Genomic DNA, 138,230 nt, shown 5'->3' with positions numbered 1-138,230 from the left:
ATTGTGATGCCTCAATCTCTTTTAAAATATTTACTATTTCAGGAGCAAATCGAGTCGTGAATTTAATATAGAGAATATTTATGTAGCTTATCTTCAATTGTAACCATAGAAAGCCTAAATTATCACTTCTTGTGATCATAGGCATATACCACTTCTGGTGGTTAATAAAATATAATTACAATGAGACATACAAAATATAACCACTTCTGGTGGTTGTATATTTCTTGCAAACTCTGCTAGAGTTTAAGTTGATCTAATAATGTTATCCATATTCTACAAAATGACATAAATAAAATATATTATAGTAAACATCATTATCAAATCATAATTTTTCTTTATGTACAACAATTACATTATCATACTATCTATTACAAACAACAAAAATTAAAATATTTACATTTTTACATATTCACCACCGATTACATGACTTATTTCTCCTTATAGGAGTGCAAGGTAATCAACTACATCCAAATATATGAAGTCTAAATTATCTTCAGAAATAAAATTTGCTTCAGCATTTTTCTGTCTTCTTTAGGGAGGCTTGATAAAGCTCAACCATGTGTTTTGGCGTACGGCAAGTACGTGACCAATGTCATTTTCCTCCACATCTATAGCATGCATTTTCTGCATTTGGTGCTTGCACCGCTTCATGCTTTTGTTCCTTCCTTTTCCACTGCTAGTGGTGAGGAGGGTTCTTTGGTGCATTATTATTACCATGATTAAAATTTCTTCCCCGACCACGGCCATGACCACAACTGGGGCCACGACCTCTTCCACGTCTAGCTTGGTGGAAGTTCGTCTCATTCATTTTAGGGAATGGACAAGAACCAGTAGGTCAGCTTCCATGGTTTTTCATTAATAGCCCATTATGTTACTCGGCTATAAGAAGATATGAGATAAGTTCAGAATACTTTTTAAATCCCATCTCTCGATATTGCTGCTGTAAGAGCATATTCGAGGCATGAAAAGTGGTGAAAGTTTTCTCCAACATATCATGATCAATAATATTATCACCACATAATTTCAATTGGGAAATAATTCTGAACATAGCATAATTATATTCACTTCTAGATTTAAAATCTTGTAGCCTTAGATGAGTCCAATCACAACGTGCCTGTGGAAGAACGACCATATTCAGGTGGTCATATATATCTTTCAAATTATTCCATAGTATGACTAGATCTTTAATAGTGAGATATTATATTTTCAGACCCTCATCAAGGTAATGACGTAGGAATATCATTGTTTTGGCACGGTCTTGGTTTGATGCCTGATTTTTATCCTTGATGGTGTCTACCAGACCCATCACATCAAGATGAATTTCAGCATCAAACACCCAAGACATGTAGTTTTTGCCCGATATATTCAGTGCTACAAATTTAAGTTTAGAAAGATTTGACATTATATAGAAAAAGAAAGTTCGTACCTCAAATACTTTCAAAGTATTTGCTCGTGATGGCAGAGTCTCGTGCTGATAACGTGTTATAAAATAAAGACTGTAAAGTAAAGACAAGTATAGATAGAAACTGATATATTATTCGAATTCAAACTGATGTACATAATAAACTGAAATCTTTTCTATTTATAGAAGAAAGGAAGTTGTTGTGTAAGTTGCTACTGCAAGCTGCTGTGTAAGCTGCTACTATACCATATATGGATAATCTTCTACTGAGAATAATGTTTATCCATAACGGAGTACTGAAAGGATAAGCTCATTGTACCAGGTATAGATAATCTTCTACTGGGGGTAATATTTATCTGTAACGGAGTACTGAAAGAATAAGCTTATTGTACATGATATGGATAATCTTCTATCGGGGGTAATATTTATCCATAACGGCGTATTGAAAGGATAAGCTTATTATACCCGGTGTGGATAATTTTCTACCGGGAGTAATGTTTATCCATAACGGAGTATCGAAAAGATAAGCTTATTATATCCGATATGAATAATCTTCTATTGGGGATAATGTTTATCCATAATCGGGTACCGAAGTGATAAGCTTCTTCAGGAGGCTTACTTCCAATACACTACTAAATAGATAAACATATTTACAGCAGAGTCTCATATGGATAAGCTTCTTCAGGAAGCTTATTTACAACGCGGTACTAAATGAACATCCATAATATATATATATACCTTTATTCTTTTTCATTTTTGGAGAAAAAAGAAAAGAGTATAATTGAAAGTTAGACATTTAAATAAATAAAACAAATTAGTAAACGATTGATATTGAAAACAACAACAAAAAAATGTGCTTTTAACTAAACATATATATATATATATATATATATATATATATATATATATATGAATTCGATCTCGTTTTGTCCATGAAAATTTGTTTACTTGTTCGAAATTTTTTTACTTTTTTTCAAAATCAATGTTTGGCCATAAAATTTACAATTTTCACTTGAAGATGAATTTTGGAATTTTTCAAAAATTTAAAAAATTCCAAAAAATTATTTTTCAAAATTTTTACTCAAGTCACTCACAAAAATAAAAAACAATCCAAAATTATATTTATGTCAAAACACAACTCTATTTTAAAAATACCATTTTTATTAGAAAAAAAATTACTTTTTTCGTAATTTTACAATTCTTATGTCCAAACGCCCACGAAGAATGTCGTCCAATCTCTTATAGAAGGGCACAAACTTCTGATATTGTTATAAAGTTGTATTAGAATTTTCAATGAAATAGTAGCTCAAAGCTCAATTGAGCTTCGATGATGAACAGATCTGAACCTTATTTTTCAATTCACTCAAAATCAAAAGTGAGTGGAGTGTCCACTATATACAAAAGAAAATCAAAAGCAAAATGAGGAAAACGAAATTACCTAACTAACTAACTAACTTCTACAGCTGTCGCTTAGCTGTACTAATTTCTCCATTAACTAATAACTAACACTAACACTCCAATAACTAACTAAGCTGAGCTAAGATAAATAATTAATCTTAACACCATCCCCACCCCCCTCAAGTTGGATGTGTGGTGAACACAACCAACTTGCCTAATGTAGCATTGCGCTTGATCCCAGTGAGGACTTTAGTCAAAACATCCGCAAGCTGATTGTTTGTTCTAATGTGGCGGAGAGAGATTAAGCCTGCTTGTAGTTGATCACGCACAAAATGACAATCCACTTCTATATGCTTGATTCTTTTGTGAAACACTGGATTCTTTGCAATGTGCAGTGCAGACTGGCGGTAATAGAAAACTGAGATGGGCAAGGAAAAAGGGATTGTTAGTTCCTCAAGTAATCTGCTCAACCATACTAGTTCCTCCACTACTTTTCTCAAAGCTCTATATTCTGCTTCTGCAGAGGATAGAGATATGGTCTCATGCTTCTTAGATTTCCAGCTGATAGGACTATTGCCCTGCAGTACTAAATAACCTGTAATGGATCTCGTAGAATTCGGGCATGCTGCCCAATCAAAGTCACAATAAGCTTTAATTATGTGATCTTCATCCTATGACATGAAAAATCCTAAAGTAAGATCATTCCTCAAATATTTGAGTATGTGAAATGCTGCTTTCATATGGGGTTCTCTGGGCTCCTTTATAAATTGACTCAAGTGTTGAACACTATATGCAATGTCCAATCTGGTGTTAGTTAGAAAGTTCAGTTTCTCTACTAGCTTTTTGTAATAGGTAGGGTCTTGCAGAATTGTGCCCTCTCTGGCCTTCAGCTTTGTAGTGAGATTCAAAGGTGAAGAACAAGGCTTATATTCGAAACAATTGTACTCCTTTAGCAAGTCTAGTACAAACTTCCTTTGAGATATAATTACTCCATCATATTTATACATAATCTCCAAGCCCAGGAAGTAGTGTAGTTGCCTTAGGTCCTTGATCTTAAATTGTTCATGTAGGAATCCTTTGAGTTGTGCAATTTCCTATTGGTCAATTCCAGTGAGTAGTACATCATTCACATACACTACAACATATATTGAGGATTCTCCATTTATTTTGTAGAAGAAAGAGTAATCATACATGGAATGTATATAACTTTTTGAGCACAATGCTTCAGTCAATTTTGCATACCATTGTCGACTAACTTGTTTCAAGCCATAAAGAGATTTGTTCAGTTTACAAACCAGTCCTGGCTTATCTACAACTAGTCCAGGTGGTACTAGCATGTACACTTCCTTATTGAGGTCTCCCTGTAGGAAGCATTGTTCACATCCAACCGAAATATGGACCAACCTTTCTTAATTGTCGTATCTATCAAGATCCTCACTGTTGTCATCTTCACCATTGGTGAGAAAGTTTCTGTATAATCAATTCCTGCATGTTGAGTGTAACTTTTAACAATCAGTCTGGCTTTGAACATTTTAATGTTGCCATCTGCTTTGTGCTTCACTTTGTAAACCCATTTGCAACCTATTACATGTTTTCCAAGTGGCAAGATTACTAGGTCCCAAGTATGAATGGAATATATTGCTTCAAATTTCCGTGTCATTGTTGTTTGCCATGCAGGATCAATGGTTGCCTCCTTATATGATGATGGCTCCCTGTCATGACAAACATTTCTCATAGGAGTCTGACTATTGGTAGTTAGTAGATTAGAGGCAATATGATGATTCATGGATAATAAGGCATTTAGGGAGACATAATTTGTTTTGAGGTGAGGAAGGGAATGTACATAATCTTGTAGATAGGTTTGGGGTTTATGAGTCCTTTGTGATTGTCTTACTAATTGGACAGGTTCTCCATGAGTCTTTTCAGAGTAGTATTGTTGTTGTGAATCAGGTAGTGGAGAAGTGGGCACTGTAGAAGGTGACGGGGAAGCTACATGTACATGTGACATAGGATTGGATGTGTTATATGAACTCATTTGATCACTCAAGTTCTCAGACATCTGTGTGACATTTGTATCATCAAAAGGTTGCTCACAGAGGGAATCAATGGAAGGAATTGGACGGGAGACAGATGACTGAGGATATTTGTTCATATTGACTGCAAAAGGAAAGATGGACTCATTAAAGACCACATCTCTGGAGATGTGAATTTTCCTAGTGGCTAGACTCAGAACTTTGTACCCCTTGTATTGAAAGGATAACCAACAAACATTTGTGGTATTGTTCTGGGTTCAAACTTGTCCCTGTGTGGTATTGGTACAGTAGGCTAACATAAGCAATCAAAGCTCTTTAGGTGAGAATATTTTGGCTTTCTTTTGTACAGTAGTTCATATGGAGTTTGATTGTTAATAGACATAAAAACTAGTATATTTATGATGTAGGTGGCACAAAAAACACATTTACCCCAGTATCTTAAAGGTAGTTTGGATTGGAAGAGAAGTACCCTGGCTGTTTCAAGGAGATATTTGTACTTTTTTCCACCACACCATTCTGCCATGATGTGTAGGGACAGGTTGTTTGATGGATGATGCCCTTAGATTAAAACAAGATACTTGCTTCTGTGTTGGTGAACTCTAATCCATTATCTGACCAAACCGGTTTTATACTGGATTCATGAATTCTTTGAGTATTTGAAGGCCATTACTTTTGCTGTATAAAAGGTGAGTCCAAGTAGATCTACTAAAATCATTCACCATAGTTATGAAGTATTTATGTATATATGTGTAGGAACATGATATGGACCCCACAAATCAACATGTAAAAGTTCAAAAATTTTATTGGTTGTACTGGTTTTCTGAGGGAATGGTAGTCTTTCTTGTCTAGCCATTGGACAGATGGTGCCGTTGAAGGATTGTTTAGGTGAGAACTTGACAAGGATAGAAATGATATTTTTCATTTTGACAAAGGGGACATATCCAAGTATATTATGCCACAACACATCTGTATTACCTTTAACACAAAAATGAGAGAATATACTAGGAACCCTAAAATATGATCTTGTAAAGGGATGTTGTTCTTCAATATGTGCACATGGACTATTTACAACTGAACAATAAGAAACACACTTATTGAAATGTAATGGCCTATTTGTCACACCTCCTTTTTCCGCACCCGAGGGTACAAGGGAGTTTTTTCCAATTAAAGGACAATCGAAACAGGATTTGTTTATTTATTTCAGAGTCGCCACTTGGGAGATTTAGGGTGTCCCAAGTCACCAATTTTAATCCCGAATCGAGGAAAAGAATGACTCTATATTATAGTCTGCGTACCAGAAATCCGGATAAGGAATTCTGTTAACCCGGGAGAAGGTGTTAGGCATTCCCGAGTTCCGTGGTTCTAGCACGGTCGCTCAACTGTTATATTTGGCTTGATTATCTGATTTTGTACATGTTAAACCTATGTGCAAGTTTTAAACTCTTGACCGCTTTTATTATTATTTTTTACGAGAATTGCAACGTCGTGAAAATATATCTCGAACCACGTTACATCAATGCACCCGTGGTTATTGACATATCTCGACTCGGTTGAGATTTGGATTTGGGTCACATAAATGTGCACCCGAATTAAGAAAAATAAATTATTAAGACGCGCCTAAAGCAACTAACGTATTGTTATTTTGGGGAAGGCCGTAAAATTTGCTAAACGGCATGTCCCGAATTCTAAGTATTTTTAATATATATACATTTAGAGGGCCCCGCAGCTTCTACATTTTGTTTGTCGAGGCTCGTCTCATTTATTATTAAAAGGAATTTACAACGTCATGGAAATGCATCTCGGGCCACGCCATAATCAATATACCCGTGATTAGAGACACATTTCGATTCCGTTGAGATTTAGATTTGGGTCACATAAATGTGCACCCGAGTTTAGGAAAATTAAATTATTAAAGGCGCGCCTAAAGCGACTAGCGTATCATTTATTTTGGGGAAGGCCGTAAAATTCGCTAAAACGGCCCGTCCCGCAATCTAAGTATTTAACGCATATTTTTTGTGAGGGCTCCGCGATCTGTACATTTTTTATATGGCGAAGCTCGTCTCATTTTATTTTTATTTTTTATTATTATTTATTTTTATTTTTATATTTTAAAAGGGTGCCATTTTTACGCCTTTAACAATATTAAACCTTACGGCTTCTTTACAACTAAAATCTCATAACTTGTCAAGATTTAATAAAATGAGTCTAGTGAATGGGTGTTTCAGAAGTGGTAACAACAAGTACTAATGTTAATTTTGTCCGAACGAACTAAGCGAAGGACCACGAACAAATTAACGTCAAACTTGTGTCGTAGAACAACTAACCCAGCTTAATTAAATGGCATCAAATAAACAAGAATAACACAACGCAAAATGAACAAAATGCATACGGTGAAAACATAAGCAGAGAATTATCATACGATTTTCTATATTGCATCTTCGAACATTTAACGTAACATTTCCTTATCTAATACTTGAGGTTTACTAACCTTTGAAACTCGGCAAACTCAGGACGACAAATAGTGCCTCCTACGGAACTCGAACCTGACCTTGCTCGACGAGGAACAACGACGAAACCTCGGAACGAACTCGACGAACCGGACCTCGACTCAGCTTTTGGACTTTGGACTGGAACTCGACTTCAACACAAGGTCGATCAACTCACCTCCATGAACTCCGGTTCAGCTAGTGGCGCGAGGATAGGGGAAACAACCGCAGGGCTGCTTGGCGCGAAGCTGACGGACTGTTTGGTCGACGACTGTGGGGTCGATGGGCAGTGTTTAATGGCCGGAGGCGTCGCTGGACATGGGGACGACGAATAGCAGTAGTCGTAGGGGTAGTTACGCCGTGAGGGAGTAGTGGTGTGACTGGTTTTTAGGGTTACGATGGGGAGGCGACGGAAAGGTCGATCGGTGGTGTTGTTTATGGTGGTTTTGGGTGGTGGAAGGGCTGGTTGGTTTGGACGTGAGAGGGTTGGTGTCGTCTAGGCGTGGAGGAGTCCGGACTGGTCTTTGGTGGAAGAGTGGTGGTTATCGGAGTTTTTGGGCAGTGGTTAATACGGCTACTGGTTCTGGCAACAATGGTGGTTCACGGTGGGAAGGTGTCGACGCAGGTTGCTGGTGCTTCAGGCGTTGGAGGGGGTGCGACTGGTTATGGCTGGAGGTGGAGAGGTCTGTTTGGTGGTGGTGTTTGGGTGGTGTTTGGGGCAGTGGTCGACGGGCTTCGGTTGTAGGGTTCTAGGGTTTTGCTTCTTCCTCTTTAGGAAGAAGAAAGTCTACAGTACATGTTTTCCAAAAAATTTCAGAAGTCCCCCCCTTTCAAAATGTTTTGCCCGTGCATTTGTAATGGTTTTGCCCAGAAAAATGAGCCCCACGCATGGTGGGGTTCGAGGCTTGTGTCCCCCACGCGTGGTGGGGTTCCCCATGTGTCGTGGACTCGGTTTATTATGGGCTAGGTCCGAAAATTAGGCCTAAAAGCGGGTAGTTTAAACCCGAATATTATTCTTTTGCTCGGACCCGATTAAGAACACGACGTTGCTTAACTAGTTCTATGCAAGCAAAATAACTACCAAAAATAAGACTAATATTTAAACAAAACTATATCTTTTTTTTTTAATATTTTTCAAGATTTAAAATAGCTACAAAATATTACTATGTTTTTGTAATTTTCGTTTTTTAATAAAGACAAAATATAAAGTAATATTTTTGTATTTTTCCAAAATTAAAATGACTACAAAACATTAATAGAATTATATTTTTTTATAATTTTCGAATTTACATAAAGTACCAAAATAAAGTACAATTTTTGTATTTTTTTCAAGTTTATGAGAAATACATAAACTAAAATTTATATATGTATTTTTGTGATTTTTTCTTTTTGCCACGAAATAAAGTAAAATAGTTAAAATGACTATATTAGACCCAATTTCACATATTCACGCTAAAAATGTGAAAATTCTCGGGGAGGGTCAAAAATCCGGTGTCTACAGCTGCCCCTCTTTGACTGGAAACACGAAGAGTTTTCCGACAAAGAACGACTAGACATGTTTTTGACCCGACCATTACTTGGACGGACTACACTAAGGAAAGGGAGGGAATGTGACCGAGCCCTGGTATCTGAGCTGCCTACATATCCTTGGTTATACAGGAATCAGGCCACGTGTAGTTCGGCAATGGGAGAGATGGTAGAGTGTACCGAGGTGAAGAGCCGATCGAGGTTCCGTTCCGTCGAGATTTCGGTCCGTGGTCCTGTCATTACATCAAAAATGATAACTGAAAAAGACTAACTAAACCTATCAGCTACTAGTTACAAGGATTCCTATCTCTAAGTCTTCTGAAACTTGATCTTGAGTCTTGAATGGTGCTTCATACAGACTTTGGATTTGAACCTTGATACTTGTTAGTTGTAGGCGCTAGTTCTTGAGCAGATCACATCCGTTCTCCACTTTCGTGCTTCGGATTCATTCATTTTTTCTTTTTTTCCCTTTTTTTTTTTTTTTTTGTGACTAGCTTTTGTTGACCCTCTCAGACTGTTGACTCGCATTCTTGGGGCGAGCTTCTTGTTGCTTCTATCTTGGATTGAGTGCTGGGGACTTCTATCGTAGCCTTGTGCCTTCCAATGGGTTGCGGCTTGACTTTGAACGATGTTTCGCTGTTCTACAGGCGGACCCCTAACTTCTTCAATATTCGGCATACAACAACCTCTGCTCTACAGGCAGGCTCCTGACAACCAAAACAAACAACACAAATAAAATTTCCTAACCCAGTTTGCACTGGGAAGGTTTGTGAGTCGTTAGCAAAATCGTAGCCCACCGATACTACTGATGCAGTGCTGAGAGTGAACTAAACACTAGACTAGGATGTATTCCCTTGTTATACAGGTGAGCGCCTAACTTCAATGCTTGAAATGTAAGGACTGAAATGTATTCCTCTGTTCTATGGGCGGTCTCCCAACTTCAACACTTGTAATGAAAAAGACTGAAATGTATTCCTCTCGTTATACAGGTGGGCGCCTGGGACATGAAATGCAAATACTGAAATGTATTCCTCTCGTTATACAGGTGGGCGCCTGGGACATGAAATGCAAATACTGAAATGTATTCCTCTCGTTATACAGGTGGGCGCCTGGGACATGAAATGCAAATACTGAAATGTATTCCTCTCGTTATACAGGTGGGCGCCTGGGTTTAGGAAAATGACTCTTTTTTTTTCAAACGTTTTTCTTTTTTTTTTTTTTTTTGATCCTAGGAGAAGGTTCATCAGACTAGGTCTTGTTTTTTTTTTTGGTATCTTAGGAGAAAGATTCATCAGACTAAGATTTTGATCCTAGGAGAAGGTTCATCAGACTAGGTCTGTATCTTAGGAGAAAAATTCATCGGACTAAGATTTTGATCCTAGGAGAAGGTTCATCAGACTAGGTCTTTTCTTTTTGGTATCTTAGGAGAAAGATTCATCAGACTAAGATTTGGATCCTAGGAGAAGGTTCATCAGACTAGGTCTCTATCTTAGGAGAAAAATTCGTCAGACTAAGATTTTGATCCTAGGAGAAGGTTCATCAGACTAGGTCTTTTCTTTTTGTGGTATCTTAGGAGAAAGATTCATCAGACTAAGATTTGGATCCTAGGAGAAGGTTCGTCAGACTAGGTCTCTATCTTAGGAGAAAAAATTCGTCAGACTAAGATTTTGATCCTAGGAGAAAGTTCATCAGACTAGGTCTTGTTTTTTTGGTATCTTAGGAGAAAGATTCATCAGACTAAGATTTTGATCCTAGGAGAAGGTTCATCAGACTAGGTCTCTATCTTAGGAGAAAAATTCGTCAGACTAAGATTTTGATCCTAGGAGAAGGTTCATCAGACTAGGTCTTTTCTTTTTTGGTATCTTAGGAGAAAGATTCATCAGACTAAGATTTGGATCCTAGGAGAAGGTTCGTCAGACTAGGTCTCTATCTTAGGAGAAAAATTCGTCAGACTAAGATTTTGATCCTAGGAGAAAGTTCATCAGACTAGGTCTTGTTTTTTTGGTATCTTAGGAGAAAGATTCATCAGACTAAGATTTTGATCATAGGAGAAGGTTCGTCAGACTAGGTCTCTATCTTAGGAGAAAAATTCGTCAGACTAAGATTTTGATCCTAGGAGAAGGTTCGTCAGACTAGGTCTTTTCTTTTTGGTATCTTAGGAGAAAGATTCATCAGACTAAGATTTTGATCCTAGGAGAAGGTTCATCAGACTAGGTCTCTATCTTAGGAGAAAAATTCGTCAGACTAAGATTTTGATCCTAGGAGAAGGTTCATCAGACTAGGTCTTTTCTTTTTTGGTATCTTAGGAGAAAGATTCATCAGACTAAGATTTGGATCATAGGAGAAGGTTCGTCAGACTAGGTCTCTATCTTAGGAGAAAAAATTCGTCAGACTAAGATTTTGATCCTAGGAGAAAGTTCATTAGACTAGGTCTTGTTTTTTTGGTATCTTAGGAGAAAGATTCATCAGACTAAGATTTTGATCCTAGGAGAAGGTTCATCAGACTAGGTCTCTATCTTAGGAGAAAAATTCGTCAGACTAAGATTTTGATCCTAGGAGAAGGTTCATCAGACTAGGTCTTTTCTTTTTTGGTATCTTAGGAGAAAGATTCATCAGACTAAGATTTTGATCCTAGGAGAAGGTTCATCAGACTAGGTCTCTATCTTAGGAGAAAAATTCGTCAGACTAAGATTTTGATCCTAGGAGAAGGTTCATCGGACTAGGTCTTTTTTTTCACAACTTAGGAGGAAATGCATCTCCTATGGGTAAAACTTAAACCTAGGAGGAAATGCGTCTCCTATGGGTAAAGGTAAACTTAGGAGGAAATGTCTCTCCTATGGGTGAATCTAAAACAAACTTAGGAGGAAATGCGTCTCTTATAGGTAACACTTAGGAGGAAATGCATCTCCTATGGGTAAAACTAGACTTAGGAGGAAATTCGTCTCTTATGGGTAAAACATAAACTTAGGAGGAAATGCGTCTCCTATGGGTAAAAGTGAAACAAACTTAGGAGGAAATGCATCTCCTATAGGTAAAAACTTTAATGATTTCAAATTAGGAAGTGCGTCTCCTATTAATGACATATTCACTTAGAAAGCGCGTCTCCTATGCGTGAACCATTTCCTTCTTTTTTTTTTTTAATTATTTACTTACATGTGTTGTCTTCCCTCGAAACTTTTGGGGATTATTTTGATGGGGATGACTTTCCCCCTTTTTCTCTTTTTTTCATTATTATCTTTTTATTCTTTTTTTTTATTCTATTTTTTTTTGTTTTGTTTTTGCATAGCTTCTTCCTTCGGAGACTACCTCCCTTGAGAGTCGTTTTGCCTTTCCCCGAAAGGAACCGCTGAGGATACCGACTTTCCAACCTTGTGTTGGACTCCTCGCAACTGCTAAGGATAACACTGTTGGGGAATTATTTACTTACCTGTTGGGGGGTAAAATGTTATCAGCTGGGGGTACCTGACTTCCAGAAAATTTTCTAAATGAAAGGAAAATTTTCTGCCCCAATTTGATAATATCCCTTGTGGCATGCGTTTCTGCATCAATGCCATTTCCTTTACCTGTTTCAAATCAAATAAAATTTGTTAGTTTAAAACATGGTGGTTGGCTGTGATACTCCTATTGGGATTGCTTTCCCTTTCTCCTTCATTGCGCTGTGCTCCACGACTTGTTGGGGATGATATTATGTGCTGGGGATAATCCCTTCCTGCTGGGGATATCCCTCTTCTTTTGTGGCATAGCTTGGAAACTGGCATTTCCCCGACCTTTTAGTCTAGTATGGATTTCGCCAAATCATGCTCACTGCTCTCCTTGCTTTGTTCACGGGCCTTGTCTTTGAGGTTTATAACCTTGGTTTTGGCAAGGATATCCCTCTTGACGCTCGTCAATCCTTTTGTCAATTCCCTTTTGCTGGGGATATCTTTATTGACACTGGCCTCGCGCTTGTTCCTTGCTGACTATACCATTTGGATGTACTAGTCAGATCTCATCTTGAAAAGCTGATGGCATATTTGAAGTCATTTCATACTTGTTCTGACCAGACAGACTCTATCGGGGGTTTTTCTATGAAAGGAGAAAGATAAGAGAAACAAAATACAAGACAAAGGAAACGATGACTCTTTTACAAAAGAAACTATAAATAAAAATCTATCAAACGCAGATACCGACTCTAATGGCCATGACATGCGTATGTGGCCTATCCTCTACCGTCAATCATCTTTCAAGATCTTCAATTGGCGATTCCCCATCTGATTCTCAATCTTATTCGACTTGTAGTGCCCGAAGGGTTTTCACTATCAAGTCTCTCTCATTTTTGGGTTCTTTTCTCAGCTTTCATCGCCTTATGGTGCCTATGAAGGTTTTCACCAATAAGACTCTCTCGTTTTATATCTCTCTCCAGCTGGGGGATTTGGAGTGTCGCCGGTATGACTCTTTCTGCCGGGGATTAGAGTCCTTTCTGCTGTGGAACAGAGTGTTATGTACACCGGTAAGACTCTCATTTGTCTGACTTGACATCTTTTGAAGACTGATCAGAAGGTCTTTCTTTGGACCGTAATGTGGGTTTTGGATAGGGCTAGAAAAAAGGGTATTAAAGGCTCAAAAAATGCATTAATTTTGGGTTATTAATTACAACCTTCGGAATTATATTTATTTACAACAAACGCAACTTTTGCCCCAGTTTCTTGCTTGGGGATATTTTAATTGATTTTTTTTTCATTTTTCAAAACTATGACCGAGCCGTGAGCGCCTACGTATCCTCTTTGAGGAATCAGGTCAAACGTAGTTCCCAATTCCTCTTTTTCATTTGACTTTCTTTTTTTCTTTGTTATCATTTTCTTTTCTTTTCTTTTCTTTTTTTTCTCTTTTTTTTTCGTTTTGTTGTTTTCTTTCTTTCTCTTTCTTTTTTTTTGTTGCCACTGATTCCGAACGAGGGGTATGAAAGAAAAATAAATAAGGCTCAAAAAGGGGTAACGAAGGATAAAAGTGTTTGGGTAGCAGAACAAAATGCCTTCGTCATTCCAGTCTTCAAAATATGCCAAGTGCAAACAACACGATTTAAATTTGTAGTCTCTTCTGATGGTGCTGGACTTGACAATTATATTCAACATTTGTTTGTTCATTTGTCACTTCTAACGCACCGTTGGGCGACACTCTAACTCTCATTATCTTGAACAACCCTCATGCCAGTTTGGCGAATCTTGCTTTTAACGGTTTTCTTTGTGCTTAACTTGCCCCAGTTCCACATGACTCGAGCTCTGAATAATCTCAAACCGTCCTTATTTTCTTTAAATGGTCTGATCGCCTTTCCGGGGTTTTATGATTAACTTTTAAGATTAGGCCCAAACTGGGTGCGCATGTCATGTCACTAGAATCGGTACTGAACAAAATGACAAAAGGACTAAACAGAAGATGACAGGATATAATAGAAGACCGGATTTTGCATTAGACTACCGGTGAAATGGTTTTAATAACAAAACAAAACAAACCAGAACGAAATCCTAAACAACCCTGACAAAACTTAAACAGACCGCTATGACAAAACAGAATGATAAACGGAAAGATATTGACACAAAACAATCTGAATTACAATCCTAATGAACTGAACAAATAGAAGTGACAACGAAATAAGCCACCACAAGCTTCTCTCTTGTTAACCAAGGAATGGAGCGGCCTTCCACTTTATCAAGACTGACATCTTAGCCACTGAGCTCCGTATCGATACTGCCAAGACCATTACCAGTTTCAATATCAACATCGGTCAACAAGTTCTCAAGAGGATTCGCGTGCTCCCTGTCACTGTTATTGATCACAATCCGCCCTTCTTGGATCATTCTTTCTATTTCTCTTTTCAAATCCCGACAGATTTCAACATTGTGCCCCTGGGTATTGGAATGGTATTCACACCTTTTAGAAGGGTCAAAGCTTCTTGCACGTGGGTCCACACGATTTGGAGGAATAGGTGCAATCATGTCATGATTCTTTAACTTCTTAAATAAGCTTCGTAGGACTCTCCTATTGGTGTAAAATTATCTTTCAACCTTTGCTCCCCTTTATACCACTGGCTTGGATGTGGGTTATAGGGCACCTGAAAATTTTGTGGAGACTTCTGGAGATTTTGTGATGCTCGTGCTCACCTCCTGGGGTGTTTTGGTGGCTGGACAACATACTGAGGTGGAGAGACAGAGTATTGAGCGTCCTGAGGTGGATAATATTGCTCAGGGGAGCCATAGAAAACCTGAGGAGGCTGCTCATACCTTCGAGATGTTCTCCTGGGACCTCTTCTAGACCCTGATGTCATCATGATTTCTTCAATCTCCTCATTTGTGTCGCTAAGATTATCTGACTCAACCCGGACAGCCTGAGTTGCGGCTTTAAGAACAGCTTGACTTATAATTTTGCCTGTCTTAAGACCATTCTCTACCATTTCTCCAATTTTGATTGCTTCCGAGAAGGTTTTGCCAACTGCGGACACCATGTTTTGAAAGTAATCTGGCTCTTGCGCTTGAAGGAAGACAGTAATTAGCTCGTGGTCATCCATGGGTGGCTTAACTCGAGCTGCTTGCTCTCTCCATTTTATGGCATATTCCCTGAAACTTTCACTTGGTTTCTTCTTCAGGTTTGAAAGGGAAATGCGGTCTGGGGGAATGTCGATGTTGTATTGGAACTGTCTGACAAAGGCCTGTGCCATGTCATCCCAGACATACCAGCGAGACGTGTCTTGATCCATAAACCATTCGGAGGCTACTCCCGTAAGGCTTTCCACAAAATAAGCCATCAACAATTTTTCATTTCTTCCTGCCCCTCTCAGTTGATTGCAATACCTTTTCAGGTGGGCTATGGGATCTCCATGTCCATCGTACTTTTCAAATTTGGGGGTCTTGAAACCAGGAGGCAAGTGGACATCGGGGAACATACATAGATCTTTGAAGGCAACACTCTTTTGACCTGCCAACCCTTGCATGTTTTTCAACCATTGTTCTAAGCTTTTCACTCTTTGGGTCATTTCTTCCTGTACCATCTTTCGGGCTGGTTTCTCAATCTTTGCAGGAAGATCAAACGAGTACGAGTGGTACTCAAGAGAGTGGTACTGCTCTTGTTGTGTCGCGAATTGTGACTCATGACGAGGTTGTCCTTGACCACTGGCCCATGCTTGGCACATTTCGGTCATTTGCTGTTTCAATATTCTATTTTCCTCAACCATAGTAGACTCTTGTTGAACCCTCCGACCCTGAGTCTCTGGAGCGCTTGTAACAGCTTCGACGTCAGTTGTCATTTTCTTTGAACATTGTGTTGGCCGCTTACCACAAACCGATCACCTCAACTTTGTTTAACAATTCAAAACAGAACATGTTAGAATGGACTCAGTCGGTCCTTATTATTGTCAATATATCTTTTTCATCATTTTTTCGATTTTTCATTTTCTTTTTGTTGTGGTCGAATCTTATGGAGATTGCCTACGTATCATGACCCCGCATAAATCAAACCTTGCGTAGTTCGGACCACTAAAAGATAAACAATACTAAACATTTTTCATATTAGAACAAACTGGGTTTCAAAGGTTTGAAGATGACCTACAAACTCGAAAATCAAACAACCCACATATTCTAATCAAAAGCTTTACAAACTCAAAAACAAAAAGGCCAGCTTCCTTTCCCCGTTTGACAAATGCAACCAAACGGCTATTTTTGAAAATGTGGCCCCTTCCAAATTTCACATGAATTTTGAGGCCGGGGATGATTATTTTATGACACTTTACAAACTTGTCCGTTCTTTTACGAAAATAACTTTTCGACAACTGAAAGATACTCTAAGGCTATTTTAGCAAGAACGGTTTAAGACACTGTCGAAGCTGGCTTGGCTTAAAAATCCAAACAGTATTCACTTGAACGTTGACTCTTTTTTTTCTTTCAAATTACAATAAAAACTTGGTGTTGCAAACACGACCCTTCAGCGCCTCGGGGACGAAGATTTTTAAGGCTGTGTGGGTCAATTGGATTAAATCTTAAAAAATGACCCAAAATGTGGTTGTTTATGCAAAGTCAGCCTTTCGACGTCCCTTTCGGGAACATTCGGCTATGTCTTGATAAAACAGCGTCACCCGACTTCTTTATGACAAAATTGAAATTTTGACATGTTTTTTTTATTATTACTATTTTTTTTTGGCTTTTAGCAAAAGGTGGGGTTGGACCCGATGAGGGTTGCCTACGTATCTCACATCCGGTGAGAATCAAACCCGCGTAGTTCGGGCAAATAAACTATTTTTGAGAAGACCATTTTCCATTTTCTATTCTTTTTTTTATATATATATAGCAAACAAACAAACTATTATTTTTCATTCATAACAAACAAACTAACTAACGTAAAACATAAAACATTCCTTCTTTTTCATTTGTTTTTCTTATTCTAAAGAAAAGAAAAATGTTTTTTTTTGGGATTTTTACCTTGCTTAAAAAAATATTTTTTGAATTTTGAATTTTAAAGAAGAATCAAAATATTTTCGGATTTTTTTAATTTTGAATTTTCTTTTGAATTTTTTTTTTGGATTATATATATATTTATTTTGGAACAGATAATAAAATCACGTTCAACGTCCGACTCTTTTTATTTTTATTTGGCATTTTCATAGACAACCATAATAAGATAAAAAACATTTTAAACAACCAGACTCTTTTTGATTTTCATTTAATGGCACAACAAACCATTTTGCTTTTTTGGAAGAAAAAAAAAACAAGACAGAACAATGATGATTTTTTTTCTTCTATTTTTCTTTGCTTTTAATATAACAAACTAATAAGACATTTTTTTCATTTTCTCAAAATTTCGGCAGAGTTTCGGTACTACCCGGACATTGATTTTTTCTAAAAATAAGTAGTTATATCTCTACACTGTTATTTTTTCTCCTCTTTTTCACGAATTTTTTTTAATCTGTGGATGATGATGAAAACATACACCATCTTTTTTTGAATTTTCAATGTTTTTTTTTATATATATACATATATATTTTATTTTTTATATTTATTATATTTTCAAAAATGTGGCATGGGGGACATAGGGAATTTCAAGACTTCTTGGATTCCACAAATGTTCCCCATGTGCTTTTCCCAAAAATGCAGCGTGGGGGACATAGGGAATTCCAAGAATTCTTGGATTCCACAAATGTTCCCTAGGTGCTTTTCCCAAAAATGAAGCGTGAGGGACATAGGGAATTCCAAGGCTTCTTGGATTCCACAAATGTTCCCCATGCTTTGATTAAAATAACACCATGCTGGAAATGACCAAATGACATATTCGCCCTTGACTAAATACAACATGTAGCACATAAGATGTCGAAAGATGGTCTATTATTTTTAGGTTGCTTGTCCTAGACGGACCCAACCCCTGTGTTGAGTCCCCTAAGTCAAATGCACATGATGCAAATAAACGTTCATACTAGGGATCCGGCATGAAGTCACGTTATTCTATGTTCAAAATCTGGGTCGGTGTTCTAGACAGTGTACCCGAGCGGACAACTCGAGCTGAGGAAGGAGCTCCTTTCCGGGAACCAAAAGGCCAGCCGGCTTAGAAATTTTCCGAGCCTCTTTTATTTAGGGTATAACACTAACAGAATAGGGAGTCTCAACCAGTAAGCACATCCCCCGAGGTAAGAAGAGAAGGGTTTCGGCACAGTTTATATACAGTTCAGATAATATCAAAGCGGTAAAAGACAACATTTAGTATGTTATGTCAAAACATGTAATATATATCAGATAATAAAGCCAAATATAACAATTATTCTAAGCTCGAATCCTTGAGCCCTGAACCAGCGGTTCTGGGTTTAATTTCCAGCAGCGGTTTTGTCATACTGGGTTTATAACCTGGGTATACGTTCTAGACTGTGTACCCGAGCGGACAACTCGAGCCGAGGAGGGGGCAACGTACCGGGGACCCGCGAGATCGTCCGGCTTTGTAACTTGTCCGACCTCTTTCTTATTTCAGGTATTGACACTAACAGAATAGGGAGTCTCGTCCAGCGAGCTTCTCCCCGGAGGTAAGGAGAGAAAGGTTTCAGCACAGTTTATATGTACAGTTCAAGTAATATCAAAGCGGTAAAAACAGTATTTAGCACATTAGGCTCAACATGTAAAAATCAGATAAAACCGAATATAAAAATTTGTCTAAGCTCGAATTCTAACCCTGAACCAGTGGTTCTGGGTCTATAATCCCCAGCAGAGTCGCCAGAGCTGTCACACCTCCTTTTTCCGCACCCGATGGGGTGCAAGGGAGTTTTTTCCAATTAAAGGACAATCGAAACGGGATTGGTTTAATTATTTCAGAGTCGCCACTTGGGAGATTTAGGGTGTCCCAAGTCACCAATTTTAATCCCGAATCGAGGAAAAGAATGACTCTATATTATGGTCTGCGTACCAAAAATCCGGATAAGGAATTCTGTTAACCCGGGAGAAGGTGTTAGGCATTCCCGAGTTCCGTGGTTCTAGCACGGTCGCTCAACTGTTATATTTGGCTTGATTATCTGATTTTGTACATGTTAAACCTATGTGCAAGTTTTAAACTCTTGACCGCTTTTATTATTATTTTTTACGAGAATTGCAACGTCGTGAAAATATATCTCGAACCACGTTACATCAATGCACCCGTGGTTATTGACATATCTCGACTCGGTTGAGATTTGGATTTGGGTCACATAAATGTGCACCCGAATTAAGAAAAATAAATTATTAAGACGCGCCTAAAGCAACTAACGTATTGTTATTTTGGGGAAGGCCGTAAAATTTGCTAAACGGCATGTCCCGAATTCTAAGTATTTTTAATATATATACATTTAGAGGGCCCCGCAGCTTCTACATTTTGTTTGTCGAGGCTCGTCTCATTTATTATTAAAAGGAATTTACAACGTCATGAGAATGCATCTCGGGCCACGCCATAATCAATATACCCGTGATTAGAGACACATTTCGATTCCGTTGAGATATAGATTTGGGTCACATAAATGTGCACCCGAGTTTAGGAAAATTAAATTATTAAAGGCGCGCCTAAAGCGACTAGCGTATCATTTATTTTGGGGAAGGCCGTAAATTCGCTAAAACAGCCCGTCCCGCAATCTAAGTATTTAACGCATATTTTTTGTGAGGGCTCCGCGATCTGTACATTTTTTATATGGCGAAGCTCGTCTCATTTTATTTTTATTTTTTATTATTATTTATTTTTATTTTTATATTTTAAAAGGGTGCCATTTTTACGCCTTTAACAATATTAAACCTTACGGCTTCTTTACAACTAAAATCTCATAACTTGTCAAGATTTAATAAAACGAGTCTAGTGAATGGGTGTTTCGGAAGTGGTAACAACAAGTACTAATGCTAATTTTGTCCGAACGAACTAAGCGAAGGACCACGAACAAATTAACGTCAAACTTGTGTCGTAGAACAACTAACCCAGCTTAATTAAATGGCATCAAATAAACAAGAATAACACAACGCAAAATGAACAAAATGCATACGGTGAAAACATAAGCAGAGAATTATCATACGATTTTCTATATTGCATCTTCGAGCATTTAACGTAACATTTCCTTATCTAATACTTGAGGTTTACTAACCTTTGAAACTCGGCAAACTCAGGACGACAAACAGTGCCTCCTACGGAACTCGAACCTGACCTCGCTCGACGAGGAACAACGACGAAACCTCGGAACAAACTTGACGAACCGGACCTCGACTCAGCTTTTGGACTTTGGACTGGAACTCGACTTCAACACAAGGTCGAGCAACTCACCTCCATGAACTCCGGTTCAGCTAGTGGCGCGAGGATAGGGGAAACAGCCGCAGGGCTGCTTGGCGCGAAGCTGACGGACTGTTTGGTCGACGACTGTGGGGTCGATGGGCAGTGTTTAATGGCCGGAGGCGTCGCTGGACATGGGGACGACGAACAACAGTGGTCATCGGGGTAGTGACGCCGTGAGGGAGTAGTGGTGCGACTGGTTTTTGGGGTTACGATGGGGAGGCGACGGAAAGGTCGTTCGGTGGTGTTGTTTATGGTGGTTTTGGGTGGTGGAAGGGCTGGTTGGTTTGGACGTGAGAGGGTTGGTGTCGTCTGGGCGTAGAGGAGTCCGTACTAGTCTTTAGTGGAAGAGTGGTGGTTATCGGAGTTTTTGGGCAGTGGTTAATATGGCTACTGGTTCGGGCAACAATGGTGGTTCACGGTGGGAAGGTGTTGACGCAGGTTGCTGGTGCTTCAGGCGTTGGGGGGGGTGCGACTGGTTATGGCTGGAGGTGGAGAGGTCTGTTTGGTGGTGGTGTTTGGGTGGTGTTTGGGGCAGTGGTCGACGGGCTTCGGTTATAGGGTTCTAGGGTTTTGCTTCTTCCTCTTTAGGAAGAAGAAAGTCTACAGTACATGTTTTCCAAAAAAATTCAGAAGTCCCCCCCTTTCAAAATGTTTTGCTCGTGCATTTGTAATGGTTTTGCCCAGAAAAATGAGCCCCACGCGTGGTGGGGTTCGAGGCTTGTGTCCCCCACGCGTGGTGGGGTTCCCCATGTGTCGTGGACTCAGTTTATTATGGGCTAGGTCCGAAAATTAGGCCTAAAAGCGGGTAGTTTAAACCCGAATATTATTCTTTTGCTCGGACCCGATTAAGGACACGACGTTGCTTAACTAGTCCTATGCAAGCAAAATAACTACCAAAAATAAGACTAATATTTAAACAAAACTATATCTTTTTTTTAAATATTTTTCAAGATTTAAAATAGCTACAAAATATTAATAAAACTATTTTTTGTAATTTTCGTTTTTTAATAAAGACAAAATATAAAGTAATATTTTTTGTATTTTTCCAAAATTAAAATGACTACAAAACATTAATAGAATTATATTTTTTTGTAATTTTCGAATTTACATAAAGTACCAAAATAAAGTACAATTTTTGTATTTTTTCAAGTTTATGAGAAATACATAAACTAAAATTTATATATGTATTTTTGTGATTTTTTCTTTTTGCCACGAAATAAAGTAAAATAGTTAAAATGACTATATTAGACCCAATTTCACATATTCACGCTAAAAATATGAAAATTCTCGGGGAGGGTCAAAAATCAGGTGTCTACACTATTTACAATAAAATGTGAGGGACAATGTGTGTTACAAGTGCAACAAGTAGAACTAGTGGGCAGGGCATGAGTAGTCTTTACTGCAGGACTTGTAGTGTTCCTCTTCAAACAACTTGGGCACAGGATGTACAACCCATCTCTCACTCTACCAATCACCAGAAGCCTCTTCATTAAAGGGGAATGCAGTATACCATAGTGTTTAACAAAAGCAACAAGACAATTGAGATGAGAGGCCAATGAATGAATAGAGATTAGATTGTATCTAAAGGAGGGAGCAAACATCACTTTGTATAGAGTGATCTTTGGAGTGAGCATCACACTACCAATTTATGTCACCTTTACCTTGTAACCATTTGGAAGTACAACTAACAAATGATAGGGTAAAGCTATTATGTTGGTTAATAAGGATTTGTTAAAGGTCAATTTGTTTGATGCCCCTCAATCCATAATCCATGAGTCAACTTTGTTTTTGAAACATTCACATGACGGTTTACCCAAATCAATTGAGGAAGTACAAGCTATAACACCTGCAAAGTTTGTTGTTCGTGGTGCAATATTGGCACTAGTTGTGCAGTCTCTTTCTTCTCCTGATTGAAATTATTGCAGTAGATTCACCAATTGGATGTATTCCTCTTGGGTGAGACTCACACTTTGAGCATTATCACGAGTAACATATTTTTCAGTCTCAGCAGGTTGTGTGTCAGTAGTTGCTACATGTGCATTAGCCACTGCTCTATTTCCTATATTGAACCTATTATTCTGATTGTAGTTGGAATTTTGCCTAGGATTTTGATTGAAATTGGAGGTCTGGTTTTGATTTACATTTGGAATCTGATTCTTACTGAAACTTTGAGGGTATCCATAAAGCTTATAGCATTTCTCTTTGGTGTGCCCCGGTCTCTTACAATAATCACAAAAAGGTATGTTCATGTTGTTGTGATTGTTACTAGGAGAATAGTTTGTCTTGAACGATCTAGGTCTTCTGTTTGTGCCAACACTCAAGGCTGATGATTCTAGAGCCAAATGACCACTTGGCTTGATTTCTCTCTGCCTTTCCTATTGAATTAGTAAAGAAAAGTCTTGGGCAATTGTAGGAAGAGGAATCATCATCAATATACTGCCTCGAACCACAGTGTATGTCTCATTCAATCCCATGAGAAATTGTATCAACCTCCTATCCTGCTCAGCTTTGTGCATGCTTTCCTTAGCTTCACATATGCAATTACAAGTGCAATGAAATTTGGCAATCAAATTTTGAGTTCCTCCCATAGTTTTTTTTATCTTTGTGTAATAACCAGCGATATCAAGGGCTCATTGGGATATATAATTGATTTCCTTTTGGACCTGATACATCTTTGTTCCATTTGTTTGATCATATCGATCTTCAAATTCTTTCCACAATTTGGCTGCATCTACTACATACTCAACACTATCTACAATTTCCTTGGCTAAGGAATTCAGAATCCATAAAGTGACCATGTCATCGCATCTCTCCCATAATCGAAATTTTGATGAATCAAGATCTGGCCTTTTGCATTCCCCGTTGATAAATCCTAGCTTATTATTCACTAACAGGGATTATGGGATGGATGCATGTACAAAGGACTACTGATATTAACACTTGACTGATTAGGAGACTCGGCTATAGACGATGTTGATTGATCATCGTCTTCGACAATAGTCATCTCGTTCAATACGAAATTTCTAAACAATTAAGGATTGAAATCTAGCGATTACAAATCTAACAACAATTTTCAAGTGATTACAGATTCAAAAACATAATATAACCTCTTCACAATTATATCTTGAAATTGATGAAAAATGAACTTGCATGTATGCGATCTAGTTGAAATCGAGACTGATGAAATTAGAACTAACAGATTCAGAGAGGCGAGTCCAGATTCATACTTCTCGTTCTGATACCATATTAGAATTCTCAATGAAACAGTAGCTCAAAGCTCAATTGAGCTTCGATGATGAACAAATCTGAATCTCTATGCCATAGGAGGTCAGAGCGAAGAAAGAGATGAAGAGAGAGACAGACGAAGAATTTGGAGATTTTTCAATTCACTCAAAATCAAAAGTGAGTGGAGTGTCCACTATATACAAACGAGAATCAAAAGCAAAATGAGGAAAATAAAATCAGCTAACGAACTAACTTCTACAGCTGTTGCTTAGCTGTACTAATTGCTCCACTAACTAATAACTAATACTAACACACCACAACATATAAGACCTTTAGCGGCAATACAAATTGGCTTTAGCGGTAATAATAATAGCCGTTATATCTTTTACCGGCCATTGGTGTTTAATCGTTGATATTGGGGTCGCTAAAGCCTTTAGCGGTTATTGTCACAAAAGTTGGTAAAAGGTATTTTTTATTACCGCTAAATATTATTATCTAAAAAATAGTCCACCCTCACCAACCCAACCCACCCCCTCTCTAAAAAAAGGTTTGTTTTTTTTTCTTCAAATTTCAGTTTTTCCGTTACCACCCACCCTACTACCTCTCCACCCTACCCCCTCCCGCAAATTTTTTTTTTGCAATTTCAAATTTCTGTTTTTCATTTTTCTGCACCACCCACTACCCACCCCAATCCCCCCCACCTGCCCCCCCCCCCCCCCTACCCCCGCACAATTTTTTTTTTTTTACTTTTTTTTTGTAATTTAAATTTCTATTTTTTTTTCGTTTTGCTGTCCCCCCCCCCCCCCCCCTCGCCCCTCTCCCGAAAAAAAAAATTTAAAATATATTTTTCAGTTTTAATTTTATTATTTATCAGTTTAAAGGCTCAAAATTTTACAAGTTCCAAAATTATGAGTTCGGAGTTTTATGTGTTTAGAAGTTTACGGGTTCGAAATTCCACGGTTTTAAAAGTTTATGAAATTTGTGGGTCCGGAATGTTGTTAGTTTGAAAGTTTATGGATTCATGTTTATTATATCTAAATTATTTATGAATACTCTTGAGAAGTCATTTTCCTTAATTTGCGTATCAAACACTAGAAAATGAATAAGATTACTACTTGTTTTTCAAGAAAATATTTTTTTGAAAAATATTTTCCGTGGAAAACATTTTTCGTTATACCAAACACATCCAAAGAGTTCACTTTTCTTGTCAAGATAGATAAGAAAAATAAAAATTGCTCATGAAAGACATGAACTTGAAAATATTGATGCAATTGCAGTTGAGAGAAGATAAATCAGCAAAGATATGTAGGAAGAGGACCAAAAAGAGACAATGAAAATTAACGTCCAGTCACTAATAAAATATTAAAGTAAAAAATATTAGTTGTCTTTCTTTATACATGGTGAGACAAACTATGAACTAATTTGATTTTTACAATTGTATTTGTCGAAAAATTATTATCACTGTTGTGTCAATCAACTTGGGTTGGCATAACATTTTAATTTTAATTTATATTCTCGCATATATCATTTTGATCAATAATTCTTCTAATACTTTTAATCATATTGATTTTCACCACCAATATTGATTATTTAATAAAACTTTATATTTTATTATTCATGCATAACTATTTACTTAAAATTTTATTTAAATAATATTGATATTCTTTTACGAAAACGTATAGTACCTCACTCGATATACATGTGCAACACACGTGTCGAAAAACTAGTTTAATTAAATATACTTAATCTTTAATTAATTAGCATACACGCTTCTTATCTCTTAGGGGGACATTTCATAAACTGATCTATGCAACTTTAATTATTTGCTTATGAATCTTCATAATTTTAACGAATGAATAAGCACTAAATTTTTAATTGCTAATATTTAATGTTAAATTCTTACTTTTTGCTCCATATCAGTCCAACTATCACATTTCTCATTCAAAATATATGTTTTAATTAATTGAATGTTTGATGTTGGGCATATTTCTATATGTTTTAATATTACTTTACTCATGTTTTAACTACTCTTTGATGCTATTTGATCTTTAAAATGCCCAACATGGTTTAATTATCGATTTTATGACTAATTGAGTTATATGTGATAATTTAGGGTGTTTGAGGTGCAAAATATGAAGAAAAGGTGTTCTAGCTAGAGGAGGAGATGTTGGATGTGTCGCATTGACACATCCAACCTAGAAAAAAAATCATATTTCGTGTAAACTTGGCAGTGAAGTCGGACCATAGCATCTGCCTTAGCATACGCACCCGGGCACATCAGAGATGGAGGAACAAAGGGTGGACGCTAGCATGCGGAGCTGAAGAAGTGGAGAACGAGGTGGATGCGAAGCATATACCCAGCATCAATCCCTGAAGCTGAGTCAGATTAGAAAAAGGAAAACTTTGGCCCACGACTTTTGTAAAAGTACGCAATATGTAGGACAAAAACACCCCTTTTATTAGGTCATCTAACATACTTTTGAAGGGAATTCTACCAAGGGAGAGCGAGGAGCTGCCGTGGAGGCCGAGTTTCATCTTTTTCCACCAAACTTAATAATTTTTATGTTTCTTTGTATGATTTGTTATTTGGCTACCATGTCTATGCAAAGTTAAACTTCACGTTCTAGGGTTGTGGTTCTTTCAAGACTATTGTTATTCGAATATTGATTTTGGTTTCTTGATTTATCATATTAGTTTATTTATTTAATCCTGCGCTTAATTATTTAATTGCTTGATTACCAATTGAATACTATCTACGAATCTACAATTGAACTTGAAAGTGGGAATTCAAAATTGCTTATAGGATTGAGTAGAGCAAGTTCTTGAACATGGACATCGGGGAACGAATTTTCGGTTAGAATAGACATATACCTAATTGCTTTCCTTGGTTCATTTACATGAATTATAAATTTGTTCCAGTTAGTTCTAATTCCATAGACATATAAGCATTAAGTTAGCTTGAATAGACGAGTAAGAACTTGACATATTCTTATGAGCAATATTAACCCCGTCAATCAATAAACTAGATAAATTAATTAGTCAATTCAATCGAAGAATACAATAGGACCATAATCATAGATCGTTTTCATCACATTGATAACATAAAAATTTACTCTTCTTTTGTTCAACGTTCACTATTTATTTTTTCTTTATTTTAATCAGTTTAGAGTCAAATACTTCTAAATTTAATCATTGTTTAGATAATTAGGATAATCTAATTTAGTTAATAGTTAATCACAAGTGTTTGTGGGTTTGACATCCTACTTCTAATTACTTTATTATTTAATGATCGCGTATACTTGCGTGTGCGTTTGGCCGCAACAATATTAAATATGACTAACTATTATAAGGAACAAGACCAGATTTATTAATAACTGAGAGCAAAAGTTTAATTATTTTCAATTAACCGCGCTATTCTCCTTTTTCACCCGTGGTTCAGTATTTAGGAAATTTCCCAAAACTAAAAGAAACAGAAAGGCATAAAACCGAAATAAAGGAAGCAAGAAAGGTTTGTCCAGGGATTACAGCAAAATCACACCTCTCGAACACTGTATTTTTCTGATTCTTGTTCTTGGCCGGAGTTGACAGCAGTAAGCTTACGATTCGAAATTCTTTATACTCCGCTCACCATCTGACGCCCTTGTTTTACTAAAGGTCTGAACCCAAACCATTGTTGATTTCCCTCTTCAAATTTAGTAATTTTGTGCTGTCAATAGTGTGTGTTTCTTCCTAATTACTTGTTACGCGGTTCTGCTTCTTGTCGTTTAATTTGAATTTTACTTACTATACCTTTTTACCCTCCGAGCATTAAACTGAATCACAACATATCTGGCCTATAGTACCCCTGCATTGTGTTTTCTTGCTATTCAGTATATTACTATTTTCATTACTGGAAAATAAATACATTGAGCTAATTATGTCTTTTAGGGACTATCTTAGATCTTGCATTGGCTAGACAAATTTTTACGTCGGACACTACGGTTTATCAACCCCTTAATACTAAAAAATTTCATCAAAGCACTATCAAATTTTTTAACACTGAAATATTTTCTGTTCACTAACCAAACACGTGTGGGACTATATTGAGTTTGTTGTTGTTGAAACCAAACACTGGAATATTTTTCAGAAAGTGACTTACTTATTTTCCTGAAGATATTTTCTGACATATTAAACAGTAGTTTGGTTATCGGGATTAGGATTATAATCCTGTGATAGAATTTGGTATTTTATTTATCCCATGTTTGTTTTTATGGGTATAAGCTAAGACAATGGGGTATTAACGATGTGGGATAACAATCCTTTGGATATCCCGCTTTGCAACCAAACAACTCCTTAAGGGTTTCATGTGTCTACTGTGCTAGTGGTCATTGGGTCTTAATACTTTTGTAACTACTAAGGTGGCGAGCTAGCTGGATTCTACTCCATTGGGGCTCTTAGTTAACTCTTAAACTTTGCGGCTCTTCCAAGGAATTGAAACAAACAGTAGAAGGAAACATGTCGTGTAGTCATCCATACATACACTAGGATAAACACAGAAACGGGCAGATATACCTTGTATATGACATTGCTCATCCATTGAAAATCATACTCGTAAAGCAAATTTATTGGAATTCATAATTCTTCTATCTTACTTCCGAGAGCTTGTTTCAATGGATTGAAAAGCTGAGTCACTTGTTGAGCAGAGAAAGGATGAACTTTATGAATAAACTTAATTTGTTTTTTTCTCCAATGTAGTCACTTCTTTGATTGGACAGGAAACGTTAATATTCTTCTCCCACACTCAGCACAATCAGAGAAGGTCTTCCTGGCTTCTGCATGGACTTCATGGATTTTTCTGCACGGACCGGATAGGATTTCCTGGTCCTTAAATCAGTTGGGAGATGTTTTCCAAATGAAGTCATCACCTTCAAGGTAAATTACATTCTTATTCAACTTTATTTCAGCGTGATAAAGGAAAATTTTGTTCTGTTTTACTGTTGGAATTGCTGGGATTACACATTTATGTCACAGCTTTGATATTCTGGTTTTTGATTTATTAAGACAATGACCATTCAAGTACATGATTTTTAGGCATAGCTGAAAGATCACCATGCCTCGTAAGGTAAATTATGGAGTTAATTACGAGGAAGATTTTGATGACTATGAAGATTACGGTTATGACTATGATGATGGGTATGGTTATGCAGAGGAAGATGGTGAGTACCTCAGTCTTTCTAGGGAGCTTGAGAGATTCCCAATGCTTAAGACCTCGGGGCTGCATAATTCCGTTCCATCTCCCCTTAAACCCTTAACTAACAAGAATAGCAGAAGGCATTAATCATACTGAGATTACTTTTTGTAATGCTGACTTACCCTTGTCGATGTCATATTTGAATAGAAGTATTTTATTTACTTCCAAACTCATTTCTGCAAGGTAGAAATTCATAGTATTGTCCATTAAACTGCAATGGCTTGCTGTATAGTGTTATTTTTCTCTGAACTGTTACAGCCACCATTAATGGGTTATCATTCCGTTGTTGACTATGTTTCTTGAAGTAGGTTGGTGGAGAACATGTAGTTGTTCTGTGGGGCTGCTCTGTACTACTCACTGGGATTCGTAGAAGGATAAAAATACTTAAAAAACTACTCTAAACTATTTCCAGGCTTTAGATATGATTGTTTAACTTCTTGGAGGACTCTCAAAAAGTTACATCCCCTGCGTCTCAATTTTTACCTTCCATGCTAGAATATCCCAAAATTTTTGGTACTCTTCTACAGATAATGATATCCTATGCAACTTCCTGACCATTTATATTGAGGTCCTTAATGCGATGTTTTCCTCACAACACTAAGCTTGCAAGTAGTACTATTATTTCTACTATGCTTATCGGTATAACAAATAAATCAGTTGAACCATTAAGTTCTCAGCCAGTTAGACTGTTACATGAGAGAACACAGGAAATATCAATGAGATTTCTTCTTTGCATAGTTAAACGTTTATGGTTGAATACCATGATCTTGGGTCCTGGAAATAGTGACACCCTTAAATGCTAGAGAACTTTGAAGAACTCAATATGTGTTTTATTAATTTTCTACAGGTACGCCACCAGAAACAAGGTCAAAACAGGAGTTGGTTAATGCTGGGGTTTGGCGTTGTCCCATTTGCACATTTGATAATGAAGATACTATGAATGCATGTGATATATGTGGAGTCCTTCGTCATCCATTGGTCGAAAAATGCAGGTTAGCAACTCATGAACCTGTCCTCAGTCTCTATATATGTGTGTCTCTGTGAAATTTGTTACTATGCTTAGCACACTTATATACAGCTTTGCTAAGTGTATTTTCCATCTTCATTGCAAAATATTTTCTTTTGGGGGCGCCAGTGAGAGGGGAACTGTCTTTTTCCATTTGATTGGTTACAATTCTCCTTGATGTTATTTCATGCTTTCCTTATAGCTAACTTGTCTGCTGGTCTATATATGTTCTCTATGAAATTTGGTACTACCCTATAGTACACTTGTGAATACTAGCAGTATGGGCCAGGGCATGAGAAAGCATTTTCTTTTTTGGGGCTGGGAAGAGGAACTGTTCCTGTGGGTAGTCCTTTGGTCGCATTCTGCTTGATGTTGTTTCATGGTTTATTTATAGCTACTGCTGCACTTGTATGCTGTCTCTGAAATTTGTCGTTGCCATTTAGTAAACATGTGAACTGCTTTGCTTACTTGCTCTATGCACCAAAGCATATTACAGAACATGAGAAACCATTCTCTTTGGAGGCTAGGGAAATAGAAGCATTACATGGGTAGTCCATCTCTTAATGTTATTTCATGCTTTATTTATCTACCTTTTACAGAGCAATTCTTATTTGAAGGTTTTGGGCATTTTCCCACTCTGTTCTTAGTCTGCCTATTTTAAAAGTTATCAAGGGTCCCTATCTTATATGGACAACATACCTATTTTTACATCATTATATATAGGTTTTATCTGTTTTGTTTGTTGTTTCATGTGTGGTCTGCTTGCTGCTTCATAGAGTAGATGGTTCCCATGCAGTTGGTGGCATATGTAAAGATTCTGGAGCATCTGTAATGGCCAAGTCTCTGTTTGCTTCACTGCTGCTTCAGAAACCAAAAAAGGCTGTAAATTTTGAAGCACAGAATTACTCTTTTAAGACCGAAGACTGCTTTAACCTCTACAAGCCTGGAAATATGTGTGGACAGTTTCATGATTTACACAGAGCTTTTTGTTCTCAAAGCCATTGCAAGATTGATATAGGTCTGCACATGCTCCAGCCCAGGATGCCAGTCTATAGACATAAATTGTGCACTTCCTTTTTTTCCCTCCCCTTTGCTTGAAAAATTGTGTTTGCTACATTATCATACTTCTATCTCTGTTCAGTATTTGGCCATCTTTGCTTTTAATTCATTTTCTCACATATGCTAATGATGGTGCAGTACCTTTCAAGTTTGACTCCCAGTCTCCAGATGATTCAGTACTGAGTGGAATAATACCATCCAGATTACGTCCCAAAGGTACTCTATTCATGCTTCTGATTCAATTATTTTGTGTCCTATTTCCTTAAGATGTTCTCTTGTTAGGGAAAGAGTGCTTCTAGAATTGAAGTCCGTGGAGTCAATGGTGGAGGTTGCACTCGCTTTAGTTAACTGCAAATATAAATTAGAAATTGAATAGAAAGTACCTACAATCAGTAAATGTTAGTTTGTATGAGTCCACCAAACAGTAGAGTACCTGGTCCTCTATGAGGTTGTACTGAGAATGCTAATAAAACAGTAAGTAAATAAGACACGGGATTTTTACGTGGAAAAATCCCAACTCAAGGGGACAAAAACCACGACCTACACCTGTAGGCTTTCAACTTCACTAACTTGTAAACACCTATTACAAGCCACTTTGTAACGACTCCATTACAAAGAATTCAACTCAACTAACTTGTGATACTCTTACCACAAGCCACTTTGTCACTCTCTAGTTACAAAGACTTTAACTTATGACTAAACTTAGTCACAACAAAAACTCAAAGAGTTTACGGATTTTACAAGAGGGTTCCTAATCAACGCTTCTTGCTAAGCAACTTAGGAGATACAATAAGAACAATCACAAAGTTACAACACAACTAAGGACAACAAAATACTAACTTTAGGAACTGGTCCGTAGTAGCGTTTAACTTTGTTCTTCAAGCTCGTGAGAATTAATTTCTCTGTTTTTCAAAAGGCTTGAATGAGAAACTGAAGTGTTCAAGTGATGTTTTGATATAACTCATTGTTGATACACCTTGATGACATCACTTGAAATGATGTAAGCACTTTAGTTGGTCAAGGAATAAGTGGCCACTGGAAACAGTGCAGTGCAGGCAGAAACAGTGCAGTCAGTCATGTCGCTTCCAGCCGTGTCCCATTGACTTCGTACTGCTATGAGGAAACCACAAGAGTATCAGGTCCTTGTTTGATTCTCTATCCCCTGAAGCTATAACAGTTCACATTTAGCTGGAATCCATTAACTTGCAGTGTAGCCCAAGTGTGTCAGGTTCCCTATCCGGTCCTTGACAAAGTTTGTTAGATCATCAAAACATAAGTCAAAGACATTGAAAACCTATCAATTTCCCCCTTTTTGATGATGACAAACTTAAACATTGATAACGTGTATTTAGAGCAAGAAGAACCAGATAAAGTAACAGGAACTCATAAGTTCCCTCTGACTTTATGCCTTCCTTTTGGAATCATGTTTCCCCTGACTTTTATTTTTATCTCGATACTTTATTTATTCCCCCTTTTGGCATCATTAAAAAGACACAAACAGTCAAACAACATAAAGAAGTCCAACCTAGCTAACTCATGCCACATATGTGCACACAACATGATAGAGAAGATAATTTAAAATTCAAGCAATGAGACAATAAAAGAGGATAAATTTTATATAGACAAAGATTTTATATGCCTTTGCTTTTTAAGCAAAGGCAACATTGGACTGTTAAGACGGGAGCATTACTGTTTCATCCCAACCACATCAAAAAAAAAGAAAACAAAACATCAGCTAGAAAATTTAAAAGAAACATTCCATAAACTGGTCACTGAAGGGGTTCTTAGGGGGCGGGGAGGGCTGCAGCAAGTGTTTGGAGAACTAGGTCTATTCGGGCATTGGCCGACTTTTGCTCATTGAGCAGTTCTACTTTCAAGTTCTCTACTTGCGCCCTGAGATCAACATTCTCTTTTGTCAAACGAGCTACTTCATCATTTGACGCCGGAACCCCTTGGGCTCGCTGACCTTCCAGGATAGCATTCCTAGCCTTCAACCGGCGAATCTCCTCAGTTGCACTATTTTGAGCATTAATGAACTGTGAGACGGTTGATGTACTTCCTACCCCCTATTCTTTTCTATGCACTCGCATTCTTCCAACGTTGTCTTTGAGAAAGTCTGCTTCTTAGTCCCTACCTTGCCTTGCCCCAATGGCACCTCGAAGAACTTAAACACTCGCATAAGCAGAAACCCGCAGGGAAGGCCATGATTACCATTCTTGAAGGTTGCTACCTTTTGCATGTGTTCAATCATAATAGCAGGCAGACTTACAAGAGTAAAGATATCCAGAGTTGTTCCATCAAAAACAGGTCAGACTTAGAAGTCATGGACCTTCTTTCAGCACGAGGCAATAGAACTTTGTTTACCAATTCGAAAAGCAGTTGATAAACAGGGAGTAGTGCCTTTTTGTGGATCTGATCCCCCTTTTGGTTCGCATTGTCTTTTACCACGGTGTTTCGGAAATTATACTGACACACATCCTTCACACCGGACACACCAACTGTAGGGACTTTAAGATTTCCCCAAGTACCTTTACATCGAACACAATATCTACTCCGTTCACCAAAGCACAAATGTGGTCGGTCTCAACGGGAAAAAGGCTAGCAAAGAAACTTTGAACCTCATATACCTTAGGCGCATCTATTTGGAATAGGTGCGCCCATCGTTGAAACTCAACCATTTCAAGAACTTGTCGCATACCAGCCATCTCAGAGATTGCTGGGTCAAACGTACGACCCAACAGAACCTTTTGATGCCTTAGGCGTTCTGAAACGGAACTGCCTTCACTCCTCAGTCTCTTCACAGAACCAGGTTGATGAATAGTTTCAGACTTGCATTTGCCGGACTTCCCACCACTTGATTTCTCTTTTCCCTTAGGCTTGATTAACACATCCTCATCAGACATCGAGGACTCACTCACAACATCCTTCAACTTGGAACTGGGGGTTGAAACTCTCTCTACTGAAGCAGGCTGCTGCTTCTTCTGGGACCGTCTCACCAATGAACCAGGTTCTTCTGGTGTTTCCTCTTCCACTTCTACCACAAGGACTGCTTTAACACATATGGGCACATTATCTTTCATCAACCTCCTCCTTTGCTTCTTACTACTTTTTTGGCTCTTTTGAAGGGCAGAGTCGTAGGCCACTTTAGCTTGCAACGTGGTAGTAGGTCGCTTGGTGGAAGACTTAGGAGTGGACACCACCCTTCACTTAATTATGAACGCATCAAGAGCCGGGTTGTCTAAATCCTCCTCATCACTGGACCTCATCTTAGGAGCTTGAATGTCTAGAGGCGCAACAGCAAATGCAAGAGCAGAACTGTCCTGGGAATGAGACCCCTGACCTGGGTCCTATGGAGAGGGATCAGGTGCCTCATGTGAGGGCCTAGTAGTTTCTGCTAGTGCAGCGTCCTCAACAGTCGCTATGGCTCCTTCTTCCCCCATACCTTGTACCTCGTTTTTCTGAGAAATTATCTCATGAAGGACACCGTCAGCAGATACCACAAAGATAGTTCCAGCATTTTCTTCCTCAATCGGCACCACTGCCACTACGGAATCTGCAGCAACAATGGCGGAACCCTCTGCGACCTCATTGCTTTGACCTTGTTCTTTGATTAGTGGGAACCTCAGAAGATAGAGAGGATGGATCAACAATTTTAGGGGTTTCTGAAATGGAGAGAGACGGGGAATCTGGGTGAGGAGTGATTTCAGCGGGGAGAGTAGGAGTGGTTATAAAAGACTTAGAGGGGACGAAAGACTCCATAGGATTTTCAGTACCAGGGATGACTGAGGCAGGGATGTCGGAGTTTGTATCAGCCATTGAAAAGATGGAGTGAAGGTACTCTAGGAAGTTCTAATGGAAAACTTATGGTTTGTGGAGAAAAGAAGAGGGTTTTATTAAGGATGGATAATTATGAAGAGAGAGATAGGGACCGGTTCTGAAACGGTGGTTGTGCATGAAGAAGTGCAACGTTTCAGAGGTAGATGGAACGATTTAAAGTGAAGAGACGTGATAGCAGGATCTGAAAAGGTGGATGACATGGCAGATGTTTTTTGTACCTTTTTAAGATGTGTATTAAAGAATGCACAGAACTACTCACCTTAGGTACAAGAACCAGGTTCTTGACCTATTATTTGAAAGTATCAATCCTCTTTTATCGTCCATGCACTGTATTTACAGCTTCTATACTCATCATGCGTGTTTACCTGCAACGATATTGAAGTGAGTTAGACTTGACCAGAAAACACTTTTAGCTAGTTTTACCTGAAGGTGATTTTCATAGCCAAATGATGAGGAATCAGGTCCTCAATTGGGCTTTAGCATCCCCAGCTTCACTCTGTTTCTTTCAAAATGTTCCCTACTTAATGCTTTGGTGAAGATATCTGCAATTTGGTCTTCTGTTCTACAAAATTTCATACAGATCAACCCTTTCTCCACATTGTCCCTCAGAAAGTGATGCCTCACATCAATATGCTTGGTCCTTTTGTGTTGAACTGGATTCTTGGCCATGTTGAGTGCACTGATGTTGTCACATAGAAGGGGCACACTCTCAGTGTGTACCCCAAAATCTTCCAGTTGCTCCTTAATCCATAGGAGTTGAGCACAGCAGGATGCTGCAGCTACATATTCTGCTTCAGCTGTTGAAAGAGCTACTGAATTTTGCTTCCTAGTTCCCCAGGAGATGAGACATGATCCTAGAAAGTGAGCCATTCTAGAAGTGCTTTTCCTGTCCACAAGATAACCTACATAGTCTGCATCAACATATCCAATGAGATTAAACTTGTCGCATGAGGAATAATAAAGAACTAGGTCCTGTGTTTCTTTAAGGTATCTTAGAATTCTTTTGGCAGCTTTCAAATGAGATTCCTTGGGATTTGATTGAAACCTTGCACATAGCCCCACACTGAAGACAATATCAGGTCTGCTGGCAGTAAGATAGAGAAGAGACCCAATGATGCCTCTATACATGGTTTGATTCACAGGAGATCCAGTTTCATCCATGTCCAGTCGAGTGGCCGTCACAATGGGAGTATCTATCACCTTTGATTAGGGGTGTCAATGGATATTCGAAAACCGACTAAACCGACCAAACCGTACCGCACCGAACCGATTTTTAGGTTTCTTTTTAAGAAATCGTAGGTTTTTATATAAATCTGTAACCGCACCGATAATTAGGGTAGGTTTTTTATTTTATAAAAATAAACCGAAAAAATACCGAACCGTACCGAATAAATTTTACATGTAGAAAATATATTTATTTAGTAAGTTTAAAAGTAATAATGCATTAAATTTTCTTTGGGCCTTGGAATTATGAAAACTATTACAAGCCAACAAGTAATTAAACTCAAAATACTAATTCTTAAAACCTATTATGCTACTTCTACTTAAACTAAGTTATTTCAAGTATCTTTATTAGCAAGACACAAAATATTCTAGCGATTATGAGTAGCAAACTACAATGTATTGAATATGTTTCCTTTCATATAATTTGGATTTATCTTTTTGAATATTTAATCTTCTATATATTTTATTCTTGAGTCCCAACTTGGTATATCTTTCAACTCGTGTGATTTATATTTTCTTTGCCTTTGTTTGATTTCTTTTACGCTATTGTAGAATAGTTGATGGATCTATACTCTAGCCATCTTTTTTTTTAATTCATCACCCTTTAAACAGTAAAAATGTCTAGATAGTTTTGCTAAGTCCAATAAAATAATGTATGTTATTGCATTCTACTTCTACTGGTGAATTTTACATGATCAAAAAAAATACCGAAAATTAACCGAATCGTACCGATACCGAAGAGAAACCGACATGATTGGGACGGTTTCGAAAAGTCTAATTTTGGTTATACATAATAGAATAACCGAAAAATTGGTATGGTACAAATTTTATAAAATAACCGGCCGAACCGAACCATTGACACCCCTACCTTTGATGCCTCCATGTCAAACCTCTTCAAGAGCTCCCTGATGTATTTTTGCTGACAAATGAATGTACCCTTTGAGGACTGTTTTACTTGAAGACCCAAGAAGTTTAGTTCCCCCATCATGCTCATTTCAAACTCACTTTCCATGAGTTTTGCAAATTCTTCACACAAAGACTCAGCTGTTGCCCCAAATATGATATCATCAACATAGACCTGAGCAATGAGCAGGTTCCTTCCCCGTTTCTTTAGGAACAGGGTGTTGTCAATTTTCCCTCTTTTAAAACCATTTTCCAAGAGGAACTTTGACAGCCTTTCATACCATGCTCTAAGAGCCTGCTTCAACCCATGCAATGCTTTGTCCGGTTTAAACACATAATCAGGGTGTTCATGACATTTAAACCCCGGAGGTTGCTTCACATAGACTTCTTCCTTAAGAAGTCTATTCAGAAAAGTACTTTTGACATCCATTTGGAATAAGGTGAATTCCATGTGAGATGCGAAAGCTATTAGAATTCTAATAGCTTTCATGCGAGCGACCGGAGCAAACGTTTCAATAATCAATCCCTTCCTCCTGATTGTAGCCTTGAACCACTAGCCTGACCTTGTTCCTTGTGGTATTTCCATGTTCATCAAGCTTGTTCCTGAACACCCACCTAGTTCCTATAATGGTTCGATCATTGTTCCTTTCAAATTGATGTAACTCATCTTGCATGGCTGTAATCCAATCCGCATCTTTCAAGGCTTCCTTGATATTCGCGGGTTCTATTTGGGAGAGAAAGGCTGAGAAGGCAAGTGAATTTCTGGCATTTGACCCGGTTTGTACTCTGGAATCTAGAGGGGTGATTATGTTGTCAAGAGGATGAGAGCTTTTGTGTCTCCAGTTAGACGTCTAGGGTTCGTTTGTAGAGAATGTGGTACATTTGACTGGTTTTCCTGTGTTCTTCTCTCAGGTGCTAGTGGAGTACCCTGAACTGCGTCAACCACTCTTTCTTCAGCTTCAGTGGTTGTAATTGAAGTAGCTGGTTCCATTGAAGATGAGGCATCATTGTCTTTACTCAGCTCTTTTACTTGGCTCATCATATCTGCCTTTCCATTTGTCATGTCAATGACTTCACCAGGGACTAGTAAGGGTTCTCCATCTTAATCTTCTTCCGCACTTTTCTCACAGGATGGATAAGACTCATCAAAAATAACATGAACACTTTCCTCAACACATTGAGTCCGCTTATTGTATATCTTGTACGCTTTGCTTTGAGAAGAGTAGCCCAAAAATATTCCTTCATCGCTTTTGGCATCAAATTTACTAAGCTGTTCCTTTCCATTATTGAGAACATTGCATTTGCACCCAAATATTCTTAGGTGAGTCAGCTTGGGTTTCCTTCCATTCAACAACTCATATGGGGTTTTGTTCAGGAGTGGTCTGATCATGCACCTGTTCACCAAGTAGCAGGCAGTGTTGACCGCTTCAGCCCAGAAGTTCTTTGCAATTCCACTGTCGATTAGCATTGTTCTTGCCATCTCTTCAAGAGTTCTGTTCTTCCTTTCCATTACTCCATTTTGCTGGGGGAGTTCTGGGAGCTGAGAAGTTGTGAGTGATGCCATTTTCATTGCAGAAATAATCAAATTTGGCATTGTCAAATTCTGTTCCATGATCTAATCTAATGCATGCGACTCCAAGCTCCATCTTCACCTATATTTTCTTCACAAATGCCACAAACACCTCAAATGTTTCATCTTTAGTTCTGAGAAACAAAGTCCATGTGAATCTGGAGTAGTCATCCACTATCACGAAAATGTATCTTTTTCCTGCCCTGCTTTGCACTCTCATAGGACCACATAGGTCCATATGCAGAAGCTCGAGTGGCTTTGAGGGGCTCACATCCCTTTTAGACTTAAAAGAGGACTTCACATGTTTTCCTCTAGCACAAGCATCACAAACTTTTTGCACCTTGAACTTTGACATGGGCAGACCATGGACCAAGTCCTTCTGAATTAGTTTGTTCAGAAGAGAAAAGCTTGCGTGCCCCAATTTTCTGTGCCACAGTTCAACATCATCATCAACAACTTTTAGACAACTCAGATTACCACTTTGTAAGGATTCGAAATCAGCAACATAGATGTTCTTGTATCTCTTGGCCACAAGTACCACTTTACCGGTTACCAGATCAGTAACTGTACATATCTTGGACAAGAATTCCACCTTGTTTCCTTTATCACAGATCTGGGAGACACTCAAGAGACTGCACTTAAGGCCGTTGACATAGTACACATTTTCAATAGAATGAGTGAGTGACTTTCCGACTTTTCCAACTCCAAGAATGTACCTCTTTTTCCCATTGCCAAAGTATACACTCCCTCCTTGCAAGGATTTTAGTGAAAGAAAGTCCATGGTGTTCCCAGTCATGTGCTTTGAACACCCACTATCCATGAACCATTGTTGACCGCTTTCTTTCACTTTCCCCTGCACACGAAGATCAAGAGTTAGTTTTAGGAACCCAAGCAAGTTTGGGTCCCTTGTAGTAAGAAAGAGGATGAATAAGAGCTCTTTTAGTCCATGCGGGTAATATGCGTTTTTTGAGTGAAACCTGGTCCCTCTTTTGTAGTAACTTTTTCAGCAAACACTTTGTTTTTCTGAACAGATTGAACCCTGGCCTGACAATTTTCTTTGAAGTGCCCATTGTTCCCACAGTGGGTACAAAGCCAGTTATCAGGAACAATGACGTAATTGGTGTGAGGATTGTAAGGAGTTTTCTCCCTTTGGAACCCTATTCCCTGCCTGTTTCCACCATTATATTAGTGTACATGGCAGTTATAGCTTCTGAGGGCCAGGTCCACTTTAGGGACTTTTCAAGATCATTTTTTACTCTTTCCAGTTCAGTTTGGAGGTGCTTGTTTTTCTCAGTTTCAACATACATCCTAGTTCTCACAGCTTTCAACTCATTTTCAAGCCTAATGTGTTCCTCACTGGCTATCTCTTTTCCTTTTCCAGTATTTCCAGGTTTAGACTTAGTTCCTAGTACTTCCATTGTTTCCCTAAGGTCTGCAATTTCTACCAAGAGATCATCTCTTGTTTTATCAGCTTCCCCTAGTTCTAAGATTAGGTCATCCTTATCCTCCACAAGGTTATGATAGGCATCAATCAATACATTAGCTAAAGACATAAGTTTCTTAGGAGAGTAGGATTTCAGATTTCTCTGAACATCCCTGAAATTTACCTCTGTCGTCATCGTCTTCATCATCATCTGATTGGGCCATCAAAGCAAAAGTTGAGTCATATTCATTTTCCTCGCTTTCAACTGCCATCATGGAACTATCGCTAGCATCAGTTTCATCTTCTGACTCACTAGAGGAATCCCACCATGCTGCAAGAGCCTGTTTCATCCCATGGTCAGCAGATCTCTTTCTTTTGAAGTTCTTGAGAGGAACCGGGTTCCTCTTAGCTGCTTTCTCAGGGTTGTACTTGGAGAAATCTTGCTTCAAGAGAGGACAGTCTTTGATGAAGTGTCCAGGCTTTCCACACTTATGACAGAGATCATAGTTTTTTGGTTTGCTAGAGCTGCCCCTTTTTAGCATTTCTCCATTTCTTCTGACCATCTTCTGAAATTTTGTTAGCGGAAACGTAAAAGAAAGAACACAAGATTTAACGTGGTTCGGATCAAAATAATCCTACGTCCACCAGAGAACAATTGCCCTTTTAATATTAACAAAGGAAGGGGAGATTTCCCAATTACACTTAAGAGAATTTCTCTCTTAACTCTCTACTCACTACAATGTATTGTATTATTTTGGGATGATTTCTACAAGTGAAGGAGTGCATCTATTTATAGAGGTAAAGACCTCCTCTTGATGTCATTGGTGACATCAAACTACCTCCTCTTGATGTCATGGGTGACATCAAAGGAGGAAGCTTCCTCCTAGCATCCACACCAACTCTTTCCACCAACTCTTCCAATTGGCATGCCATTGTTGACTAAACATAAACCAACATTTTCAATCTCCACCTTGGTTTGCGTTTCGAGCGTGTGAACAACTCTGGCCAAAACTTCTAAGCTTACTGGGCAACCCCGTTGTAAGAAACAAGAAGAATCAAACCATTGTTGAACATACCACCTCCACCTAGCAACTGTTCTCTTCGGAGTTGCATCAGTTGATGCACACCCCCGCCAAGTCCTTGCAGTGTGCAAACTTAGCGAGCGGGACTATCTTGGTCAACATGTCTGCAGCATTATCGTCTGTGATAACCTTCACGACCTTGATAGTTCCCTCATCAATAACATCTCGAATAAAATGAAATCTGACATCAATGTGTTTAGTGCGCTCATGAAATCTCTGATTTTTCATTAGATGAATAGCACTCTGACTATCACATCTAAGAGTTGATTCCAGCTGAACCAAACTCAATTCCGCTACTAAACTTTTCAACCAGATAGCTTCCTTTACCGCCTCCGCTGCTGCCATGTATTCTGCTTCTGTCGTAGACAAAGCGACAATCGACTGCAAAGTCGACTTCCAACTGACGGCACTGCCAACGAGGGTAAAGATGTATCCAGTTGTGGACCTTCTTCTGTCAAGATCTCCTGCATAGTCAGAATCCACATAACCGAGAATTGAAATACCTGTACCACTTTTTCGAAAGGTAAGACCAACACCAGAAGCTCCTTTGAGATATCTCAATATCCACTTGACAGCTTCCCAATGCCTCTTTCCTGGGTTGGACATGTATCTACTTACCACACTTACAGATTGAGCAATATCTGGACGTGTGCATACCATAGCATACATAATACTACCAACTGCACTGGCATAAGGAATCTTTGACATATGCTCCACCTCATCCTCGGACTGAGGCATTTGTGACTCTGAAAGTTTAAAATGAGGAGCTAATGGTGTACTTACAGGCTTGCACGTTTGCATATTGAATCTCTCGAGAACCCTTTCAATATACCTCTTCTGAGAAAGATGTACAACATCGTCTTCTCTTGAAATCTCCATACCAAGGATTTTCTTTGCAGCTCCTAAATCCTTCATGTCAAATTCCTTACTCAATAGTTTCTTCAAAGCATTTATCTCTGTAATGTTGTTAGCAGCAATAAGCATATCATCAACATACAACAGTAAATAAATCATTGAGTTACCAGACATCTTCTTGTGATACACACAACTATCAAATGCACTCCTTGAGAATTCATGTGTAGTCATGAATGCATCAAACCTCTTGTACCACTGTCTAGGGGATTGCTTCAAACCATACAAAGACTTCTTTAGTTGGCATACGTGATCTTCTTTTCCCTCAGCTAGGAAACCTTCAGGTTGATCCATATAGATTGTCTCTTCTAGATCACCGTGTAAGAAAGCAGTTTTGACATCAAGCTGTTGAAGCTCCAAGTCAAATTGTGCAACCAATGCTAGTAGCACGCGAATTGAGCTATGCTTCACGACCGGAGAGAAAATCTCATTGTAGTCAATTCCCTCCTTTTGGCTGAAACCTTTTGCAACCAATCTCGCCTTGAACCTAGCATCTTCCACTTCAGGAATTCCCTCTTTCTTTCGGTAGACCCACTTGCATCCAACTGTCCTCTTCCCCTTTTGTCTTTTCACTAAGACCCATGTCTGATTCTTGTGAAGAGACTCCATCTCTTCAGTCATGGCTAACCGCCATTGTGCGGCATCCTTGCAAGAAGTTGCTTCAATATACGAGGAGGGCTCCAGATCTTTAATCTCTTCTTGTGCAGCTACGAACGCATATGCAATCAAGTTTGCTTGATTTATAAGGCGTTCCGGTTCTCGTGTCTGCCTCTTCTCCCTCCCCTTCGCAATTGTGTATGGTTCATTGACAGCAAGTTCTTCAACGCCTACATCTTCTGACTCATCTTTAACCTGAGTCTCTTGATCCTTTTCCTTGGCAAGCTCCACCGGAAGCTCCACCTGCTCGTTGTTCTTGTTTCCTGAAAACTCCACGGAAACTTTACGGGGATCAAGTATAGAGGATTCATCGAAGGTGACATCTCTACTAACTATAAATTTGAGTAAAGACAAACACCAAAGTTTGTACCCTTTTACTCCATCCACATACCCTACGAATATGGCCTTCTTAGCCCTTGGTTCAAGCTTTCCTTCATTAACGTGATAATAAGCTGGACACCCAAATACTCGTAAGTATGAATAGTTAGAGGGTTCACCTGACCATACCTCATTCGGAGTCTTAAAGTCAATTGCCGATGCTGGAGATCGATTGACAATATGAGCAGCAGTGTGAACTGCTTCAGCCCAAAATACTTTGGACATTTTGGCTTGTAGGAGCATACAACGAGCCTTTTCAAGAAGAGTTCTGTTCATTCTCTCGGCAACTCCATTCTGCTGTGGGGTATGCCTGACAGTCCTATGTCTTGAGATCCCATGAACCTTGCAGAATTCATTAAACTCTTCATTGCAAAACTCCAAGCCATTGTCTGTGCGAAGATACTTGATTTTCCGCTCCATTTGATTTTCAACCAAAATCTTCCACTCTTTAAATGCTTCAAAAGCATCACTTTTTGCCTTCAAAAAATACACCCAAACCTTTCGTGAGAAATCATCAATAAAAATGAGAAGATACCTCTTTCCGCCCTTCGATGGAAGTTTAGAAGGACCCCATAAATCTGAATGGATGTAGTCTAGCACTCCTCTTGTCTTGTGTTTGCCAGTGCTGAAGCTGACCTTCTTCTGCTTCCCTAGAACGCAGTGCTCACAGAAGTCAAGCGTGCTGATCTTCTCACCTTCCAAAAGTTTACGATTGCTCAACATCTCCAGTCCACGTGCGCTCATATGACCCAGTCTCATGTGCCATAGTCTTGCCTTGTCATCATTAGATAACTGCACTGTAGATGCATTTGCAGAGCCAACAATGGTGCTTCCGGCCAATGTGTAAAGGCCGTTCTCCAGCTTGCCTTTCAGCATGACTAAAGAACCTTTAGTCACCTTCATAGTTCCTGCTTCGCTCATGTACCTGTAGCCTTGTTCATCCAGAGTACCCAAGGAGATCAAATTCTTCTTCAGATCAGGAACATGACGGACTTGTGTAATAGTCCTCACGATTCCATCATGGCAGCGAACCCGAACTGAGCCAATGCCAACTATTGCACAAGTTGCATTATTGCCCATTACTACGGTTCCTCCACTTTTCTCGTAGCTGCTAAACCAGTCTTTTCGGAACGTCATATGCAGAGTACAAGCAGAGTCTAACACCCATTTGTTTTCATAACTACTATTATTATTACACGATGTTGTTAGTACATAATCATTATCAAAATTATGTACCTGTTCAACTGTAGATGCACTCGCCTTTTCCTTGGACTTTGACATTGGGCAATCTCGTTCAAAGTGCCCCTTCTTGCCACAACCCCAACACTCTGTATTCTTCTTGTTCACACGAGACTTTGATCTGTGCTTTGATTTGGTCTTTCCCTGTTGGCTAGTCCGGCCTCTTACAAAGAGGCCACTTGCCTGGTCATCTCTATCTCCTTCAATGTGCCTCCGCACATCACTAGAGTTAAGTGCCTGCCGCACTTGCTCAAGCTTGATAGGCTCCTTGCTATACATCATTGAATTCTCAATATCACGATATCCTGAAGTCAATGAAAATAGCAAAGCACATGCAAGCGTCTCCTCCTCCCTTTTAATTCCTGCAATCTGTAAGTCCATGACAAGTTTATTAAACGCATCTAAATGATCTTGTAACGAAGTACCTGACCCCATCTTAAATGTGTGAAGACGCCGTTGTAACAACATTCTTGTTGTCACTGATCGGTCTTGGTATAGCCCTTCTAGCTTTTCCCACAACTGTTTGGCCGTCTCTTCGGTACCCGTACTCACTTCACAAAGCACGTTAGGTGCAAGGGATAGTTGGATTGCACTCAATGCATCCCCTTCAATCTTCTCCTTGTCGGGAGCTGATATATCCGTAGGATACTTTCCGTCAATAGCATGGATTGAACCTTCCCTCCGCAGTAACGCCATCATCTGGATCTTCCAGATATTGAAGTTGTTGCGTCCATTGAATCTATCAATTTCAAACTTCATGGAACTCATATTTGCTTGTTCTTTCTCCTTGGATCGTTAAAGAATCCTGTCGCTCTGATACCAATTGTTAGCGGAAACGTAAAAGAAAGAACACAAGATTTAACGTGGTTCGGATCAAAATAATCCTACGTCCACCAGAGAACAATTGCCCTTTTAATATTAACAAAGGAAGGGGAGATTTCCCAATTACACTTAAGAGAATTTCTCTCTTAACTCTCTACTCACTACAATGTATTGTATTATTTTGGGATGATTTCTACAAGTGAAGGAGTGCATCTATTTATAGAGGTAAAGACCTCCTCTTGATGTCATTGGTGACATCAAACTACCTCCTCTTGATGTCATGGGTGACATCAAAGGAGGAAGCTTCCTCCTAGCATCCACACCAACTCTTTCCACCAACTCTTCCAATTGGCATGCCATTGTTGACTAAACATAAACCAACATTTTCAGCATGCCATTGTTAACTAAACATAAACCAACATTTTCAAATCTTTTGGTTAAGTAAGCCATGTCACCGTCTTCGTCACTTGAGTCATTGCTATTAGCTTTGATTACCAGGTTCTTTTCTTTCTTTGATTCTCTTCTTTCACTGTCTATCTTCCTCTTCATCTCGTAGGTCTTCAGATTTCCAACCAGCTCTTCTGTGGTCAGCTCCTGCAAGTCCTTTGACTCAGTAATAGCATTCACCTTGCTTTCCCATGGACTAGGCAGAATACTGAGGATTTTCCTCACTAGCTTGTTCCTAGGAATGGTTTCACCAAGTGAGTGTAACTCATTTATGATGGAAGTGAATCTTGTGTGCATATCTTGAATAGATTCATCGTCCTTCATCCGGAAGAGTTCATACTCGGTAGTAAGCATATCAATCTTAGATTGTTTTACTTGGGTGGTTCCCTCATGAGCTGTTTGCAAAGCTTCCCATATCTCCGTGGCAGTTGGTCACGCCCAACTATGCCTTATAAAAAGGATATGCGGACGTTGCAAATACAATCTGGGTATTTAGCCCAGAGTCGAACCCACAAGGAATTAACATATCAATTACTTTCGTTAGATGTACTAAACTCTACGGAATCAACTTCCCAAACATTGTCAATAACAATTGATGGTATCTCTACTAACTAAGAATGAATGTAATTAAACAGCTTAAAAATAACTATGATTTAGTTGTAACAATTAAGAGAAGGTTCTAAGGCTATAATTTCCCCTATTGATGGAATCCCTTCAGGTTATGCTTAATATAGAATCACCAAATCATCTCTATCAATCATGAGCACTCCTCTTACCGTAAATCTCTCCCGAGTAATCACGATAATTTACTAGACGCACTCTCCCGAGATACGCTAGCGGGCTTTGTTTATTACAACTCACTTTAGATTGCACCCAAGGCTTCGTTATTCCTAATCCCGCCTTTAAACCCACAATTATTGATCCCTCATATATTTTGAGATTGGTGTTGTTCAACAATTACCTAAATATGCACTCTCTCCCGAGTTATGCACATTAAATAGGCACAACTAATTGATGATCCTGTCAATTAACTACAACAAGCATGTAGTTGAACAAATAGAGATTAAAATGGCAAACTATATTAACACAATCAAGAACTTCATACTTCAATAGGTTCCATCAAACCTTAGAATAAATATTTAGCTACTCATACTAGTGTTTATCACTACAATAATCAAATTCATCACAAATCATAAAAACAAAAGGAAGAAATGAAGAACTTGATGTTGAATCCTCCTCCTTGCCTCTTGCCTCTCCTTTTCTTGCACTAAGCTATCAAAAGCTGCATAATACCTCATTGGGCGAGCTTGACCTTCTATAGGTTAAGTGAATTTCCCCCCAAACTTCCAAGTTTACCCCTGAAAATTAGTCTTCCGGAACTGGACTAGCGCGGCCGCGCTAGTGGACTAACATTCTGCCTCGACCATCTGGGCTAGCGCAGTCGCGCTAGTGGACGCTCTAGTCTAGGCCTGCATTTCATCTGTTCTTTTCCTCGTCTTCTCGCGTGCTCAGCTCCAAGGGGTTTTGTTCTTGCTTCAATGTAACTCCAATCACAGCTATAAAGCCTCATCCAAGCTCCTCACTCCTGAAACATGTGAAATTCACAATTATAGCCCATTTTTCATCATTTAACTATATTATAACATTGAAACATGATAAAGCTGGGGTAAAAACAATCGCCAAATTATATAAATCTTCTTGGCATTCTTCTCCACAGCTTTCCTGTTCGCGTCGGTGTATTCTTTACTGGTTTTTGGCATTGAAAATGAAGTTCTTCCAGTACCTTTGTTGGAACATAAGTACCGTCACATATGACATCCCATAACTCAGAATCCTCAGCCATGATAAAAACATGCATTCTTGTTTTCCACCACCCATAGTATTGTCCATTAAATCTGGGTGGTCGGTATGTAGATTGACCTTCTTCAAAATTTGGTGGAGCAGCCATAAGGTTCCTTCCTAAGTGTTAGCCTGATAGGAGAAACCCGCTCTGATACCAATTGTTAGTTTGTATGAGTCTACCAAACAGTAGAGTACCTGGTCCTCTATGAGGTTGTACTGAGAATGCTAATAAAACAGTAAGTAAATAAGACACGAGATTTTTACGTGGAAAAATCCCAACTCAAGGGACAAAAACCACAACCTACACCTGTAGGCTTTCAACTTCACTAACTTGTAAACACCTATTACAAGCCACTTTGTAATGACTCCATTATAAAGAATTCAACTCAACTAACTTGTGATACTCTTACGACAAGCCACTTTGTCACTCTCTAATTACAAAGAATTTAACTTATGACTAAACCTAGTCACAACAAAAACACAGAGAGTTTACGGATTTTACAATAGGGTTCCTAATCAACGCTTCTTGCTAAGCAACTTAGGAGATACAATAAGAACAATCACAAAGTTACAACACAACTAAGGACAACAAAATACTAACTTTAGGAACTGGTCCGTAGTAGCGTTTAACTTTGTTCTTCAAGCTCGTGAGAATTAATTTCTCTGTTTTCCAAAAGGCTTGAATGAGAAACTGAAGTGTTCAAGTGATGTTTTGATATAACTCATTGTTGATACAGGTTGATGACATCACTTGAAATGATGTAAGCACTTTAGTTGGTCAAAGAATAAGTGACCACTGGAAACAGTGCAGTGCAGGCAGAAATAGTGCAGGCAGTCACGTCACTTCTAGCTGTGTCCCATTGACCTCGTACTGCTATGAGGGAACCACAAGGGTATCAGGTCCTTGTTTGATTCTCTATCCCCTGAAGCTATAGCAGTTCACATTTAGCTGGAATCCATTAACTTGCAGTGTAGCCCAAGTGTGTCAGGTTCCCCATCTGGTCCTTGACAAAGTTTGTTAGATCATCAAAACATAAGTCAAAGACATTGAAAACCTATCAATAAATTAATGCAGCAACCATTATTCCATTGGCCTGATTGACGAAGATGGAGCCTTGATGGAGGGTTCCCTACAAGTGACCTCCTAGTCGAAAAGATATCTCTCTTTTTTGAGAATTTATGTGAGAGAGCAAAGGTGTCTGGTTGTTCCCTCTGAATTGCAACTGGACAGTGATGTGAATCATGTTTTTTCAATTATTTACTGCTCCTTCCCTCCAGGTTGCACAAAATGCTCCTTACTTTTTTTGTCCACCACTATCTTCTTACTCTTCTCCTTGGAAGAGTGAGTAAATACATGGCGTTTTAAGTTTTTCTTGTGGTTTGCCAAGTAAACTCAGTATGATTAGCCTAAATTTCTTGTAAACCCAATATGAGTCTTAGAATTCATTTAGGTATATCCGTGGAATTGTTAATTTAGTGCTTTTCATGAAACCTTTTTTCCCCCTTTTCTTTTCCCTGGATAACTTAGGTTGGGGTTCACAAATACCCTTTTCTAGGTTTGTATTGAATACTAAGTTGTGTAACTGTTTTCTTATGCGTTTTGTATCTTTTTTCTTTTTTTGGAGAGTTTGACATCTGTTATTTGCTTTCTTGCTCTCCTTTCAGTTGATACTGACAAGGTCTTACAGTTAAATGTCCCATCAAATAGCAAAGAACTAAGTACTGAAGTTAAAAAAGATTTGGCTGCTGAAGCGCATCCAAGCTCATACACATCATTAGCAAAAGATGATTTGAAGAATAGTGATTCTTCCTCGAAAACTAGGGGAAATGATGGTGTTACAAGCAGCTTGAACATGTCTATATCATCAAAGCCTCGCAGTGTGGATACTGGAAAGAGTGACAGTGCAACATCAAGCTCAAAGAATAAGCCTCAGAAAAGTGTACAGCCTCCTCGAATAAAAGATAACTTCAACCAGCTAAATCTTGCAATTGTAAGTCCTTCGTTTACATTTTCTTGATTTAATATATATTACACTGCTTTTTAGTTGCAAAATTTTCAATATGTAGGTTGGCCATGTGGATTCTGGGAAGTCAACGCTGTCAGGAAGGTTGCTACATCTTTTGGGGCGGATATCCCAGAAAGAAATGCACAAATATGAAAAAGAGGCCAAGCTACAAGTGAATATTCTTCATCCTTTTTGTATGATATTTCCAAATTTTTACAAGTTTATTGACAAGTCTATTGTCTATTTAATCAGGGAAAAGGGTCGTTTGCTTACGCTTGGGCATTGGATGAGAGTGCTGAAGAAAGAGAGAGGGGAATAACTATGACAGTGGGCGTTGCCTACTTCAACACAAAATGTTACCGTGTTGTTCTGCTTGATTCCCCAGGTCACAGGGACTTTGTCCCAAATATGATATCAGGGGCAACACAAGCAGATGCAGCAATTCTTGTAATTGATGCTTCAGTAGGTGCATTTGAAGCAGGTATTGATGCTACTGGAGGTCAGACGAGGGAGCATGCACAACTTATCAAAAGCTTTGGGGTGGATCAGATTATAATTGCTGTTAACAAAATGGACGCAGTGGGATACTCCAAAGAACGATTTAATGCAATTAAGAAACAATTAGGCACATTTCTCCGTGCTTGTAAGTTTAAAGATTCTTCAGTAGCATGGATTCCCGTAAGTGCCATGGAAAACCAAAATTTGGTGACAGGTCCAGCAGAAGCGCAGTTGTCATCCTGGTTAGCCTACTAGCCAACATCCTCCTTTTCCCTCTGTTTTTGTGGTACGGGTGTGTGGGTCTACGAAAGCACAACCTTACTAGTATAATTAATGTTAGTCACATCTCTCAACTTTATCACGCATAACAAAGAGTTCTTAAATAACAGGTAGCTGAAATTTAAAATAGCGAAATTCTTCTAGATATAAATAACCTAAAGGTCTAATTTACTTGTTAAGATGATGATTGTGCAATGAGTTAAATTTTGCTTAGTAATTGTAGTTCTACAATGTATATGGAAGTGAATATTGGACCAATAAAATCCAACATAATCCATAAGATGAATCTTGTTGGTATATACAGTAATACAGATTACAGATGACACATTCGACAAATAACACTAGAGAACACATAGAGAACAAAATGATAGAATATCGTGTGAGATTATTCCCCATATCCTGCATAGATCTCCATGTGCACCAGTTAGTAGGTTGCGCAAGATAATGATTGAAGATGATGAAAGGGGATGAGGCAGACATAAAATGATGAGGGATTGTCTTAAAGAACCTACAACCTCTAGAATCAGTGCCGATTTAGCTAAGAAAGGAATACATTGAAAATAATAGATCCATTTAGGCAATACCAACTAGTTGAGATTAATTTTTAGTTGTATTGTGCTTGCATTTTTTTTTTTTTGGATAATACTTGTATTATGCTTACATTAGATTAATGCGTTTCAAGAGTGTGTTATTTGGTCAGAAAACTTTATCCCTTGTATAGATAAGTTTGAGATTTAGAGAACTTTTAATTTTAAGAATCTCCAATCTGCTTCCGATATTATTTAGAATTGAAATGAAATAGACTTGAATAGAGCGGAATGGAAATGGAGGATTCAATTGTCTGAATCCAATTAATTTGGGATTGAGGTGCAGTTGACTGATATTGGCTTATCGAAAAAATTTAGTTGGCTTAACACAAATTAGTCGAGGTACCCTTGTTGTCTTGATTCTTGACAAACTCATAAAGTATGAACAAGACTTTCAAAACTTGCAGGTTCCAAGGTCCTTGCCTATTGGATGCAATAGACTCTCTCCAACTTCCTCAAAGAGATTACTCGAAGCCATTCTTATTGCCGATTTGTGATGTTGTAAGGGCACAGTCTCAGGGACAAGTGTCAATATGCGGTAAGTTGGAGAGGGGAGCTCTTCAAACTGGGAATAAGGTACTGGAGACTAGTAAAAAATTCCTTTCTTGTACCCTTTCTTCCTCTAGGTAACAGATGCTTTTGGGTGTCATTTCTTACCTAATGGTTTATGTTTGCAAATTTGTTTTGACTTACTTGACAGACTAATATCTATGTATTTAACACCGAGTTGTGAACATGTCCAGGTTTTAGTTATGCCATCGAGAGAAATGGCAACAGTGCGTTCTTTGGAATGTGATTCTCAGGTTTGTAACAGTGCAAAAGCAGGAGACAGTGTCACTATCAACCTACAAGGTATTGATGCAAATCACGTGATGGAGGGGGGTGTCTTGTGCCACCCTGAATTTCCTGTTCCAGTTGCAAATCATTTGGAACTGAAGGTTCTCATCCTGGACAATTCCATTCCAATTTTAATTGGCTCTCAGGTACTACCATCCTTTAATGGATTGCTGCAGTGAAAATTTTCAGAGATTTCTGTGCCATGTCTAATGTATAGTCAATGATTATAGAGAACTTGATATCTGGAACTGTGCAGTTGGAATTTCTTGTACACCATGCTAAGGAGGCTGCAAGAGTTGTGAGGATTTTGTCATTGCTTGATCCAAAGACCGGAAAGGAGACCAAGAAATCACCTCGATGTCTTCTGGCAAAGCAGAATGCTATCATTGAGGTTTTTGACAAAAAAACTATCATGCTTATTTTGTGTATTTCCTTTTCTTTTCTTTGGGTGGGTTGAAGCAGGTATGTACTTCTGCCTCCATGTGTAAGTTGAAAATCGGCTCATTAGTTTAACAGTAAAAAGATTACTCATCTCGATAAGCTTGTTTGTGATGATTTAGGTCGTTTTGCAAGGGATGGTTTGCATCGACGAGCATTCTAATTGTAAAGCTCTCGGAAGGGTGTCCCTCAGGTCATCTGGAAGAACCGTTGCTCTTGGTCTGGTGACTAGAATGATAGGGAAGAAGGAATAAAGAAACTTCCAATACCAGAATGAGAGCTTGTAAAGTGACGGGTACCTCCTTTTTCTCTTTGGGGCTGGTCAATCTTTACATGTACATTACAGTTATTCTGATAGGATTCCTTTTCTTGATATTTAGTTTCTTTCTTAATGTATTTATTTATGTATAATTTACTCGGAAAAGTGTAAACGCAGTGCTTGTGAAAGGGACAACTTTGATTCTTTCTTTCTAATTAGGTGCACAAGTATCGTATGCGTTTTGGACAAGTTTTAATATTTGAGAACGTGTATAACTTTGTTTAGACAGAGGCTGGTAGGTCATTCTATTCCGTTCCACACTCTCTGCACAAGCTTTTTGCGTGCCTTAAATTATAAATTAATTTTTCCAAAGAGGGAAGTGTTATTTTCAATTCAGAGTATAAAAGAGATTAAAAAAAAGGATATTGATTGTCCTTGTAGCCTCTTGAATACCATAGGAAATTGGTAATTTAAGTGGACTGCTGACTTATATCGATTCCAATGTTGACTTGGTGCGCTTTTTTTTAGTAATTTACTAGTTCCGTATTTCGCCAGATAATAACCCGTTTGTTTGGGCAGTTTTGGGACCAAGAGAGTTGAATACATTTGGTAAATGAGATGCATTCTTCAGACCAAATGGAAAGTTTTATTTGTTCGAATTTCTTTTGTTTATTTTTGTCGTTTGCTAATGACAACTTTTAAAATAAAATAAAATTAAAACCAACTAAATTAGCACAAAATAAAATGGAAACTTGAAATAATGGTAAAATTGTTTCGTGTGACTTATAGTTGTAAAAATAATCATTAATGCTTGCATTAGGATAAATTGTTTGCATCATACCTTAAAGGGTGCAATCCTTCTCCGAATCCTGTATGAATATTGGGGATGTTTTGTGCACCGGACTGTCCATTTAACTAAATTAGCACAAAAAGTTCATACCGACGAGTGCTCTCAACTCTGCAAAATTTAAGGTCAAATGGTTTAAAATGATGCAATTAACAGTAAACAAACCTCAAAAACTGCTAAAGTATATTCCCTAATTAAAATAAAAGGTAAAAATTGCACGGGGTGTCCTATTTGGTTGCTCCCATTTAATCTATACCCATTTTTTTTTAAAACTTTCAACTTGTACCCACTTTTTAAATAATTTTAGCCCCCTTTCTCCTCCTTCTAACTTTTACCTTTTATGTAATACGTATTTATTTTTGGTACTCAGCACACATTGAAACAATTTATGTTTGCTTTAAATGTACATCTGTATTCTGTAATATAATACCTTTAAAGTTGTTGTTCTACTCATAATAAGAATTTATGCTGAATACACTTATATATTGATAGTTCTTTATATTTATCAAGTAGGTTTAGAAGGGAACTTGTTTAAATAAAATTTGAATTCAAGAGTATTAATAATTCAGTAAGCAAGAAATAATTGGAGTTTAAAATTACAAAACGAAAAACAACAAAGCAGAAGCTGAAGAAGAAAGAAAAGACCTGGAACACACAAGCACTAGAAAGAAAAGAGAACTAAATAACTTCGACAGTTACAAAACAAAAACTTCAGCTCTAGAGTTGAAGTTATTTAGTTCTCTTTTCTTTCTAGTTGATCAACCGCGAAACACCAAAAATAGTAGTGATTGCCTCAGACTTCAGCTCTAGAGCTGAAGTTTCCCAGTTACAATAAAAAACTTCAGCTCTAGAACTGAAGTTTTCCAGTTACAACACAAAAACTTCAGTTCTAGAGTTGAAGTTTCCAAGTTACAACACAAAAACGTCAGCTCTAGAGCTGAAGCTTACAAACAAAAACTTCAGCTTTAGAGCTGAAGTTCGGCAGTTACAAAACAAAAACTTCAGCTCTAGAGCTAAACTTCAGGCCCGACTACTAGAATGCTGAAGTTTTGCGTGATTGCCTTTGCTACTTCAGCCCCGTATACTGAAGTTATGCGAAAAAACGGGTACGCTTGTAATTTTTTTTGCAAAATAGACACAAGTTAAAACTTAACACAAAAAACGGTTATAGATGCAAATGCCCCAAATAAAAGTAATCAGCAATAAATTCTCATCCATTAAAAAGCTTTTTTGTTCCTCGTCCACACATCTTTCTACACTCGTCTTTTTTCATGACATAATACTTTTCTAATTTTGTGGGTATTATCTGACGGCCTGCTATAAAACGACAAAATCAGCCCTCCTTTTTAACCTTTAAACGCCATTATTTCAAACAAAGTAAATCCAACGTGGCTATATCTTTCGCCACGTGGGTCCGGGTCAACTCTGCTGAAAAGTACTCCACCAGTTCTCATCCACAACTAGGAATCCTTCCTTTCACCGTCGAACCAAATCTCCATCTAATTCCATTACACCTACTATTATTTATCATAAATAATTAATGTAATTTCTCCTACTAATTCCATTCTTATTTATGTGTACAAATATTTATAGTAAGTAATTAATTACGTATATAGATAAACAAAAATTAACTACGTATATATATGCACGTATAGTCAAGCACGTAGAGATTTCTGGAAAAGGATGCAAATTTCTTCCATAGTAGAAAATAACTTGCAACAGAATCTCTGAATTCACACAGAAAGAGGAGAGAAAATTTAGTGTGTGTGTGTGTGTGTGTTTTGTTGCTTTTTTTTTTCTCCCTGCGGAGGACCATAAGGATAAAAAGAGAAAGCAGAAAGAGTCATTTTTTTTGCACATTTAGACGTAGAGAGACAGAGAATTGTTGAGAATTTTGAAGAAATTAGGGTTAGGAACTGTAGAGAATGGCGGCTCAGGGAAGGGAAGGAGGTGGAGGAGTAGCGGTTTTATGTGGTGGTGCAGTCAATGCCGTGGATTCTTCTACGTCGGCTTCCAGCGGAGTTTTGGACAAGGAGAGTACAAAGCAGGATTTTCCTATTCTGTTTTTTCTCTTCTTTCACAAGGCAATTCGGCTGGAGCTTGACGCACTTCACCGTTCGGCTTTAGCATATGCTACTGGACAATTGGCCGACATACAGCCGTTGCTCAAGCGTTACCGTTTTCTTAGATCAGTTTACAAGCACCATTCCCATGCTGAGGATGAGGTCCGACTTTAACATCTCTATTTTTTTTGTCAGTTCCACTAGCATTTAATTTTTTTCGCTGCTCAAACGTAGTTGTAGCTTGTGACATTGTCTTCTCTGTATACGGAATTGCTAATTAAGTCATTATATTAAGCTAATTGCTAGTTGTTATAATCTCTTTTCATTTTCCGGTGGTGTGCTTCTTTTTCTGTTGAATCTATAGAGAGCTTCATGTTATTTCTTGCCCTGCTCTATGCGTCTCCCTATGACTAGTCATCTGGTTACGTGTTTGTCTATTAATGTCTATTCTGTTTTCTACTTGGCAAACACTATCATCTTAATGTAATCAATACTTATCACTCCATTTCCCGAATGAACTGTTAAGATATGAGTTGATGTTAATTCTTGGCACTTCTTATGACGGTCTTAGCTGCATTTCATGAAAGTTCTTTTTTGAGCAATCTGATTATAGCTAATGCTAAGTATGTTGTACCTTGTTTCATGAGGAAAAGAATCTTCAACAAGCCCAACAGACTGTTTTTACATTAAAGCAATCCCTTTATCAGGCCAATATGGCAATTAGAATATAAATTCCATACTTCTTCTACTGAAAATTAAGGGTTGACATCTTGTTGGGATAGATTGACCTAGTTTATATGTTGTATGCCATGATTTTCTAATGGTTAAAATAGTGGATCTGGGTGCTAGTTATTGCCAATTTTGTGTACTTCCATTTGGTAGTCTGTTTGATTCTTTTTTTTTTTAAAGATTAAGCAATATTGGCTTGGTATATTGAGGTTAATGTCAAAGTCCTGTTTAGATATGTAGATTCCATCTATATGACACTCACCCCATACTGTTTAATTTCCAAAGTATTTGTCTGGTCATTTGTAGTCTTTGTTTAATATGGCTTGTACATTCTAAAAGAAGTTGGGGAAGTTATGGAAATTTGGAGGGAAGAGAGAATAGAGATTAGGAAGGACGCGATTTGGAAGACAACACTCTTTGTGCATTTTGGATCATTTGGCAAGAAAGAAAATGAAGACTTTTGAACGAGTAGGAAGACCAACATAAAAATTGAACGAGGTCTTTTGTTTCGACTTTACTTCTGGAGTAAATGTTCCATTTTCTATAGACAGTTGGGTGATTTTCTGGATACTTAATGGCATACTTCTTTGTAAAGTTGACATCATCTTGGTGTAACATGTGACGAAGTCATTGTAGATTATAAAAAAGGACTACCGTGGATGATTGAATTTCTTTTGTCATGCCTGATAAGCTGTTGAAACTTTAGTTTTCATAATATTGCAGTTGACATGTTTCTTAGTTTCATAGTTTGTTCTACTTTTATAAATGTCTCCTCGTGTGTTCCTTTGCTACAAATGATAGCATGATTATAACAATTGCAGGTGATCTTTCCAGCTCTTGATATACGTGTGAAGAATGTAGCACAAACATACTCCTTAGAGCATAAAGGTGAAAGTGATCTTTTCGACCACCTTTTTGAGCTCTTAAATTCTGAGAAGCATAACTATGAAAGTTTTCCACGAGAGCTGGCATCTTGTACTGGGGCATTGCAAACCTCTGTTTGTCAGCACATGTCGAAAGAGGAAGAACAGGTATTCTCCTAGGAAACATTGCTTAAGTTTCATGTTTAAGGATTCCACATCTTTCATGGACCATCTCAGTTGTTACGCCTGTTATTTGTTCCAAAATCAGAAACTATATTTGTTTTCCTGTGAGTGATGTTACAGTATATTTACTCTCCTAGTATGCAATTTCTTCCATGTCCTAATCTGTATTAGCCGCGAGATGACTTGAGCGGAGAAGCAATCTTAGTTATCAGAATTCTACCATAAAGAAGGCAAATCCCAACTTGTGTAGCCTTCGGAGGTGTGATGGCTTGTCTTGTGCTGGTGCTTTGGACACCTGACCGGTTTCAGCAGTAGTTTAATAGGGTTGGTCACCTAAATTTTGAATCAACTAGTGGATCATCAGCACAAGGGCACAACTCATTTTCAAAATGAGTTGGAGTTGGGGCAACCCATGCGTAACCTACACGAATTCTATACTCCTTTTATTGTTGGTTCTTCCCCTCAGTCTTAAAAGTAAGTTGAGGTGAAAAAGATCTCCTTAAATATTCCATATGGTACAAATTTGGTACTCCAAGTCTCCATTTTGACCGGTGAAGATGAAGAACGAGACAGACAAACAAAAAGGGCGGAGTACCTATTTTTTGTCATAGTTGCCTGATATTTGTTGAGGTTTCAAATAGATCTCCTGCTGTTGACTTTTCGTCATGAGCTTTTTACTTTATTTCTTTGAGTTTTTCCATCTAAAAAGAATCTAATTAAGACAAATTCCTAGAACAGTTTTATTACTATATCAAGTCTGAACTTGGATGAACATCTCTGTGTGCTTCCTTTTACACTTAGAGTTACTAAACTTCGTACGAGATCTGTATTGTTCTCCACTGATATGCCTTAAATTGCTTCGTTGCACTTAATTAAGTCAAGTTTGCAGATAGTGAGCTTTGTTGCTTCTCAGAACAGGTAGATATGTATGTTTTGTGTGGGACTGTTACTCTTTTGACATGTCACTGGCCTGAAAGGATTGATGACATTGTGGACTGGTTAGCCTAGTTTCTTCTTGTTTTTTCATTGCTTGGTTGCGTACAGAAGGGTTGGGTTTTCCCTAGAGTACACGTGTCTAGATATAGCTTGTGTAACATGACTGGTCAGTCGTTGGGTTATTAGGTTCTTTTGGGCTTCAAAGTAGCATAGTTCTTGTGTCCTGTGTGATGTCAGTTTTGATCTCATTAAATCAGAAGCAACCTTGAAAATCCATATAGTTTACATGTTTATTGACTCAAAACAAATGTTCCTGACAGGTATTTCCTTTGCTCATTGAGAAGTTCTCAAATGATGAGCAGGCATCACTTGTTTGGCAGTTCCTTTGTAGCATTCCTGTCAATATGATGAAAAAGTTCCTTCCTTGGCTTTCAGCTTCTATATCTCTTGATGAGCTCAAGAATATGCACAAGTGCTTGTCTATGATTATTCCAAAAGAGAAGCTTCTCCAGCAGGTTTTTTTTTTTTTTTTTTTTTGCGTGTGTGTTTGTGTGCGTGTTAATGTGTAGATGCTAACCACATTTTTGCTCTCTCTCTCTCTCTCTGTGGATGTGCGCGTTTGTCTTTCTCTGATTTTCCCTCTGAAAGTGTTGTTTGCTATGCTTCTTTCTTTTGAAGGTAATTTTCACCTGGATGGAAGGTGGAAAGTGTGTCACTGCAGTTAGTGGGCATGATATCGATGCTGAGCTGGAATGTTCTATGGATTTTAACTCTGTCACAGTCCCTTGTGCGTCAGGAAAGGTAAAGTGTGCATGTGAATCTTCCAGCACTGGGAAAAGGAAATTCGGGCTAAAAGGTGATACTTGTGATACTGATCGTGGAAACCCAATAGATGAAGTATTGCATTGGCATAATGCTATTAAGAGAGAGCTAGAGGAGATAGCAGCAGAGGCTAGAAGAATTGAGTTAGCTGGAGAATTTTCTAATTTGGCACCTTTCTATGTGAAACTTCAGTTTATCGCTGAAGTCTGCATATTTCACAGGTATTGGTCTATGAAAAATTTGTTTCATTAGTTAAAATATAGAAATTCGACAAAGATTATGAAATTAAAAAGGCAATTTTAAAATTTCACTGAAGATTCTATGTATTCCATGCTGTCGTTTTTATTTTAATCTCTTTTTAATGAAAAGGCATAGATATGTAATAGATGAGTCTTCTGGTCCTTTCATGATGATCTCTATTTCATCAAATCATATATGCTGCAAACTGACTTCTCTCTTTTTCTATACTTTTTGGCTTATACCAGATCACCTATTTGTTGCTTCTTGAAGCAACTATATCATTGACACTCTCCTTGAATGGATTTAGTCATAAAATTCTAATATGGTTTATTATTTTTTATGACTGCAAAGTAGAGATTTTGGGAAAAGAAAAGAAATTGTTTGTTGCCTATGAAGACATAAATTTACTTGTGTATAATGGGTCAAACTGATGGTTGATGTGTCACTGCAATAGTCTTAAAGAGTTTAGATACTGGTCACAAACTGCCCTTTGGATGTCTTCTGTATGCTATATTACTGAGGTAGTGGGACAAGAAAATTGCTGATTTCTGAAAGTTTCTTAACAGATTGTTAAATATTAGAGATCTTTAGTTATTTATCCCAAAAAAAGTGAAAGCACAATCCATTAGTTGCAAAACAAGAATTAAAAAAATAAGGTGGTTGCCAGATACTGGTAAAGTAATTCTTTTTGACCTTCTTCTTTTGAATAAGTTAATGGAGCTAATCTTGATCCTCTCTGACATTTTGGATCCTGTCCAACAGTTGCATAGCATTCTACTTGAGTTATAAATCCCGCACTATTAATCGTGCTTAATGTTAGAAACTGTAATATGGGCAATTACTGTTGCTGACATAAGAATTCACATCCACAACATCAAAAGCGGGCTTTATGTTCCTGTTTCAAACTGAAACTTTAACCTTTAGATTTACCTTATGGCAGTGTTGCCGAGGACAAGGTCATATTTCCTGCTGTAGATGGAGGACTCTCCTTTTTCCAAGAGCATGCTGAAGAAGAAAGTCAATTTAATGAGCTTCGTTGTCTGATTGAGAGCGTTCAAAGTACAGAAATCAGTTCCACTTCAGCTGCTGAGTTTTTCTCCAAATTATGTTCGCAAGCGGACTTAATTATTGAGACAATCAAATGGCACTTTTACAATGAAGAAGTTCAGGTGTGGGATTCATTATAAATTTATTGTTCTTGTTGAAATTATTAAAATTATTATGTGTCTCATTACCGATAAAAAGAGTTTTTATGTGTCTCATTGTACGTTACCATGGCCAAAGGTGAATAAAATTGCAAGGTGTAAGCCCCAAAAGTATGAACTGTCTCTGTTGGTTCAATAAGCTCCAGAATCTTGATCTGCTTACTGTTGATGGATTTCTCTTGGAGTCACGCCTACTTTCTAGTATAATTTTGTTAAGAGCTATTGCATGACTTCTACCGATGCCTGCGAAAATGTCCTTCAAAGCTAAAGCATATTTGTCTTGTCCTCCATCTCCAGGTCCTTCCGCTTGCTCGGAAGCATTTTACCCCGGACAGACAGAGGAAACTGTTGTACCAAAGCTTGTGTTTAATGCCATTGAAGTTGATAGAGCGAGTCCTACCCTGGCTAGTTGGATCACTGTCTGAAGATGAAGCCAGAAATTTCTTAAAAAATTTGCAGCTGGCAGGTATTCAGCCAAATAGTTTTGTTGCTAGAGCAGTTGATATGCCCGCACTTCTGTGTTTTTTACTGAATTATGGAATTGAATTCTGCCCTTGCAGCTTCAGCACATGATTCTGCTTTGGTAACCTTATTTGTTGGTTGGGCATGTAAAGGACGTACGGATGGTGTATGTTTGTCTTCTAGTGTCACTGGTTGCTGCCCTGTTAAAAGATTTACTGACATTGAAGAATCTTATATTCGAGCACCTTGTCTATGTTTACTCTCAGTCGATACTGATGATTCTAAGAGGCCTTCCAAAAGAAACCTTGCCGTAATTTGCACAAAAGAAAATACATCGGACTCATCTAAGGGTGTAAATGCTTGTAATATATCTTGCAATGATCAGCCATGCTGTGTTCCAGGATTGGGAGTCAGTGATAATAATCTCGGACGAACTATTATATCCACTCCAAAATCTCTTCGTTCGCTGACCTTCAGCTCTACCGCTCCTTCTCTTGATTCATGCCTCTTTATATGGGAGACAGATTGTATCTCTTCTCAACCCAACCATAAAGTGCATCCTATTGACACAATATTCAAATTTCACAAGGCGATACGAAAAGATTTGGAGTATCTTGATGTTGAATCTAGTAAGCTTAGTGACTGTGATGAAGCTTTTCTTCGGCAGTTCATTGGAAGATTCCGGTTGCTTTGGGGTTTGTACAGAGCCCACAGCAATGCTGAGGATGAAATCGTTTTCCCTGCACTTGAATCTAAAGAAGCACTCCACAATGTGTCTCACTCCTATACCTTAGACCATAAGCAGGAGGAAAAATTGTTTGAAGACATTTCATCTGCCCTCAATGATCTTTCGACTCTTCATGAAGGGCTGAAGGATGGCCCTATGGGCTTAAGTGATAGGGATCACATAAGGAAATACAATGAGCTTGCCACAAAGGTTCAAGGAATGTGTAAATCAATCAGAGTAAGCCTGGATCAACATATATTTAGAGAAGAACTTGAGTTGTGGCCACTGTTTGGCAAACATTTTTCTGTGGAGGAGCAAGACATCATTGTTGGTCGTATAATTGGAAGCACAGGAGCTGAAGTACTTCAATCAATGTTGCCCTGGGTAACTTCTGCTCTTACTCAGGATGAGCAGAATAAGATGATGGACACATTAAAGCAGGCTACTAAAAACACCATGTTCAGCGAATGGCTCAACGAGTGTTGGAGACGAACTCCTGAAATATCTGCACAGCCTGAAACCTTGCAAACTAGCAGTACAAACCGAGGTTAATGTTATGCCCTCACTTTTTCTTTGTGTATCTCGCTCTTGGAACTGCAGTTTAGAGCTTAATTTGTGCCTTGACCGTTAATGCATTCAATGGAGGTAACATTTGTTCCTTGAAAAATACTAGGTTCAGTTGTTGATTCTCATGAAGGCTTGGACCAGAGTGACCATATGTTCAAACCCGGCTGGAAAGACATTTTCCGTATGAATCAAACAGAACTTGAGTCGGAGATTAGAAAAGTTAACAGGGATTCAACTCTTGATCCAAGAAGGAAATCTTATTTAATTCAAAATCTGATGACTAGGTTTGTCTTAGTGCTTCTTTTTGCTCTTTTTATCTGTTGCAAACTCTGTAAATGAATAAACAGTAAACCGCATCTGGATGATTTTTCTATGTACTCAGCCGTTGGATAGCCTCTCAGCAGAAATCACAAGCATCAACAGAAGAAGTTTCTTGTAGTGAAGATGTTGGGTGTTCACCGTCCTTTCGAGATCCAGAGAAGCAGATTTTTGGATGTGAGCACTACAAAAGAAACTGCAAACTTCGTGCAGCTTGCTGTGGAAAATTGTTTACATGCAGATTCTGCCATGATGAAGTGAGCGACCATTCAATGGACAGGTAAACCTTAGCTAGAAATACCTAAGGTTGCAGTTGGGTTCTTTACATCTCATGTCTACCTTTTTTTCAGGAAAGCAACAGTAGAGATGATGTGCATGCGTTGTTTGAAAGTTCAAGCAATTGGACCTAGCTGCACGACACCCTCATGCAATGGATTTTCCATGTCAAAGTACTTTTGCAGTATATGCAAATTCTTTGACGATGACAGGTAGACGAGTCAACTTAGCTTCTTGTTAGAGATTGACATAAATGTGTTGTTTACATCCTATTTTGCGTGTTTATCCATTTGAGTGCATCATTTAAGTGTACTTGAATTACTGGATAAATAATGACATGGTCTTTTTATGTCGGCTAATGACCTTAGATCCATAGTAGTTTTCGACAATATCACCTGATGATACATTTTTTCTCTTACATATGTCATTAAGAAAAATATGATCCCTGCACAATTAATGCATTTTTTGGTTGGTAATACTATATAATATCTGCAGTAAGTTATGCGGGAGTTATTATTTTATGCGTGATAGAAAGAGGAATAAGGATACATGTATTAGCAATATAAATATGAGCTATTTAAAGACCCAGATGCTCTTAAAGTAAGTAATTCCATCCTAACATTCTATGTATTATTATTTACCCAATACCTACATTATTATTCACCGCATAAAAATACCTTCAATATTATTCTATGCATATACAATCATGGCCTTATAATTCCAACAATAACTAGTATGTGAACCAAACTACCTTAACAACACCTTTTCCACTCTCTCGAGCGAAAAATGAGATTGAATTTTTCATTTCTCTGTGAAACTTGTATGAGAATAGGCAGTTTTCCTCTACTGAATGCCTATTTTCTGTATCAGGCCTGTATATCACTGCCCCTCTTGCAACTTGTGTCGTGTTGGAAATGGCCTCGGAATTGATTTTTATCATTGCATGAAATGCAATTGCTGTCTGGGAATAAGTTTGAAAGAGCACAAGTGCTTGGAGAAGGCTTTAGAAATAAATTGTCCCATCTGCTGTGAGTTTTTGTTTACTTCAAGTGCTACAGTTAGACCTCTGCGTTGTGGGCATTACATGCACTCAGCTTGCTTTCAGGTGAAAAATCAATCTTGTACTTTGTGCTCTGGCGTATATATCCTTGGACTTCTAAAGAATTTTGAGGAACTGATTTATTTGATTTAAGCTCACCAAAATTTGAACCATGCTCTCTCTACCAGGCATATGCTTGCAGTAACTACGTTTGTCCGATATGCAGCAAATCTATGGGTAATATGGCGGTAAGAATTCCTAGTGATCTCCTTTTATATTAATTCTTTTAGGCTGCACTATGCACTTAAAATTTAGTCTGCTGCTGCCTTCAAGCACTTAAGATGGTGAAGCTGCTATGCCAAAAGCGAGAGAAACCCCATCACTCTCTGTACTTTTTTCGCCCCCATGTTACCCCATAAGCAATACTTTCATACAAATTTGTGACGTTTTTTGTTCTTTGTCGAGTGACATGTTGGCCATCACTTTTTGACATTTAATTACACAGCGGTTATGAAGAGTTTCCACCTTTTTAAAATTCAATTATTATTTTTTTGATTTGTGGGAGGTGTCTCTCCTCATTGTATCTATTTCTCCTTTTCCTTGTTCTTGACTTTCCTGGGAGGGTAGTTCAGGTGCCTTCTTGGGGGGTTGTGTTTTCTTTCTTTTTTTTGGGAAGGGGGGGGGGGGAGGGGTGTTCCTATTCATTTGCTGTTGCAATTCATAAAGTTGTCCTTGAGAGGGTATATGGTGCTACGGACTTCTCAGAGATTTTGATACTTTAACTGCTCATTTGAGTGTTACCCTAAAGTTTCTATAAATATTACACTCGCCAGGTTTATTTTGGAATGCTGGATGCGCTGCTGGCTAATGAGGTTCTTCCAGAGGAGTACCAGAATCGTTGGCAGGTTTTGCCTAAATTAACTTTTATGTGCATTTTACTTTCATTTCTGCACTTGCATTGGTATCTTTGGTACCACAACGATCAGAAATTGTTGGCTGTTAAAAGATTAGAAATGTTGATGGATGGAGAACACATATAGCATGATTTTTTGGCATGTTGGTGAGATGGAAAACATATATAGCATGATAATTTGGTCATCTTTTCAAGTTATTCCGTCCGTTTACTCCGTTAAGCTTAAAAAGGTTTAGGATGAACGGAAGAGACTGGCAACCAGAGGAGTGGTGTTGTTTTCTACTAGAAATGGATGCTGTTGTTGCCGCAGTTGTTATGAGTCTTCTAGCTGTTTCGATCTCGATATCAGCAATGTAGTCATTTTGGAAAAAATCATAAATTATAGTACTTGATTTTGATGATCTGCTTGGTAATTGTTCTAATTAGGACATTATATAATTTGGTACTAGGTGCTATGTTAGAATTTGTATAGCGTGATCATACATTGGGGGTGTATCTGTATTTTTCCTTAATCTTCCATCTAATATGATGATATTTCAAATTCAGGATATTCTTTGCAATGACTGTGAACAGAAAAGCAGGGCGCGCTTCCATTGGTTATATCATAAGTGTGGGTCCTGCGGATCTTACAACACCAGAGTCGTTAAAGCGCCTGCGACATATTCTGGCTGCCCTACCTCAAATGGTGGAGTGAGGAGTGAGGAATGAGCACTCTCTCAACTGTTCGATGAGCTTTTGCACCTGTAAATAATGTATAGAGAACTAAGCTTTTTCCCCTAGTGTCGATATTAGTAGGCAAAGAGGAGGCCATAGTTCTCAGGGAATGGATATTATCATGCAGCTGTTTTGCTAACAGCTATTGGATCTATTACCAGCTTAAGTTCAGCGGTGGCTAGATTTGGCAGGAAATTCATAGGTGGTCTTGAGTTTAACCCTAGAGCCTTAGATAGACTTTAATATACCTAATGTATAGTCTATAAATTTGTTTCAATAGTTATTCGTTTAAAGTTGCAATGATAATTTTTACTCCAAAAGTAATTCTCGCGTTTGTTTCAATTGCTTTAACGACCTCTAATCAATGTTATTCTTTTTACTATTTTTTCATTGTCAAACAAGTTTGCTACTTTCAGAAGATTTAAAAATGGGTTACATTGTAATAGTATTAAATCATCCGAATATAAACAAGATGCTCGATTACCAAAAACTGGAGGGTGGAAGGAAGGCGAATACCACCTAGGGCTTGTAACATCCGTAGAACTGATTCAGTATCATTCATTTACATGTTATCAATTGACCCCATGGATAAAAAAGTATACATCTGGATTTTATCTTGAGGATGGAGTTAACATCATCTTCAAAGCATCTTATCTGTCAGGGGGTCCATAAAGGTTTACTAAGAAGCAGCTTCTTCGCAAAACTAAAGGGTTGTAGACTACTTCCATGTTCACATGCATTTTAGATTGCATTTGAACTCAGAGGATAAAACATGGGAAAAGGAAACACGAGGACTATACATATTAGTGTAGCTAATGTTAGCCAAATGTTACACATTACCAACACCAAAAAAGAATGGATAGACTAAGATCTTCAGGCCTGACTGAGAAGCCATTCCAAACCTGAGAAGCACACTTCCTATGAGTTCTTCTTCATCCTTCTGACACGCTTCTTTCTATTAACAATAGATGGTTCAGCTTCAGGGTCACTAGCAGGAGCAGGGGCAGGGGCAGGAGCTTCTGGAGCAGCTTGATCAGAAAAGTTAAATGCTGTAACTGCCTTCATCCTTCTGACATGCTTCTTTCTATTAACAATAAATGGTTCAGCTGCAGGGTCAGCTACCAGAGCAGGAGCAGGAGGAGCAGAAGCAGGAGCTTCTGGAGCTGCTTGATCAGATAAGTTAAATGCTGTAACTGCATGCCGCTTCACATTTCCCATCATACACTCATACTGCAAAAGTAAGATTGTTAGTCCTCACATCTTGCAAAAGAAACATTACCTAACAATTTATGCCTTTTCTTTTCCAAGAATGCGCTGTGACAGGGAAGGGTTGAAGAACAGCGTATTACAGTTATACGCTCACATGTAACCTCGGAATAGAGCATCTCTCTCCCAAGAATTTGAAACAATAGTCCAACATATTCAACAAAATAATAAAGGTTTTAGCCTGTTGAAAATGGATGGTAGTCATTTAGATAGACGGACTAATACCACAACAGCTTGAGCTTCAGAAAGGAAAATATGAGGACTCATAGTAATACATGCCGGACATTAATCTCACACCGCTAAAACACCAAAATCCAAGAAATGCGTAAATTTACTCAGCAAAAGCCAGATATCTGAAAGGATCAGATGACAATGAAATATGACTTGTCTCCTTTCAACAAAGGGTAGAAAAACACTGCTATAAATCAGTATATCATATCCTAAAAGGAAAAGCTACAGTCATACCACATCCCATCTAGTAATGGAAATGTGCACATTACAAGCCATAACGGCTAATCTTCAGATAGTAGAACTAGCCAACTTTACTGTTTTGCAATAACAAGCTAAGAAAGGATTTGAACAATTTCCAAGTTCCAACCAGTGTTTTAAAAGGCGTGGGCGCAAGGCGAGGCATTTTACATATGACTTAGCGAGGCGTAAGCCCCATAGGTATTTAATTTTTAATATTTTATAAAATAATATAATTATAGTAAATATTTATAAACAGGTAAAATTGCATAAAAATTGAAGAAAACTATAAATATGTGATATATATATATATATATGTATGTATGTATGTATGTATGTATGTATGTATGTATGTATGTATATGTGTGTGTGTTCCATCCCCACAAAAATCTAGTCAAAACAATCTATTATACGCCACTTAGAAGCACAAGTAACTTGAGTCGAAAAGAATAAAGTTTTCTACGTGGAGGAACAAAAAGGATGACTAACCTGCAATTTGAACTTTAAACTTGCTGCTATGAAGGAGAATAGAGTTCTCTTTGTATTTGTAAAAAAAAATTGAATATTCATTGCTTTTGGGAGATATTAGTGTGAGCACGTGATTTTTGTTTTTGCGCGACAGTCGCTCCAAAAGAATAAAAATTGGTCCTGCTGTACAATTTTTGGATTTTTTGTGCGGCACTTTGTTGATTTATTTGTGACTTTGGCCCATTTTTATTTATTTACTTTATTAAAACAAAATTGAAAAAATGTGTACGTGTCATGCATAATCTGAACCGTAACATGGTTTAAATAGAAAGGCATAAACAGGCATCTTTGTCCGTGATTTTGTTTTGTTTGATTTTACTTGTTTTGAAATATTTTAGTGTGTGTGCGAATAATTGTATTGAGTGTGTATTTAATTTTTGATTTTTTGTTTAGTTTTGTTTTTAAATAAATAAGGAAAAGAAATAAAAAATAATAAAAAAAGAAAAAAAAAGAAAAGAAAAGGTCCCTTTCTTCTTCCGGACTTGGGCCAATTTTAACAAAATTGGCCCAAACAAACAGCCCAAAACCCAGGCCTGCCCGGTCCAGACCACCTGATACCCAGGACGTCCAAACGACGACGTTTTAGTCCAGTGTGATCTGGGCCGTTGATCTCAGATTGATCAACGGCCAAGATCACTTCCCCACAACCCACTGAGGAACCCGACCCGTTTACACCCGGACCGAACCCAAACCCTCAACACTTGAAACGACACCGTTCCACTTAACCACCAGATCCAGACCGTAGATCTAAATTGATCTAACGGTCGAGAGCCGTCCACCCACTAACTATATAAGTTCATAATCGTACCCTACCCCCTACCCAATACCCCAGCCTCGTCGTCTTCACCCAAACCCACAAACCCTAGAGCCGCCCCTGTACTCTTCACCATGAAAAACCGGCGGCATGAACGCCGGTGACCTCGCCCTGAACACCATAGAACCCCCTCACCACCCTGAACATAGACCTGTTAACCGTTTGGTTCGAATCACCCTCCAGGTCCTCGAATCTTCATTTGAAGATTCGAGTCAAAACTCGATCTACACCAGCCAACCCCAGCTTCACACCAGACACTCCCCAGACCCTCCTCGTGACCAAACCATACTTGGTTTGGTCCGAATCTGACCAGGGAAGCATGAATCCCGGATCTGAGTTTTGGGAAATTTTGTAGTTCTTCGTCACTGGTTCATACCGGTTCAACCGAAGAGATTAAGGTCTAATGGACTTTAATCAAAGTGTTTCTCATCTGAGAAACACTTCGACTAAAGTCCATTCAGCCTTAAGAAAGATTTGTCCAAATCCGAGTCAAGGTTTTGATTTTTCAAAGATTTGAGGTGAGTCTTGTTTTCTTTTCTTTATTTTTGTTTTAGTCCGTGTGATTTGTTTTTAAAAGTCTGTTCATATTTGTTTTAATTTTACCAACTTCTGTTTGTCCACTTTGCCTGAACTTCTGTTTGTTTGAATGAGTCTTTCCATTTGTTCTGATAATGTGTATGTAAATGTTGTGCAAGTAGCTGATTTTCAAGTTTGGACTGACTAGTTGACTCCTCGAGTGTATTTCTGCTTAGTCAGTATAATTCGAACCATGTATCGATACTGTTTAAATGTCTGATTTTTGGCTACGATTGTGTATGTTAATGCTAATATAGTCGAGTCGACATGTGTCGTCAATTAGTTTCAACTGTCTGAACAAAGTAAATCGATTTGCTTCTGATGAACATTTGCCTGGATCAATTAAGAATCAGTTTTGTTTACTTATAGTTGTTGAATTGGATCAGTAGTGCTTAAATTCTGAATCAGAGGGCATGTGCACTTGTGCACAGCATGTGCATTGGTGCACCTCATGTGTTTTGTGCACAGCCTGTTTTCCTGCATAAAAGGGTTTTTAATTTTAAAATGGTTTGACAACATATGCTGTCAGACATATCCTACTGCCCATACTTGTTTTTAGTTAATAAAATGGAAAAGTTAAATCTGCCAGGGAATGATGGGGTTTTTAATACCTAATTAGCTAAAGTGGAACTGAAAATGGAAGGCACATGGGAAGGTACTGTGACATTCTAAAACAGGCTGTTAAAAGGGGTGGTGTTGAGGCTTATAAAAGGAGAAGCACATTGAGAGATATAAGAGGATAGATATACAGAGAGGGAGGGACTGGACTGGGAGATCAAAAATACAGGGAGAAGGAAAAATACACTGTGAGGAGTTTTGAAAGAGAAAGCTTGAGATACATACATTGTGAGGATAGAAAAGAAAAAGAAAGAGTTGGCAGGAATAGAAAGAGAGCAAGAAAGAGATAAAAACAGATTAAGAAATCAGAAACTTAGTCTTGTTTGTCTGAAGTTCATCTATTGTCAATACGTTAGGCAGTGTTCCTTCTTCTAAATTTCAATCGAGATTATTGTTAGTGTTTTGTTGCATTTGGTATATTCCGGAATTGGATTGTCTGGAGTATTGTTGCTGTTTCATTTGGTTGTTTCTTCTTCAACTCTAGTTCCATCTCGCAACAGAATCCTTTCTGTTGTGCTGTTCTGATTGCTGCTGCTATCTTGCTCACTATTGCTGCTGCATTTTTGTCCTGCTGCTACTGTTAATTCTGCTTTTTGCTGCTGCTGATTCCCCATCTTCTTCTTCTTCTCCTTTGCACTTTCAGCATTTTCAGGTACACATTTCAAGTCCCATATTGATGTAATTGAAACAGTTTGAAAGCATGAAATGAAAAAGGTTGAAGAAGTTCAAGCATTTGCTGTAATATTCATAGTACATTAACAGGCCTGTGAAAATTGATTAGTTTATAATTCAACAGTTCGAAAGCATGTACTGATATTCGACTAAGTTTATCCTGTTGTGTTTTAGCTCGGTAGTTTGTTTGTTAATATGGGCATGTATATTTCGACCTTATACAATACTGTTCCTGTTTCATTTAGTTTTTTTTTTAGTCAAGATTAGTCCACATAAGTTTAGTTAAGTTCAACTCGAGAAGTGTTCGGATTAAGTGTTGTATTTCGTTAACTCGTACATGATTCTTTGTCAAATTAAAACATTTTACTTTGCCAGTTATCCTTTAATCTAGCCCAAATAAGTTCAGTTAAGTTCAACAAGAAATCTTTTCGTATGTAATGTTCGGATTAAGTATTGCATTTCATCAATCTCATATGTAATCTTTTGTTCGACCAAAGTATTTTCGTAAGGCATGGCGTTTTTTTTACTTTATAAGTAATTAATCAGAAATTGATAGGAGTCCGATTTAGGCCAAAACATATACTTCAATTAGCATATATTTTTCGTTCTTCTATCTCTGGAAACAAAATAATAGAAATGTAGTCACTGTAGGATGCCCTTCTAAAATAATGAGACGAGTCTCGCCAAATAAAAATACAAATTGCGGGGCCCTCAATAATTGACAATGATAAATATTTAGAGTTTGGGAGGGACGGTTTTAGTGAATTCCACTGCCTTCCCCAAAGATAATAACGCGTTTAGATTCTTTAAGCGCGACTTTAAGTAAATTATATTCTTAAAATCGGGTGCACATTGATGTGACCCAAATCCAAGTCTCAACGGAGTCAAAATGTGTTAACAACTACGGGTGCATTGATTGTGACGTGGTTCGAGATGCATTTTCATGACGTTGCAATTCCATAAAAATAAATGATAATAATAAAAGCGGTTTAAACTTAATAAAAGCACATAAGTCATAACATGTATTTAAATCAGATATTTAGCCATTATAACAATTTAAGCGACCGTGCTAGAACCACGGGATTCGGGGGTGCCTAACACCTTCCCTCGGGTCAACAGAATTCCTTACTTAGAATTTCTGGTTCGCAGACTTCATTTGGAAAAGTCTAAAAATTTCCTCGATTTGGGATTCAAGATAAACCGGTGACTTGGGACACCAAAAGCCAAACCTTTCCCAAGTGGCGACTCTGAATTAAATAAATAATCCCATTTCGAATATTGTCACTTAAATTGAAAAAACTCCACCCGCGCATTTAACCCTTCGGGGCGGGCGCGCAAAAAGGAGGTGTGACAATTAGCATACTAGCGGACAAGATAAAGAATTGAGAAAGACCATGAATTACGGCTTCAATCAATAAAAAAGGTCTCGACTTTTAAATTTAATACATTTCGGTTCCCTTTTAAATAATTAGTAAGCTGAATTTTGAGAATCTGGGTATTATACAAAGAACTTATTCAACAAATTTTGTTTTAATTTGAAAAAGTCTGGGGCTTGCGCCTCACTAAAAAAACGCGCCTCAAACGCCCGGGCGTACGCCCGAATTGCTGGGCATACGCCTCTTGAGACTTTCGCCCCGAACGCGCGTACGCTCCGAATTGCTGGGCATATGCCTCTTGAGACTTTTCCCCCACACCATCTTCTCAGAGCGTTTTTGGTGCACCTCGCCCCGGAAACGCCTTTTAAAACAATGGTTCCAACCACGAGGAGTTGAGACAGAAAGATCATACATATAATTGTGATGAAACCAGTAATATATTCAATAGGGAAATTGAAAATCCAAGAGCAAAGTAAGAAGGTCAGATTTGAGAAAGCATGCAACAAGCAATTATTTCAAACAACTAGGTCAATAAGATCAAGACGGAACTATGACACCCGCTATCTGTTAAATGTTATTCTAGAAGTTTCACCGAAAATCTTAGTATGCACAAGTCAGCCTTTTACTAAAACACTAATACCAGTAGTATGCCAAACCAAGAAAAGCAATGGTCATTAACAAGGTGAGAGTAATTTTAACCCTGGAAATAAACAGTGTAAGTAAGAACATCTAGGATGTGGAATATCACTTACTGCATCAAGTTTACCACGCAAGTAGCTGGACTCACTCACTAAGTCAACTTTGCCGCGCAAGTAACTCAAATCCAATGCTAATTTGAAGTTTTGCTCCCTCAAAGCCTCATTACTGTCACTAGTCAACAAGGAAATTTCTACACCATTAACCTGTGAATATGAATGAGAAAACATCAAAAGATCAAACTTTATAGCCTTTTTTTAAACAGAGTAAATATCAGCTTGAGAATATGAATAGGGCATTTCTAGTAAGTCAACTAGTCAAGTCAAGGTACAAAAAGCAGAATGTTCACAGCCTGTTCATTAAACGAAATAAACGGAATAAATAAAGAAAACTTTGCTACGGTCTAAAGAATAGTAATAACCATTTAAATAACAATATTAAAGCGCCGTGAAAGACTTACGGGTCGTTTGGTTTAAATACGGCTTATGCCGGGATAAGTTATGCTGAGATTATTTTTTATCTATTGTTTGGTATGTTGTATTAAATATGACAATTGCATAATTTGCAAGAAGAATGTATAAGTGTTAGTATTTTAGTATTTTAATATTAAAATAAAATATGTCATAACTCTCACTACTCCATAATGTAAAAAATAGCCATAACTCCCACTACTCCATGATGTAGAAAATGGCCATAACTTTTTTGTAACTCTTCTCCCCTGTTCTACCTCTAATTACACACTAATTATCTCATGTTCTCCATGATTTCATAACTTACTACCCCACTTTCTTCCAATTTAATTCAAGGAAGAATTTCTACACCTATAAATAGGAGTCTTTCTTCCATAATGTGGTATGTGAAAAATAATTGAGAGTGTTCCAATAAAGTGAGGTTAAAGTTGTGAAAAAGAAGAAGAGAGTTTTTACTATTTTGAAGGAAGGTGTTCATCTTGGTGGAGCTTTGGACTCAACAACTTGTCCAAAGTTTGTTCGAGTCATACGACGTGATCGGGCTGTTGTATCTTGGGGGAGACAAGTCAAGAGGATTACTGCTGGACAAGTGAAGACTTTGCTGCATTGGGCTTGAATCTCCTTAAAGAGAGCGAGATATCCGCGCCTCAGCCTGAAGATATTTTATTTTCTTCATTTTAGTTTTCAACTGTAATTGTATTTTTCACCAACAATTTTAAGGAGATTCAAATGGCTACAGTTGAAAAATCCGCGGATATCAAGGTGGGAGATCTCAACAAGCCATTCCGTTTCAATGGTACTCATTTCAAGAGATGGAAGGGTAAAGTATTTTTTTACTTGAGTCTTCTCAATGTTTCTTACGTTTTAACTGAGAAGAATCCAAGCAAAGTAGACAACTCCTCCATGAATGATGATGAGCTAATTGCCTTTCAAGAAAAAATTGAAAAATATAACGATGATTCATACAAGTGTCGGTATTATCTTCCTAATTGTCTATCTGATAACTTTTATAATTATTATGATAGAACTTACTCTACTGCAAAGAAAATTTGGAAAGCATTGCAGGGTAAGTATGATACCGAGGAGGCAGGCATATTTTTTCGTTTTCAAATGGTGGACAATAAATCTGTAGTAGACCAAGTTAAAGACTTCATAATGATCGCTGGAGAGCTCAGGTTCGAGGATATTAAAATTGGAGACAACCTTATTGTTTGTGACATAATAGATAAACTACCACCTTCTTGGAGGGAATTTCAAAAAACTATGCGCCACAAACAAAAGAAAACTTCACTTGAGACGTTGATAATGCGGATTCTGACGGAAGAAGAGGCAAGAGGCCAAGATGCACTTATGCAATCGGAAGAGAGCACTCTACAACCCGTCACTACAAAGGTAAATTTAATTACTTCAAATAATATTACTCCTAAAACTCACAAAAATACTTCTTTGAAGCCGAAGAAGAAGACTTTTAAGAAAAATTATGGTAGACCTCTCAAGAAGAAGAATGGTGCAAACAACCAAGCACGGAATCAATAAGTTCAAATTGCGAAACCATGCTTTATCTGTGACAAGAGTGGGCATATTGCTCGATTTTGCAAATTTCGGAAACGTGGTCCTACACCACAGGCAAACGTTACCGAAGAGCCACTTGTGGCGGTGATAACAGTCATTAACATGGTAGAAAATGGGTGATGGATGGTGGGCTGATTCTGGAGCAAACCGTCATGTTTGCTATGATAGAGATTGGTTTAAAGTGTATACTCCATTTGAGGAGCCCAAAACCATCATGCTTAGTGATTCTCACACAACCCAAGTACTTGGAAAGGGAGAGGTCGAGTTGAAGTTTACTGCAGAAAGAGTATTAACGTTGAAAGACGTACTTTATACTCCTTCAATGAAAAAAATTTGATGTCTAGTTTTCTTCTTAACAATACAGGCTTCAAACAAATTATTGAGAGTGATCAATATGTAATAGTGAAAAAGGGTATTTTTGTGGGTAAGGGGTATGCATGTAATGGGATGTTCAAGTTGGATGTTGAGATGAATAAAACTTCTTCTAGTTTTGTTTATATGCTTTCTTCTACTAATTTTTGGCATGCTCGTTTGTGTCATATTAACAATCGTTATGTGGGAATCATGAGTAGTTTAGGATTAATCCCAATGATTAAAAAGAATTTTAAAAAATGTGAGGCTTATAGTAAAGCTAAAATAACTAAAAGGCCTCATCTTCAAGTTGAAAGAAAAACTGAATTGTTAGAATTAGTTCACACTGATATTTGTGAACTTGGAGGAATTTTAACTCGTGGAGGAAATAGATAATATCACTTTTATTGATGATTTCTCTAAGTACACATATGTTTACTTGATGAAAAATAAAAATGATGCATTTGAAATGTTAAAAATTATCTCCATGAGGTTGAAAATCAATTCGGTAGAAAAATAAAAAGAATTAGAAGTGATAGAGGCCGTGAATATGAGTCTAATGAATTTAATTCTTTTGTTAGATCATTGGGAATAATTCATGAAACTACTCCACCTTATTCTCCTGCATCAAATGGTGTGGCTGAAAGAAAAAATAGAACTTTGGTAGAGTCAACTAATGTCATGCTTATTGAGTCAAATGCACCTTTAAATTTGTCGCATGAAGCTATTTTGACTACATGTTATGTGTTGAATAGGGTTCCTCATAAGAAAACAAAAATGACACCATTTGAGTTGTGGAAAAATCACAAGCCAAATTTGGGTTATTTGAGAGTTTGGGGTTGTTTATACGAGGTTAGGCTAACGGATCCTAAAATTATGAAATTGGGTAAAAAAAGTTACCACTTGTGCTTTTCTTGGTTATGCTTCTAATAGTACAGCCTATAGATTTTTAAATCTTGAAGAGAATATTATTATAGAATCAGGTGGTGCTATTTTTCATGAAAATAAATTTTCATTTGAGTCTAAAAATAGTGGGGGTCAAAAAGATAAATATATTTTTTTGTCTATGCCTAGTTCTTCTACTTCAATTTTGCAAAATGAAGAAAATAATGCTTTTGAGTTGAGAAGAAGTAAAATAGCTAGAATAGAAAAAGATTTTGGTCCTGATTTTTATGTTTTTAATATTGAAAATGACCCTCTTACTTTACAAGAAGCTTTATTGTCACCTGATGCTATTTTTTGGAAAGAGGCTGTAAATGATGAAATGGAGTCACTAATTTCTAATAAAACTTGGAAGTTGGTTCATTTACCATCACGTTGTAAAACAATTGGGTGCAAATGGGTCCTAAGAAAAAAATTAAAACCGGATGGATCTGTTAATAAGTATAAAGCTAGGTTAGTTGCTAAAGGTTTTAAGCAACTAGAAGGCCTAGAAGTTTTTGATACTTTTTCTCCGGTAACTAGAATTACATCTATTAGACTTTTAATTGCAATTTCTGCAATATTGATTTGCATATTCATCAAATGGATGTAAAAATTGCTTTTTTAAATGGGGATCTAAATGAAGAAATTTATATGGATCAACCTGAGGGTTTTATAGAAGCAGGCCAAGAAAGTAAAGTGTGTAAACTTACTAAATCCCTATATGGCTTGAAACAGGCACCTAAGCAATGGCATGAAAAGTTTGGTTGCATGATTGAAAATGGTTTTAAATCAAATAAGTGTGATAAGTGCTCCTATCATAAGTCTTGAAATAATTCACATGTAATTGTTTGCCTCTATGTCGATGATTTGTTAATATTTGGCTCTAACATGAATGTTATTGGAGAAACTAAAAGCATGCTTAGTAGCCATTTTGACATGAAAGATTTGGGTGAGGCAAATTTCATTCTTGGAATGAAAATTACTAGAACATGTGATGAAATTTTCCTTGACCAGTCACATTATGTTGAGAAAATTTTGAAAAAATATAATTTATTGATTGCAAGCATGTTGTAACCTTTTTTGATTCAAGTGTTCACTTATTTTCTGTACAAAGTGACAATGATGTGATAAATCAAAAGTAATATGCTAGCTTAATCGGAAGCTTGAGATATGTGACTGATTGTACTTGGCCTATGATATTGCATATGAAGTAGGAGTACTTAGCAGGTTTACAAGTAAGCCAAGTAGTGAACATTGGCATGTCATAACAAGAGTTATGAGGTATTTACTTGGTACAAAAACCTATTGCTTATTTTATAAAAAATATCCAGCTGTACTCGAAGGCTTTTCTAATGTAGATTGGAACAGTTTATCTGGTGATTCATGTTCTACTTCAGGTTATATTTTTACTTTGGAAGGTGGTGCTATTTGTTGGAAATCGAAAAAGCAAACAATAATTGCTAACTCTACCATGGAGGTTGAGCTAATTGCTTTAGCTTCAACTAGTGAGGAAGCGAATTGGTTAAGAGATTTATTATTTCAAATTCCTTATTTTGAAAAAACCAACTCCTCCTATTTTGATTCATTGTGATAGCACTGCATGCTATTAGTAGAGTACAAAACCGTTATTACAATGGTAAATTCAGACCTATAAGGAGAAAACATAGTACTATGAGATCATATTTGACAAGTGGTACCATTAATGTTGATTATGTTAAATCTTGTGATAATCTTGCAGATCCATTGAATAAAGCCTTAGCAAGAGAAAGGGTCTGGAGCACATTGACGGGGATGGGGTTGAAGCCCACAAGCTCATAAATCATATAAGAGGAAACCCAACCTGGGTAGAGATCCTATAACCAGGTTCAATGGGAATAACGAATCATTGATGGCTTGGTTTGAAATGCACTATTTTTTATTGTTCCATCCCTATGGTGTGAGTGCATTTATCCTGTAATGATTTGTGAGGTTGAGTTTTATCAACTCTTAAAGAAAATTTATAGCTCGTATGAGTGGGGTGTTAGAGTTACAGGAGCACCCTTGACAGATTTCACCTATGTGAGTGTGGAAGTAGGTCGCTTCTTATGAGAATTGGGCTTGTTCTCAAAAACACTCATGAAAATCGGGATAGCACAAGGCCGTAATGTGCTGGCTAATAAAGCTCATGTAAACACCTTGATTGTTATGTGGAAGCAGTGATAATTTATTTTCCTCAAGCAGTTATAGTTCAGGTCTGAGACCACTACTCACTCTGGAGTAAAGATCGTTGTTTTGCTAAGTGGAGGTTCAATGCAGAGCACACCTTCATTATGCATAATAGTCTCCTTTAACTAGTAAACTCTCTTATATATTTTAATATTAAAATGAGTGGGGAAATGTTAGTATTTTAGCATTTTAATATTAAAATAAAATATGTCATAACTCCCACTACTCCATAATGTAGAAAATAGTCATAACTTACATAACTCCCACTATCCATGATGTAGAAAATGGCCATAACTTTTTTGTAACTCTTCTCCCATGTTCTACCTCTATACACACTAATTATCCCATGTTCTCCATGATTTCATAACTTAGTACCCCACTTTCCTCCAATTTAATTCAAGGAAGAATTTCTACACCTATAAATAGGAGTCTTTCTTCCATAATGTGGTATGTGAAAAATAATTGAGAGTGTTTCAATAAAGTGAGGTTAAAGTTGTGAAAAAGAAGAAGAGAGTTTTTACTTTTTTGAAGGAAGGCGTTCATCTTGGTGGAGCTTTGGACTCAACAACTTGTCCAGAGTTTGTTCGAGTCATACGACGTGATCGGGTTGTTGTATTTTGGGGGAGACAAGTCAAGAGGATTACTGCTGGACAAGTGAAGACTTTGCTGCAGTGGGCTTGAATCTCCTTAAAGAGAGCGAGATATTCGCGCCTCAGCCTGAAGATATTTTATTTTCTTCATTTTAGTTTTCAACTGTAATTGTATTTTTCACCAACAATAGGTTATACTGGTGCTAATTACCCCAACCTCTATAAGGTATAAGTTATCCCGGTGTTAATTTTAATCCTGAGATAACTTATACCTGGTTTGCTAACCAAACAAAGTATTAAGATGGTACTCCTTCCGTTTCATATTAGATGAGGTACTTTCCTTTTTAGTCTGTTCCAAAACAAATGACACATTTCTAAATTTGGAAATAATTCAACTTTAAACTCTTTCATTTTACCCATTTACCCCTTAATGAGAAGCTTTTATAGTCACACAAATGTCATGGCCGCACAAACTTTTTACCCCTTGAGCTTTTAAAACCACAAATTTCAAAAGTCTTTTTTTGTTAAACTTCGTGTCGAGTCAAACTACCTCGTTTAATATGAAACTAATGGAGTATTAAGTTTTTATACCGGCACTCATACCAAACGACCCCTTAAACTTTATGCACAATACTTATAGCCCGTTTGGCTTAGCTGATTTAGAGTAGCTGATAAGCATTAGGTGCTGAAAAGCACTTTTTAAGTGCTAAAACCGATTTAAAAAATAAGCAGTTATGTGTTTGGATAAAAGTGCTGAAATTAATAATATGCAACTGAAGAACTGGGTATACGAAGAGTTTGTTTTAAAAAGAAGTATTTTAGGGATAAAATAATAAATATTTTGGTCAAACTTAAAGTGCTTATAAGCTGAAATTTGATAAGTTGGGGTAGACAAACTTATGGCTTTTGGCTTATTTTTGGCTTATAAGCACTTTAACTTATAAACACTTTTAATTTTACCAAATGCGTAGATAAGCCAAAAAGTGCTTATAAAGGAATTTGACGAGCTTATAAGCTTAGTCAAACACTCTCTATCTTAAAAGAATTTTACTACCAAGTCCGTCAAGCAAGTAGGAAGAAGGAAAAAACAGAGAAGCAGAACTTCGTCGGCAACTGCCAAAAAAACAAGCTAGTGCAATGTATTAACAAAAAAAAAAGCATAAAAATTAGCAAAAAGAGTATATACCTCATTATCAGTGATGGCCTTTTTCTTCGTCATCTTTCTTGGCTTCCTTTCAGTTCCTTTTTCCCCGGCGATTTTTGGGAGCTTAGTATACCTTGCTGATTTAGGCTTCCTCTTCCGACGTCTTTCTTCTATGACGGCTAACGGCTTACTCATACCTTTTTCTTCTCTTATGGCTTTTAGGCGACTACTTATACGGCTTGGTTCGACCGCAGTTTTTCGCTTTCTCTCCATTGCAATGTTACCCCTCTCTCTCTCTCTCTCTCTATACTTTTCTTCTTCACCTTGTCAAAAAAATACACTGTAACTCTCTCTCTCTTTCTTCACTGCTTCACCTTCTACTCGTCAAAGACGGTAGCTGTGACTGATAAAGCTTTTCTGCAATTGTCCTTGGGAAAGAAACCGTGCAGCGTGTCCAATCAGAAAAATTTACTGAGCTCGATGCTTTTTTTACCACTCTTTCCCAAAATTCCAGTTATCTAGAAATTAAAGTTTCCCTTTTAGCCGTCTCCGATCCTTTCCTCCATTTTCTTCTCTAAAATGGAGTAAAATTACTCTAATTATTACTCTATTTTTTTACATCAAAAAGAATATTCTATTTTATATTTTTTTTTCTCTTTAATATTATATTATTATCTTTTAATTTATTTTCTTATTTCTATTTAAAAAAATCGATCTTTTTTTCTTTTTTACATATTTATCACATATAATTTATATTCCTTTCTTATATAATCATTTACTATAAAATTACTTTATATCATAAATTTTTAGATAATATAATTTGTAAGCAAATATTATAAATTATACATATATTAACGGATAATTCAAATAAAAGCAATCATTGAGATACAAGATAATTAAATATATATTACATTATGGTAAAATTATGATTAAATACTACATAAATATTCAACTTCCACCTTTAGTATACTCCCTTAAATGTTCTATGAATTTAAATTTTAATAACATCTAATATTTTATATTTGCATCATTCATTTTTTGAGATGATTATATAATTTTTTGTACAATTATAACTTATAATAAAATTAACTTACAATTTTACATAAAAATAATAAATGCATGTAAATTAATTTATCAAAATTATACACCAAAGTTAAGATGTACAATTAGTATTATAAAGATATTACATAAATATAATTAGGTATTGCAAGAGGTGACCTATGACTGGTTCCTGCATTTTATACTACTTGTATGCAAGTGGGACATCAATGTAATGCAGGAGAGCAAAAAATCACTAAGGACAGTACAAGGAAGCAGAAGCAGAAACAAGAGTGGCAGCCCAAGGTGATTCAAAATGAAAAAGGAAATCAGCAGAAGGTAGAGGCAAACAAAGACAAGAAAATAGCTAGTTACAATGAGACACAAGGAAACAATGCAGGACCAAGCAAAGAACAGGAACAGGCATGGAAGAAAGTTACTGGGAAATCAGTAGCTAAAAGCAGGGAGAAGCCAAAGAATGAAACTATCAGCATGATAAATGGTTTCAATGTTTTGGCAGAGACTGGTTTGCAGCTAGCATACAACAGAGCAATAGATGAAGGCACAAGCAAACAGAGGAGCAATGAAGAAGTAGGAGCAGGGGATCAAAACCTATTCATCCCAGTATGATTCTTGCTACATGGAACATAATGGGATTGAACAAGGTCCCTAGACAAAAAGAGATCAAGATGTTTACTAAAAGTAATAGAATAAGTATAATTGCAATACTAGAGCACAAAATAAAGAAGCAGAATGATACAAAAGTAATAAGGAGAATCACTCCAAGCTGGAAATGGTTAGCCAACTATGAGTATAGCGATAGAGGAAGAATTTGGGTACTGTGGGATTCTAATGAAGTGGAATGTAGAGAGTTGGGGAAATCTGACCAATACATGTAAGCACGTGATTTTTGCTTTACGGACAATCGCTCCAAAAGAAAATAAAAATAGTGACAAATGGTTTCATTGTACAAATTGTTCGAGTTTTCATGTGTTGTTAGTCATTTGTGGATCTGTCCATTTTTGCATTTTATCATTAACAAACAAAATACAAAATATATGTATTAGGATGGTTAAACCATAATTCGGTCAGTAAAAGAAAATTCAAAAAATATATATGTGCACCGTTCGCCCTAGGCTTTTTAGCTAACCTACGTAAATATTTTTGTGATAATTGTGTTAAAATGTTGCATTGTTGTTTAATTCCGTTACCTTATTATTTGTTATTTTTTATTTTTTGTTTAAAAGAAAAGAAAAAAATAAGAAAGAAATGAAGCAAAAGAGTAAGGGTCTAAATCGATTTGGGCCCAGAAATTGAAACAAAAACAGGCCCAAACCAACACTGATCCAGTCCAAATCCAGCCTGCCCAAACACGGACTCAAACGACGTCGTATCGGCGTCCCCTTTTGAGGCCGTTGATCTGATTCAAAGGAACGGTCCAGATCAGGCTGTCCAACTCTCCTCAACGACGCCGTTTCAGGCAAGTTAATCTGGGCCGTTCATTCCCATTGATCCAACGGATCCAGGCCTTCCTCTAAACCCGTCAACACAACCCGATCCAATCCCCTACCCGGTCTTAACCCACTCCCGAACGACGTCGTCTCTCCTCAATGAGTAGATCCTGGCCCTTGATCTCAATTGATCCAATGGCCAGGATCTAAACCCTCAATACATATATAAACCTAACCCCTTACCCCACGCCCCAAGCCACACCCCCCCCTCGGCCACTGTTCACCATCTTCCCCAGGCTCCCTTTCCTCTCAAACCCTAGCAGCCTAGGTTTCCCACCATAAGCCTGGCAACCACAGTTCCGATGACCACCAAAATAACACCCCCGATGCACCCAACCACCCTGAACACGAAGCTGTTAACCGTTCACCTCGAATCGACCCATAGCTTCTCGAATCTTCCAACGAAGATTCGAGTAAAAAACCAGATCTACACCGATTAACCCCAAACTCGCACCAGACACTCCCCTGACCTTCCTCGTGACCAAACCAAACTTGGTTTGGTCCGAATCTACCCACAACTCCCAAAAATCCAGATCTGGAAATCCAGACTTTTGAAACACATGCACCTGTGGAACACCGGCCAGTTTGACATAGGTTTGAGGTCTAATAGACCTTAACCAAGGTGTTCTCATGCGAGAACACCCTGATTAAGGTTTGTTCGGCCTCAAAAGTTCGAAGTCGAGTTTGATTTGGGTCTGTTTGGTTTAAACGTTTTGGTAAGTTTTCCGTTCTTTTGTTTTTATTTCCAAATAAGTTGTCAGCATATCTCTTTGTGTTTGTTTGTTATTTTTGTTATTTTTCATCCAGATTTCTTTCATCTCTGTAAAGACCTTTTATTTGGTCGTTAGTCTTCTGTTTGTATTCTGAATGTGCTCTGTGATGAACCTGTTCGATTAGATTGGTCGTCAAATGAATAAACTTATATAGGTTCCCAGTTATTTAACACAGAATTGTCTGATGCCCTTTAGGTCCCTAAATGTATTGTTTATGTGAGCGATCGATTATTACCTGCTATAATTAGTATAGTCGACTCAATAAATGTCGTCGATTAGTTCTCTATAACTAATGAATCGAAGGAGCTAGTATTTTCACATAACTAATTGAACTAGGACACTGGCTGGATGACCTAGTAATGTTTGAAATAGTCTGTTGGCATTAAAAATGACTAAAAGGGTTCAGTCTAGGCAGTCCTGAGCTCGAGCTCTCATCAGTGCAAAAAATGTCCTGAGGCTGCAATAGGCAGAGGCAGTAATAATCAAGGTTAACGGGGGTAATCTGGGGTGTTTAAAAGAACAGAAATAACTAGTTTAAATGAGCTGACAAGTAGGGTACTAATTTGGGATTAAACTAATACCAATGGGGAACAAGACACAAGGGTATGGGGGCTCAAAATGAATAAACAAATGAGCCCATAATTCTGGATTAAACAAAACCAGGCGTGGGGAATAAAGGGAGCTGACACCAAGCATGCTGAGGATGGGCTTAAAGAGTATGGGCATGCTGCCAATTGGCAGGCAGGGCAGCTCAGCTGTAATTGTGCATTTGGCCTATAAATAGGCCATTAGATAACTAAAACAGGGGCTGGAAGTTTAAAGGTCGGAGGCTGGACTTTTAGCTTTGAGAGAGGAGAAAACAAAAGGCTGAAAATTTTAGTCTAAAGAGAGGTCTAGTGAGTCTAAAGAAAACTGAAAAACATAGGTTAGTTTCCAATAAACACTGCAACCAAACATTGCCTGAAAGTTGTATAAGAGTGTATATTGGTCAAGCTGTCTTGGCCAAGTTCTTGGTTTGCATTGGTTGAGCTGTTTCTGGTTATTGAATTGGTAGTGTTGCTGCATTGAATACTCTGTTTGCTGTGGTTTCATCCTGCTTTTCTGGGTTCATTGGTTTGGTACTCGACTATTTGTTGGTCCTCTTTGTTCTGGGAAATATTGTTGGTCGTCTGAGGTTTTGTGGAAAACATTCGGTTTGGTTTGTTGCTGTGCTGTTGCTGTGTATCTGCTGCTGCTGTATTTACTGCATACTGCCCAGCTGATCCTTTCCTTCTTCTTTTGTCTCTCTATACCAGGTACATGACTAATACTCTGTCAAATGTAATGGGAAAGTTGAGCATGAATACAAAAGAAAAGACCTGAAGAGTGACCTTTATACATAAATTGTTACATTAGATATCATGTACTGTATAATAATTTTCATTCCTGATTTGACAATGGAAGTAGCATGTATGCCCAGTATATATCAATGTAGATTAGCTGAATGTTAAGTTTATATATGTATGTTGTTAAGTGAAAACATTCCCAATATAATAGGTTGTATCCCAGACTTAGTTTAACTGTGTAGTATATTCTTTAATGTAGGCCAAGCATGAAAACTATCCCCTACTAGTTAATTTCTTTCCCTTTAATAGGCGATCCCTTTATACCACGCCAATAGAACCCAAAACGAGTTCACGGCCTCAACCTCACAAGGGTCGAGCCCAGGTCGAAGACAGACCAGGCAGGCCGCATCGAATGAGCAGTGGCCCAGGTCTGGCCAACCGCGCGTGGGCTGGATTTGGGCCCATGATTATTCGTTTGGCCGACTGTGCACGCAGCTTCGGTCCTGATTTTGAAGCATTTCCTAATCACATTACAAACAACTTGCAAGCATGTAATTAATTAGGACTATCTACTGTTTTCAATTGATAGAGACGAATACGACAAGAAACGTAGTTGCTATAGGATATCCTTTAAAGAATAAAAACGAGATGAGCCTCGACGAAAATAAACAAAACGCGCAGATGCGGGGCCCTTGATAAATGTATATTATTGAAGCATTTAGTTTCCGGGACGGGTTGTTTAGCAAATCTCACAACCCTCCTAAAATAACAATACGTTAGTCCCTTTAGGATGCGCTTTAATAAGCTTCACCTTCTTAAAAACTCGGGTGCACATTTATGTGACCCAAATCCAAATCTCAACGAAATCGAAATGTGTCTCTAATCACGGGTACATTGACTGTGACGTGGTATGAGATGCATTTCCATGACGTTGTAAATTCCTTTTAATAATAAATGAGACGAGCCTCGACAAACAAAAATGTAGAAGCTGCGGGGCCCTCTAAATGCATCTATATTAAAAATACTTAGAATTCGGGACATGCCGTTTAGCAAATTTTACGGCCTTCCCCAAAATAAAAATGCGTTAGTTGCCTTAGGCGCGTCTTAATAATTTATTTTTCTTAATTCGGTGCACATTTATGTGACCCAAATCCAGATCTCAACCGAGTCGAGATATGTCGATAACCACGGGTGCATTGATGTAACGTGGTTCGAGACATGTTTTCACGATGTTGCAAGTCCTATAAAATAACAGTGAATGATAAAAGCGGTTAAAAGATAAAATTTGCACATAAGTTCATATTGTATTTAAAATCAGATAAATAAGCCAAATATAACAGTTGAGCGACCGTGCTGGAACCACGGAACTCGGGAATGCCTAACACCTTCTCCCGGGTTAACAGAATTCCTTATCCGGATTTCTGGTACGCAGACTGTAATATAGAGTCATTCTCTTCCTCGATTCGGGATTAAAATTGGTGACTTGGGACACCCTAAATCTTCCAAGTGGCGACTCTGAAATAAATAAACGAATCCCGTTTCGATTGTCCTTTAATTGGAAAAACTCCCCTGCGCCCCGCGGGCGCGGAAAAAGGAGGTGTGACAGCTCTGGCGACTCTGCTGGGGATTAGTTTGACCCAGAACCGATGGTTCAGGGTTAAGAAGTCGAGCTTAGAATAATTGTTATTATTTGGCTTTATTTATTATCTGATTATTACATGTTTTGAGACTAATGTGCTAAATGCTGCTGTTACCGCTTTGATATTACTTGAACTGTACATATAAACTGTGCCGAAACCCTTCTCTTCTCTCTTGAGGAGCGCACGCTGGTCGTGGCTTCTTTCTGTTAGTGTCATATGCCAAAATAGAACGAGGATTCGGAGGAGTTGCAAAGTCGGATGGCCTTTTGGTTACCGGTACACAGCTCCCATCCTCGGCTCGAGTTGTCCGCTCGGGTAAGCCAGGTCTAGAACAAGCACCTAGGTTTTACAGCTTAGCATAACATAACTTCATGCCGGATCCCTAGTAGGAACGCTTATTTGCATCATGTGCATTTGACTTAGGGGACTCAGCACAGGGGCTGGGTCCGTCTAGGACAGGCAACCTAAGAATAAAGACCATCCTGCTACATCCTGTTTGCTTTATGCATTTACTTGTTTCAAGGCTTGCATGCTGACCGGTTTCTGAATATCGGGAATGTTTGGAAATGAAGAGGAATAACGGTTAAGGGGCTATTTATTCTTGAAAAGTCACAAAAATGGTCAAAACTCCGCCAGAATTTTGAAAAAATGTGTGTCTTATTAATCTATTTTAAAAGAAAAAGAAAAAAAAAAGAGAGTCCTTGATTCATTTTTAAGAAAAATAGGGTGTCCCCAAAATTCGATTTATGCCCGAACTACGTCAGTTTGGTTCTCGCATGGTGCGGGATACGTAGGCAACCCCCATCGGGCTCAACTTGTTTCTTTCAAAATAGAGGTATAAACCAAATAACGAAGTTTTTAGGTAACATCGTACTTTCAAAAACAACCAGGATTTCGTTTTTTCTAAAAAAAAAAAAAAAAAAAAAAAAAAGGGTGTCGATTTGTGTATTTGAGTCTAATGAGTCTGGATCTTTGCTTAATCACCCCAATAAACATGCAGAATGAGCATGAGTCCAAGTTTGCCGATGACAGTTAGAAGCAAAATTCCCCTGGAGGTGCGATTATGGTGGGAGGATTTGGAAAGGCCAGAGCAAGACAAGGTCAAACTGCATCTGGGGGTTTGGTTGATTTGTTGAAAGTTAGGCCTCGGTGCGACATCATAAAGGCTTTGGTTACATTCTGGGATCCGGCCCACAACGTGTTCCGTTTCTCAGATTTTGAACTCACCCCAACCTTAGAGGAAATGGCGGGTTACATGGACGTCACTGAAGGTTTGAGACACAAATACCTGATCGCTCCAAGGGCTGTGAATTCACACAAATTCATGGATCTGTTGAAGATAAGCAAAGGAGTCCCATACGCTGAACTGGATAAAGGTTTTTCTACCCTACAATTCATATACCAGAGGTACGGGAGCATAGGAGGATTCAATGAGCCAGAAAGTGGTGTTTGCAGCAGGGGAAATCTGGTAAAATGGAATGAGCATAGGCGGTTCGCTTTTATGGTGGCATTTTTGGGCCTTGTGGTGTTTCCCCGAAAAGATAGAAATATCGACCTAAAGGTGGCTGGAATCGTCAGAATCCTGATTACCAACGATAAAAGCATCCTTGCTCCCATGATAATGTCAGAAATATACCGAGCCCTCACGGCTTGTAAGGCTGGAGCAGACTTCTTCGAAGGGTGCAACTTGTTGTTACAGATGTGGATGATCGAACACTTGTGTCACCACCCTCAGTATATGCACTACATGTCTACAAATGTGGGCTGCATCGAGGGTTATAGCCTAAGGGTTTCAGGTTTCCGATCACCGGGAGGGCTTGAAGAATGGATATCCTATCTCCGGATCATCACCGCAGACCAAATAAACTGGACTTTGGGTTGGCTTTCCGTGGAAGAAATCATATACATGCCCGCCACTGGTCCTCACTTCCTCTTGATGGGACTCAGGGGTATTCAACCTTATGCCCCTTACAGGGTAATGAGGCAGTTGGGAAGATGTCAAGTACTACACCCGGACGAAGATCTCAGCACTTATGCAGTCGAGGTCAGCAGTGACGGCCAATTTCCTGAAAAGACAGTTCGTTGCATATGGAGTGAATGCCAGTACTTAACGGCGAATACCCGAGTAAATGATTTGTCTAGGGGTGAAGTCTCGCCGGCCTATATCACTTGGCAGAACAAGAAGAACATCGTAAAACGGCCAACCAAACGGCCTCACCTCCGAAATTTTGTTGAGTCATCGCAAGAACAATGGGACTGGCTTGCAAAAGAGGAAGGTTACCTGGTTGAAATTAGGAAGCTGAAGCGACAAATGGAAAGGATGGTATTCGAAAACAACGTACAAATCGCCCAAGAGCAGGCTGAAAAAGACAAGTTAGCCCAAGAAAACCAAACCCTGAAGGCCCGGCTTCGCCAAGCCAGTAAGAATAACATCGACCGACAGAGGCGTTGCTCCGATGAAAGATTGATAGCCAGTTTGAGAAATCAGGTCATCCAGAGCCAGGTGGAATTAGACCTATCAGAGGCCTGCATAGCAAGGATGAGAGCCAAATGGGCAGAAGGTACAATGGCCCGGAGAAAGCGCCTACAGCAAGTCATGAGGAATTGTGAACTGAGCGTCAAAGCAGCGAAGGAAACAAATTCCGCTTTGCAGGAGCGGATCTTCAAGCAAACACAAGATGCCCAGGCCGACCGGAGACGCTATTGCAATGCAATGACAAGGATGGAAAGGCAAATGGAGATATTCCAGGATCAGCTCGCCGCCAACGCACAAACGCTAATGTTGAAGAGCCGACAGATAAGGCAATTGTTCGCAGAAAGGGACAACATTCGGGCAAGAATTGACAAAGTCGGGCATTACATCTACCTAAAATGTTTGGCGTGCGAGCAGACACCTCAGGAAAACCTCATTGCTTCCATCATGGGCTGCGTCCATCGGATTATGAACGAGTTGAAGGGCTTGCAAAGAGACCTTACACCGAGGGCCGCGAAAGGGCCGAAAGATGCCTCGTGGGTCCCTAAGTTGGAAAATTAGTTGTTGATCGAGTCCTGGTTATTTTGTTTGTTGTTTTCTTTTCCTCAAACCGAGTTTAAAACCCTGGAGTCTGTACTATTGCTATTTTGTTTGAAGTAATGTGTAATAGCAAATTTTGATAATGAAATTAAGTGACTCCGGAAGAATTTCTATGTGTCTTTACTTTATGGCAGAACTACGCCGGGTCTGATTCACGCGGGGACGTGATACGTAGGCAATCCCCATAAGATTCGACCGCTTTTAATAAATAAAGAAAAGAAAATGTAAATAAAATAAAAAAAACGCGGGGTTTCGCATAATACTCTAAAAAAGAGACGAATGAACGAACCGGGATGACGCATGTGGTTTGAAGCAAAGCATGTAGAGACGGTTAACTGCCTAGGTGCATTGCATCCTCTATGTGTTATGATCAAATCTGTTGAGCTCTAACACTAACAAAGTTTGTTGTTGTCTGATACCAGACAGTTAGTTGTTAAAGAATTCTGGCAACACATTCATACCAAACCAGATCTAAAGGACCGGTAGCAACAAGCATGACCACTTCTGAGAATAGTAATGAGGAAGAAAGGCCGATGAGTCAGTTGCTAAAAGAGGCAATGGAAAAGATTGAAAGGATGGGACTAGAGATGCATGCAATGCAGCTAGCCCTGGCCAAAACGCAAAAGAGCCCTGAGACACTGGGGCAGGTGCCGGAGTACCCTCACTCTGGCCCTTCCTCAAGCCGCCCAAACCCCCTCTATCAACAAGAAAGAAGCCCTCACGATTCCCAAGCTCCACCACCCCATCAACCTCTCCCAACATCCAATATTCCCATTTTTGTGGGACCTGCATCAGCCCCTTTGCAGCGAACGACCAGTGAGCCATTGTTCCAGGCTCACGATACACAATACTATCCCCCTGAGCCTACCTTCCACGCACCGGAACCACAGGTTTACAATCCCCATTTGGAAGTACCGGCAGAGGTTGAGAAGCCGGTTAAGGCCCCTGAACAGGATGAAGTGTTAAGAAAGTTCAAAAGCCTGGAGCAATCCTTCAGAAACTTGCACGGGCTGGGCAATCAAGTCAGCGTGGCATACAAAGATCTGTGCCCTTTCCCAGATGTCCAACTCCCGGCTGGGTTCAAGATGCCCAAGTTTGATTTATATGAAGGGCACGGTGATCCCATGGCACATTTGCGGGGGTTCTGTAGCAAAATGAGAGGGGCAGGAGGCAAGGATGAGCTTTTGATAGCTTACTTCGGCCAAAGTCTGAGCGGATCTGCGCTGGAATGGTATACCAGGCAGGATTTCAGCAGGTGGTACACGTGGGATGATCTGGCACAGGCTTTTGCAGGTCATTTCCAGTACAATCTAGAGATAGTCCCCGACCGTCTCACATTATTGAGAACTGGGAAGAAACCCGGGGAAAGTTTTCGCGAGTTCGGATTCCGCTGGAGAGAACAAGCAGCTAGAGTCGATCCTCCCATGAGAGAGGGAGAAATGGTAGACTACTTTTTGCAGACATTGGATCCAACCTACTTTGGTCACTTGGTGACAACGGTTGGAAAATCTTTCAACGAGGTGGTCAAAATAGGGGTCATGATAGAAGAAGGTTTGAGGTCGGACAAGATCTTAAACTATTCGGCACTTAAGGCCACAACCCAGGCTATTCAAAGCGGCACGGGAGGTGCGCTAAGAAGAAAGAAAGAAGAGGTTGCCACGATCGAGGCAGGCAGTTGGTCCAGGGCTGGCAGGCCACACTACAACCAACCCAGGCCTCACAGGTCAAACTATCCATACAACCCACCACAAAATTTCTATCCACCTCGAGAACCACATTGTTCCGTACACCAAGCCCAGGTATACACTCAGCCTCCGGTTCGCCCACAATGGCGCGCACCGGCTCCCCAGAACATATATGCACCACCACAAAACACTTACCCTCCACCAAGGGCATATAGAAATCCTTCAGGGGCAGGTTTCCGGGGAAATCCAGATGCCAGAAATGACAGGTTGCGGAAGCAAAGAACCTTCACCGAACTGGGAGAAACCTACACCGCTGTGTTCCACAAGCTGCGGCAATTGGGTTTGGTTAGTCCCGTCCATACCCGAGAACCAAATCCCCCGCCTCAGAATTTGGACCGTTCAATCAGTTGTGAATACTGTTCAGGGATGCTCGGGCACGATACCGAGAAGTGTTGGAAGTTAAGGCATGCCATACAGGATCTTATTGACACCAATAAGATCGAGGTCCAGACACCGGAGGCTCCTAACATCAACCAAAACCCGCTGCCAGCGCACCACGAAGCTCACATGATTGAGTTGGTGTGTGAGGGAGGTGAATTAAGAAAACCCTCACAAACAGTGATGATGATCCAAGCTGCCCCAAAAGAAGTCTTAACCAGTGGAGGAACAAATGTACAGTCGCAGGGAGAAGGCGTCAAGCCGGTAGTAATATGGGGGAAGAACCCGTCCGCCATAGCAAGCAAACCCGAGCCAAGCAAGTTGGTAATACCAGGGATCCTGCCCACACCGGCAGTCATGTTGAAAGGGGTATGTAGAGAACGGGTGACCATAAAGCCGGTGGTCCAACTGCCAATGCTTGACAGCAGGGCTGTGCCCTGGAAATATGAAAAAGCAGTGGTGACATACCAAGGAAAACAGGTGGAAGAAGTCAGTTGTGAAGCGCAAGGGCTGACTCGATCAGGTCGATGCTTTGCTCCGGTGGAGTTAAGGAAAACCAACCCAGTGGCAACCAAGAAGCCAGTATCAGAAGAAGAGGTGGAAGACTTCCTGAGGAAGATGAAAGTGCAAGACTATTCTGTGGTTGAGCAGCTGAGAAAAACTCCTGCCCAGATCTCACTATTGTCATTACTCCTCCATTCCGAGGAACATCGCCGAGCCCTGTTAAAGATATTGAACGAGGCCCATGTACCCAGTGAGATTTCTGTAAACCACCTGGAAACCATTGCTAGCAAGATTTTCGAGGTGAACAGAGTGACATTCTCAGATGATGACCTGCCGGTGGAAGGTACGGAGCACAACAAAGCTCTATACCTAGCTGTCAAATGTGAAGACTCGGTGGTAACCCGAGTATTGGTGGATAACGGCTCAAGCGCCAATATTTGTCCATTATCCACCCTGGACCAGTTAAAGATTGACCGTGGAAGAATCCGGGAGAATAGCATCTGTGTCCGAGGGTTTGACGGAAACGGAACAGCCACTGTGGGGGATGTTGTACTTGAACTAACCATTGGCCCGGTCCTGTTTACCATGGAATTCCAGGTGTTGGACGCCACGGTATCTTACAACTTGCTGTTAGGACGACCTTGGATTCATGCAGCTAAAGCGGTGCCTTCCACCCTACATCAGACAGTGAAGTTCGAGTGGGAAAGACAAGAGGTCGTGTTGCACGGCGAGGATACAACATGCACCATGGGCGGAACCATTGTGCCTTTCATAGAGACCACTGATGACAAGGGTCCCTGGGTCTACCAGATTCTCGATACAGGGTCGGCCAACAAAATTTCTGAAGGAGAAATCATCCCGCACCCTAGGGTGACTGCCGCAACAGTAATGATGGTATCAGAAATGCTGGGTAATGGGTTTGTGCCGGGAAAAGGCCTGGGAGTTGAACTTCAAGGGATAGTCCAACCTGTCTCCCTTCCTAAGAATCTGGAAACTTTCGGGTTGGGGTTCAAACCAACCGCAGCAGACAGGAAGCAAGCGCGAAAAATGAAGAAGAGGGTCTGGTTTCTGCCTAAACCAGTGCCACGCCTCTCAAGGTCTTTTGTTAAAGCTAGTGCCAAGGGGTCAGCGATCCCAAAGATTCGAGGACCTTTGATCGGTATAAATGAAGACCTCAATCAGAGTTTTGAGAGGCTATTTGCGGATGTCAGTATGGTGGAAGCTGGAGAAGGTTCCAGCAGAGCAGAGATACAATTTGTGGGGCCTGAGGCCAAGATCAACAATTGGACGGTTACTCCTCTTCCTGTCCGAGGGGAGTCTTGGTAGTAGGCTTTGATTAATGTTTTGTTTGTTTGTTTGTTTGATCGGATTATTCAAGGGTGTAATCCCAACTTTACTTTCGTTTTGTAAAAGTGTGAACCCTTTTTATCCTGCAAATTTAATAAAGTTCTTTTCTTTTGTCCCATTTTAATTTCTGGTTTTGTTCTTTTTCTTTCTGAACAGTTCTCTTTTTACTGGTCCTAATGACATGGCATGCACAGCGGATCTTCGACCTAGTCTAATAAATCAATCTGAATCTGACTCAACAATGCAAGAGGTCGTTTGTGATAATGAATCCGAATGTGACGAAGGAGAAGCCTTCGAAGAAATAAATCGAGAACTGTGCCAATTTGAAGAGAAACCCAAGCCTAACCTAAATGACACTGAGGCTGTGAACCTAGGAGACGCTGATAACATCCAAGAGACCAAAATTAGCATCCACATTGAGCCAAATGTCAAAGCAGAATTGATCAAAACTCTCAGGGAATTCAAAGATGTTTTTGCATGGTCATATGATGATATGCCTGGATTGAGCACCAACTTAGTGGTTCACAAATTGCCCACTGACCCGGCATACCATCCGGTCAAGCAAAAACTAAGGAAATTTAAAACAGAAATGAGTGTAAAGATCAAAGAAGAAGTGATTAAGCAGTTGCAATCGAAGGTCATTCGGGTCACTCGGTATCCCGAGTGGCTGGCCAATGTGGTACCAGTCCCAAAGAAGGACGGAAAAATCAGGGTGTGCGTCGACTACCGCAACCTCAACAAAGCAAGTCCCAAGGACAATTTCCCGTTACCCAACATTCATATCTTGATCGATAACTGCGCTGGGCGCGAGATCGGATCCTTTGTGGATTGCTATGCGGGATATCATCAGATCCTAATGGACGAAGAGGATGCTGAGAAGACAGCGTTTATTACGCCATGGGGAACCTACTGCTATCGGGTAATGCCGTTCGGTTTAAAGAACGCTGGGGCAACGTACATGCGAGCAATGACTGCTGTGTTTCATGACATGATACACAAAGAAATAGAGGTGTACGTCGATGATGTGATCATCAAATCTTGGCGTCAGGAGGACCATGTGGCAGACCTAAGGAGATTTTTCCAAAGACTCCGGAGGTATGATATCAAGCTTAACCCGGCCAAATGCGCATTCGGGGTTCCATCAGGAAAGTTGCTAGGATTCATCGTCAGTCGACGGGGGATTGAGTTAGACCCATCCAAAATTGAATCCATCCGAGACTTGCCACCGCCAAGGAACAAAACAGAGGTAATGAGTTTGCTGGGTAGACTCAATTACATCAGCAGGTTCATCGCTCAACTCACAGCAACTTGTGAGCCCATATTTCGGCTACTGAGAAAGGATGCTGCAGAAGGTTGGACGACAGAGTGTCAAGAGGCTTTCGACCAAATCAAAGGGTATCTGTCTAATCCACCCGTGTTGGTCCCACCTAAGCCCGGGAAACCCCTAATCCTTTACCTGACAGTCTTGGAAAATTCATTTGGTTGTGTACTGGGGCAACATGATGACACAGGAAGGAAGGAGCAGGCCATCTACTATCTTAGCAAGAAATTCACAGTGCATGAGGTCAAGTACACTCAACTCGAGAAAACATGCTGCGCCCTAACTTGGGTAGCTCAGAAGTTGAAGCACTACCTGTCTTCATATACTACTTATCTCATATCCCGCTTGGACCCATTGAAGTATATCTTTCAGAAACCTATGCCCACGGGAAGGTTGGCAAAGTGGCAAATTCTGCTCACAGAGTTTGATATCATCTACGTAACGAGGACGGCCATGAAAGCCCAGGCACTGGCAGACCATTTGGCAGAGAATCCCGTTGACGAAAAATACGAGCCTTTAAGAACGTATTTTCCTGACGAAGAGGTGATGCATACAAATGAGTTGGAATTACCCGAGGAACCGGGTTGGAAGCTTTTCTTCGATGGAGCTGCAAACGCAAAAGGAGTTGGAATAGGAGCAGTACTCATTTCTGAAACAGGACGGCATTATCCTGTTACGGCTCAACTGCGCTTCTATTGCACCAACAATATGGCCGAATATGAGGCTTGCATTTTGGGTCTGCGCTTGGCTGCTGACATGGATGTCCAAGACGTCTTGGTCTTGGGAGACTCGGACCTCTTGGTACATCAAATTCAGGGTGAATGGGAAACCACGAGATCTAAAGCTCATACCATACCGACAATGCTTGCATGATCTGAGCAAGCAATTTCGATCGGTGAAGTTCAAACACATCCCGAGAGTTCACAATGAGGTTGCAGATGCCTTAGCCACCTTAGCATCAATGCTGCACCACCCTGACAAAATGTATGTTGATCCTCTGCATATCCAAGTCCGTGATCAGCACGCCTACTGCAATACCATAGAAGAAGAAGCAGATGGAGAACCCTGGTTTCATGATATCAAGGAATACCTCAGAATGGGGATATATCCAGAACATGCCTCGGGAGACCAAAAAAGAGCCCTTCGGCGTTTGTCGAATGGTTTCTTCCTCAGTGGAGGAGTATTGTACAAAAGAACCCCGGATTTGGGATTGTTGAGATGCGTAGATGCCAGTCAAGCAATGACGGTCATGGAAAGAGGTACATGCGGGAGTTTGTGGGCCACACATGAGCGGATATATATTGGCAAGAAAGATCCTTCGAACAGGGTGTTATTGGCTAACCATGGAACACGACTGTATCACTTTCGTAAGGAAATGCCATCAGTGCCAGATACATGGAGATTTGATTCATTCTCCGCCAACAGAGTTACATACGATGTCAGCACCCTGGCCGTTTGTAGCATGGGGCATGGATGTCATTGGGCCCATCGAGCCAGCAGCGTCCAACGGTCATAGGTTCATTCTAGTGACCATTGATTACTTCACCAAATGGGTTGAGGCTAAAACCTTCAAATCAGTAACTAAGAAAGCAGTGGTGGACTTTGTTCACTCCCATATCATCTGCAGATTTGGGATCCCAAAAGTGATCATCACGGATAACGGTGCGAATCTTAATAGCAGCTTGATGAGAGAGGTATGCCAACAATTCAAGATTACACACCGCAATTCCACCCCATATCGTCCTAAGGCAAATGGAGCAGTCGAAGCAGCCAATAAGAATATCAAGAAGATACTGCGAAAAATGGTGGAAGGGTCCAGACAGTGGCACGAGAAATTACCCTTTGCTTTATTGGGGTACCGCACTACCGTCCGGACCTCCATAGGCACAACTCCTTACTTGTTGGTATACGGAACTGAGGCCGTGATACCAGCGGAGGTCGAAATTCCGTCTCTCCGAATTGTCACTGAAGCCGGGATTGATGATGATGAATGGGTAAAAGCTCGATTGGAACAGTTGAGCCTGATAGATGAGAAAAGATTGGCAGCAGTGTGCCATGGTCAACTGTATCAGAAGAGAATGGCAAGAGCATATAACAAGAAGGTGCGCCCCAGGAAGTTTGAGGTAGGGCAGCAGGTGTTAAAGAAGATCCTCCCACATCAGGTCGAAGCAAAAGGCAAATTCGCCCCAAATTGGCAAGGGCCTTATATCGTGACCAGAGTATTGTCCAACGGCGCTCTGTGTTTGACAGATATCGAAGGTAGATGTGTCGACATGGCTATCAATTCAGATGCAGTCAAGAGATATTATGCGTAATTTCTTTAATTATGGCAATTTTTGGTTTATTTGTTTGTATTTGGCATTTGATGGATAATGAGATGACGGAGGCAATTCTTTCTTCTATCCAAACACTGTTTAACCCTTGCTTCCCCCTTTGAGCCTTAAGCAAATTCTTTCAATACCCCTCTTTTGGGAATCACTAATGGGAAAGATACGAAAAAAAAAAAAAAAAAAAAAGAGAGAAAAGAAAAAGAAAAGAAAAAAGAAGAAGATGAAATCATAAAGAAATACAAAACCGTGGGAACTACGTTTGACCTGATTCCTCAAAGAGGATACGTAGGCGCCTCACGGCTCGGTCATAGTATGCATCATAATAAATATAGGATGCATAATGTACATAGTGTGCGTAATAGGCACAGCGTGCGTAACGCACATAGCGCAACATAAGTATAAATAATAAATTCCCCAAGCAAGAAAACTGGGGCAGAAGTTATGTTTTAAAATTCCAACAAAGGTTCGATTCCAAAAGTTGTAGCACATCACCCATCAAATTATTTTCATTTCTTTCATAGCCTTTCTTTAACCCCACACCAAAACCAATATCAACGTCCAAAAGACCTCCCGATCAATGTTCAAGAGATGTCGAGTCAGGCGAATAAGACCGAGAATAATACACCAAGCCCCAGCAAAGAAGAGGATCGTAAGATTGGGAACGAATTGATAGTCAAAGGGATCTCCAGAAAAGAGGGTCGTATCTACAACACCCCGATTCCTCGAAAGAAATAAAATGAGAGAGTCTCATCGGTGAAAACCTTCGCAGGCACCGAGAGGCGATGTAAGATGAGGGATATGAAATGAGAGAGTCTTATTGGTGAAAACCTTCACAGGCACCATAAGGCGCCGGGAGATGAGAGAAAAGAGAGAGTCTCATTAGTGAAAACCCCTCGAAGGGCACTATGGGGCGGCAAGACAGATCAGCAAAGCTACCACATTCGCAACAAGATGAACATCCATCTATCATCCCCAGCAAGTCAGACCATCGGACAAATCGATTGATACAAATAGACTGGGTCGGGAATCTATGGTGCACGTCGTGATCACGGGGACCAGTTGTGTCCTCCAGATAAGTTCTTTGGATTGTCTCCTCCCACAAAATATTGGTTCAGAAAGTTTTTCTTTTTCCATGTCTTTATTTCTTTTCCTAAACTGTGTCTTGAAAGGATTTTTCAAAGCTTACTACCAGAAACCAAAGGAGAATTCATCCAATGCAGGATGATACAAACAGTCTTAAAGGCCGGTCCCAGGCAATGCAGGGATTGTGCCCGGAAATTTTGGAAGAAGTAAGCTCCAAAAGGGAGTGTTTTCGGGAGTTAGAAGCAGACTCCCACATCATGTGTTTAAAGAGAAAGCAGAAAAGGGGATAAATTGAAAACCAATCCCCAGCAGGCTAGAGACCCCCAACAGGCAACTTTACCTGCCAACCAATTATGGGGACAAAGAGCAAGAAAAGGGGAAGAGAGAAAAATTGCTCGCCAGAAAGGCACCCTCTACCACCACGATTAAAACTGACTAAATCCTTTTGTCTTTTGCAGGAGAGCAAAGAATTGATGACGGCAACAAGATGCAATGCCATGGAAGTTACCAAAAACCGGGGCAGAAAATTTTCTGCCGATTGTCGAAAATTTTCTCGGAAGAACGGGGAAACAATTTCAATACATTTAAGTTCTAGGTCGCCCACCAGTATAATGCGGGAATACATTTAAGTTCTAGGTCGCCCACCAGTATAATGCGGGAATACTTTTAAGTTCTAGGTCACCCACCAGTATAATGCGGGAATACATTTAAGTTCTAGGTCGCCCACCAGTATAATGCGGGAATACATTTAAGTTCTAGGTCGCCCACCAGTATAATGCGGGAATACTTTTAAGTTCTAGGTCGCCCACCAGTATAATGCGGGAATACATTTTAAGTTCTAGGTCGCCCACCAGTATAATGCGGGAATACATTTTAAGTTCTAGGTCGCCCACCAGTATAATGCGGGAATACATTTTAAGTTCTAGGTCGCCCACCAGTATAATGCGGGAATACTTTTAAGTTCTAGGTCGCCCACCAGTATAATGCGGGAATACATTTAAGTTCTAGGTCGCCCACCAGTATAATGCGGGAATACATTTAAGTTCTAGGTCGCCCACCAGTATAATGCGGGAATATTTTTAAGTTCTAGGTCGCCCACCAGTATAATGCGGGAATACATTTAAGTTCTAGGTCGCCCACCAGTATAATGCGGGAATACATTTAAGTTCTAGGTCGCCCACCAGTATAATGCGGGAATACTTTTAAGTTCTAGGTCACCCACCAGTATAATGCGGGAATACATTTTAAGTTCTAGGTCGCCCACCAGTATAATGCGGGAATACTTTTAAGTTCTAGGTCGCCCACCAGTATAATGCGGGAATACATTTAAGTTCTAGGTCGCCCACCAGTATAATGCGGGAATACATTTAAGTTCTAGGTCGCCCACCAGTATAATGCGGGAATACATTTAAGTTCTAGGTCGCCCACCAGTATAATGCGGGAATACATTTAAGTTCTAGGTCGCCCACCAGTATAATGCGGGAATACTTTTAAGTTCTAGGTCGCCCACCAGTATAATGCGGGAATACATTTAAGTTCTAGGTCGCCCACCAGTATAATGCGGGAATACATTTAAGTTCTAGGTCGCCCACCAGTATAATGCGGGAATACATTTAAGTTCTAGGTCGCCCACCAGTATAATGCGGGAATACATTTAAGTTCTAGGTCGCCCACCAGTATAATGCGGGAATACATTTAAGTTCTAGGTCGCCCACCAGTATAATGCGGGAATACATTTTAAGTTCTAGGTCGCCCACCAGTATAATGCGGGAATACATTTAAGTTCTAGGTCGCCCACCAGTATAATGCGGGAATACATTTAAGTTCTAGGTCGCCCACCAGTATAATGCGGGAATACATTTAAGTTCTAGGTCGCCCACCAGTATAATGCGGGAATACATTTAAGTTCTAGGTCGCCCACCAGTATAATGCGGGAATACATTTTAAGTTCTAGGTCGCCCACCAGTATAATGCGGGAATACATTTAAGTTCTAGGTCGCCCACCAGTATAATGCGGGAATACATTTAAGTTCTAGGTCGCCCACCAGTATAATGCGGGAATACATTCAGCTCTAGATTTTGGAATCAGTCACCCCACCTGAAGACAGAAGGTTACAACAGAGATCCCCAAACGGGAAACAATGAAATCCCCAGCATCAAGAAGCAGACAACTGCAGAGGCAAGCGCGCAATTCAAAAGGGAAAAGGAACGCGACTCAAAAGAGCAGTTTGAGAACGCTATGGCATGCCCAACATAACAATTCTGATGAAAAGCCATACCACTGAGGAAACCATCGAAAGATTTAAAGAAGAAAGTCGTATCCCCAGCGGGTCAAGCAAAGTGATGAAAACTGGCATTCAAACGTCAGCAAAGGACCAACATCATCTCCCAAAGGCACAAGATAAAGGCACCGGAGGAAAGCGATAGCCGACAAGAAAGCAAGGCAACAAGAACAAGTCGAAGATGGATGAGACTTCAGGATCCTTAGTTTAGCTTAGCTTCTTGTTTTTCCTTTTAGAGCAATGTAATAGGGAGATCGGTTGAGCAATAGCATCCTACAGCAGCGTACAACAGCGCACAACAACAGCAAGCAATACAGTCACATGGTAGTCCCAGCTACCAAAATTTCCCGAACTACATTGACCTGATTCCTGTTTCAGCCCAGGATATGTAGGAAACCTCCGAAGCAAAGGTTCGGTCAAATCTTTTTCAAAAATGCTTCACATGGAGTATTCGGACGGGCAAAAATCGCTCGCTTTATCTTTGCGCGAAAACCCTTCGTGTCTCCGTGCAAAGAGGGGCAGCTGTAAGCACGTGATTTTTGCTTTACGGACAATCGCTCCAAAAGAAAATAAAAATAGTGACAAATGGTTTCATTGTACAAATTGTTCGAGTTTTCATGTGTTGTTAGTCATTTGTGGATCTGTCCATTTTTGCATTTTATCATTAACAAACAAAATACAAAATATATGTATTAGGATGGTTAAACCATAATTCGGTCAGTAAAAGAAAATTCAAAAAATATATATGTGCACCGTTCGCCCTAGGCTTTTTAGCTAACCTACGTAAATATTTTTGTGATAATTGTGTTAAAATGTTGCATTGTTGTTTAATTCCGTTACCTTATTATTTGTTATTTTTTATTTTTTGTTTAAAAGAAAAGAAAAAAATAAGAAAGAAATGAAGCAAAAGAGTAAGGGTCTAAATCGATTTGGGCCCAGAAATTGAAACAAAAACAGGCCCAAACCAACACTGATCCAGTCCAAATCCAGCCTGCCCAAACACGGACTCAAACGACGTCGTATCGGCGTCCCCTTTTGAGGCCGTTGATCTGATTCAAAGGAACGGTCCAGATCAGGCTGTCCAACTCTCCTCAACGACGCCGTTTCAGGCAAGTTAATCTGGGCCGTTCATTCCCATTGATCCAACGGATCCAGGCCTTCCTCTAAACCCGTCAACACAACCCGATCCAATCCCCTACCCGGTCTTAACCCACTCCCGAACGACGTCGTCTCTCCTCAATGAGTAGATCCTGGCCCTTGATCTCAATTGATCCAATGGCCAGGATCTAAACCCTCAATACATATATAAACCTAACCCCTTACCCCACGCCCCAAGCCACACCCCCCTCGGCCACTGTTCACCATCTTCCCCAGGCTCCCTTTCCTCTCAAACCCTAGCAGCCTAGGTTTCCCACCATAAGCCTGGCAACCACAGTTCCGATGACCACCAAAATAACACCCCCGATGCACCCAACCACCCTGAACACGAAGCTGTTAACCGTTCACCTCGAATCGACCCATAGCTTCTCGAATCTTCCAACGAAGATTCGAGTAAAAAACCAGATCTACACCGATTAACCCCAAACTCGCACCAGACACTCCCCTGACCTTCCTCGTGACCAAACCAAACTTGGTTTGGTCCGAATCTACCCACAACTCCCAAAAATCCAGATCTGGAAATCCAGACTTTTGAAACACATGCACCTGTGGAACACCGGCCAGTTTGACATAGGTTTGAGGTCTAATAGACCTTAACCAAGGTGTTCTCATGCGAGAACACCCTGATTAAGGTTTGTTCGGCCTCAAAAGTTCGAAGTCGAGTTTGATTTGGGTCTGTTTGGTTTAAACGTTTTGGTAAGTTTTCCGTTCTTTTGTTTTTATTTCCAAATAAGTTGTCAGCATATCTCTTTGTGTTTGTTTGTTATTTTTGTTATTTTTCATCCAGATTTCTTTCATCTCTGTAAAGACCTTTTATTTGGTCGTTAGTCTTCTGTTTGTATTCTGAATGTGCTCTGTGATGAACCTGTTCGATTAGATTGGTCGTCAAATGAATAAACTTATATAGGTTCCCAGTTATTTAACACAGAATTGTCTGATGCCCTTTAGGTCCCTAAATGTATTGTTTATGTGAGCGATCGATTATTACCTGCTATAATTAGTATAGTCGACTCAATAAATGTCGTCGATTAGTTCTCTATAACTAATGAATCGAAGGAGCTAGTATTTTCACATAACTAATTGAACTAGGACACTGGCTGGATGACCTAGTAATGTTTGAAATAGTCTGTTGGCATTAAAAATGACTAAAAGGGTTCAGTCTAGGCAGTCCTGAGCTCGAGCTCTCATCAGTGCAAAAAATGTCCTGAGGCTGCAATAGGCAGAGGCAGTAATAATCAAGGTTAACGGGGGTAATCTGGGGTGTTTAAAAGAACAGAAATAACTAGTTTAAATGAGCTGACAAGTAGGGTACTAATTTGGGATTAAACTAATACCAATGGGGAACAAGACACAAGGGTATGGGGGCTCAAAATGAATAAACAAATGAGCCCATAATTCTGGATTAAACAAAACCAGGCGTGGGGAATAAAGGGAGCTGACACCAAGCATGCTGAGGATGGGCTTAAAGAGTATGGGCATGCTGCCAATTGGCAGGCAGGGCAGCTCAGCTGTAATTGTGCATTTGGCCTATAAATAGGCCATTAGATAACTAAAACAGGGGCTGGAAGTTTAAAGGTCGGAGGCTGGACTTTTAGCTTTGAGAGAGGAGAAAACAAAAGGCTGAAAATTTTAGTCTAAAGAGAGGTCTAGTGAGTCTAAAGAAAACTGAAAAACATAGGTTAGTTTCCAATAAACACTGCAACCAAACATTGCCTGAAAGTTGTATAAGAGTGTATATTGGTCAAGCTGTCTTGGCCAAGTTCTTGGTTTGCATTGGTTGAGCTGTTTCTGGTTATTGAATTGGTAGTGTTGCTGCATTGAATACTCTGTTTGCTGTGGTTTCATCCTGCTTTTCTGGGTTCATTGGTTTGGTACTCGACTATTTGTTGGTCCTCTTTGTTCTGGGAAATATTGTTGGTCGTCTGAGGTTTTGTGGAAAACATTCGGTTTGGTTTGTTGCTGTGCTGTTGCTGTGTATCTGCTGCTGCTGTATTTACTGCATACTGCCCAGCTGATCCTTTCCTTCTTCTTTTGTCTCTCTATACCAGGTACATGACTAATACTCTGTCAAATGTAATGGGAAAGTTGAGCATGAATACAAAAGAAAAGACCTGAAGAGTGACCTTTATACATAAATTGTTACATTAGATATCATGTACTGTATAATAATTTTCATTCCTGATTTGACAATGGAAGTAGCATGTATGCCCAGTATATATCAATGTAGATTAGCTGAATGTTAAGTTTATATATGTATGTTGTTAAGTGAAAACATTCCCAATATAATAGGTTGTATCCCAGACTTAGTTTAACTGTGTAGTATATTCTTTAATGTAGGCCAAGCATGAAAACTATCCCCTACTAGTTAATTTCTTTCCCTTTAATAGGCGATCCCTTTATACCACGCCAATAGAACCCAAAACGAGTTCACGGCCTCAACCTCACAAGGGTCGAGCCCAGGTCGAAGACAGACCAGGCAGGCCGCATCGAATGAGCAGTGGCCCAGGTCTGGCCAACCGCGCGTGGGCTGGATTTGGGCCCATGATTATTCGTTTGGCCGACTGTGCACGCAGCTTCGGTCCTGATTTTGAAGCATTTCCTAATCACATTACAAACAACTTGCAAGCATGTAATTAATTAGGACTATCTACTGTTTTCAATTGATAGAGACGAATACGACAAGAAACGTAGTTGCTATAGGATATCCTTTAAAGAATAAAAACGAGATGAGCCTCGACGAAAATAAACAAAACGCGCAGATGCGGGGCCCTTGATAAATGTATATTATTGAAGCATTTAGTTTCCGGGACGGGTTGTTTAGCAAATCTCACAACCCTCCTAAAATAACAATACGTTAGTCCCTTTAGGATGCGCTTTAATAAGCTTCACCTTCTTAAAAACTCGGGTGCACATTTATGTGACCCAAATCCAAATCTCAACGAAATCGAAATGTGTCTCTAATCACGGGTACATTGACTGTGACGTGGTATGAGATGCATTTCCATGACGTTGTAAATTCCTTTTAATAATAAATGAGACGAGCCTCGACAAACAAAAATGTAGAAGCTGCGGGGCCCTCTAAATGCATCTATATTAAAAATACTTAGAATTCGGGACATGCCGTTTAGCAAATTTTACGGCCTTCCCCAAAATAAAAATGCGTTAGTTGCCTTAGGCGCGTCTTAATAATTTATTTTTCTTAATTCGGTGCACATTTATGTGACCCAAATCCAGATCTCAACCGAGTCGAGATATGTCGATAACCACGGGTGCATTGATGTAACGTGGTTCGAGACATGTTTTCACGATGTTGCAAGTCCTATAAAATAACAGTGAATGATAAAAGCGGTTAAAAGATAAAATTTGCACATAAGTTCATATTGTATTTAAAATCAGATAAATAAGCCAAATATAACAGTTGAGCGACCGTGCTGGAACCACGGAACTCGGGAATGCCTAACACCTTCTCCCGGGTTAACAGAATTCCTTATCCGGATTTCTGGTACGCAGACTGTAATATAGAGTCATTCTCTTCCTCGATTCGGGATTAAAATTGGTGACTTGGGACACCCTAAATCTTCCAAGTGGCGACTCTGAAATAAATAAACGAATCCCGTTTCGATTGTCCTTTAATTGGAAAAACTCCCCTGCGCCCCGCGGGCGCGGAAAAAGGAGGTGTGACAATACATTCATACTGAAGTTTACCTAAAAGGTATGAATCTGAGATTTACTTTTACTGCAGTGTATGGATTACATACAACTGAAGATAGAAGAAGGCTTTGGAATGAATTGAATGGGTGGAGCAATATACAACAATGAGCATGGTTGATAATGGGGGACTATAATACAATTAGAGGACAAGAGGATAGACCAGTTGGCAAACCTGTACAAGAGGCTGAAGTGAGGGATCTCAATGACTTTATGAAGCAAAATGGCCTAACAGAAATGAGAACTGTTGGAAGGAGATTCACATGGACCAATGAACATACTTAGAGCAGAATGGATAGAGCTATAATAAATGATGTATGGATGCTACAAATGCCACAACTAGAAGTAAGAGTAATGGATCCAGGATGTTTAGACCACTCTCCTTTGAGTATCAAGTTTGAAGATAATGAAGAAAGGGAATCAAGGCCTTTCAAGTTTCTTAACCATTTAGTTGAACATAAGGAATTTCTTACAAGAGTAAAGGAACCATGGCAAAAGGGAAATGGGGAAAACAAAATGAAAGATGTATGGTGCAAGTTAAAGAGGGTGAAACATGCAATGAAGGAACTTAATAAAGCTGAGTATAATAAAGTAAATAAGAAGATAAACAGATGCAAACATCAACTTACAGAACTGCAAGAGCAAATGAAGGACCCTGGGCAAAAGGAAGATATGATTATGGTAGAAAAGGATATGAAGGCTCAACTAGAGAAATGGCTGGAGGTAGAAGAAAGTATTATGAAACAGAAATCCAGAGTGAATTGGCTGAAATTAGGGGATGGTAACACAACTTATTTTCATGCAAGCATGAAGAATAGATGCTGCCAGAATAAAATAAAGAGCCTAACAAAGGCTAATGGAGTTGTAGTACAATCCAAACAAGAGGCTGAAGAGGAAGTACTTGGGTTTTATAAACAACTACTGGGATCATCAGATGGAATTGTGCCAACTATAAATCCGGTAGTGATGAGAGATGGAACCCTGGTGAACAGACAACAACAACTTCAATTGATGAAAGATGTATCTAAAGAGGAAGTATATAATGCACTGCTGGGAATTGGAGACAACAAAGCCCCTGGCTATGATGAGTTCAATGCTTTATTCTATAAGAAGGCTTGGCCTATGATTGGTGAGGAAGTGACAGAGGCAGTAATGGATTTCTTCATAAACTCTGAGCTCTATCAACCTATTAATTGTACAACAGCGACTCTTGTACCAAAGGCGAATGATCCTACTAGTATTAGTGAGTACAGACCAATATCATGTTGTACTATACTATATAAAATAATCTCAAAGGTGATCACAAACAAACTGCAGGGGATAATAGATGATATAGTAGATAGAAACCTGTCTGCCTTTGTGCCAAGGAGGCGAATAAATGATAATATCATACTCAGTCATGAATTAGTCAAAGGGTATCGCAGGAAGGGTGTGTCACCAAGATGCATGATGAAGATTGATATGAAGAAGGCTTATGACTCTATTGACTGGGATTATATATGTAACGACCCGACCGGTCGTTTTGAGCTCCAGCGCGTCATTCAGCAGTTTGAGGCCATGAACGGCTTCATCTCGGGTATATTGACTTGTGTGTATGGTCAGAATTAAAATTTAGGAAGTTTGGAGTCAAATCTAAATGGAAATTCTCATTTTGAAAGCTTAAAATTGAAGAAATGAACTAGGATTGGAATTTTGAGTAAACGACCTCGGAATTGGGATCTGAAAGTTCAAGCAGGTTCGTATGATGATTTTGGACTTGGGCGTATGCCCGTATCGGGTTTTGGATAACCCGGGAGCGTTTTGGCGCCTATTGTGGAAGATAGCATTTGAAGAAATTGCATCAGTTTGGTTTAAAATGCATTTCAGTGTTATTGATGTCCGTTTGGGATTCCGAGACTGGGAGTAGCTCCGTATGGTGATTTTGGATTTGGGAGCGCAATCGGAAGTGAATTCGGAGGTCCGTAGGTCATTTTGGAGTCGTTCGGCTAAAGATGGAAAATTGAAGGTTTTTGAGAAAATTTGGCCGGAAGTGGAAATTTTGATATCGGATTCGAAATGCGAATTTTATGGTTTGGATAGCTTCGTTAGGTTATTTGGGACTTAGGAGTGTGTCCGGAATATCTTTGTGTTGAAATATATGAATTATGGGAAAAATTTGAAAAATTTTGATATTTAATATTGTTAAAGTTGACTTTGGTCAACATTTTTGGTAAACGGACCCGAACCCGTAATTTTTCGGTCTCGAAAGGTCCATAGAAAAATATGGGAGTTGAACGTGTTTCCGAAATCGAATTCCGAGGTCCCAGGCCCGAGAAATGAATTTTTTCGTGAAATTGTTTTCTGAAAATGTTTAAGGAAAATGAAAATGAAATTTGATCAGAAAGTAATGGTATCGGGCTCGTATTTTGGTTCCGACGCCCGGTACAGGTCATATATGTTGGTTAAGCGCTTCCTGTAAAGTTTGGTTACAAACGGACGTTGTTTGACGGGTTTCGGCCTTAAATTGGAAAATTTGATAGTTTATGAAATTTGAAAGAATTCTTGGATTTAAGGCTCAAATCATTGATTTTGATGTTATTTTGGCGATTTGATCGCTCGAGCAAGTTCGTGTGATGTTTTAGAGTCAGTGTTCATATTTGGTTTGGAGCCCCGAGGGCTCGGGAGTGTTTCGGAGGTGTCTCGGAGTGATTTCGGACTTAGGAAAAATTGCAGAAAATTCTGCTGTGCCCAGAAAATTTTAGGTGCGAGTAGTCCAGTTTGGAAGCTCATATCTTGTAATCTATAAGAAATCAGAAAAAGTGCAAAACACGAAAGTTGTAGCCCATACATTCTAGTTTTCGGAAAGTTAAACCATTCGCGATTTGGATATCATCTCAGAAAGTTACGATGGATCGAAAAGGGCTGCTGGAGCAATTTCGGCAGAATTTACGATGCACTTTAGAAGCTCATATCTCGGGATATATAAAGAGTTATATGGTGTACAACCTATCAAATTAAAGATCTTTGAGTCTAGTTTCTAAATCTTCAAACCGTTTGTCATTTAGATATTTATACAAGACGTTATGGGTGTTTAAACAGAAGGTGTCCGACAAGGAATAATTTTAATAGGATGTACAACTTGTATAGCACAAGTGCAAGGTACAACTCGACGAAGCACAGACAGATTCTTTTATACACGGATTTAGCTCACTTTTCTTCATATCTTCAAAGTATGGACGATTTTTGGGGAGCTTCAAGAGGGGATTTTTATCATCAATGTGAAGGTAAGTTATCCCCACCTATTTTGAGTTAAGTACATCAATTTTGTATGGATTTGAGCATGGAAATTGTAGAAAAATTGAGAATTTAGGCCTAGAGATTTGAAAATAAGATTTGGTGATTTGAGGAGTCAAATGAACTCCGATTTTGATAAATTTTATATGTACGGACTCGTGACGAGACGAGGAATCCGGTGATGTGACTTTCGTAATTTTTCGAGAAGTGGGCCCAGGGCTCGAGTTTTGCAAATTTCGTGATTTTCGATATTTTTCGAGTCTTTTCGATTGGGTTATATTCCTTTAGCCTATTGTAATATATTCCTTGTGGTTTTGGCAAGATTCGACGTGCGAGGAGGTCGATTCGAAAGGAAAGGGCATCGTAGAGTAGACTTTTGGCCATCTTAAGGTGAGTAATAGATGTAAATGCTGTTTTGAGGGTTTGAAACCCCGGATTTTCACATCGTAGCGCTATATTGAGGTGTGACACGCACTCCATGGCGAGTGCGGGGTCGGATACTATTGGGGATTGTGACTTGGTCCATCCCGTGTGATGTTTATACTATACTGGTGATTGATACACATACTTCATTGATATTACTGGGCTTGATGCCATGTTTGGGGCCTTGTGCCGATTTGTAAAATCCTTCGAGGATTGATATTACTGCTTAGCATGATTTGCATATCATTTAATTTCAGTCCAAGGTTTTAAATGTTGTTTTGCAAACTCAGCCATAATTCTAAGTGTTGAAAACTTAAATGATATTTTTAAATGTATTCCGGGTTGGGAACTTCTGTTTTGTAAATGCCCAATTGGCTTATTATATTATTTTCTGGACTGATTATAAAGTGACTTGAAACAGTGGTAACAATGACACTGTATGATACACTTGAAATAGTAGTAACAATGACACTGTGTGATATACTTGAAATAGTGGTAACAATGACACTGGATGATATACTTGAACAGTGGTAATAATGGCACTATATGATATAAATTGGTCAGGTAACAATGGTTGACCGGTCAGGTAACAATGACTGGCCAAGATATTGCGTTTGGGCTGTAGGAGCCCCTCCGGAGTCTGTACACACCCCTAGTGAGCGTCGTCGACGATAAATAAATATGGATGGCTCGGGCTGCACGCCGCAGTGGGTACTGGAATGTACCATCATATGCATTGCATTGCATTCATGTATTTGTATTTATACTGTTGTTTAGCTGCTCAGTTCCATATGTTGCTGTATATTTGGATTTTAGCTTACTTTGTGTATTTACTGGATTTTCTTATCTTCGGACTGTAGTTACTTTTATTACTCACTGGGTCGGAGTACTCACTTTACTCCCTGCACCTTGTGTGCAGATCCAGGGCAGTCTCAGGCTCAGTAGATCCAGTTGATCAGCAGATCCAGCCTCTGGGAGTATCGAGGTAGCTGCACGGCGTTCGCAGCCATTGATCTTCTCCCTCCTATCCTATCTCTTTATTTCCGCATTATCAGACTTTGGATATACCATGTATTAGGATGATATTCTGTATTCTAGAGGCTCAGATTCGTGACACCGGGTCCTAGTGAGATTATATTGTGTATTTTGTTAAATTCTTCAGTACTTTAATCTTGCTTAATTGATATTTCTTTCCGCTATTTTTGATAAATTGGGTTAAGTGTTGAATAATGGTCGGGCTTGCCTAGTAGTGTGTTGGGCGCCATCACGACTGGGATTTGGGTCGTGACAATATAGAACAAGTTCTAGAAAATTTACAAATGTCTGGGAGATTTGTCAACTGGATTATGAAGTGTGTGAGAAGTGTATCTTACTCTATCATTATCAATAAGCAGTATATACTACCATTTCATGCAAGGAAGGGACAGAGGCAGGGAGACCCATTGTCTCCATATCTATTTGTATTGGCTATGGAGTACTTGACAAGAACACTAAAGACATTGAAGATGAATCCAAGTTTCAATTACCATCCTAAGTATGCTAAGATGAACATAGTACAACTCAATTTTGCGGATGATCTGTTGCTTTTCTGCAGAGGTGGCACTATATCTGTACAACTACTCTATCAATGCTTTCAAGAATTCTCTAAAACTTCTAGCCTAGTTGCAAACACTAGCAAGAGCTCAGTCTTCTTTGGTGGAGTTAGTGAGGATAGATAACAGGAGATCTTACAAATCCTAGGCTTTTGTAAAGGATCAATACCTGTGAGGTACCTGGGGGTTCCTCTAAGTACTAAAAGATTATCAGTGGTACAGTGTCAACTATTGATAGAAAAGATATTGGGAAGAATTCAATCATGGACTGTCAGATTCTTATCTTATGCAGGCAGAATTCAACTAATCAAGAGTGTATTATTTTCTATACAAGTATTTTGGTCACAAGTATTTATGTTGCCAAAGAAATTGATCCAAGTAATAGAGAGTATATGCAGGAGATTCCTATGGACTGGAGGGGTAGAAGTCACAAAGAAAGCATTGTTGGCTTGGGACAGATTATGCTGGCCAAAAGTAGCTCGAGGTTTGAATATACTGGACATAGGAATCTGGAATAAAACATCTATATGTAAGCTACTTTGGAACCTTAGCATAAAGGAAGATAAAATATGGATACAATGGGTGCACCTCTGCTACAAAAGATACATGACTGCAGGTGGAACCCCAAAGCAAGCATCATGGGTGGTTCAAAAGATATTGAAGGCAAAGAAGAAAGTTGAGGAAGTTGGGCTGACAGAAGAAGAATTTATGCAGATGGACAAGTTTTCAACCAAGGCAACGTATTTGAAGCTTAGAGGAGAATTTACTAAAGTTTCATAGTGGAGAATTACATGCAACAATGCAGGACTGCCTAAGTGGAAGTTTACGCTACTAATGGCTGCTCACAGAAGATTGCTAACACGAGATAGACTAAACAAATGGGACTGTGTTGAGAATACAATGTGCATACTATGTAACAAAGCAAAAGAAATCATTGAGCATTTGTTTTTTAAATGTTCTTACTCAGCAAGAATATGGAGAACACTACTGCAGTGGCAAGGACTCCAGAGGTAGGTGATGGAATGAGGGCAAGAGTTAGAATGGGCTGCAAGTCATTACAAAGGAAGGAGCTCTACAACACAAGTGTACAGAATGACCCTAGCTGGTACAGTCTATTGCATATGGCAAGAGAGGAACTCAAGGATATTCCAAGAGAAACAGAGGAGCATTAAAGCAATTGTTCGACAACTAGTCCAAAAAATTCATGATCGAGGCAGCATGATGCAAAGGTTGAAGAAGAGATTATTAGTTCTTAATTACTACCCTAATGTTTGTATGGATATATAATTAGGATAGTAGTTAGAAGACATATTATTGAGAGGTACAGTTTGAACCTGGGATTTGTGTCCAAGATCAAACTAAGAATGGAAATGTTTTGTAAATATTACTTGGTAAATAAAAATGTTTAGTTACCAAAAAAAAGGTATATATAAAGAGATAAATTAAAAGAGTTAAATAATAATAATAATAATAAAGTAATATGGAGTTTTGGAGTGACACTATTCATCCCCATTTTGCAGCAAAAAATACAGCAGCATTGGAGACCAATTACTCCAAAAATCACTTGCATTATAGCAAATGTAGTTGCTATTGGAGATGCCCTTACGTATGTTGTAAAATGCACTCTTTTTTCTCAAAAAAGGTCGGTATGGTATGGTATTTAGTCATTTCGGTTCGGTATTTTCGGTATTCGATTTCTTAAAATGCTTTACCAATACCATACCTAATTACTTTCAGTACGTTTTGGTAATTGAATTTATTCGAATTGAATATTAACTAGTGTATAGAGCCATAGAGTATAATATTCTTAATTAATGTAATTAATGAAAACGTTCTAAGCTCACCTGACCTTTGACAAAATCTTTGTCCAAACATCAAGTATCAACTAAGAGAAAAAAGGTACATAAAAGAATACATTTGATCATTGAAAATATCACGTTACTTACTTAGAGTTAATTATTGAAATTAGATAATACAACAAGGACTAATCCAATATATGCAACAACAATACAAGAGTAATGGAGTAAGAAAGACCCTAAAACCGTTGAAACATTACTTTAAACAACTTGACAACCTAGAGAGTAAGAGTTAGAATCTGCATCCTACCTTGTTCCTCCATTTTCCTAAATAAGTACATGAGCTTTACTACCAACCTCAACGTGAATGCCAAAAAAAAGTATTGTGTATAGTATGTCAGTCAATAATATCTATAATGTGTAATTTAGTATATATTTCGGTACAATATCGGTGTTTCGGTATTATTTTTTTAAATATCAGATACCATACTTAATACCAAATTATTTTAAAAACTTAAATCAAATACTAAAATACCGAATACCATATATCAAAAGTTTCCGTTTCGATACGGTAATTCGGTATTTATTTACCATATTGTGCACAGCCCTAGTACGAAGAACTAAAACATCAAAACCAACCCACTGTGAACTTTGAGATAGTCTATTTCCTTTATTTAATTTTTAGTTCATCGCGTAATTCGAATCCTCTTATTGGCGCGAAGACGAACGTATTTTACTTTAACAAAAGATAGTATTTCAGAAACACTAACCTCGCTATTTGAAGAGAAAAGATTTTCGTCCGAAATGGGGTGAGTGAAATTTTTGGAAATTAGGTCATCATAAAAAGTGATAAATCTCATTATATTTTTACATAAAAATTGGTTTAAGATTTTAAGCTAACATGACAAGCATTCAGCAGTATATATGATTCCAAGTGATGATATTAGCTTGCTGAAAAAAAGGTTACAGTCATCAACTCATGATAGTCAGTAGGACTGCCTATTGCCATCTACTATTCCACCTCCCAAAGCAAAGTAAACTAGAAGCGGTTACAAACATTAAGCTTGAATTCTAGCTGGTTTAGACTAATAGCCTTTTTGGCCAAGCTTATTCAACCTTTGAAAAATGAAAAAAAAAAAAAAAATCTTTTAAGTTGAAAAGTTTGTTCAGCTTTTAGAAAGAAAAAAAAGTGTTTTTGAGGAGAAGTATAAGCATTTTGGGATAAGCAGAAAAAAGTAGTTTCTTTCCGAAAGCACTTTTTTGAGAAGTAATTTTGAAAAAAATATATTTAGAAGTACTTTTTAAAAGCTTGGTCAAACACCAATTGCTGCTTAGAAGTGATTTTCAAATTAATTAGCGAAACACAAATTGCTTCTCACCAAAAGTACTTTAATTATTTAAAAATACCTATCAAAATAAACTGATTTTTTGGCCAAACAAGCTATAAAGATCTCATTTTATGAACCACCACTAATTGTAGTAGAGATTTGAAAAAAGAGTATTAAGTATCTAGTCGTGCAGAGCATAATGATTAATGAATGATTCTTAAGTTTACTTATCTACCAATTCGGCTGGCCTAAAACAACCTGCTTTTAACTCATGATATTGGTATACTTTAATTCACTTGCTGAGTTATACTACTCTTATTTATTTGACTATCCTGCTTGCTTAATATGGCTTGCTGTCAGCCTGTCAAAGGTCTCTTTTCAACAGTAAACCACTCCTCAAAAGTTTCAACCTAATCAAAATATAACATCTTAGGAAAAAGATAAACATAAAAAAAATATTGGATAAAATATTTCGCGTTCACACAGGGTTCAAAGAAGAGTCGCATCCTATAATAATATAAATAGTTTAATTTAATGTGCATAAAACATCTCGTGTTCACACAGGGTCCAAAGAAGGACCGCACCCCAAAGGCTAATGATATAGATAGTCTAACTTAATGCAAATATCTGCAGCTGCTTTCAAAACTCGAACCCGTAACCTATAGATCACCCAGAAAAAACTTCTTTGTTGCTCAAGGCTCGCCTTCGAAAAGATAAACATAAATGACAGAAAAGTAATCTTGAGATCAATATGAAGCCCCTTTATATATCAAGACAAAATTAATTAAAGGGAAGAAACCACAGTAGACAACTATGAAATAAGGTTGCTATGTCTGTATGTTGCCTTAACCTATGACTTTCTTGGGAAAGTTAAGTAAACAATACTGAGATAACTACATTTTTAAGGGTTCGTTTGGTACGGGATAAGAGATAATTAATTTCGGAATTAAATACAAGATGAATTTATCTCACATTTGATTGCGATAAAAATGCAATATAACTAATCCCGAAATTATAGTATTATTTTTATCCCTATAGGAGGGTGCGATAATAATCCCGAAATAATTATATCGGTATAATTAATCCTGAGATAACTTATTTCTCCACTAAACGACCCCTAAATAATGTGAAAATAGCACGTGCTAGCCAGTTTTCAGACGGATAATTAAAAAATAGACAGCGTTTGCAAAATTGACTAGTATTTGAACAGTATTTTCGTTCACATTTATCTTTATATGAAAAATGACTAAATTTCGATTACTTTTGAAACTATACTATTTTTCAATTACCACTTGTAATCTGGCTATTTTTGAATTTCACCCCTAAATAGTTTGGATAAGTCACATGAGATAAAATAGTACTCCCCCTTTTCAATTTATACGACACACTTTCCTTATTATTCCGTCTAAAAAAGAATGCCAAATTTCTACGATTGAAAATAATTTAACTTTAAACTCTTCATTTTAATCCATTTTATCCTTAATAAGAAGCTTTTATAAACAAACAAATATCATAGCTCCACAAAGATTTTACCCATTAAGCTTTTAAACCATAAATTTCAAAAACTTCCTTTTCTCTCACGTGCCGAGTCAAACTAAGTTGTCTAAATTGAAACTAAGGATGTACCCAACTTCTGCAAATATCCAGAACAGAACACAGATTCTTTGCTTATGTTGAATGACTAAAAAGAATAAAAAAAATCATGAAAAAACTTGAATTAATAACAAAATGTGATGTAATTTCATTAAAGTTATGAGAATAACCGAAACACACAAAAATCATTTCTTACTCTTCTTATTATCTTTCCCATTGCAAAACAGAGACCCCAAACCAAATGGAACATTCAGAATTGGACTAATCCGAATAGCATTACCATAATTCTTTCTCAATGGTGGCTTTTGAGATGTATAAAAACTAGCTGCTGCTGCTGATGATGAATTCTTCATTTGTTTCCATTGCGCACTACTTTGTTTCTGTACTGATTGCTTTGAATTAGGAACTGAACCAGTAGAATTGCTTCGGGATAATAAAGGTAATGACCAAAATGAGCTTTTTTTATGTGTATTAACACAATGAACACTACTACTTCTCTTAATACCCCAAAAGGAAATAGAATTAGATAGATTCTTTTGTTGCTGCTCTGATTTGATTTCTTGCTTTGAAATTTCATTTTCTGATGAGGAAACTGGAAGGGGCGGAATAGAATTAAATAAAGTTTGAGTCTTTGATAAAGGAAACTGTTTTGAAGAAGTGACGAACTTTTCTTGAAGTTGAAGAGGACGAATTAAGCCATCTGAAAACAGCTCATCTGCTGAGGAAGTTTCTGTATCTGTGCTACTGCTAATACAGAAATCAAATTCAGAATTAAAATCATTACTGGCATTAGTAGTAGTAGCAATATCTTTGTGGCAAAGATTATGGGAAAAAGAGATTCTTGGACTTGTGGTTAAGCTTGGAGCTTCAGAGATCATATCAATGGCCATGGTTTTTGTTTTCTTGGTTCAATTATTGAAAGGACAGAAAGAAAAAAATCTAAGGCGGTGGGATAGTTGTGGTAAGAGGACAAGATTCAAATGTGATGTGGGAACACTGCCATATTTGAGGAAAAAGGAAAAGTTTTTGACAGAATGGTTTTCAGAAGTCAAAAGGAGAGAAGCTAATATAGGTGGTTTGAATTCTGGGGCACTTCACTTGTAGTCGACAAGGCTGGTGGCTTTTGTGTCAAAAACAAATACTACCACACTGACGAGAGGAATAATTAATCCCGAGATTAAATTTGAGATTTTATTTCATATTTGTTTGAGATAAATTGTGATATAATTAATTCCGAGATTAATTATCTCGGAATTGTAATATATATTTTTTTATCCCTATAGGAGGATGGATAACTAATTCCTAAATAATTAATCATGGGTAGCTTGTTTCCCAACCAAATGACCCCTTAAAGCTTAAAGATCAATTGCAAGTCTAAGATGAGACTTAGAGATCGTTTGGTAGAGTGCATTAAAGAAAATAATGCATGCATTAGCTTTGCGTATTAGTAATACCTTGTTTGATACACTTTTTCAACCTATGTATAGCTAATACAAGCATTAGTTATATAACCTATTTGGTATTATTTTATGTATAATTAATACATATCAAACTATGGTATTAGCAATACAAAGACTATTGATGCATGTATTAGCATGGTTAAAGACAAAATTGTGTCTCTTAAAGCTAAAGAATATGGAAGACATTTTTGTAAACAACTAATTTTCTTAAAAATTATGTAATGTACTTTAATTTTTAATACATCACACCAAACAGTGGATAAGAAATAATTTCTACATAACTAATAATTACATTATTGACCCTGTATTACTAATCCATACACTATTAATACAGCTTATTCCGCATCATTGTTAAAGATTAATGGTAAGTCTAAGATCAGACATTTTTTTGGTTTAACTAAGATCAGACTTGACAGTGTTAAAAGTGCAAAGTGTTAACTTTCCTATTACGGTAAAGAAAATCTTTTTTACCTTTTAGGAAGCAAGGAATCACTCTTATACCCATATGATATACTCTGACGTATGAAATTATTTTTTACACCATTAATTTATTTTAACATTTAATAGCAAGTTAGTTACTTAATAATTTTACCAGGTTATTAAATACTAATGTTTATTACAAAGATTTACACTTAATTGACCTTATAAGTGAATTAATGGTCTTTTTTTTTAACCCCATCAACAAATATAACTTAAATTTTTAGCAAGACTATGGATCGGAACACATGACAATGTCCAATAATATCAAATTATACTTTGAAAACTCTAGGAATGATTTTCCAACACTTTGGAGCAACATACAGACTAGATCATTTATTCTGTTCATATACTAGCATACATATTATATTATTTTCTTGCTTTTTGTCGCTACAAGTTTGAGTCATGTGCCAAAAGGACAATGAGTAATTTTCCACATTCCAAATAAAGGTTTATTACCACTCGACTACGATAGCCAAGATGTTGGCTTCTATCTTGAAGCACAAGCAATTTCTTATCCAGTCAATTTGGATGTTGTTGAATAATAATGTTGCTTTAGGGTGTGTTTGGTATAAAAAATATAAACAAGTAGTAATTTTATTCAATTTCCGGTGTTTGGTATGCAAATTAAGGAAAATAACTTCTCAAGAGTATTCATAAATAATTTAGATACAATAAACATGAAGTCATAAACTTCGAACCAACAACCTTCCGAACCCACAAATTTCATAAACTTCTGAACCGTTAAACTTTCGAAACCGCGAACTTTCGAACCCGTAAACTTTATAATTTCTAAACCCGTAAACTTTCAAACACGTAAACCTCTGAACTCATAACTTTGGAACTCGTAAAATTTCGAACCTGTAAATCGAAAGATGAAAAAACTAAAACTGAAAATATATATAAATTTCCCGGGGGGAGGGGGGACAATAAAACAAAAAAAATAGAAATTTGAAATTTAAAAAAAAAGTAAAAAAAAAACTTTTTTTGTGGGGTGTGTGTGTTGGGGGAGAGGAGGTGGGGTGGGGTGGGGTGGGGTGGGGGGAGGGGAGGGGGAGGGTGCAGAAAAACGAAAAAACAGAAATTTGAAAATCACAAAAGAAATAATTTAAAAATAACTTTTTTTTGTGTCGGGGGGTAGGTGGGGGGTGGGTGGTGCCGAAAAACGAAAAACACAGAAATTTGAAATTACAAAAAAAGTAAAAAAAGTATAATTTTGGGGGGGGGGAGGGGTAGTGGGGAAAAAAATAGGGTGGGTGGTGATGGAAAAAAAACTAAAATTTGAAAAAAAAAACCTTTTTGGAGAGAGGGGTTTGGGTGGATGGGTGTGGGAAGGGTCGGTGAGGATGGGGAATAGGGTGGGGAAGGTTGAGAAGGAGTTTTAAAAAAAAAATTCCCTTCTCTTGATAAAGAAAATATTTTCTTTCAATTGGAGTAAAATGACTATACAAGGAAAATATTTTTTAAAACATTTAAGCCAACCAAACATAAGAAATATGTAAAACATTTCCAGAAAAATATTTTCCTCCATACAAAACACACCCTTACACTTAACTAAAGTATCTTTTTAGAACTCTTGAGAAAGTAGTCCTTTTAGGTAAGAAGCTGCTAAAATCTTCCATTGTAGACTTTTACGATGAGTATATATTAGAATTAATCATATCAGTAAATTTTGGATGATTTTAATTTAGGGTCTTTTCTCTATTTCTTTCTTGTTCTTAACACCCCCCCCCCCCCTGTTTTCCTTGGTCTTGTTTTTACATTTTTTTGGGAAAGTGACTGCAAGAAAATCTTGGTAACATTTTAGTAGAAGAGGGAAGTTGTGATTAACTCCCTTCTTAATTCTCTTGACTTTTTGGTGTCTGCTAACTCAACCACCAACTTAATTATTCCTTCTTCTTCTTTTCTATTTTTTCTTTTCTTTCCTTATTTGACTGTCTCTAGACAACCAGCTCAGATTAATGAATTCTCAGTAAACTACATTTAACAAGGCAGGTCATATGTGTTTTGAACACACACCATACAAATAGATAGTACTCCATCCGTTCACTTTAGGTTATTCATTATACTAAAAATATATTTTGAATTTTACCTGTCCATTTTTAGCAAATCAAGAGAAAAATAATTTTCTTTTTTTTTTCTTCATATTTTATCTTTATCACTAACTACTAATTTCCTAAATTATTTTTCAAGACTTCTGGAAATGCTATTATTATTATGGATAATATTATAAAATACCTACTTCATTTATTTTTTCTTAAAAGGGGTGTAAAGTAAAAAATGGACAATTAAATTGAACGGAGGGAGTATAAAATAAAAAGATAAAAAATAAGAAATGAAAATCTTAAATATCTCGCAGAAGAAGAATCATGATGGCTCGTACAATTAGGTTAAGTATGTTTAATTATTGAAACACGATCAAGTAACACTTGGAAATTGTTGATTATAGGCCCCTTTCACTGGATAATCTAACATCCATCATTGATTTGTAATTGCTAACAACATAACTTGGCCGCCTGACATAATTCATCTCGATTGAACCTTGACCAACTTTTCATAGTTAATTAAGATAAATATTAAGTAAATTTTATCACTATTAGGTAATTGGAATTAAATAAGATACATTTGCGTATCGTATAAATACTTTCATTTCGGATTAAATTCAATTATACGTATTTCTACAGGGACATCAAACCTAACTTCAACGCTCTCTATAATGATCAGTGTCATGCTTCAATAAAAATGATGACAATCATTAGTAGGGGAAGGTGAATTTATTGGGTTATACTTAGGTCAAGTCAAACAACATTTAATAATAATTACTTGCCCTGAGCGCTATCCAAATCGTACCTGTGTTAATAGACTGGTTCCCACACTATACTATTAAATGTGATTATCTGTTAGTGACCCCCCAAAAATAAGATATTGAAAACCTTTAATTTTGCTATTTGACTTTTGTTACTTCCCTTGGATATAAAATATAATAGAAGTATTGTGGATTGATATGAGTGAATAAGCATTAGTATATTTCAATTGGAATTAGTTGAAAGGTTGTGTTGAAAGTTTCAGATATATTGGATTGATTCTGCTACTGAAGACATGTTGTCCATTTTCTTCTCAACAATCATATGAAAACAACATATTAAGCAAAGAATACATGTAGTTTGGCTTTGAAAGTTCTTCTGCGAACAGCGTGAGAGTTTGCCATTGTGCTCGGCAACAATTCATTGATTTGGTCTCACGCTAGGAAGTATAGATGATTATTTCCTTTTTTCAACCACTTCCATCTAGAACATAGAGATGTGGGTGTCATTTAAGCCAAAACTAGTTCAATGTTAGACGTTCTTGACAAGCGAATCCGAGATTTTAACATGATGAGTACGACATTTAAAGTTTTTAGTGCTGAACATATTGTATTTTTAAAATCAGGGGTTTAAATCTAGTATTACTTGTTGAAAATTTAGTAGTTTTTCACATATATATTATATTCCGTATGAAAAATACTAGGTTCAGAACCCGTAGCGAAAAAGGCTAGATCCCCAGCTTCCTCACTAGCTTCTATTGTCAACACTGAACATATGTACCAGCTTTAGAACTAAAGTTCTAAAATTGAAGTGACGTCACTAAATTGGATTTGCATCGACTCAGTTATCACGGATTTTACTTTGGAAGGAACAGAGATTGAACACAACAATATTACTGCCAACGTAATCAATAGATCATACTCGGTGCAATTAAGAGAACAGTAGAAGGGAGAAGAAAAGCTTAACTGAGAGAATTCAGTCCTTTTTTCATTTCTTCCCCATACTCAAAATCTAGATTTATATAAACTGGGTTTTTAAGGGTCTAGCAAGAAGCAATACATTGCTCAGCGTGCTAGAAAAGATAACAGAAGAACCATTTCTTATTTTATTTTCTCCTTTTATGTAGAAGCCGACGGAGATAAAAACAGCATACTTTTTCTTTTTCTTGTATTGCCAACCACAACAAAAGTTACGGTTGGGTCAACGGGTAATAAGATTAAGAGCTCGCACTGATGTATCGAACCCTCCAACATTGTTTCTTACTTCTTAAAAAAGAAAGAGCGAGGCAGAAATACTTAACATCATTTTAGCTAGAAAATGTCAATCATGGCAACGAGCCTTCTTTTTTAATTGTTAAGAGGTAATCATGGAAATGATCTTTGAAAGCGAGGACGATGAGAAGTCGAGATCCATAGAACAGATGGACCAGCCATGGTGTAAGGTATACATCGATGAATGACAACCCTCGTTCACCCAGAGCTTGTCATGTTTCAAGGTTTTGACAGCCGAACCATATTTGACACTTGACATGTGAGCAAGTTGTCCATATCTGTAACTAAGGCCACCTCTTTGGCTTCCCAAGCCATAGAATCCTCGGCCTGTTGGCCACAACTCATGGCATTCACAAGCCTTACTAACAGGGGCCCGGAATCAGTTACTTGTTGCACTCAAAGAGAAACAAGACAAAAGTATGTCAAATCAAGGAGCTACTTTTAGTCTCCAGTAGAGCTAATCAAGGCGAAAATTCATGTTATTCCAGACTCGAAAGAATTGAGAGATCAATCCACATTGGCTGATTCCACCCCAATGGTCATGCTTCGCTTCATTCTGCCTTTCTTTGCCCAACCCCAAAATTTGGGCTGCCTCAACCACAATAAACAACGGATCACTCAATTTACCCAACACAAACAAAACAAACTGAAACTCAACCCCAACTCTCTTCCGATAAAAATGGAAACACGATTTAAGAGAACAAACACAGAAAAAACTGAGGGAAAAAGAAACGATTCTACATAATACAGACCAATACAGCTGACTCAAACAAATGCAGCAAATATGTCACTGCAGATTTCCTGAAGGACACTTCTTCCTACATTAATCAGGGCCCCTAAACAAAGCAATAGGAAATATCATGGATGGGATCATTGGAATTTGAGCACCATAAAGCTGTGGATGGAATGATGCAAAATAGATAACTACAAAATAATCCTTCCTAAAATGTAAAGAAAAACAGCCGGTCGGTAAAGTCTAGGACAAGAACCAGCAGAACTATATTCACAAAGTACATAGGATAACTGATGCACAGTTACAACTAAGATGTCAATAGTGTTGAGAATATTTTGCAAGTTTACACACATGATGCCTGAAAAAGAATTTCTATTTACAAAGATTGTTTATATTATAAGTATTCAATGATGCAGTTCTATTATATCTGCAAGAATGCCAGGCATGAACCTTTTTGAGAAAAATGCCAGGCACGAACCTTTTACAACCTTTACCTGCATACAAGCTGCAGCTTCAAGAGTTGCCCGGTAACAGCAATATCAAATTGAGTATTCACGGATTATGTATTGACATCTTGTAGACCAACCAATATTGCAAAGGCAAAACAAACAAGGATCATGATGAAAGATGTATCTGATTAATCTATGATTGCAATCATCGAAGATCAATGACGTCGAACTTCAATTTAGAATCCATATAGACATCTGCACAATGCTTATAAATTGGGCTACCATCAGGAGGGGGGTCATGCGGATGAAAACCACGCCTCGGACATTGTCGTATAACTGTCATACCACCCGGATTCGTCAATCGGAATATTCCATGAGTTCTAGGATTAGAATACCATGGATTAGTTAGATCTACATTAACTAGGCATAGAAGGGAAGATTGTCATTTCCCACTTCCATCCATGTACCAAAAGTAACCTAAAAAAGGTATTACATGAAGAACAAAATGTACTTCACCAGAGATTGAGGCTATTTTACCTTGAACTATCTCTTGGGGCCATTACAATTGCAATAGCTTCAGGCAACATGATCTGTTTAATCAGTAGTAAAGGAAATAAGTGAATCTAGGATCAGGCATAAAATATTAAAATCATATCAACAATAAAATGGTACTCCCTCCGGTCCACAATAAGTGACCAGTTTGTTTTTTTATTTTGGTCCAAAACAAGTGTCCATTTATATAATCAAGAAAAAATTCAATTTGTTTTTCCAAAATTACCCTTACGTATGTATCCCTAAAAAGTCATTTACTCCTCACATTTGAGAAGAGAAGCAAGTGCTACTATAACTATGGTGCAACATTTAATGAAGGGTAGTTTAGTCACACTAACTATTTTCGTCTAGAATTTAGTATTTTCTTAATGGGTGTGCCCAAAGCAAATTGGTCACTTATTGTGGACCGGAGGGAGTATGTAATAGGTTAAACATAAATCCAGGTGTAATAGGCCATGTAAACATTGCCTGAGTCTTTTCTTTTTATTGATAAGAAAATAAGATACAACATTTTCCTCGGTCTTCATAGACAAATGAGAGATATCCCGGTTGGGGAAGTAAAGAATTCAAGTACAGAAACCTGATATGAGTACTGGGTATGAACATCAATGGATGACATGAAACATGATTGCGTTGGATGCGTCTGTAAAACAATGGAAAGTAAAGAGTCATTACTTGAATTTAATTGTATCATGGAGTATAAACTATTCAACGTTCTTTTGAGATACAATACCATATGATGTTACTGGAACAGATTATGTAAAATAACTTGTAGAAGGTACACGACAACATTACAAAGTATGTCTCTGTTATGACTCAATAAACTACAATGAGTATGCTAGGTGTTCTAATAGTGTTACTTGATAGTTCTTTACTTGTTTCTACATATTTTCTTACAGAAGCATAGCAAGCTTCACCAGATCACAGAAACTGAAAGCTGACCTGGTACAATAGTTTATATTAAGATGACAGCACAATTCGGAAGTAATTTATCAAGGACTAGGATCCTCACAAAGTACACTTACATGAATCCACCCAAGAGGAAACAGTGATTGCTTATCTTGAACTTCAAATATTTCCTCCTCATTTGTAGTTTGACACTGCTCAGAAAGAATTTGATCAGAATACTTTCCAGGAAACCCCTCCAAAGAGGGGTGCAAGGAGCCTTTTTTCTTAATGAATAATATAAAGGACTCTCACTCACCGAATCTGATGTTGATTCCTGCTTGGGAATGATGAGAGCTGTGACATAAAATCTTCGATTTTTCTGAAACAAGCAATAGTGTGGATGATGATAGAGCTACAAAGAGATTGGAACTGAAAACACAATGATAAGAAATTAAAGGGACATACAAGTGATCCAGCAAGAACACCACAGGTTTCCAGATTTTTGTTAGTATTGGACTTGGCTAGCTTCATGAATGCATCCATCAGAGATGTTGACTACAAAATGAAAATAGGTAAAAGTATTCAACAATGTAAGACAAAAGAAAAGGTGATAAGGAACTGGACAACCAAAAAGTTGAATAGTAAAATGTATAAAACTCTCACAATGTGCAATTGCAATGGGTCTTCAGAGCAGATTAGGCCATCAGGGGATGATTTAACCAATCCACATTCCACCTCATCGACTGGAGATGATGCAGGTGGCATCAAATCTTGTACCTCTGCAAGAACAGGTGGAGGAGACGGTTGTCTAATGATTTCTGATTGTAGAGGGCTTTCTTCTGTATCAAAGGAAATCAATGAAGCAGGTTCTTCAAGACGCAGCACTGGCTTGTCACTATCTACCGGTAACGTAGATTCCAGACATGGTTTTCCACATTCTGAACTGACGTCATCCTTTTTATCCAAGGATTCATTTTCTAGAGGCTGCAGGAGCCTGTTTTCCCTTCAAGGATTAAGAAAGTATACTCAAAACTCAAATCTAACCACACTGGCAGAATAAATTTATACTACCAAAAACAAATTTATCTGTTAGTAGCTCAGGACTGTATTAAAGCCCTAAAAATGTCATTACAAATATGTTTTGCAACAGCTAAAACATTTTGCACATAAAACATGTTGAAAATAAATCAACAATTAAGAACCTCACCTGGGGATTAGAACAGGAGTGAAGTCAACATTACTTGGATAAGACACCTGCATTTAAGAACAGAAGTTGTATTTCTACAGTTAGACTTATAGTCCTTACAATTCTTGTGAAACGTTTGTTTGTCAGGACTCACGACTCCCAATCTATGCCTATCCATCCCCAGAGGGCTTCACTTATGTCTAATTACCTATGATCATAGACGGTAGACCAGATAACGAAGAAAGAGCACAGAGAACAAAAATAGAGGAAAAGAGTGTGAGGAAAGCATAGTAGCCTCTGGCAAATTGTTTAGCACAAAGAGCACATGGCTCAACGCACAACCCTTCCCACCCAGATTTAACGAAGGAAAAGGACTGCCATGATACCCCCCCCCCCGTAACCTGCTCTGCTTCGGTAGTTCCGCGTCCTACCGAAGAGAATGCAGAGCTACCACCTCTATTGTCATATTAGCTCTTTTTTGCGGTAACCCCTCTAATGGTGCATCCTTTGAGGTTAGGATCACTGAGAGGGTTAAAGGATTGATACTGTTAATTCCAAGAGCAGAAAATTCACAAATTTGAGTCATCAACCCGGTAAATTGCTCCAATCTACTATTCACTCAATCCTTATATATTCATTGGGTCAGCCTTCCAGTATAGGGTGCCCATCTTTCCTGATAATTTAAATAAATTATAATAGGGGAATAGAACTCTTCACCCCTACCAGAAAGGAGAGATTGAAGGTGGGTAGGGCACAAGGAAGATGAAGAAAGGCTGGAAAGGTGAGGAGATGCAAAAGTGTTGAGTTATCTGGGGCAGAAGGAAGGAATTGATGAAGGTGGCGGTGGTGGCTGGTTTTTCGCTAAATTTTCTTCTCTGACGAAACATTACATGTCTCTCAAGCGTTGCCAAACTTGTGCCAGAATTTGGTCGCATAGACGCATGAGAATGAATTAATCATAAAAGAAATGCGTGACTAGGACAACTGCATCAGAATTTCATGATCTCACTTATGACGATTAAAATTGTACTTTACTATGTGAAAAATATAAAAACATCCTTCATGCTTCCCTGTCACTAGCTTGAGGACTACAATTGTATTTTACTATGCTAAAAACACTAAAACATCCTTCATACCCCTCTGTCACTAGCTGGAGGTTGCCACTGTCCTCGAAGTCCATTTGGACCCAGGATGGAATGTCTGGTCAGAGTTTCATCCTTTGGACGCGGTATACTAAGTGACCTAGAAAAGCAAACAGAAAAATAAGCAAATAAAGAAGAGTAACATTGAACAAATATGTGACATCCAGCAAAAATAAGCTCATTTTCACCTTAACAAATGCATTCTACCTCGTCCATTATTGTTTTTAATCAACACATCACGCCAGCCTAGGAAAAAATTTTACTTGCAACTGCTGTACTATATGTTTTCAGTGTGTAGATTTGTGTTTGTTGCTTTTTATGGACAGGTTAAAGCTAATGCAATTACTTCTGAAATGTCTTTATCTAGCATGGCAATGCAAAATGTATCTTTAATATTCAATGCCCAGGGCCTTATTAAAATAAAAGAAAATCATGATTTGTAGTTTCCAAGGAATAACAGCTACAAAGACATCTATCTCACACTAAAGTCTGCGGATGGTTCATTTATAAGCATTGTAAAATGAAGAGATTCCACGTGCAAAATTCAAGTTTAGCGAGAGCCGCAGACTAGGGCCAGAATTAAGCAACTACTCCATGCAACTGAAGTGCCTTGATCAGGCACATTGCATCTAACTACAGAGTAGTCCTTATTGGAGAAACTTACAAATGGCGCATCTGCTCATTTACTGGGTTCACAAGCAAAAACTGCTGGGTTCTTGGGACTTGAGACACAAAATCTCGAACAACAGGTGCTGCTACCTGTGAGATGCAGAGACAACATCCATCAGAACAGACCATTAACACAAGCTGTACAATCAAACACCTCGTCTCTATGGATCGTGGTATCTATGGTTATGAAGCATATTCAAAACAAAGCAATGGAATTACTGTAGAATTGACACTACAAGGTCCAACTCAGACCCATGAATCTAGTGTTTCAATGTTTTGTTCACCACCTTTTACATTATCTTAAATAAAATATTCTAGCCAATTTAACACACCACAAATTTTCAACTTTAGGAAGATGAAACAACCTTTGGCAATGATGCACCAAACTTTTCCCAAAACTTAAAAGTTTTGTTTCTAGCAAGCCCCTTAGTGGAATTTTCTTGAAACAGACACCTTAGTGGAATTGCGTATCACTTTGGTAAGCTTAAAACAAACAGTTTCTTAACAATTCCAATGCATCTCTTGATTTCTGGAGCACTCCACACTGGAAATCGATACACTTTCAAGAAAATATGAAAGACAAATAGAATCCTCAAAACCAAATATGCACACATCACGACCAAATCCAAGGCAGCCAAACAAGAAAGCTTGAACAAAATGACAGCTAATAAATAGCATGTACGGGATGCATACCTTAGTTGTTCCATAAGCCTTTGGGTTTTGCTTATTGGCTGGATAAAACTCTCTTGAGAATCCTAAAAGATTATTTTGATGATGATTGTTCCCCTTATTCACTTGATATGTGCTTTTTCTATTTAGCTCCTCGAGTTTCTGTTGAACTATTGGCTTCAGTTGCTCAAGCTCAGCCACAGCATTTAGTAATCTCTTGAGATCAGACACAAAAAAGTCAGATTAAGTGAACGGTTACACATGAACACTGAGGACAGAATCGAAAGTCTACCTTTTTTAGATAAATTTTGTTGCTCTGCAGTGATGCTCGATAATCTCGATGGCATGGTATTGTCTCAGAGACCAAACTTAAACAGAAGAAAACAGCAATTTAAAAAGAAAGTATTTAGCACATCCAAATCATCAGAATCACTTTGTAATTCAATCTAGAGGCTCTAGTTTAAATAGAAAATAACCTTAAAACTTAGGGTTAATTACAAGGCCCTAACTTGATGTTACTCTATCAGACATAACCCATCTTTAATTTGAATTGGAAAACCTCCCACATTTCAAAGTTTTGAGTAGCCAAAATCTTTTTCTCCACATAAATTAACTTACTAGCTCACTGGATAAGAATATGAATTCAAAACGAATAAAAAAAATCAAATATTACTAACAAACTTTTAAAACTCATTTTTAACAAATCTGATTAATCCAAGCAAGTTTTGGAAAACTCAATTTAGATAAAGTATTTTTCTATGCTTCTCTGTACCTTAAGTTAGCAAGTGATTAGGAAAAAAAACACTTTGAGGCATCCGCAACTAACAAATTTGTTTCTTAGGAAATAATACTATTATCCAATAGGGCAGCTTGGTCAACTCTGTAGTACAAAGAAAAAGGGTTTGGCTACTCAAAGTTTGAAATAAGGGAGAGCTTCTAACATTGCAAAACCACATCAGAAAATTAAGCATAACGAATAATAAAGCTCAGTGCAAGCTTCTGACATTAACCTGAAACAAAATATAGCTTTGGGTCATTCGACTTCCCTTCTCACCTTGAGAATCTAAGAAGCATGACATATAAATCTATGACGTCTCCCTCTGAGCGGAAAATGTCAGCCTACAATATGGAAAATATATCATTTCCTGCAATATCAGTCTAGACTCTAGAGAATAAAGAGGAATATGAATTCAAACAGAAAGTTACTACATAAACAATTACCTAATAGCAAAGCACTTTAGTATAGAAAGATATTTGATGGACGACAAGAGTCATAAAATGACTTAAAAGTTACTAATCATTGGCATATCAAAACATAAGTACGACAGACAAAAGTGCACCACCAAACAAGTACCATGCTATAGTTGAGAAATATGAAGAATGCAAAGAAGAGGCTCTAGAGAAATAACAAGGGATAGCACACTATATTTCTATAACAGTATGGCAGGTCGATCAAATCGAAGGGATCACTTTTTGGCTAGCAGAGATGAACTAGCAAGGGCTTTTCAGATCAAGAACGCACAAGCAGCATACAGATGTGATAGTTATTGGAAAAAGTATAAGCAATTAACTTAAGGAGACATGACAACTTCAATAATATGGTAATGTCACTGTATACCAATATCCCAGCTTAAAACTAGCTACTGCATCTGTTTAGCACTCAAGCAACACTATGACATCCATGACTGCCAATTCTTCTGTACTATGCAGTAAATTCAGAAATCGAATCTATACCAAACAAGAGTATAAATAGAGTAAGGGAGTCCCATGTGCTATTTGACTTGGAATAGGGTCAGAACTAACCCTGATGCAAAGCCAGTATCGAAGCTATGTACCTGACCTAAGAAATGAGCATGCATTTCCCTAACTATATCAGAGTGGAAGAGTTTCATTCGCTCTATTAGTCTATTTCAAGTTTTCAACAAAAACATGAACCACCCAACCACCTAAAATTAACATTCCATTTTTTGGTTCACCAGTTATTTATTTCAGCTAGAAAACATTATAAGCAGGGTAGAAGTAAATGGTGAACTCTTGGTAGTGGTAATCCTAGAGATTAAAAAAAATGATTCTGAAGTATGGCATCTGCTCACTACTAATTTCCAATTAAGGATATGATAAATAATTTCAAGAAATTCAAAATAATGATAATTATAACAACGACAACAATAATAAAAATCTATCAATAGTTCTCAAATGAAAACCCTACAGCGGCCAATAATTTTCAGTATGTCTAAAAACCAAATATACGTTGAGTGGAGATGTCAGTAATTCAAGTTTCAAGCTTAAGAGCTGTGCATTCAATGATAAAACCTTGATCCTTGGACAGGCGATCTAAATTTCACTTAGTTAAGAATTCAAAAAAAAAAATATGCAAATAAGGATAAAAATTCATAAAGTAGGTAATAGAAAAAGGAAGACCTGTTTGAGGACATTATCAGCGATCCGATAGTAAATTCTCAGAGAGATTCGATTATCTACATCGAGTTTCTTCGTACGCGCCGCGATGTTGATTTGACCAGAAGACGACCGCGTCATCATATTGAAGAACTCGTAGAATTCCTTTTCTTATTTCTGTTTTCTAGAATTCAATTGAGGCCGATCGTAATCTTTGATCGGACATAGACAATTGAGTTTCCAATGGCTGCTCGCGCTTGGAAGAGAAAAGCAGAGATTGGGGAAGGGACGGGCGAGTAGAACAAGAAGGTCATTCAACAATCAAACGGGGGCAAATGTGGAATGATGTTAATTATCAGGGCTCGTTTGGCTGCACAACATTGTTGTTTGGGAACACTAAAGACCTGTTTGGCCATAGATTTTGCCAAATTTTTTCCAATTTTTTTTTTTTTGGCAAATACATGTTTTTTTATAAATTTTATTTATATTTTGGAAAATTTTCAAATCCCAAAACCATCTCAATAGCTGGTTTTGGTCCAAAATATTACTTTTATATTTTTTAAAAAATTTAAAAATTGCTCCAAACTTTTATATTTTATAAAAGAACCCAACATTTATTATTTTATAACAATGTTGCTTCATCTTCTCGCTCATCTGATAGTACGCTCGTCGTGAAGAGATTGTTCGTATAATGTGGGAAAATTATATTACATAATACTCCTTCCGTTTCAATTTAGATGGGTTAGTTTGACTCGCCACAGAATTTAAGAAAAAAAAAGACTTTTAAAACTTGTGGTCTTAGAAGCTTAAGGGGTAAAAGCTTTGTGGGGCCATGACATTTGTGTGATTATAAAGACTTCTTATTAAGGGTAAAATGGGTAAAATGAAGAGTTTAAAGTTGAATTATTTCTAAATTTAGAAATGTGTCGTTTATTTTGGAACATACTAAAAGAAAAAGTACCTCATCTAATTTGAAAAGGAGACATTAACTAGTTACTATCATTTTTTATATGGACTGATGGATCTTGTAATATTATTACAATTTGACGAATTATAATAGCTAGTAATTGTGTTTGTTATTAGCTATTGATATTAAAATATCAATTATAATTTTAGGATAGTGTTTTATGTAGTTCATTATAAAAATTATAACGACCCGACAGGTCTTTTCGCTTTTTAGAATCTTGTCCCCCTAAATAAGACTTCCCGCACTTGCTTTAACTAATTTACGACCTGCGAGGATGGTTGATTCGGGATTTGGAAGAGTTTGGGTTGAAATAGGCACACTTGATTCCCTAAGATTTTCTTAAAAGGCTAAGTTTGACATTGATCACCATTTCTAGTAAACGGACTCGGACTTGTGTTTTGACGGTTCCGGATGGTCCGTAGGAAAATATGGGACCTGGGCGTATGCCCGGAATCGAATAAGGATTTAATGAAATTGAATAATGCTTGATCATGTTGGTATCGAGCCAGTATGTTGGTTTTGGAGCCCGGTACAGGTCCAATATAACATTTAAGACTTGCACGCAAAATTTGGTGTCAACCCGAGTAGTATAAGTACGTTTTGGCGCGTTAAAAGTAAATTGAAGAACTTGAAGTTCATAAGTTTGATTCAATTGGTTTTAGGGAGTGATTCTTAGATTTGGCATTGTTTCGGGCGTTCCGAGGGTTCGAGCGAGTCTGTTTTATGATTTCAAACTTGTCGGTATATACGGGCGGGGGCTGGGGGGCCCCGAGCGTTAATCGGGCGAGGCTCGAGTGAAGTTGGAAAAATTGGCAAAGAGCTGAAGCTCCAACTATCTGTCATAACAGCACCTGCGGTTGGTCAGCCGCAGGTGTCGTCAACTCATCGTAGAAGCGGCCAAGGGGAGGAGCCCAGGAACCGCAGATGCGGCTCCTTCTCCGCAGAAGCGGCTAAGTAAGAGCAGCTCCAAGACCGCATAAGCAACCCTAACCCACCTGGCCCAATTCTGCAGATGCGGGCCCCTTCTCGCAGAAGCGAGACCGCAGTGGGGGCCCTAATCGCAGGTGCAGAAATCACTGAAGGCAGTGCCTTTATTTAATACGGAAATGTGTCATTTTTGACACATTTCCACCATTGTTTGGGCGATTTGGAAGCTTTCTAAGAGAGAGATTCCACTTAGCATCTTGAGGTAAGTTCATCCTACTTATTTCTAGTTAAATACTTGAACCTTGGGTAGATTAACCCATATAGATTAAGGAAAAATTATGGGATTAGGGCAAAACCTAGGGTTTTGATAAAAGTTAGATTTAACCACGAAATTTGTTATAGAATGAAGTAGAAATCATATATTATTGATCCTTAGGTTATAAAGAACAACTTTCTTCGAAAAAAATCTCAGAATCCGGGCGCATGGGCCTGAGGTCAGATTTTAGGAAATTTGTGTTTTGGGTTGGGAAATTATTTTAATAGTTAGAATATGATCTTGTGAGCTTGTATTAACTAGTTTCTACCTGGGTGAATTAGTTTTGGATCATTCGACTCCAAATTGAGGGTTTGAGCACATTCTTGATATTGGAAGTACGCTTTGGAGCGAGGTAAGTCTCCTTTCTAATCTTGTAAAAAGGAATTGTCCCCATAGGTGAAATAATTGAATAATTTGCCACTAAATGCGGGGGGCTATGTACGCACTAGGTGACGAGAGTCTGTACGTAGCTACTATTATGTTAATTGTCCGGGTAGTTAGGACCCGTATCATACCATATTTGTGAATGTTTATATTCTTTAATGCTAATGAGATCACTTAGGATATGCTAAAGATTTGGAAATAAATATATGTGAACGTATGCACTTGCTTGAACACGTGTATGAATTATTTGAATATAAATGCGCCTTTATGCACTTTCTTGATGATAATTGATATTTGTGGATCGGACTGATCGCCTTGGTAGAAATAGATGCATCCAGAGCTGTCACACCTCCTTTTTGCGCGCCCGCCCCGAAGGGTTAAATGCGCGAGGGAGTTTTTCCAATTTAAGTGACAATATTCGAAATGAGATTATTTATTTAATTCAGAGTCGCCACTTGGGAAAGGTTTGGTTTTTGGTGTCCCAAGTCACCGGTTTATCTTGAATCCCAAATCGAGGAAATTTTCGACTTTTCCAAATGAAGTCTGCGAACCAGAAATTCTAAGTAAGGAATTCTGTTGACCCGAGGGAAGGTGTTAGGCATCCTCGAATCCCGTGGTTCTAGCACGGTCGCTTAAATTGTTATAATGGCTAAATATCTGATTTAAATACATGTTGTTACTTATGTGCTTTTATTAAGTTTAAAACCGCTTTTATTATTATCATTTATTTTTATATAATTGCAACGTTGTGAAAATATATCCCGAACCGCGTTACAATCAATGTACCCGTGGTCGTCGACACATTTTGACTCTATTGAGATTTGGATTTGGGTCACATCAATGTGCACCCGTGTTTAAGAAGGTTAAATTATTAAAGGTGCGCCTAAAGCAACTAGCGTATTGTTATTTTGGGAAGGCCGTAAAATTCGCTAAACGGCCTGTCCCGAATTCTAAGTATTTTAATATATACATTTAGAGGGCCCCGCAGCTTGTGCATTTTTGTTTGTCGAGGCTCGTCTCATTTTTATTTAAAAGGATAAACCTACAGTGACTATATTTTCTATTAAGTTCATCTCTAAAATAAAAGAAAATCTCTTAATTAATTACATGCTAAAAACGTAACTTATTAGTTATTAGTTTACGGCTAATGCGAATGGAAAATTGCGACCGAGTTTGTACAAAGAAAAACTGCTTTCATTCTATATTCTATTATTCAATAATACTAAAACGTGAGATTGACACACCATAATATCAAAACAGATTAACTATTCTTTGATTAATTTAAACTAACATTATTAGATGAAGAAGTTATACATATGCGACATCATTACTCATTTAATCAATCAACTACATTTTTATACAAAGAAAGGAAAATTATATTCAAACACAAATCTAAACAGGAGGGATTCAACAGGAACAAAGCCTGATTAATATTTCTGTCATAACAGCACCTGCGGTTGGTCAGCCGCAGGTGTCGTCAACTCATCGTAGAAGCGGCCAAGGGGAGGAGCCCAGGAACCGCAGATGCGGCTCCTTCTCCGCAGAAGCGACTAAGTAAGAGCAGCTCCAAGACCGTAGAAGCAGCCCTAACCCGCCTAGCCCAATTCTACAGATGCGGGCCCCTTCTCGCAGAAGCGAGACCGCAGTGGGGGCCCTAATCGCAGGTGCAGAAATCACTGAAGGCAGTGCCTTTATTTAATACGGAAATGTGTCATTTTTGACACATTTCCACCATTGTTTGGGCGATTTGGAAGCTTTCTAAGAGAGAGATTCCACTTAGCATCTTGAGGTAAGTTCATCCTACTTATTTCTAGTTAAATACTTGAACCTTGGGTAGATTAACCCACATAGATTAAGGAAAAATTATGGGATTAGAGCAAAACCTAAGGTTTTGATAAAAGTTAGATTTAACCACGAAATTTGTTATAGAATGAAGTAGAAATCATATATTATTGATCCTTAGGTTATAAAGAACAACTTTCTTCGAAAAAAATCTCAGAATCCGGGCGCGTGGGCCTGGGGTCGGATTTTAGGAAATTTGTGTTTTGGGTTGGGAAATTATTTTAATAGTTAGAATATGATCTTGTGAGCTTGTATTAACTAGTTTCTACCTCGGTGAATTAGTTTTGGATCATTCGACTCCAAATTGAGGGTTTGAGCACGTTCTTGATATTGGAAGTACGCTTTGGAGCGAGGTAAGTCTCCTTTCTAATCTTGTAAAAGGAATTGTCCCCATAGGTGAAACAATTGAATAATTTGCCACTAAATGCGGGGGGCTATGTACGCACTAGGTGACGAGAGTCTGTACGTAGCTACTATTATGTTAATTGTCCGGGTAGTTAGGACCCGTATCATACCATATTTGTGAATGTTTATATTCTTTAATGCTAATGAGATCACTTAGGATATGCTAAATATTTGGAAATGAACATATGTGAACGTATGCACTTGCTTGAACACGTGTATGAATTATTTGAATATAAATGCGCCTTTATGCACTTTCTTGATGATAATTGATATTTGTGGATCGGGCCGATCGCCTTGGTAGAAATAGATGCATCTATGGTGTCACACCTCCTTTTGCGCGCCCGACCCCGAAGGGTTAAATGCGCGAGAGAGTTTTTCCAATTTAAGTGACAATATTCGAAATGAGATTATTTATTTAATTCAGAGTCGCCACTTGGGAAAGGTTTGATTTTTGGTGTCCCAAGTCACCGGTTTATCTTGAATCCCAAATCGAGGAAATTTTCGACTTTTCCAAATGAAGTCTGCGAACCAGAAATTCTAAGTAAGGAATTCTGTTGACCCGAGGGAAGGTGTTAGGCATCCTCGAATCCCGTGGTTCTAGCACGGTCGCTTAAATTGTTATAATGGCTAAATATCTGATTTAAATACATGTTATGACTTATGTGCTTTTATTAAGTTTAAAACCGCTTTTATTATTATCATTTATTTTTATAGAATTGCAACGTTGTGAAAATATATCCCGAACCGCGTTACAATCAATGTACCCGTGGTCGTCGACACATTTTGACTCTATTGAGATTTGGATTTGGGTCACATCAATGTGCACCCGTGTTTAAGAAGGTTAAATTATTAAAGGTGCGCCTAAAGCAACTAGCGTATTGTTATTTTGGGAAGGCCGTAAAATTCGCTAAACGGCCTGTCCCGAATTCTAAGTATTTTAATATATACATTTAGAGGGCCCCGCAGCTTGTGCATTTTTGTTTGTCGAGGCTCGTCTCATTTTTATTTAAAAGGATAAACCTACAGTGACTATATTTTCTATTAAGTTCATCTCTAAAATAAAAGAAAATCTCTTAATTAATTACATGCTAAAAACGTTGTCACACCTCCTTTTTTCGCACCGCGAGGTGCGTAGGGAGTTTTTTCCAATTAAAGGACAGTCGAAACGGGATTGGTTTAATTATTTCAGAGTCGCCACTTGGGAGATTTAGGGTGTCCCAAGTCACCAATTTTAATCCCGAATCGAGGAAAAGAATGACTCTATATTACAGTCTGCGTACCAGAAATCCGGATAAGGAATTCTGTTAACCCGGGAGAAGGTGTTAGGCATTCCCGAGTTCCGTGGTTCTAGCACGGTCGCTCAACTGTTATATTCGGCTTGATTATCTGATTTTATACAAGTGTGAACTTATGTGCAAAATTTAACTTTTAACCGCTTTTATCATTTACTGTTTTTATCAAGAATTGCAACGTTGTGAAAATGTATCTCGAACCGCGTTACAATCAATGTACCCGTGGTCGTCGACACACTTTGACTCCGTTGAGATTTGGATTTGGGTCACATCAATGTGCACCCGAGTTTAAGGAAATTAAATTATTAAAGGCGCGCCTAAAGCGACTAGCGTATTTATTTTGGGTAAGACCGTGGAATTTTACTAAACGGTCCATCCCGAAGTCCAAATAATTTTTAAAACAAATATTTACTGAGGGCCCCGCAATTTGTATTTTATTTGGCGAGGCTCATCTCATTCTTATTTTTTAAAATGAATTTGCAACGTCATGGACACGCATCTCGAACCACGTCACAATCAATGTACCCGTGATTAGAAACACATTTCGACTCCGTTGAGAATTGGATTTGGGTCACATAAATGTGCACCCGAGTTTAAGAAGGTAAGATTATTAAAGGCGCGCCTAAAGCAACTAGCGCATTATTATTTTGGGGTAGGGCCGTGAAATTTGCTAAACGGCCCGTCCCGGAATCTAAGTATTTAAGACATATATTTTGTGAGGGCTTCGCAATCCGTACATTTTTATTTGGCGAAGCTAGTCTCGTTTTTTATTTATTTATTTGAGGGCAAACTTAAAGCAACTACGATTTTCTACCAATGAAATCGTCCGAGGTTAAACAAAAAAAAACAACGATTCTAACAGGTAATAATTGTCACACCTCCTTTTTCCGCGCCCGGGGGGCGCAGGGGGAGTTTTTTCCAATTAAAGGACAATCGAAACGGGATTTATTTATTTATTTCAGAGTCGCCACTTGGGAGATTTAGGGTGTCCCAAGTCACCAATTTTAATCCCGAATCGAGGAAAATAATGACTCTATATTACAGTCTGCGTACCAGAAATCCGGATAAGGAATTCTGTTAACCCGGGAGAAGGTGTTAGGCATTCCCGAGTTCCGTGGTTCTAGCACGGTCGCTCAACTGTTATATTCGGCTTATTTATCTGATTTTTAATACAATTATGAACCATGTGCAAATTTTATCTTTTACCGCTTTATTATCATTATTTTTTAGGAATGTGAACATCGCTTAAAACATATCTTTGGACTGTGTCACATGAAATGCACCCACAATCCGAAACATATTTTATTTGATGATTTGGATTTAGGTCACATCAATGTGCACCCGAGTTTAAGAAAATTAAATTATTAAAGGCGCGCCTAAAGTGACTAGCGTATTTATTTTGGGTAAGACCGTGAAATTTTACTAAACGGTCCATCCCGAAGTCCGAATAATTTTTTAAAACAAATATTTACGGAGGGCCCCGCGATTTGTATTTTTATTTGGCGAGGCTCATCTCATTCTTATTTTTTAAAATGAATTTGCAACGTCATGGACACGCATCTCGAACCACGTCACAATCAATGTACCCGTGATTAGAAACACATTTCGACTCCGTTGAGAATTGGATTTGGGTCACATAAATGTGCACCCGAGTTTAAGAAGGTAAGATTTATTAAGGCGCGTCCTAAAGAGTCTAACGTATTGTTATTTTAGGAGGGTTGTGAGATTTGCTAAACAACCCGTCCTGGAAACTAAATGCTTCGATAATATACATTTTAACAAGGGCCCCGCATCTTATGCATTTTTGTTTGTCGAGGCTCATCTCGTTCTTATTTTTTGAAAGGATATCTTATAACAACTACGTTTCTTATCGCGTTTGTCTCTACTAATTGAAAACAGTAGATAGTCCTAATTAATTACATGCTTGCAAGTTGTTTGTAACAACATTCAGAAATTCTTAAAAAATCAGAAAATGAGGCTACATGCACAGTCGGCCGAACAAATAATCATGGGCCCAAATCCAACCCACGCATGATTGGCCAGACCTGGGCCGCTGCTTGTTCGATGCGAGCCTGCTGGGTCTGTTTTGACCCGGGCTCGACCCTCGTGGGGTTGAGATTATAAACCGTGTTCTTTATCTAAAAAAAATGGTTTTAACAGTTATATATGAAATTTATTGGAAAGGAAAGAAATTAATTTACAGTATATGAATTTCATGCTTGGCATACATTACAGGCTTATACTACACCTTTGAACTAAATATGAGATACAAACTACTGCCTTGGGCATACTCTCATTACCAACCTATATGCACATTCTAGCATTCAACTACCATGCATTGACATTTATAGGCATGAAGACTACCTCTAGTACCCAGAACAAAAATGTAAAACTATTACACATTGCATGAACATTTGATGTAACAATCTATATAAAAAAAACATTCTTCAGGTCTTTCATTTACATTCATGCTCAAATTTCCAGCTACATCTGACAGTGTATTGGGTGTGTACCTGGTATAGAGAGGAAAGGAAGAATGAGAGTAATCAGTTGAGTAGTATGCAACAAACACAACAGCAGCAGACACACAGCAGCAACACAGCAACAACCAACAA

At 38.3% G+C, this 138,230-nt stretch overlaps 5 protein-coding genes and 1 long non-coding RNA gene across 14 annotated transcripts; 3 read left to right on the top strand and 3 right to left on the bottom strand.

The window, feature by feature from the left end:
* The first annotated feature begins 27,309 nt into the window (after nucleotides 1-27,309).
* Nucleotides 27,310-52,605, top strand: LOC104234935 (uncharacterized). 7 transcript variants are annotated; one of them, XM_070171399.1, is made up of 13 exons: nucleotides 27,310-27,509; nucleotides 28,610-28,766; nucleotides 28,926-29,050; nucleotides 29,933-30,077; nucleotides 30,868-31,109; nucleotides 31,289-31,366; nucleotides 49,152-49,477; nucleotides 49,554-49,664; nucleotides 49,745-50,232; nucleotides 51,264-51,432; nucleotides 51,600-51,839; nucleotides 51,950-52,084; nucleotides 52,254-52,605. In XM_070171399.1, exons 3-13 carry the CDS (start codon nucleotides 28,945-28,947, stop codon nucleotides 52,383-52,385), a joined length of 2,172 nt encoding a protein of 723 aa, XP_070027500.1. In that variant the 5' UTR covers nucleotides 27,310-27,509; nucleotides 28,610-28,766; nucleotides 28,926-28,944; the 3' UTR covers nucleotides 52,386-52,605. The 7 variants fall into 7 exon arrangements, with proteins under 7 accessions (XP_070027500.1, XP_070027501.1, XP_070027506.1 ...); XM_070171400.1 differs by having other exon boundaries at nucleotides 51,950-52,155; nucleotides 52,254-52,376; XM_070171405.1 differs by lacking the exon at nucleotides 52,254-52,605 and having other exon boundaries at nucleotides 51,924-52,045.
* Nucleotides 52,606-54,784: 2,179 nt separating this feature from the next.
* LOC104234936 (zinc finger protein BRUTUS-like) lies at nucleotides 54,785-65,636 on the top strand. Of its 2 annotated transcripts, none has more exons than XM_009788588.2 (14): nucleotides 54,785-55,462; nucleotides 56,851-57,060; nucleotides 58,332-58,526; nucleotides 58,690-59,054; nucleotides 60,014-60,242; nucleotides 60,576-60,744; nucleotides 60,839-62,014; nucleotides 62,147-62,318; nucleotides 62,417-62,632; nucleotides 62,703-62,840; nucleotides 63,499-63,733; nucleotides 63,856-63,915; nucleotides 64,501-64,572; nucleotides 65,127-65,636. In XM_009788588.2, exons 1-14 carry the CDS (start codon nucleotides 55,163-55,165, stop codon nucleotides 65,286-65,288), a joined length of 3,699 nt encoding a protein of 1,232 aa, XP_009786890.1. In that variant the 5' UTR covers nucleotides 54,785-55,162; the 3' UTR covers nucleotides 65,289-65,636. The 2 variants fall into 2 exon arrangements, with proteins under 2 accessions (XP_009786890.1, XP_009786889.1); XM_009788587.2 differs by having other exon boundaries at nucleotides 54,786-55,462; nucleotides 62,141-62,318.
* Nucleotides 65,637-65,948: 312 nt separating this feature from the next.
* LOC104226772 (uncharacterized) lies at nucleotides 65,949-80,145 on the bottom strand. The gene is made up of 3 exons (XM_070168660.1): nucleotides 79,607-80,145; nucleotides 72,365-72,514; nucleotides 65,949-66,524 (listed from the first exon to the last, which is right to left on the bottom strand). Exons 1-3 carry the CDS (start codon nucleotides 79,835-79,837, stop codon nucleotides 66,213-66,215), a joined length of 693 nt encoding a protein of 230 aa, XP_070024761.1. The 5' UTR covers nucleotides 79,838-80,145; the 3' UTR covers nucleotides 65,949-66,212.
* A 27,854-nt stretch (nucleotides 80,146-107,999) lies between these two features.
* Nucleotides 108,000-109,444, top strand: LOC138888713 (uncharacterized). The gene is made up of 3 exons (XR_011405982.1): nucleotides 108,000-108,043; nucleotides 108,376-108,443; nucleotides 109,396-109,444. It is a non-coding gene; the product is annotated as an uncharacterized lncRNA (long non-coding RNA).
* Nucleotides 109,445-114,970: 5,526 nt separating this feature from the next.
* On the bottom strand, nucleotides 114,971-115,675 carry LOC104226771 (uncharacterized). The gene has a single exon (XM_009778830.2). It carries the CDS (start codon nucleotides 115,673-115,675, stop codon nucleotides 114,971-114,973), a length of 705 nt encoding a protein of 234 aa, XP_009777132.1.
* A 6,092-nt stretch (nucleotides 115,676-121,767) lies between these two features.
* Nucleotides 121,768-129,780, bottom strand: LOC104226769 (AMSH-like ubiquitin thioesterase 1). 2 transcript variants are annotated; one of them, XM_009778828.2, is made up of 14 exons: nucleotides 129,507-129,780; nucleotides 128,140-128,204; nucleotides 127,378-127,453; nucleotides 127,110-127,301; nucleotides 126,412-126,506; nucleotides 125,742-125,847; nucleotides 124,627-124,673; nucleotides 124,083-124,422; nucleotides 123,885-123,974; nucleotides 123,736-123,798; nucleotides 123,557-123,631; nucleotides 123,112-123,174; nucleotides 122,517-122,569; nucleotides 121,768-122,359 (listed from the first exon to the last, which is right to left on the bottom strand). In XM_009778828.2, the coding sequence occupies exons 1-14, from the start codon at nucleotides 129,624-129,626 to the stop codon at nucleotides 122,185-122,187; spliced, it is 1,560 nt and encodes a 519-aa protein (XP_009777130.1). In that variant the 5' UTR covers nucleotides 129,627-129,780; the 3' UTR covers nucleotides 121,768-122,184. The 2 variants fall into 2 exon arrangements, with proteins under 2 accessions (XP_009777130.1, XP_009777131.1); XM_009778829.2 differs by having other exon boundaries at nucleotides 124,083-124,413.
* Between the last annotated feature and the right edge of the window lie 8,450 nt (nucleotides 129,781-138,230).

Source organism: Nicotiana sylvestris, chromosome 3, assembly GCF_000393655.2.
Source record: "Nicotiana sylvestris chromosome 3, ASM39365v2, whole genome shotgun sequence".
NCBI classification, from domain to species: Eukaryota; Viridiplantae; Streptophyta; class Magnoliopsida; order Solanales; family Solanaceae; genus Nicotiana; species Nicotiana sylvestris.
This window is presented reverse-complemented; position numbering and strand designations above follow the sequence as displayed.

Bases quoted from the DNA above. Each gene is read 5' to 3' on its own strand.
- LOC104226771 (XM_009778830.2), bottom strand. From the start codon at position 115,675: ATGGCCATTGATATGATCTCTGAAGCTCCAAGCTTAACCACAAGTCCA.
- LOC104226772 (XM_070168660.1), bottom strand. From the start codon at position 79,837: ATGGAGAGAAAGCGAAAAACTGCGGTCGAACCAAGCCGTATAAGTAGT. The intron at 72,515-79,606 runs GTATATACTCTT...TCATATTCACAG, and splicing joins AGGCCATCACTGATAATGAG to GTTAATGGTGTAGAAATTTC. The intron at 66,525-72,364 runs GTAAGTGATATT...TTACTTTTGCAG, and splicing joins TGCGTGGTAAACTTGATGCA to TATGAGTGTATGATGGGAAA.
- LOC104234935 (XM_070171399.1), top strand. From the start codon at position 28,945: ATGCCTCGTAAGGTAAATTATGGAGTTAATTACGAGGAAGATTTTGAT. The intron at 30,078-30,867 runs GTTAGCAACTCA...GCTGCTTCATAG, and splicing joins CCATTGGTCGAAAAATGCAG to AGTAGATGGTTCCCATGCAG. The intron at 52,085-52,253 runs GTTTTTGACAAA...GTGATGATTTAG, and splicing joins AGCAGAATGCTATCATTGAG to GTCGTTTTGCAAGGGATGGT.
- LOC104234936 (XM_009788587.2), top strand. From the start codon at position 55,163: ATGGCGGCTCAGGGAAGGGAAGGAGGTGGAGGAGTAGCGGTTTTATGT. The intron at 57,061-58,331 runs GTATTCTCCTAG...TGTTCCTGACAG, and splicing joins TGTCGAAAGAGGAAGAACAG to GTATTTCCTTTGCTCATTGA. The intron at 60,745-60,838 runs GTATTCAGCCAA...CTGCCCTTGCAG, and splicing joins AAAAAATTTGCAGCTGGCAG to CTTCAGCACATGATTCTGCT.
- LOC104226769 (XM_009778828.2), bottom strand. From the start codon at position 129,626: ATGATGACGCGGTCGTCTTCTGGTCAAATCAACATCGCGGCGCGTACG. The intron at 124,674-125,741 runs GTATGAAGGATG...TCTTAAATGCAG, and splicing joins CTCCAGCTAGTGACAGAGGG to GTGTCTTATCCAAGTAATGT. The intron at 122,570-123,111 runs GTTTCTGTACTT...CTGATTAAACAG, and splicing joins ATACCCAGTACTCATATCAG to ATCATGTTGCCTGAAGCTAT.